Below are 133,586 nucleotides of genomic sequence, written 5' to 3'. Positions count from 1 at the left end.
TATTTTTATTTAATTCCAGTTTATTCTTCACCTTTTGAACTTAAAAGAATTGATTTCATACAAACCAAAATCAGTGACGTGTTACACTGGGATGTATGATGACAAATACTATCTCATCTAGAGAGCACTGAAGCTAAAATGACTAGATGTTATGAAGTCATGTTGGCTCTATCAGAATAATATTAGTGCCTTTGATTTGTATATTGTACAAAAATACACACTACATTTCTACATACTGAAGAAAATTGCACTCTGGGTAGTGATGTCAGAATGGTTGTGTTGTTCCTCCCAAGGAGAGTCATCATTAAAGCCTTTTAATTTATCTGCTTTAATGGCGATAATGATAAAGAAGTTAAGAGGCAAGAACAGTCAAAAATATGTGGAAAGAAAACAACCTAAATAAATTTGGACCACTGAAATAAAAGAAATGCATTTTTTTTTCCAATTCTGTGAAAAGTCAGTATCCTGAGGTTTAAGTCTGAATTCTGAGATTAAGTCCAAATTTTGAGATGAAAAACCAAATTCTAATCCAAATTCTGACATTTAATCCCAGAAGCCCGAGATCTGAGATGAAAGTCTGAATTTTGAGATAAAGCCAGAATTCTGACTTCAAAGACATGATTCTAAGATCTGAAACTAAATTTTGAGAATTAAAAAAAACAAACAAAATCTTAATCTGCATTCTGAGATAAACCCGACTTCTGAAATCTAGAATTCTGACTTTAAACTCGATTAAACCTCAACCTTCAATTCATTCCAAAACTTTTCAGTTTACTCCTCATCATCAAAAAAATTCCTGTTTATTTACCAGCGGTTAATAAGTCAGGAAATTCAATTTAAAGCTGTTTAAAGCAACAGAGTAAGCATCAAGTAATTATTACCAGCTAATTATCCCCTGCAACCCCTTAACCAGCCGTCAGCCATGCAGCAGGGCCAGAGCGAGAAGTGTTAAACATCCACAACTTTGCCCATACTTTTTTTGCTCATCATGTGGTTATATACTCTTTTCAGACATTTTAAATGCAAATTTAGATTTTTAAAAGCAAACAAATCATTTGGGCAAAAATAATACCACCTGAAAAAGTTCTTTTAGAACCAACATCATTTAAAAAATCTAATTGGTCCCACTGTGCCCTCGTCACTGTAAAGCCATTATATAACATGATGAGGATCAATAACTTTAGCTTCTGCCTCCTAAAAAAGGCATAAACTGTATAATGTTTATGTTCTTAATTCAGATGAAAAAAGATGAAAAACTGGAACAATCCCTTAAAAACAAGCAGAATGCAGGGCTCCAAAGATGGATAGACTTATGTAAAAGGAGAAAATGTCCATTTTTAACACATTGTTATGTATTTTATTATTATACTGGTGTGTGTGTAAAGATGAAATGTTCATGTTGCAACTGCAACATAACTAAAATCACCTGCAAGTAAATCACACATTTCAGTTCCCGTCTGTTAAAAAGAATAAGCCCTATAACGCCCACCTATGGATCAAAATGTGTGGTATGGCTCCTTCAAAAAAGTTCTTAGGCTCGCACATCCCATAAGGTTGAGTACTGGTGCTGAACCAAAAAGTATGGCTCCTAGCCATTTAAAAATATATCATGTTATTTTATATAATGTTTAGTTGCAATACTTTTAGAAAACTATGCAGATTGGCTTCTGGCTGAGGATTAACCATGTAGTTTAATGGCAGACTTTGTCAACTGTCCTACTCGTACCTGGGCCCTACTCCTAATGTAAATCAGTTCCCAGCCACTAATACAGTCTCTGTTTAGCTCCCTCCACTGTAGAATATGTAATTTACCCCCACTCATTAACTATACAGCTTATCCACACCATTAAAAAGCTGTTTAGCTGTAACCCCTTATTAAAATGACACAATTTAGCCTCCAGGACATTTATCAGTCTACACAGTTTAAGTTCCATCATTTAATCAAAAAACACATTTCAGATTATAGTTCAGACAATATTTGTACTTCCTGCATTTCCTTACATTCAAATTTCCGATATGTTTCTTTTAAAACATTAAAACTAACATCTCAAATTAGCATCTGCTCTCCAACAAGTCTACAATATAGTAATATGTCATTAGCAAACAAACCAATTAAGAGGGCCAACTCCTGTAAGTGGATGATGGGAGCCAGCTCCCTTTGCTGTAGCCATTCTTTCCCTTTTCATTCTTTTTATTCTTATATAATACATGTGGGACTAAACGGATAATCTTTTCCCCTCACTGCTCGGCCACAGGCAAATCTACTGCTCCGGTATAACAATGTATTATCCCAAACACCATGTAAATGAATGTTATTCTTGGAATTCTCTGGCTTAGTATGATTAAAATAAGTAAAATGAATTCACACCTATTAAAACGATGCTAAATTTGGTTGATTTTTTAAAGCCATAAGGTACCAAATAAGCAGGATCTTAAACTTGGGCCATATCAAGAGCTGGAATTCTGATCATTAATTTACAAAAAAGCCCTACAGCTTTTTTTTTTACCCAGCATTGCAAAATACAGAGCCTATAAAAAGTAATCACCCCCCTAGATGTTTTACCCTTTAATTGATTTTAGAAATCAACCATGGTCTATATAATATGGCTTCTTAGAAAAAACTGTTTTTACAAAAAAACTTTTTAATGTCAAAGTGAAAGCAGATTGATGTCGATTAAATAAAAACATCTACAGTAAAATAAGTGACTGAGTCTGTGTGGATAGGTCTCAATCAGGCTTGCACATCTTCTGAACACTGCAATTATACTCCATTCCTTTTTCGCAAAACCGTCATACTCTGTCAGGTAGCTCAGGGACCAGGCATAACCAGTCCATTTCAAGTCCACCGTTGTCCCTTGCAGAATGATTAAGTGTCCTGAAGGATTTTCCTCTATTGTACTGCATTCATTTTACCCTCTGCCTTTACAAGCCTCATAGGGCCAGCTGCCGAGGAGCATCCCCACAGCATGATGCTGCCACCACCGTTCTTCACAGTAGGGATGGTGTATTTGTGGTGATGTGCAATGTTTGGCTATTAAAAGCACCTATCTGGCTCACTGGACCAAAGAACTTTCTTCCACTGGACCATGGAGTCTCCCACATGCCCTTCAGTTAACTCAAGCCAAAATGTAAGTTCTCTTCAACAGTGTCTTTATCTTTGACAACAGCTGTTTTCTGCAGTCTCTCCAATCTCAGCTGCTGAAGCTTGTAGCTCCTTCAGAGTAGTCATAGGTGTCTTGGTCGCCTCCCCTGCTAGTCTCTTTTTTTCCGTTTGTGAGGGCGGCAAATTTACACATGTGCTAGATTCCTTCCATTTCTTGATGATGGATTTACCTGAACACCAGGGTATGCTCAGTGCCTTGGAATTTTTTTTTCATCCATCCTCTGCCTTATACTTTTCAGTAACCTTTTCTCTCAGTTGCTTGGAGTGTTCTTTTGTCTTCATGGTATAATGGCAGCCAGGAATACTGATTAACCAGTAACTGGACATTCCAGACATGGGTGTCTTTATACTACAATCACTTGAGACAAATTCACTGTGCTAAGGTGATCCCTGTTTCACCAGTTGTAAGATTACTAACACCAATTGGCTGAATCCCTGTTGAAACAGGTCAGTCACTTTCAAGGGAAGAAATATTTATACAGTCACTTATTTTACATTACGTATTTATGTTTGACATGACTTTGTCAAATCTGTTTTCACTTTGACATCAAACAGCTCTTTGGTCCTTTTTTGTATAAAAAGGCCAAATTATATTGACATTACTGATTTATAAAACCAACAAAAAGGTCAAAAATCCAAGGGAGTGAATACTTTTTATATGCCCTTTAACCTTTATTGTATCATTCAAAAATCAAACAGCTCTGCTTCCTTCTCCTTCCAGAAGGCGAAGCTTCGGTCGATATATTTACAGATTTCTTCATTATTGAAACAGGAAATGTCTGTATCACTGCTGCTTTCATCTGGACTAGCGGTTTGAACTATCACTCTGGGCACGAGTTTTGAAGTTGATGATGATAATGGAGATGGGGATGGACAGCGGCATGGTTTGGAATCACCAAAATAGTGAACTTTGATGTCCTCGAAGCCGTCGCTCCACCGTCTCTTCCCGGCCTGGATCTCCTGAAGAACAGCCTTGTGGAAGTCCCTCACCGTCTCCCAAGGGAAAGTGCCAACGCGGTCAAAGACCTCGAAGCAGAGGAGGTGCCTCATCTTCCTCTCCTCCTGTGACAGCTCCTGCTCTAAGATGTGAAAGTATCCCAGCATGAAGAGGTCAAGTGTTAGGCTGTCGTGGGTCATTGCGACACCATCCACATCTGGTAAGAACTGCTCTGGAGAGTAGATAACAGGAAGTGATGGATTTTGTGACGAGTTATAAGAGGACAAATGGGGCTTTTGTGCATCTTTTAGTACTAGTTTATTCTTCCAGGAGTTGAGCATCTTGTCCACAGCTCCTTTTTGTTGGCAGAACTGGAACATGGAGGTGATTTTCTGTGGGTGTGTGGCTCCTGTTACCTTCCCAGCCGCTGTTCCCTGACCTTGCCCCTGCCTTGCTGCTCTTACTGAAATAGCATATGCAGATCTTTTCCAGTGACTCAGGAACAGCACCACGATACGCTCTTTCCTCAAACTAGTCGTCTCCATCACAGGTTTTAGCCTTTTAGCTGAGTTATGTTGTCTAACCTCACAGTTGAGGCCTGTGTTGGTATTTTGGTTCATATTTCCAGACTCTTCTTTCACGACCCCAGCAAAGGGGTAGATATTCCCAATCTGACCTTCAAAGTTAGATCGGAGGTTCCTGACTGACACCCCAGACTGCTGGATCTCCCTTTCCACCTTCTCTCTGCGGGCTTTGCTGTAGCTGTTGGTCTCCAGCCGATGGCTAAAAGCGGATGCCATCCCTATATGAGGAATTTTACATCCACTAGAGGTGTCACTGTGTCCTGGCACCATATCTCCCATCAATCCCTGCCCTAAATGAAACCCCAAACTGTCTCTCACCCCCTTCATTTCCTCCATCAGATTTCCGTTTATCATCTCCTCACCTCCTTCTCCTGTGGTTTGAGTCAGATTAGCCACCAGCAGTGACATATTCTTAACAATCTCAGAGACACGGCTGCACCACACTGGCAAATTTAGCTGCATTTTCCCAGCATCCATTTGCTTTAGAGCCTCTTTATTGAGGGATATGTTAAGAATCTGTTCAGGTAGGATGGATCTGAGCTCCTCGGTCAGCCTGGTCAGCTCCAGCTCGTAGGCCTGGCAACGCTTTTGCAGTGAAACGGTCTCGATTTGCTGCTGTAGATACACCAGGTCGTCCTCTGTTAGGAGCTCACCAAAGGGCCCCAAGACCGCATTGTGGGCTTGTGAGTACTTCCAACCATCCATGGGTGTGCAGCCATTAGTCATGTCCTGTTAGAGAGACACAGAAATCATCCCTGAGAAAAGATTCTTAAATAGATTCAACATTTCTTGCCAGGAGTGATAGAAAACACTTGCACTTGTTCTGTTCAGTGTGTACCCTGATAATGAGCAGCCCCCCCCAGTTAACTTTGATAGACAGTGTGTTCTTACACCAGCATAACATTTAGAGTACTGTTGGGTACCTGTCTCCTTTGCTCCTCTTCGGCCTGCAGTCTGACCTGCAGCTGCCGCACCATCACCTGTCGTTTCCACTCTGCTATGGGTCGGCCGGCTTCATCATGAGTGGGCACCAGGGAGTCGATATCGGCTAAAATCACATCCACAATTGGTTCCTCCTCCAACAGCTCCTCATTGTCCAGCTTCTGTTGTTCAACAGTGTAAATAAGGTAACAGAGGGGGTCTTTTGACTGAAGTATTGAGAGTATTTTTTATCATTGTAATGGGCTTCTTTTAGAAACAAAAAAAATATAATTTTATATTGAGTATCTGTCGGCTCACCGTCTGTCCAGTGAAGACAGCAGTGAGGCCGGCCTGTCTCAGAGACTTTATAGACTTCATGTGAGACATGAGAGTGAGATCCCTCCGTGGAGGCTTCAGATGGCTGAATGACGCCACCACTGTAGAGAAACACAACAAAGCACAAAGGTACAGTTTAAAATTGTTTTTTTCCTTTTGCTGTTGTTGTTGAAGTTGAAACTGAAGAGTAAAATAAAATTTTCCTTACAACAGGGCTGTACAGTTATAGCCGGCCTGCAAGATCGTATCATATTTTGATTATAACTGGCCCACTGATATGAGGTCTTCAGATTTCTTCCAGTATAAAAATGCTGACTCTACCTTGATTATTTCAAATGTCCTTGTTAAAAAACAGAAACAGTAGAGGGTAAAAATAATTAGAAAAAAGTCAAGCATGTGAGAAAACAAATTTGTGTTTAAATTTCACACTTTCAGTTTTGCATCTCACATTTATGACTTAAACTTATGATTTTGACTTTTTATTTCATATTTTGGCCTTTAAGATTCAACATTTTTCATTTTGTCTCATATTTTGACCTTTTGAACTCATGATTTTGAATTTCATCTCATATTTTGACCTTCAAAACTTATGATTTCAACCTTCTATCTTATGTATTTGCCTATCAAAACACTATTTTGACCTTAATTTCATATTTTGAGCCTTCAGACCTATCATCCAACCTTCAGAAGGTCCCATTTTGTATCACAAATGTTTGCAAATGGAGACTACATGGCTAGGAGCTTAATTTTATACAGGTTTGATTCAAACACCTGAATCCAGAAATAAACAGGTGTGGCCAAATACTTTTGTCCATATGGTGGATGTGAACATACAGAGTAGTATGAATTTCCAAGGTTGTAACATTATGTGTATGTCTGCTATATATCACCTTTAATAAAAGCCCATGAAAAAAAACAACACAGGAACACATAATAGACTATATCATTGTTTTCTTAATTTGTCAGGATTTAAAAATTAAACCACAGCTGATCTATGCCGGTAAATCCCCATTTATTCCAGTTGTCCCATTCCTGAATAATGTATAATTTCACATAATGAGATGGGAATATGTGGTGTCTTTGTTAGTCACCTGAGGAGGCCACCTGCACATGCTGGATGGAGCCTGTGGTGTGTCCTTTTAAAGAGGCAGCAGGGCTCATGGAGGAAGAGGTCACAGGGAGCGAGGGAGGCTGACGAGGCAGGGGGAGCACCTCCTTCACTGGCTGCTGGGGAAACATACAAATAAAACACACAGCAGGGGTGAGCCAAACCTAAAGGAACAGTCCAACATTTTATCCTACTAACTAAAATGGTTTATAACTTAGCCTTGACATTTTAAGGTCTGCTTGTATATTATGCGTGTATTTGGTATGTTACATTTATTGTACTGTAAATTAAACTGTTAAATAAAGGAACCATGCTTGTTTGCGGTGTCCTTAGGTTTGCAAAAACTCCCTGACTGAGAAAAATAAATGGGACCATCTACCATAAACTGTATAAAAGATGGATGACACAACAGCTACACAAAAGTAAAGCTAAAGCACTTGGAGCTACCCATAATTCTGGCAGTCGTTATAGTCATAAGCTCTGCTTCCTCCATGTTAACAGATGGAACATGGATTAAACTATCAAATCAAATTCTTTCTTCTCAAATATGGTTTCTGATTCTATAGTTGGTCCTTTTTTGTTGATAGAAGACTCAGTGTTTGTCCTGAGTGAAAAGAAAATTGTAAATGTTTTTGCAAATTTATTGAAAGTAACACAACAACAGCTGAAATATCATATTTACATGTATTCAGACCCTTTGCAGCACCACTTAAAATCTAGCTCAAGTGCCTCCATCTTCTCCTGATTATTACTGGGATGTGTCTACACCTTCATTGGAGTCTACCTGTGGTAAGTTAAATTGATTAGACATGATTTGGAGAGGCACACACCTGTCTCCAAATGGCCTCACAGCTGACAATGCATATCAGAGCAAAATCCAAGCTATGACGTCAAAGAAACTGCCTGCAGGGCTCAGAGGCAGGGTTGTTGTAAGGCCTAGATCTGGGGAAGGCTAAAAAAAAATCTGCTGAACTGAAGGTTCACAGCGGTCTCCATAATTCTCCAATGGAAGAAGTTTGGTACAGTTAGGACTCTTCCAAGAGTTGGTCACCATGGCCACACTAAGCAAATGGAGGAGAAGGGCAATAATGAGAGAGGTGACCAAGAACCTGGTGATCACTCTGACTGAGCTCCAGAAGTCCTGTGTGGAGATGGGACAAGGTTCCAGAAGGACAACCATCAATATTGTCCTCCACTGATCTGGGCTTATGGCAGAGTGTCTAGACAGAAGCCTCTCCTCAGTGCAAAACACATGAAAGCCCACTTGGAGTTTGCAAAAAAGCAGCTGAAGGACTCTCAGACTGTGAGAAACAAGATCCTCTTAAACTGATGAAACCAAGATTGTATCGTTGGCCTCAATTCTAAACATTATGTCTGGAGGCAACCAGACACCAGTCATCTCCTGCCCAATATCACTGCAACAGTGAGGCATGGTGGTGGTGGCAAGGACTGGGAGACTGGTCAAGGTTGAGGGAAAGCTGAGTGAAGCAAAGTACAGAGATATCCTCAGTGAAAACCTATTCACAGTGCTCAGGACCTCAGACTGGATCATAACAATGACCCTAAGCTCACATCCAAGACAACACAGGAGACAACTCTGTGGATGTCCTAGGGTGGCCCAGCCAGAGTCCTGACTTGTAGTCTATCAAACTTTTCTGAAGAGACCTGAAAATAGGATGTTACAAATACATGTTAACATAGGACCCCTTCTTTGATATTACCTTCACAATTCTTGCATCCATTGAACTTGTGAGTTTTTGGAGAGTTTCTGCTTAAATTTCTTTGCAAGATTCCAGAATAGCCTCCCAGAGCTGCTGTTTTGATGTGAACTGCCTCCCATCCTCATAGATCTTTTACTTGAGGATGCCCCAACGGTTCTCTATAGAGTTTCCATCCTTTTATGCCCATAGCAGCCAATGACACAGAGGTATTCTTTGCAGCACGAGATGGAGATGCATGAAGATGATTTTGTTATGGAAGGCACAATTCTTCTATTTGTACCAGTTTCAGTTTCAGTTTATTTATTTGCATATATAATATGTAAAACAAAGAAATACATGTACATACCTCTTCTGATAGAGAGGAAGTTTAGAAATATGTACAGGTGAGGTCAGAAACCTGGAAGGCTTTTGGGAGGACCTCACCGTAGCCTGATTAACTACTTAACTATGATAAATGTTCAATACATTATGAAAATAAAGAAGGATAGTAATACGAAATAATGGTAATAAAGGTAGTAACATAAGTCGTATTGGTGGACGTAGTAACAGCAGGATTTGTCGGAAAAGAAAGCAAGTAAAAAAATAAATAAATAAAATAGGCTAAAAAAAAAGGGGAAGAACAAATAAAAACAAATGAAAATACAACAAAACATTAATCAAGCCAGTTACTGTGAAGAAAAGAAAAAAATATAAATATATATACATACATATATACATTTTTTTTCTCTTTCCTTTTTTGTATTTACATGTGTTGATATATATATATATATATGATCTAGTATACTGAAAAAACAAGCATAACGGAAAACAATGTGGCACTAGGGACGGCAGAATTGGACAGTTAAGTCGTGTTGCGCTTTTCTATTAATTTCAATGATAATTAATAGAAATGGAAGAAAGTGGCCAGTCAGAAACTCTATACACTTTGCAGAGGTCAGGTTTACACCTTCAGGGACCCTAAAGGGGCCTACCAACTCTCTCCCCATAATTCCGGCCCAAAACATGACTCCACCACCTCCTGTTGACGTGGCAGCCTTGTTGAGACATGGTGGCCATCCACAACCATCCACTACTCCTCCATCTGGACCATCCAGGGTTGCACAACTCTCATCAGCAAACATGACTGTTTGAAAATGAGCCTTCATGTATTTCTGGGCCCACTGCAACCATTTCTGCTTGTGAGCATTGGATAGGGGCGGCTGAATAGTAGGTTTATGCACGACTGCAAGCCTCTGGAGGATCCTACACCATGAGGTTGATGGGACTCCAGAGGCACCAGCAGCTTCTAACACCTGTTTGCTGCTTTGTAATGGTATTTTAGCATCTGCTCTCTTAATCTGATGAATTTGTCTGGCAGAAACCTTCCTCATTATGTCTTTATCTGCACAAACCTGTCTGTGCTCTGAATCAGCCACAAATTTATTCACAGTACGATGATCACTCTTAAGTTTTCATGAAATAGCTATCTCAAAAATGCTTTCCTAATAAAAGAAAAACTTTTCGGTTCTTAAACATGTCAAAGAAATGACTAATTGAATTTTGGCCTTCATATCAGAATGAAGACTTGCCCTTCAAAGACCTGCACTCATAAGTGATGCAGCTTGTTTTGATCTAGGAGACTGATGTGTAAGTGCGACATCTACTCGAGCAAAAGTCACAAGTAACATATCTTTAATAGTCTATAGAATATAACATTAAAGTACTGAAGGCACAAGTAAAAAATATATCTTGCAATGACTTTTGAAACTGCAGCTAATGTTATGATTTCTTTTAAACTATTGATGTTATTGAGAGCCATGTTTATTTTTCAAACCTCACACAGTTATTCTAACACCAACACTGATGATCGGTCACCTTGCTGTTCTCCATGTTGCCTCTGCTGTCCACAATCTGAAGTTTGGTGACGGCAGGAGCTCCTCTGTCTGTAATAAGAACAGTAAAAAACTCCTGTAACACCAGGCAGAAGAAGTGATCAAAACTAAAGACACCAACAGGAGAGATGCACTGAGTGACACACAGCAGTTAAGGATGCAAAGTAATCCTATAAGAAACCTAATAGACCACATTAAAGGCCATCCCCCTCGCTCTCCTCAATGTAAAGACGGCTGTGCTTTAAACCAAAACAAGTGGTGGAACAGGACCCCGGTTAGTAGAGGTAGCGTAGCCCACACACAGAGTGCTAGAGAAAGTGTGGAGAGACATGATATCCTGCTTACTGATTCACAAGCTGCATGCCATTCAATAGCCCGATACTACACTGACAATTACAGTGTGTCTCCAATTTAAGAGAACCTCAGACTTATGTAATTGTGAAAGACTTCATGGGAAGTACTCTGAGAAGAGAGATAAGGTTTCATGAGTTATATTTCAGTTAAATCAATGTACAGAAATATTATATAGTAATTTACTCATTACATTTGTACTGCTTTTATATTATTTAACTTCTTTTTTGCAATAAGTCTTGAAAAGGAGATTCTGATTAACCTTCACTTTATTTATCCAAATTTGCACCACCCATCCAAAAATATGTCTGACAAAGTTTCATTAAAATGATCATTAAATGAGTGGTTACACCAAGACCTTGAGAAATGTCACTCTGTAATACTGGAATACTATCTTCACAATGCTAATACAAGATATTTTCCCCTTTCATGTCTTTATCTTTTGGGTTTCTATTCAAACTTTCATTAAATCATGCAATCATGCCTCAGCAATCAAAATTTAAATGCACACAGTAGTCAAGCTGTACTCACAATAGGCTCCAGAAAGTCCTGGATCGACAAGTGGAAGATGTGAAAATATAAATAAAGGTGTAAAAAGGACAAACAGTAAGGGAGGAAATCCAGAGGGTGTTGCCTCTTTGATCTGAAGTAGCCAATAAAGAGTAAGACCAAGGAGCAGCATCACCTGCACACACCTCAGATGGGGGCCCTTCTTACTGTGCATAATTAAAGACGGTGGATTGGATAACCAGCACCTGGAAGTATAGAGCAATGATACTGTGAATGTATGTAGAAGCAGACAGTAGCTTGGTGTTTGTGTGTAAGTATGTGTGCAAAAACAGCTCCTCTATGTGCATAGATCTGTGTTTGTTTTTCCTTTGGAGGAACACAGAGACTTGTGGAACAAACCGCTGAATTAATCTGCCATCAGATTTTGGTTTAGGTTGAAGATATTGTTGCTCATAGCAACTATGCTGGCATATTTCCATAGCATCAATTTATTATTAAGACTTGGAGACATTGTTGCAGCTCTGGCTTGTTTTCAATTAGCCCAGTGGTCACTCTCGGTACAGCAAAAATATTTTGCTGCTGGCAAACCTTTTCTTCATAGGTCATCATTACTGGCGTTGTTGTTTAAAAGAAAGAAAGCAGACTAAGAACTATGGGGAACTGTTGCAACAATAAGAGAAACCAGAAAAATCAACAACTTTGTATTAAATGTATTGAATTAGAACATTGCATATTGAAGCGATATTTTGGTATTTTTAAGTTGGGTTGTAAAAGGCAGGGGTTCTCAACCTTTCCAGCTTGCGACCCCAAAAATAAAAGTGCCAGAGACCTGGGAGCCCCACTGTACCTGAAGATGGCTGAACACAGCCATGCACATTCAAGAATAGTCATGTGCAGAGAAGGCCTCCCATAATGGGCAAAAATGGGAGAGCTTTCTGGGGCCCAGGCAACCTGAAGGTCAGAAAAATCACGGTCCATTGTAAAGTTAAGAAATGGTATTTTATATTTAACCAGAAATTTAACCACTCTTATCAAAAAATAAATAAATTAAAAAAAAAAAAAAAAATATATATATATATATATATTTTTGTTTTTTTTTTGTTTTTTTTTAATTCATTTGTGTAGTAAGCAGCCCTCTTAAAAGTGTAAATCCTTTTGTTAAAAACAGAATTAACATATGTTAAAAATAGCTTAAATGGGTAAATAATGGCAAAAATATGGTGGAAAGGTAGTGAAATTGGATTTTAAAAGTAGCAGAAATGGGTTAGAAGTGCCAAAAATTACATACAAGGGGCAAAAAATAACCAAAAAATGGAAAAAAAAAAGGGTTTAAGTGGTTAAAGGAGAATAAAATGTGGCTGAAATGAAGTGGCAAAAATAGGTGGAAATTTGGTGAAATGGGTTGAAAAATTTATATAAACTGCTAAAAGGCTTAGCTGAGGCAGAAATGAGTTAAACTGGCAAAAATGGGCATATCAAATAGTGAAATGTGGTATAAAAAGTGAGAAAGAGGGGGTTAATATTAGCAATAATGGGTCAACAGAGCTAACAATAGGCAGAGTGGAAAGATTTTTACGGCATCTGGAGACCCCCTCTCAGTGTCCCCAACGTTGGGAACCCCTCGTATAAGGGTGCAAAGGGATAGTAGGTGCCCTAGTGTCCCATCCCCTGGTTAATTTGGAAAAGTCCTTTTTGTTTTTTCCTCGTGTTTCCCAGTTTTGTCATTTCCTGTTTTATTTTGTCATACTCACCTTTGTCTCTTGTTTCAGGGCCAGCTTCCTGCCCCTCCCTGCATGTGTGTGATTCCCCTCACCTGGAGATTAATGTCTGGTCTTTGTCTTTCCAGCTACTTGCTGCCTTACTCCCCACTTCTGTGTGAGATCGTCTCGTGAACCAGTGTTAATTTCATCAAATAAAACTATGACAAAAAATGTTTGTGAACAGCCTTTTTTTCTAGACTAGACTAAGACTAGCCAAAGACAGTAGATCTTGTAGATCTTTGATAAATAAAACTGATATAAAGTAAGTTTAGTTTTCGTCAAGATGACCAAAACTAGACTAAAATGTGATTTAGTTTTTAGTTTTAGTTTTTTAGTTATTAGATTTAGTTTTCAATGGATATTAAAAATCCATGATATTTCTCCACCATGCAATCTGTCAAAAAAAAAAAAAAAAAAGAAATGCATCTGTAGCTATTTTGCCTCTCAGCTGTAGAAAGCAGGGACCCCAGGTTTGGCAGGGTGCATAGATTACACCACCGTGGTTTGGTGCCAGATTTAGGCAAGAGAATAAATGCTTGGACTAAAACTAGACTAAAACTAAAAAGGGTAGAAATGACTAAAATGTGACTAAAACTAGAAGACATGTAATTAAAAGACTAAGACTAAAATTAAAAACAGCTGCCAACATGAACACTGTTGTGAACCCCTAGTGAGCATTTTACTTTGGAGGCCTCTTTTCTCTTGTGTGTTTCCTCGTGTTTTGACCCAGTTCAGCCTCTTTGATTACCGTTTATTTGCCTGTCAATTTTGTACCTCTGCACAGATTTTGATTGACCTCCTGTGAACTGAACTTTGGGCTGATTTAACAGATTTGGACTTTTTGTCAGTGCACTGTCAGTCTTGCCTTTGGGTTCTTTACTCTGGCTATGATTACAGCTAGCTCCCAGTGATTTCAGAGTGTTGTCTCTATGAACAGGATGAGCTTGAAGGAGCTAGGCTATACAGTGCAGCAGATCGGTATAGTTTCTCCACGTGATTTAGCAAGTTTGAGGTAAAAATGTTCCCATCAAAAATGCTGGCTTAATTATACATTGTGTTGAAAAGACTTCAAGCATTTTATTTTTCACTCAGAGAGCCTCTGTGTTTTTGCACAATTTTGTAATTTGAGCTTAGGCTACAGGCTACATGCTCTTCCACCTCCACCTATCTGATCAGGAAAAATCAAGAAATTATCCAAAACTAGCTTTATCAGCTCAGCTTTACCATTTCAACAGCAGATACTTTTTCCATTAATTAAACACATAGCACCAACTGTAGCTTGTCTTGTTATCAGCTAGTAGAAGAATAAAATAATTGCCATAAACTTACTTGGATGACAAATTTCCATACAGCTTTTCTGGTTGGGGTTGGTTTCTCCAAATTATCTCCAGAGGGTTGAGGAAGGTCTGTAAAACACTGGCGTTCATTAAGGTAGGGAACTCTGGATGTTGAGTGATGCAGGCTGCAGCTGCTATCCTTGATCTAAATTGTCCTGAAGAAGTGTTGTCTCAAAGTCCCGCTCACCACAACAGTAGCTCTCATGGACATGTGCATGCAGTTTCCACATCTATACCACAAGGCAAACTGGGATCTCTCTTGCTAGCTAGACTCCACTAGAGTTTCTCTCCCCTCTTTCTTTTTGCTGATTCTCCATCAGTCAAAGCTCTGTTTTAGACGCCCAATTTACTAGAAACAAGACCCTTTAAACCAAATCTTGCAGTGCAGTGGTATTGTGGTTAACCTTAAGGCCTTGAAATGGCACACTTAAGAGTTCAAAGCTAGGCCAGGGGCCTTTTTTTATGGAGCCTGGTGGTTTCCAGATGGAACAAAGTGTAGGATTTTGAAAGACTGAGGGATCTGAAATGACATAAACCCCCAAAGCAATCTGTGAAAGGTAGCAAACTGGTCTAATGGCTAAGTCTGCCATGTTTCACTGTGAAGGTTCAGGGTTCAGACTCTTCCTGCGGCCTTCCTGGGTGGTGCTGGAGGGATGTTGCTTTCTCCTGAAGAAACAAAAAATGGGGTTTTGACTTCAACTATGATAGCAGAAAGAAAACAAGCCCACGAACAGGCAGCAGTGACAGGCAGAGTGGTGTAATGGTTAGGACCTCTGCATTACAGTGTGAGGGTTCAGGGTTCAAACCCAGTATAGGTGGGATCAGAGCAGGATGAGAGCTGGGGCAGTAATGGGAGAGAGAATAAAAACAAGAGAGAACAAATAACATCTGCCTCTGAGAGAGAAGGCAAATTTTCAAGAGTCTTCTTTAGAAACTGTTGAAGGTTTCTTCAGATATGTTTTCTTTTGTTTTCTATGTAAAGGAAGTTCACAGTTGCTGAAATCCTCAGTTGTTTATAGACGTTTGCTTTCAGCCCTGTTTACAGCACATAACATCACAGCTGAGTACACTGTCATATTTTCAAAACAAGGTGCTGACTAATTTGAGGTGGGTGTGAATCATGAGTAGCTGCGTATGAATTTGACACAAACTGCAAAATAGTGCCAAAGATAAATTTAGGTACTGCGCATTCAGAAAGTTTTCAGAATCCCTTCACTTTTTCAGTTTTCTTGCAGCCTGATGCTACAGTTGGAAAATACATATATACTCATTATTCTACACTCAGTACCCCATCATGACAGAGTAAACACAGAATTTTAGAAATTTTTGCATATTTATTAAAAATAACAGACAGAAATATCACACTCACAGAAGGGTTCTGAACAAAAACACCTAGACTTAAGCTCAGGTTCCTCCCATTTCTCTTGCTGAGATGTTTCTACATCTTGATTGGAGTCTACCTGTGGTAAGTTAAATTGATTGGACATGATTTGGAAAGGCACACACCTCTCTATAGATGACCTCACAGGTGGCAATGCATATCAGAGCAAAAACCAAGCCATGAGGTTAAAGGAACTGCATCAGTGACAGGATTGTTGCTACAAAAAACACTGCTGCACTGAAGGACCCCAAGAACAAGGTGGGCTTTATAATTCTCAAATGGAACAAGTCTGGCACAACCAGGACTCTTCAGAGAGCTGGTCACCTGGCCAAAGTGAGCAATCAGAGGAGAATGGCCTTAGTAAGATATGTGACCAACAACCTGGTGATCACTCTGACTGAGCTCCAGAGATCCTGTGTGAAGATGGGACAAGGTTCCAGAGGGACAACCATCACTGTAGCCCTCCACTGATCTAGGCTTATGGCAGAGTGGCTAAACAGAAGCCTCTCCTCAGTGCAAAACACATGAAAGCCTGCTTAGAGTTTGCAAAAAAAGCAGCTGAAGGACTCTCAGACTGTGAAAAACATGATTTTCTGGTCTGATTAAACCAAGATTGAACTGTTTAGCCTCAGTTCTAACCTTTATGTGTAGAGGAAACCAGGAACCCCTCATCACCTGCCCAATATCATTCGAGCACTGTGGAATGGTGGTGGCAGCATCATGCTGTGGGGCTGTTTCTCAGCAATAGGGACTGGGACATTGGTCAGGTGTGCTGTGACAAATTCAAAGCCTTGAGGCTGTAATTACTCCCAAAGCTGCTTCAACTAAGTCCTGAGTAAAGGGTCTGAATACTTGTGTCAGTGAGATATTTTAGTTTAATTTTTTTTAGAAATGTGCTTAAATATCTGAAATTCTGTTTTCTCTTTGTCAGTAAGAGGTATTGAGTGTAGATTAATGAGAATAAAAATGTATTTAAAATGTTGTAGCATCAGGCTTTAGCATAAGAAAATTGAAAAAAGTGAAGCGGGTCTGAACATTTCTGAATGCTCAGAACATGGTTATGATGTTCTTCTGTTTCTTATACTGTGTCTTACTCTGCAGGCACTGCTGAAAAGACAGCAAAGGCAGATAAATGTCTTGACTGTTAGCCTATGGATTGAAACCCAAGTATTCAACATTTGCCACACTGAAAAAGGCCAGCAGGGTGCTGGTCTAACTCAGAGGGTAGAGCAGGTACTCATGTACAATGGCTACAGTTCCCAATGCACTGGTTGCAGGTTTTTCAATCCTGATCCCAGTGCTGATTTTTCTCCGCTCGCTCTCCTTGTATTTCCTGTCTCTCTTCAGCTGTCCAATCAAATAAAGCAGAAAAAGATGGAAAAATAAACAAATACAGAGGGTCTACAGTTATTTTACAAAATATATTGTTTATCAATAGTCCGCTGTAACCTCAGCGCCTCATGGGAGTGGACTGCCCCTCACTCAATGCAGGGCCTTTGTGTCAGGCTCAGTATTTCTGCCTCTGTTATTAGGGGATTAGTCTGCTGCAGCTGAGGACATGCTGAGTGCATAATCAATAATGGAAGCTGCACAAACACACGACAGTCTCAGCATTCACCTTCAGCAAAAGAGCAAACTGTCGTGCATAGGCATAAAAAAGCCTTATATTATAATATTTATTTATGATTTTGCTCTGTAAGCAGAGATACTGCCCTGTCTATCCTCTTCTCTGAACATGAGATGGGCAGAACACAAATCCTTTTATTTATAGTCAACTTTATCACGTGCCAAGCCTGAATTTTAACGTGCTGAGGAGAAAAAGTCACATCAACTCAGGATGTTGTCTCTGCCTGTGACAAAAAGCTCCATGCTTTATTTATATGCTAAAGTCCCCGGCTGTGAAAATGTCAAAAGAGAGAACAAAATAAGATTCCTTTAAGCTGAAATGAATGGGTCTGATATGATTTCACAACAAAGTGAGTGCAGCTTCTCTCATGCTCCTTTATTTTTTCTCGAACACATCCTTAGTGTTTTGGCGCAGTTTTAAGTAAAGAATGACGTCAAAAATTCCTCTTCACATATCAGATTGGTGGCTAGAACTAAGACTTAAAGCAGGGATAGAATAAAAGTGTTTTAAGCAGATGCATTTGCGCCAAACTGTGGAAATACACTCACTATGAGCTGTGGACAGATTGTGAGTTGAAGGAATATTGTTCAAGAGAGATCGAGGCTACATAATACACTATGAAATATTTCTGGGCAAAAGTGGTGCTATGTTAAATCTCTGGTGGTTGAATATAAAGTTTTACTCATTTTCTTCCATAAATAATTATTGCGTAAGAGTTTATGGCAGTTGCTGGTTTTAATTCATTTTATTATGTGGAACAAGCAGTGCCTATAAACGTATTCATCTCCTGTGATATTTTACACTTTAACTGATTTTATAAGTGAATCATTGGCAATATAATCTGTCTTTTTTGACAAAAACTTACAGAAAACCTTTTTAATGTAAAATGAAAACAGATTTCTACAAAGTAATGTCAATTAAATCAAAACATTTAATGTAAAACAGGTGCCTGCATATAGCATCATCTCCTTCAAGTCAGTATTTAGTAGAGACACCTTTGGCTGCAATCACAGCACTGAGTCTGTGTGGACAGGTCTTTGTCAGGCTTGCATATCTGGACTCTGCAATTTTACTCCACTCTTCTCTGTAAAACTGCTCAAGCTCTGTCAGGTTGAATGGGGATCGGGTGTGAACAGCCCTTTTCAAGTCCAGCCACAAATTCTCTATCAAATTGAGGTCTGGGCTTTGACTGGGCCACTCCTGAACATTCCTTGTTGTCTTAAAAAACATTTTTGTCTAACTTTCGCTGTATGCTTCAGGTAATTATCTTGGTTGAAAATCAATCTTCTCCCAAGCCATAGTTCTCTTGCAGACTGAATCAGATTTTCCCTTCAAGATTTTTCTATCTTTTGCTGCATACATTTCACCCTCTACCTTTACAAACCGTCCAGGGCCGCTGCAGAGAAGCATCCCCAAAGCATGATGCTGCCACCACTGTGATTAACAGTGGGGATGGTGTGTTTGTGGTAATGTGCAGTGTTTGGTGTTCTGTGTGATGGTCAGAAAGCCTTATTTTGGTCTCTCAGACCAAAGAACTTTCTTCCACTTGACCATGGAGTCTCTCACATGCTTTTAATATGAGTTCTCTTCAACTTTGACACCCTTCCATTAAGCTTTAACTGGTGAAGAACCCGGCCAACAATTGTTGAATGCAGAGTCTCTCCCATCTCAGCAGCTGAAGCTTGTAACTCAGAGTAGTCATAGGTGTCTTGGTGGCCTCTCTTACTTGTCTCCCTTCTTGCATGAGGACGGTTTGATGTAGGCAGATTTACACATGAGCCATATTCCTTCCATTTCTTAATAATGGATTTGACTGAAATCTGGATGTTTAGTACCATGGAAATATTTTGTATCCATCCCCTGACTTATACTTTTCAATAACCTTTTCTCTGAGTTGCTTGGTGTGTTCTTTTGTCTTTGTAACAAAATGGTAGCCAGGAATACTGATTTACCAGTCACTGGAACTTCCAGACACATGGGATCTCCATTTCACTATTTGTGAGACTACTTGCACCAGAGTGGCTGGACCTCTGTTGAGTTAGGTCAGTATCTTTAAAGGGGGTAAATATTTTTGCAATCACTTACTTTACAATACAGATTTTGTTTAATTGACATAACTGTAAAAATGGTTTTGCCAATTATGTTGACAATGCTTGATTTATAACACCAATCAAAGGGTAACACATCCAAGATGGTACTTTTGTCATTTCGATACAGACACAAATTCCAAGAAATAGTGGGCAGAGTCCAGTCAGGGCACGCAGGCACTGGATGTGGTGATCAACCCAAATTTTGGTCGAAAGCCAGAAAGAAAGAGAGGAAGGAGTTTATTGTTGTGGCGATCAGAGGATGGAGCGGGAGAAGTAGAATTAAGGCACTGGTGCTGAACAACATGGGAGGATGTTACAAGCCAATAAATCAGCTGGATAGACTTCTGGAGGCTGCCTCAAGCCAGGCTCAGCTTTCTCATTAAGACAACATATGACACCCTGCTCTGTTCCGGAAATCTCCAGCAGTGGCTGGGCACAGACCAGACTTGTGAACTCTGTGGGACCACCCAGGCTCTCCTCCAGCATACTCTGACAGGCTGCAAGACTGCACTGACACAGGCCAGTACAAGTGGAAGCACGATCAAGTGCTGAGGAGGCTGACAGAGCTGATGGAGAGGAGGAAGGAAGCATGCCAAGAAAGCCTACCAGAGACCACCAAAGATTTTCTTCCTCCAGCAAGGAGAAACTGCAGAGTTCATCCAAAGCAGACAAGCTCAGGTCTGATTCACACAACCAATAAGGCATAGTTTTCATGCAGGGAGCCAATCACAGTGACCCTATGAGGAGAGTCATCAGAAAAGTTTCAAACTAGCATCACCCATTTTCTGTGTTTTTACCCCATGTAAACGCTCATGTTGTTTACTGCTATTTTACATCAGCAGATTCAGTTAGTGAAACGGGGATCAGCTGGGTGCAGAGAACAAGTTGCAAGTGATTGTAGTAAAAAGACACCTGTGTCTGTAAGGTCCAGTCACTGGTGAATCAGTAGTCCTGGCTATCATTACACCATAAGGACAAAAGAACACTCAAAGCAACTGAGAGAAAAGATGATTAAAAGTCAGGGGATGAGTTTGGGGACCTCTGAGACCAATATAAACTTGTCTTAAAAGGGTAAAATATGTCCCCTTTAAAGACAACAAGGGGAACGTTTGGGAGTAGCCCAGTCAAAGCCCAGACCTAAATTCAATAGAGAGTTTGTGGCTGAACTAGAAAAGGGCTGTTCACACTTGATCCCTACACAACCTGACAGAGCTTGAGCAGTTATGAAAAGAGGGTGTAAAATTGCAGAGTCCAGATGTGGAAGCCTGATTGGGACCTATCCATTCAGACTCTGTGATTGTGGTTAAAGGTTTATTTACTAAATGCTAACTTGAATGGGGTAAATATTTATGCAGTCACTTATTTTACATTACATAATTCTACTTAACTGACATTGTAGAAATCTTTTTCACTTTGACATTAAAGACTTTTTTGTCATTTTTTGCCGAAAAAAGCAAATTTATAAAATCAATAAAAGGGTAAAACATTCAAGGGGCACTAAAAATAGCATAATAAAGAGTATAGTCTAGACATGCCCTGTTTGTGAAGTGTCCTGAGATAAAACTGGCTATGGCTTGGTGCTGAACAAGTAAATATTGATTGACCAAATGAGTTATTTTCCTTGCTAATACCAGGTACATTTGCAGTTTAATGGTTTAAATAAATGACAGGAGTAAACAGCAGTCCCAGATGTGTCTTATTCTGTAGAGCTGCTGACATATTGGCCTATATGCCTGTTTTCTGCAAAGCACACGAACTCTGTAATGAAAATCAGAAACAACAAAACACTTTAAGTTTCAACACCCATTTATTTATTCGCCTTATTTTTTCTTGACAACTTTAGTTACGTGTCCACAGACATGAGAAAGAACTCGAGAACACTTAAAAGAGAAACGTGAGCACTGAGATTAAGACTTCATCACAGGCTGGGACCTGAGTCTGCTTCTGTCAAAGCAGCTCAGAGCAAACGAGCAAAAACCCGGGACCACCTACCCGCCTAGTTAATAACCACCCCCATCCAAACTGAGCTGAAATGTGCAAAACAGACCCCTTGGTTCTCTTTGCTCTGCGGTGACACTTGACGAAGCAGCAGGCCCTGTTATTCTTATTCATCATGGTATACACAGGAAGAGAGAGTTAATATCATCTGTGTGATGAGAGCCAACACAGAAAATCTCCATTTATATACAAGACAGAGCCAAGAGGAAGGTTTCCAGTTAGTCATTACAAGGATCATGAATGACGATACTTTACAAGCAGCACTTTGGGAGGGGTTGGGATTAGGGTGGAGGGGTTAGGGTGAGGGTGGGCTGTTGTCTATAGCAAGCGATAAGGCAGGAAAGAGGGACAGCAGAAGATAAATGGACCTGCATGCTTCGATCCAGAGCTATGACAGTTAAAAAGCAGCCAGAAATATGATAAGCAACTCATTAACCTTTTGGTATTTACTGGCCATTGCACTAAAGCGATCTCATTTGAAGTTTTTTCTCTTTTTTTTAACACCATACCCTTGAAATATTTGGGCTGGAAGCATGGAAAGTCATCCACAAGATGTACACTAAAAAAATCACTTCTGTTTTGTGCTGTGTTGTTGGGGTTTGATAGCTGAGGTTAAAAAAACAGCAATAATCTTATCATTTCCTCTTTAGGACAGGATTTTCCATACATTCTCAGCATATGATCGTATGAAACCATAATAAATAAAGATGCCTTGTCCATAAGTGCAATATACTTTAAGAACATAATCCATCCTTTAAAATCCATAAATAAAACTTTACATTTGTCTTCTGTTCCAGGCAGACAAAGTACAGGATATGTCTGTGTGCATTTACAAATCAAATACAGTGAAACACACCAAGATGGCACAAAACGATTTAGTAAGCATTAGCAAATCGAGTCATTTCTAAGGGCAGATTATCATTTAAACAGAGTTTTTTAAGTATCAGGCAGCATAGCTTAGCAGGTTGGTTGGCCTGCAGCATAATGAGCCCTGAATACTCTCTTTGAGCTGATTCTGAGTCTGATTTGACAAAAACCTGATCATAACCAGTAGGACTGGGAACAAGAGTAAAAGGAGAAAGACAAAGTGGCTGGCTGACCACGTCTTTGAGTAAATGTTAGAAAAGAAAATGTTTAGCACAAAATAATGCCATTGATAATGCTACATTCAGGATGTGATAACACACTCTGCTCACAAAATGATATGAATGATAATACTGGGTTTGTATTCTAATTTCCCCACATTTTATTATGGTTTTACACTTTTACAATGACATATGTCAATGTTTGAATAAATGCAATTCTTTCAGTTTAATTCGCCGGCAATAAAACGGCAAGATATCCCTTTCCTTTAACCAGCTTCATAAACAGAAGTAATACTGTTTTTACATTTTGATGTTCCATAGAAACTTAAATATAAATGCATACTTTCTCGTTTAAAATGACACTGATAAGTGCTGCTGCATCAGAAACTGACATCAAACATTTGAAGCTAAAAGCAGATAGTGCTATGTGATTATTAAAAAGAAGTATGACAGCATCTATATTTGGCTGATCTATTCACATTTTGTGCTGATTTTTAATTGTATCGTGAAGCATTGTTACATCCCGAATAATAATATCAGACTTACAAACATGGTAAAATTTTCTAAAAGCCCATTTCAGATCATTATTTAGAACAAGAGTAAGGAATTTGTTTCATTTCTCTACTATAATCATAACACTGTTTTCAAACCATCATTTGGCGCCATCTTGGTAAGGTGCAAAAACAATAAGCATCTGTTAAAAGCATTTCAATACCATCCCTGCACATAAAATCTGTGAGCTACCATACTGTACTGGTTTGAGACACAAGCTTCAGGCTGTAAAATATCAAGCAGCTACAGTACAAAAGCTGAGAGAGGGGGTTCTCTTAAAAAGCCACATTTACAATGATAATGAGATATATGCTTTACTGTACTGCTATACCAACATACTATAGAGCATCATTGATAATATTCACTCTCCAAAATCCTCAATATAAAAAAGAGCTGTAGCCACTACTTTTACTCTACACAAGAGCTGAATCTGACACGTGTTGCTAACTTGATGTTCGAGTTGATGATAAAAGAGGGAGAGAAGAAAAAGAGATGAAGAGAGGGAGGCACTATCTGGTGCATGGACAACGCTCTTGTCCACTCAAAGCAACTCACACAGATTACAGGTCCATGGTAAATTAAAATTTCAGCTACAAGACGAGACTTATATAGAAAAAGAACCAGATGTAGCAACTCTGCTAACTCATAGCAGACTGAATAAAAGCTTCTTTGCTTACTCAAAACACTGCCAGTGCAGTTCTCCTGGTGTATTTAAGATTAAAGGTTAATTTATGATTGGTTAGTGTGAAGAAACACTTCAACCTTAAGGAAGAGAAAAAACAGACATGTTGATCAATAACCCTTAAAGATGGGCATCACTTCAGTCCTTGTGAGGAACGGCACACTCAAGATCTACTGAGTCAAACTAAAGCTGCATTTACATCAATAGGGCTGATTCAGTTCCTTTCGACACACAATAACATCTGTTTCTACAGTTAAAAGTTGGTAAAGTTACCAAATTAACCAATCTGTACTATCATCACATTTCTGTTAGGGCACATATCTGACTGTAGAGAGTGAAGCTAGACCTACTGCAGCCCATTCCTAAGCATAAAACACACCAAACCATACCACTTAGTGGAAATGCACCATAAAAGTTAGTGCCATAGGTGTAGCACAAATCCTGGAAACAAGGGAAACCCGCTAGCCTAGCTTTATTTAAGGTCCAGTTACCAGCAGCTCTTAGGCTCACATTATATAAAGTTTGTATTTTCCTTTCCCTGGAAGTTTTTGCCAACACAACTTCCAGTAATATCAGGACATTTTACATCTACCTAACCCTCAAGCTTAAGAGGCGCTGGTATACAGGTTTTACGTTCTGCACAGTCGCTATGCTAAGCCCAGCTAACATGTAGCTTAGCTTCACATGTACTGCACGTAGTGGCATCTCTTAACAAGAAAGAGAACATGTCAACATTTGTCCATAACATCTTAAACCCAGCACACATACAAAATGATTTAAAACAGTTAAAAATAGCTTTGGTTAAAACAACAGAGTAAATAAAACAGTACATTAACTCAATAAAGACGATAAAGTGCCATGCAACAAAACTGATCAACGCCCCTGTCACTAGTAAGTAACAGTGCAGTGAAACAACAACAGGGACAATAAATAGGATTATCATTTACACAGGGATTAAAGAAAGCACATACTGGGAGCAAGGCAGCCAGATGAATTATTTCTCTGGATACTGGGTTATTTTTGTGGAACCAGTTACAAAAACATAAGCATAATGTACCACTTCATCCTGACCTCCCTCATGCTACTTCATGTTAAATTGGCAGATCTGTTTGCTATCTGAGACCTCTGCAGTTAGGCAAGTCCACACTGAGGTAATGTACAGTATATAATAGGTGCATGTTTCTTCTTTGCACTGTTATGCGTTTTTAATGATAAACACATAACTTGGATTTGTTAATGAAGTAATAATGAGTAAAGAAGGGACTGACCACATATGAACTCTCTACAGGTAACAGGTAGCCTCACAGATGGCAGACGTCTACATGTATAATGACTAAAAGAAGTCCCGAGTCCCAGCAGAGGAGAGTTAATGAACAGGTTTGGGAGTTTAGTTTGTTGTATGTCTCTTCTAAGAGGGAGCACAGCATGCAGGGACTTTAGGTTGTGACTGCAAAACAAGAGAGAGGAGGGGGGTCTTTTTAGGCTTTAGGATGAGCACTCGTGGGTCTTTTTGGAGTGGGGAGGGGTCATCATATGGTAGGTTATTTAAATGTTTTTTGTATAATTTGTTTATATGTGTTAAGTTTATTAGAGGAGGGCGGTGAGTGGAGCGTTCAGATTGTTTTGTTTCTTTGTTTTCCACCAGGTCCTTTCACCTCTCACATCCTCTGAGCAGCCGGGGCCGACTGGACTGACTTTCTCCGAGAGAGCTTTGACCTAAACAGAGGAGAGCAAAGACACCATATGTAAACATTTGTATCTCCTTCAGAGTTTTATTTCTTGAAACTTTTAAGTTTTACTGATTCTTGTTTGTGCATACATGACAGTGTTGTGCAAATGAGTAAAGAGTAAAGTTAGTGCATTATCAAATAAGTAAGTGTCCAGATCCAGCATCTTCAAGCAGATGTATTGATATAAGTGCAGGTGTCATGAGGAATTCATAGTAGGTCATAAATCTTTAATTTCTTCTATTTGCTATTGAAAACTTCTCTTAGTCTTAAATGGTATGTCATTTTTTTGCATGGTATAAGCCTTTCTTATAATTTCAAAATGTTGTTGGGTTACTTTTGCACCAGCTTCTTGTTTTTACCTGTAACAGCCCAATAAACAGTGCCCACCCACTTTTTTTCTGGTTCTAAGTTCCAGGAAGTGAAATTTGCCATTCAAATCCCCCATAGACATTTAACAAAATCCTTATCACAAAGCTTTTAATACATGAACCAAGCTAACCAGCTACCTGAACATTCAGGGCTATAAAACCCTTGATTTTGTGCTAAAATTGCATTTGAAAACAGAAAGGGGCAAAGGTACAAGACTGTACATATTACTTTACAAAGTGAAAGGAACTGCGTGTCCCAAAATCTATTGCGATTCATCTGTTTTTTGTTTAGGATACTTTTTAAAGATTTGAAAGCGAACGGTATCCTACATGTAAAACAACAAAGTGTTTATATTTGAAATGAAAGTGTAATGTAGTAATTTGTGTATTTATTGCTTAACACTACGCTGGCATGCATTGTCATCATCAACAGTTCGACAGCCTTTGTCCACAGGTTCTGTAGACATTCCCATGGTAACTGGACTTCCAAACCAATCAGAGACTTTGCTGTAACATGCAAGGATCGTGGGTATTCTACTATTTTGGACTGAGATTGCAAATAAACTAGGTTTTTCTTGACTAGAGGCAGATATCTTACAAACTTTTGTCTTCTACAGGAGCATATGTCATCGTTTCACACTCAGGTATCTTGTGGTAAGTCTAATATGGATACTTCCGATAATATGGCTTAAAATCAAATCCACTATGGAGAAAATGAATGGGATTTTTACTTCCGGAAATACACAGTCCTGTATCTTGAGACAACTAGATTTTTTCACCCAGCTATTCATTCATGTGTTGTGTTTCACACGTCTAACCATTTTTCTGTTATGATTACAATCATTAAGGATCCAATCATTAAGGTCCCTATCCCACTTTTGCTTAGAGAACAAGAATCTCAACTAGAGATGCACTGACTGTGAAAAATAGGGCTGATACCAATTTGTAGTTTGTATTGTTTATTTATATCAAATCAAAGCTTAGTGAGTGTATTTGTAATGTGTCTGTTTTAACTTCACGTTCATTATTTCCTTGTAGGGACTGGACTGGTATATCTGCTACAGTCATCTCAATATCCTTCCACTTGATACACAACACTTGACATTTGGTCAAGCTATATTTCTGAACTGTAATAAAGGGATGAATAATTTTAAACTTCTGACATTTTGCTCCTGTATTTCTCACCTGATGGTGCCGGCTAGCAGAGGGTTAAAAGCGTACAGCCAGTCGTGCATCTCTTTGTCATTGGTGGCCTGCAGCAGAATCCCTCGGTGCTCAGTGCACACAGCAAACGTGTTTGGAGTCTGGACGAGTAAAATCCAAAGGTTACTTCAGCTTATTCTGGTTTATTGTGATGATATTAGTTTATAGATGTAAAACTCAGCCATACCCGCAGTAAGGTCTGTTTGTCCTCACTGTATTCCACCTTAGCAGATGACAGGTTGATGACCGCTCTCTCCACGCTGTCCCTCTCGCTGCGGTACAGGTAGACGTAGGGTCTGCGCACCACCACATAACGCTTCACCCAGCCACTGGTATGTGGCTCCAGAAAGTGCAGGTAGCCTTTCTTTGACACTATGGGGCTGTTCAGGATAAAAGAAATACCAACATTAACACAAATATCCCCACTGATTACCACACAATTTCATAGCTGATTTTAATTTTAATTTTCAAATAGTTCAATGAATGAAGTTTTGGCTAAAGTCTGACCTGACACGAATCTCCTGGATATCAGGAACAAATGTGCATCCTTTGAGAGCTTTCTTTCTGTCCACAGGGCTGTATGGATCCAGATCAGGTGTGGATGCTTCTGAACTGGGTTCAGTGTGTCTACATGTCAGAAAACAACACAGTCAAACAGGGAAGAAAGAACGAAGGACTGATGACAGAACATGCAGTTTCAGTTGTTTCCTAATTGTTTTTAATCGAGTATTATTACTTTGCTACTTTTCTAGCACATTTCAGTGTGAATTTTCACACTATTTAGTCCAATAAATTAATCAAACCAAAAAACATTTGTGATATTAAGATATAAACAAAAAAAAGACAATCAACTTGTAAAAGACGATTTTCTGCCACAGATCAATTCACTCTATAGCAAAAAAGACTGATTCTTGTGGTTAAATGTTACTGAGCAGAAATGGTTGTCTATTATATTTACAAAATAATACAATGCAATATAAGGAGCTTTCCTGATGAATGTATACTTATAATTTTTAATACTTTAAGAATATTTTGCTGATAATCAATCACTTCATTATAATGGATGCTAAAGCTGTATTTCCATCAAGCAGCCTGGTTCAGTTTAGTATGGTTTGTTTGATTAATAAAATTATAGTAATTTCCCACAAATGGGAGATAATTTTATGGCCGCAACCTTAATAAATTTGTTTATCATTTTTGTTTCTCTGTCCCTCTCCTCTTCCTGCTTTTCTCCCACAACTTCCCCTCCTTCCAGCCCTTTCCAAAACCAGCACAGCTTCAGCATAGGACCGTCATCACGAGTCTGGTCTGCTCAACATTCAAGCCTATTAAATGAAGGTTTATGTCACTACTGTAAGAGTGCTAAACACTGCTAGTGCTGTGTTTATGGTGATTAAAGCTGGTCTTTATCATAACATGGTTTATTTGTAGTCTTTATTATAATATTAATGATTAACGCTGGTCTTTATTATGATAGGCCACAACAGGGAGTAAGGTCTAGACCTGCCCTATTTGTAAAGTGTCTTGCGATAACTTTGGTTATGAAATGGTGCTATACAAAAAAACACTGATTAATACACAATAGCCGCATTTTTCATTTTCAAAAGTTACAAAAGATACCAAAATAACAGATCCTTACTGACCAGCTTTTTTGGCATCCTTTGGTTGGGCTACGAGTGTACCTACCTGGCCCTCACTTTGGTCTGTTAATCAGTTCAGAATCTTCTCTTCCCATGCAATCATGGTAATAATGGAAAAACCCAAAACAAGCTTTTCTCCCTCATATAGTTATAAATATGCTTTTTAAGGAAACTTTGATTTACCATTTAACAAATAAATCTTGTGAAGTACTGGTTAGATTAAAATAAAAACTTAAGTTTAAGTTTGCAAGTTACAAGCTGTAGTGATTTGTCGCTGTTTCATGAAAGCCAGCTCATAAATGTGATGACAGGTTTCTTTTTTTGGTTAATAGACAAAAGACAAAATGGTGTCAAAGAAAGAGCCATTTGAGAGCCAAAAGACTCACTCTTATTACTGAGCTAAATAATCCAGATCGCTGAAAAGTGCCTAAATGCCCATCACTCTGGGTACGGCTGGATAGAAAACGGCTGTGGAAATGCAAGCAAGGTGGGTTTATTGAATTAATTCATGGAAGACTGTACTGAACAAAACTGTACCACTCGGTGGAAACAAACGCAAATACCTGAAACCAGTGAGGCTCCTGTCCTGCATTAATGTGACTGAAACAACATACAAAGATACTAACCTGATGTCATAATGCCCCTCAACCAGTGAGGGACAGGTAGAGGATGGAGTGAGCGTGCTGAGTCCAGACGAGGAGGAGTCTCTCATCAGTGAAGCAGACATCTCAGAGAGCTAAAAACAAAAACACCCACACACAACCACACAGAGACACATTCACAAAAAATCACACATGGAGAAGCACACACAAGACCAGAGGGACAAATACAGAAACAGACATAACATACCAATACCAAACAGTTAAGAACGTACAACACAGACATGCATTCAGAGAACAACTCAATTAGATAATATGTCTTCTACTAGAAATGTACGTAATGTCTGAACCATTTAATATCACACTTTATCTAGACTAAGAGCCCCTCTCTGGTTAATATGTTGTTACAGAGGACATGCAGGAGGATTATCAGGTTAGTGGGAGCCTCGCAGACACTAAAGAGGAGTGGTGAGGAGCAGCGAGGGATGAGGAGAGGAGAAGGTAAAACTAAAGGGTGCAAGGGAAGACTTAAGCAGTATACCTGTTTTACAAAAATTCAGAGTTATTGTGGGGAATATTTAGCTCAGGACCACTGTGTTGTTATGAAGATGCATGATGGGATAATAACCAGAAATGTATGGATAAAAGGGACAAAATAATGCATGATAATGGCAGAGAGTGGTTGCGGGGCTTTATTATTTTGTTAAGGTACAGTGGTAGAGGCTAAAGGTTCAGAGGATTAACGGGCCGGGTTAGCAGGCCTAGGCTGGGGCTCACCTTGCTCTCACTGGCACTGCTGCTCACCTGGCTGTACTCCCTGTTGAAGGTGTGCATCAGCAGACGCAGACACTGCAGAGAGAGAGCAAAAAAGTTCTTACGATGTTGACCAATGGTGAGTTTCAGATTTGACCTGTGGAGGTCTCAGAGGGCAGCAGTCACCTTGGCAGCCAGCTCCCTCTGCCTCTGGTTGGGGCTTTCAGGGGTTGGGGGGATACTTCCAGGACTGTGGCTAAGGACGGGGCTCTTTGCAAAGTCGCTGATGTCGCTGTTCTTGTAAAGTGCATCCTGTCCTGCCTGCAGGGTCGCCTCCAGCTTCTCCCTTAGCAGCAGGTAGTGCCTGGTCTTCTCCACCTAAAATCACCAGCAAGCACAGGTTTAATGTCAGTATTTCTGAAATCAAGAGAGGCACAGCAGGTATTTGACTGGAAATGATGAGACTTGATGACTCACACAAGAAGGTATTAAAGATAACGTTCCTTTGTTGAGACATAAATGCACCAATAAATGGCTTCTGTGTCTTTCTAAACAAGTTTCACTCCAACATTTTGCTGCATTCATGTAAACTGACTTTTACTATTTATCAGTGGAAGAAGTCAGAAACTGAAGGGGAAAATATATGCACCTTAGAGTGACTCACTTTTTTTTCCTGGTAGGGTTGTCATGATACCATTAGGCACACTTCACTGGTTTCTTTCTTGTTTTTAATAACTAAATGATGCCCACAAACTCCCTCCAGTATACTTTTTCAATTGCACAAATGCTTTCTCTTTCCCTCTGAAGAGTCTTTTTAAATCTTGTTTCTTTCAGAGAGCATCGATTATTCAATAATGAACATTATATCATTGTTCAAACAGATGGTACCTGAAAGTAGTAAATAGACATTTTGACAACTTTAGCTCTTGAGGTAAAGAAACAATACCACTAAACATCACAAAAAACTGAAATCTGTATCATAATTTGGCATATATGGTCTTACGTTTGCTGAGGAAAACTCTCACCACAAAAAGCTTTAAAAATGGTTTGTTCCCTCATGCTGGCAGTTGTTCTGGTTTCCACTTCACAGCTGAATTTGGTAACTGATAACTGGTCAAATTTCTGGTTCCTTGTTACAAACCAAAGCTCAATTCAACAGTCATTGTGACTTTATCAAAATATTATTGCTCCACCTATTCCAACAACCACACATCCCCTTGCCCTTTCATCTTTTAATAAACCTCTTCAAGACTACAAACTGACCTCCTGCAGTAAACTGAGTTTTTCCAGTTCCCACTGGTGATCCAAGATGAGACTGTCACTGCGAGGCCTCCATCCAGCCAGGTTCTCCTCTCCCCTTACATATGCCACAGAGGTGTCCAACACACGCCTGCGACGACGCTGCATACCTAAAGAAGTACAAGAATCACACAGAGAGTGAAGATTTCAACAGAGTTAAAGAGAAGATTCCTTTGTTATTTTCTTAGATTTGGGTCTCACCTGGACTTCCGTTGTCCGCCACATGGCAGAGGGTGACTTCATAGACTCCAGTGACACGATTGCTGGAAAACAAAGAAAGGATATTTTGAATTAGATTTCTGATAGAAGTAACTGGCCAAATGACAGCTTTATTGTCAATTAATCTAATACTTTTCTTAGACAGAGAGGTTGAGGAGGAGACAATATCAGTACCTCTCAGAAGGCCTGAGGCAGCCGGTGCTGAAGAGGTTTCTGATGGAGCGCGAGGCTGGCAGCTTGGCATCCCGGGAATAAAACACCATGCAGAAATCTTTGGTAATCACTGTTGGCTGAGTGCAGTTCTCCATCTGATAAAAATATATCAGACAAAAGTAGTCAGAATGAGTCCACTAGGCTGCAGTCTGTCTAGTTGTAAAAACACTTCACAGAAAAAATGTTAAAGGAAAATGACTAGCATTATATGATAAGTGTAGTACCTCTAGATAAGCAGACAGGGTGATGTAGATCTTCTCCCCATAGGGAGTGACTCTGTTCAGAAGCAGAGAGTTGTGCATGGAGCTGTCCCACGCTGCATCAAACCGGTAGAAAGTTCTGAATCATGATAAATACTTATGTTATTATCTGTAAGAATTATATCAAGCGTGGAAAAAGTCCGCCTCATGAAAAGCCTGTAAGCGTATGAATATTTTGTTGTCAAAAACAAATTTAGTTAAGATAAAAAAAAAAAAGAATGATTGTTATTTATACCTATGGTCAACTCCCAAGGAGACGCTGCCGTTAACAAAGAATGAAGAGAAACAGAACAAGAGTTAGAATCTTTAACATGAGGATGTTAAAGGTTTGAACGCAGCAAATAATACATTTCTGTGCAAAATGAAAATATGCAAAGCCAAAATATATTTGCAAAAAGCAGGATTTGTTAAAAATCATAAAGGGACTAACGCTGTTTGTCAAGTAATAAAAATCATACTTGTCATTGTGTTTTGGCCAGAAGTATCCAGACGACAGGATGTTGAGGGAGAGGATGTTTGGGTCTATGATGGTCTCATCAGCCTCTGGTGTGTTTCTAATACGACCTGAATACACATAAGTCATGATTAAATTATTTGTTCTGTAGATTTTTATGTTTAAGGCAAAATATTTTAAATTGTCCTTCATGACTTACCAATAACCAGCTCCTTCACTTCTTTCCACTCAATGTCGTTCCCTGTTTCATGTGCGATGGTTACAGTGATCCTCCTCTGAATGCCCTGTGGAGACGAGAGAAGATGGCAGATAAAACACCGGTTTACTGAAACACAATAAGTATTTCATAAGCAAAGAACACAGTACTAAAAGTATTTTAATGAAAATGGTGCAGTTGACTCAGAGATAGAACAAAATATGTAATGAAACAAAGGGACTGAGACATATCCTGCAAAATAAAAGCAAATCATAGATTTTCTTGCCTCATATTTTTTCCAGGCACACATCTGTGACCCACTGAAAATGGCTTCACGACCCACTTTTGGGTCCTGACACTCCAGCTGGGAACCAGTGTGCTGAAGGATATGGCTAACATGGTTGACAAGTTGATACCATAGCAACCCAGAAATGTCTCAGTGTTGAGTTAGGAGACACTCTGAGCAGTCAGCTGCTGCAGATTGTCTGTTTTTTCTATCAAAATCAGGCTTCCTAATATATGAGAGCTACAGTAGAATGCAGAAGCAGCTAGCACTCATAAACCAATAGCTTCACTTCTGCTAAATCTTTAATAATGTCCAGTTTTATCCTCACATTAAAATATTATTACTGCTGGTTGAAAAAGTAAGACTGCTGAATCAAACTCGCAAAGCTTTTGGTTTGAAAAGATAATAAGTAAAATAATAATGTCTATGTCCCAGATCTTTAAATCAAAGATCTCAAAAGGCAACGATACCATGCTAAGAAAATATCAGCTGATATCAAGAAAAAGAGTATATTACAAACATGATGATAAATTGGAGTGACAAGGTCTGACCTGGTGTAGGAGGAACGTGCCATGGCAGGGCATCCCGGTTCTGTGGTCAACAACAGCTGGGATGTAGCTGGTAGTAAATAGATAATTGTAAAGTGTTAGCATTCCAGTGTTAAACTGAGATGATCCTTGTGCAACACTTTTACTCATGTGTAGGATCCACTAATAGCAGCTCTAAAGACGTGACTCACTCTCCGTTAGCTTCAAGCTCACAGATCTCAAAGAACACCATGAGGTCATATTTGGCGTGACACGGTCCTGCAGTGGAGCGAGTCAGAGTGCTGAGCTTTGTGGCCGGCACTAAAGGAGACACGAGAGGACAGATTAATGTGTGATGAACAAAAATACAATAAATCAAGCTGAGCAGAGCTGAATATCAAAATGGTGGCAGAAAGCAAGTGCACTCATGGTAGAAACGAAAACAGGTATAATGTGTATGTGCAGTAAAATCTTTTTTTTTTTTTTTTTCCTTTTTTTTTTGAGTAAGGACAGTGACATGCAGGAAAGAAGCAGCAAGTTGGACTTTTAACCAGGTTGTAGACCTTGGGGACTTTAGCCTCTGTACATAGAGCATGCAATACAACCACTACACAATGTGTACCACAAAATACTTTTTTTATTTTCTCTTTTACATTAATTTTAAAGGCGCCAGTTTAGCTCAATTGGTAGAGCAGATGTCCTAATACAGAATTTACAGTCCTCAAAACACTGGTCACAGATTAAATCTTGGTCCTAGCACTATTTGGTGCAAGTCTTCCCCACATTTCCTGCCTCACTTCAGCTGCCCTATCAAAATAAAGGCAAAAATACGTAAAGAACAATCTTTAGAAATTAGCAATTTTGGATCTACTGCTCACCTGGTTTGGATAAGGGCATGACTCTGGGGAACTGCCTCCTGGTAGGTCTCAGTGGACTGAAAGACAAAGACCAACTATTTTAGGAGAATTTCTTTCATGTAAACTTTAATCAGCTTTTTAAAAAGGGAAGATTCATTCCTAACCTGATGAGGTCTTTGCAGAGCGGAGGGAAAGGCTGTTTCTGATAATGACCGAAAACCTCAAAGACGATGGGCTGGGTTTTGATGTACTCCACAAAGGACTTTGTCACCTCAACTGTGATCTAACAGAGAAATGTGGACACAGAAGCAACCAAGGGAGCAGTGATAAGAAAAGTTAAATCCTGCAACAGTAGGTTTGGGTAATGTTTGTTAAAGTAGCTCTAGGTGCTATTTTCAGTCTTTACATTTTGAACGTGGTAGAAGCCGAGTGGAGGTCCTCTGCCTGTGTTCTTCAGTGGCTCAGTAGAGAAAGCTTCATCGTGGCGGTGAATGAAGCTGAACAAAGGAAAGCAATTAAATATACAAAAGGCTGAAGTCATTCAGATAGTAAAATCCCTCTGTAGAGCATTATATTAAAGAACAATGTTTTGGATGCCTAAGTTGAGTTTTGCATTTTGTCCTGTTGAGGCCAGAAGGATCAGTGGGAAACAACAGAGTGGATCTGATTCCTATGACTCTTTAATGATTGAGAGGGCACTCTGGGGGCTACTACACAAGCATAAAGCAACTGCAGCCTCTGAGGGTTAGAAATAAAGAAGTTTTTATGAATAAATATCTCCATACGTTTGTATTATTTATGAATGTCTATTTCTATACTAAAGAATATATGTTTTGTCAGAAAAAGATGATTAGTAAGAAAGAAATACCTTATATGTAGACCCTTTCAGAAAATTAATTCAGATAGAGGTTTGCACATTCAAATAAGGAAGCTGAATGGATAATTACCAATCACGACTGTTAAAGAATTGTTCAGTTTATTAAGTTTACAGTTCTTTTGTAATAGGCTTTTCATTGTTTGCAAACATTACTGCCTTCTGTCTGTTTGCTTGTCCGTAGATTAATTTCCCTTGATCCAAATGAACATTTTAAAGAAAAGTATGTGAATATTGACTCCAGTGTCCATAACCTACATGAAGTCTTCTATGTTGGCTGCTAAAACCACGAACATTCACAGCAATTAGCAGCCCAAAGGCTAGGCCTCCATACATGTAGGCTGCTAAGGATTTAGCATGAGGCTCAATGTGCCACAACCTTTAAACAGCCTTTCTTTTATCCAGGCCATTCCTCCCCTGGTGATATGGCAGGAGACTGCTGGTGGTTTTTTGGGCCTTGAGACATTCAAAGCACGACCAGGGCTTGTGGCAACACAACTACCCAACCGAACAGTGCCCTAGGTTTTGCCTATTTACCACATCCATCTCTTATTCCACCCTAAATGTGTGAACATTGTTGTTTTTTCAACATATTATCTTCCCATGCCTTGGAAATATGCAAGGACATCCAGAGCACTGGCAATCCTCCTTCCCATCTGATGGTTCACTTATGCAGGCTTACTCACCACATCTATGCCTTACTTACTTACTTAAGCCTCAAATTTTTGGCTCAAGCCTATTTAGCACAGATTAGTCCACTGACAGAAGAGAATTACTAATGAGTTAAAACTCACTTAAACTGGCAGAAAATATCTGCATATTCAGCCGAGATGCTGGACGCCTGCAGGACGGTGACTCTGAAGGTGAAGGTGCTGCCGATCTTCAGGTGGGACAGGGCTTTTTCAGGGGAGAGGTCCAGGGGAAGATCTAGGCCGAGACCTGAACTCTTCACTGGGCTGCGGGGAACCTCCAGGACTGCTACATGAGACAGAGGAGACACAGACACATTGGTGTCTGGGATTTGAGGTGGAATTATTTTTACATTACTTCCAGGATGAAAAAAATTATGTTGTACATGTTGTATGACAGAGCCCTGCTCTTTTATGACAGTAAGACGTTGATCAAACAGGCACACAGGGAAATTAAAACAGCTTTGGTGATTTTTTTTTCGATAAATATATATCAGTGCAAACACTGCATGCTCAATATATAATATGAATAATTTATATTTCTTGCTCTCTTAGATAAAACATGTGTCTTCAACTTCAATTCCTAGAAATAAAGAAAAATAAAAGGCCTGCAGACCAACAAAAGAGGGATACATCTTTCAGGATGTACACACATGTAATAAATGTTCGGTATGAACACAGGAAAGAAAGAAACATGTTTAAATGTGACATTTTATGATGTTAAATGATCTCCATACCTGGTGTTACCTCACCTGGACAGGTGTTGTTGTTGACCTCATCTGCAGAGATTCCCATCTCAGTGGTCTGTCCTTCTCCCTCCACGATTCGCAGCTCCTCCTGAGATGTGTTGGAGTGGGAAAGACCGCCAGCAGACGTCTCTGTCTGGAACTGAAAAAAGACCAAAAAACAGTCACCTTCGAGTCAGTCTAAACTAGACTGTGAATTTATCAGCTTTTTCAATGCAGGGCTTGTTCTCTGCCTCCACCGAGCAGGGTCAGAAGTCATGCAACTTAGCTCCTGGAACCTGCAGACACCACAGCTACATCAACAACTACTATCTGTCCCCAGGTGGCCTGTCTCACGCAGAAGTTTCATGCACATTACATATTCCAGGTAGATACATGGACTTCTGTCCTTTTAGACCTAAGTTTACACTATCCTTCATTTAGAAATACCCTTGTATAATTAAATGACCTTATATTCACCAGGGTGGATATAGTGTAACCCAAGGAAGAGGCTGGTAGAGCTGAAAGAGCAAATAGTTCACTACATGTGAACTATTAATGCCACTTTTCCTCACCAATTATACTTTAACTTAAGAGAGTCTGCAGGGTCCTTCTTATGTCCTTCCTCACTACAATCATTATAAGATAAGAAATTATAAAGATGCATTGTTGTTATTCTTTGTAACCTCTTTCCTACATTTATGAACTGTAAAGGACAAATCACCTTCTCAAACTGTTTGTCTTCGAAGGAGATCTTGGCGGTGCCTGACTGCCTCACACCAGAGCCGTAATCAGGGGCCTCTTCATCAGCTAAAGTGAGTAAAAACAGAGCACACGATATTAAAATAACAGCAAACAAAATAAGAATTAAAAGACATGACAGAGCAAATGTTCACAATTATTTGTACCTGAGATGGCCTGAACAGCCACTCTGAGGAAGCCTTTCACCTCTCCTTTCTCACTGACGATGGCCACACGGTGCACCAGGGGCACTGGGTACAGCAGGTTGCTCAGGTACACAAACGCCCTGAGGAGAAAGACAACGTGACTTTAGGAGGAAGCATTTCCTGAGCAATAAAAGGGTAATACTAAGAGATGAAGAGCATCTGTTGCCGTTTAGTTTGTGACGTACCTGCCGACCAGGCGGAACCAAGGGAAGCGGTCGTAGAAGGGGTCTCCTCCGGTCAGAGCATGGTCACAGTCCTCCACAGCGCTGCTGGGAAGCTCTGCAGCACGGTCGTACATTTCTCTCATAAGGTCCAGTCTCTGCCTGCAGGGGCCAGAGTAAAGGGGGGAGAAAATCAGAAAGACCTGCCATCTTTAATGTATGGGCTACTGCATAAATCAAAACCAGGAAAGACAAAATGATTTACTTTATTTAAATAAAGACTGTAATTCATCAATGAAAAATGTACCTGAGTTTCTCCAGAGTCCAGTAATGTGTTGCTCCATTCTTTTGGTCTTGTACTTCGACAGCAACAATTGTTTGTGGAAAAGGTCTCCTCTCTCTTTCTTTGGCCGCACTGGGGGGAAGGAGGTCAGGGGGAAGGGGAGAGTAGAGTGTGTCTGTCAACAGGACGAACTGGAATTGAACCTGTGGACGAAACACAAAAAACAAAACATGAGTGACTGCATCAATCATACCTTCATTATTGTGTCCAGGATTTAACATTTCTTTAAATATCATTTCAACAGAAGTGACTAAATAATATTTGACAGGAGTGCGGCTCTTTCAGCACTTCCTCTTGCTTTCCATAGTTCCAAAACACCAGCATGATTTCTCAGCTTCAGTGTAATTTTGTAAGAATGTTAAATTATTAAAAATCTAATGTGCTTTTTACTTAATAGCTTTTTAGCTACAGCAGCAATGCAACTATTCAATTCTTTCCATAGTCACCAGCAGACACCAAAAGTCCACTCTCTGCCTCTTGTTCAGACACTCAGGCAACAAAATCAAATCAAAATAAGTGACATTTTTGCTCTGAATTTGAACTAAGTGTTTATTCTTGAGTAGCGCAGGAAGGCTTTAATGATTTCATGGAGGACTGGCATGGAGAAAACACCATGTCATGTGTCTTTAAAACATATGTTTGAGCTGAGGTATAAGTCGATTAAGTTAATCAGGGAAAATCTGTTTTAGGTCTATCTACAACTTAAAATAGAAAATACACAAAGCAAATGCCACAGTGGTGGATAAGGACACTGTTTCCCAGTACCTTTTTCTTCAGCTCCACACTAATAGCGTTAGCCTCTTTGAGGAAGATGGCGTTGCCCCAAAGAAGATCCCTGAGAGAGGTGAACTGGTAAAAACGCCACTTTCTGAATGCCCATAGAGCCAGCTCAGTCTCACGAGTCGTCCATGGCACTACAAGCAAACCACATTTGATTTAATATTCAACAGAAAGCTTTATTTAAAGATGTCTGATGATTCAGTTAAAGCAGAGTGACAGTTATCACCTTCCTCTTCAGGCTCTTCTTCTTCCTCGGGAGACTCCAGGTATCGAGAGTCGACTTGTTTCTGTAGAGCCTCCAGTTTACTCTCATAATCCTGATCAAAACAAACGATACACATCAAAAAGATGAGCGTCTCGGAAACATATTCTGCTCTCAAATCTGCTGCTGATCTTGGACTCACCAGCCTCTGCTGCTCCAGTAGGTTACTGGCTTCTTCTCTTTCTTTGCGATACTGATCTTCAAGCTCCTGAAGCCTGAAAGAGATTCAAAATTGTGTGTTGTCAAAAAGAACTACGGTTAAACATTACTGAATAAAAGTGTGATAACATGATCCCATTATTGTCATTATTATTGTGTTCTCCGCACCTCTGCTCCATCTCCTGCTTCATGTCAATGCCTTGTTTCTCCAGCAGCTCTCGCTGAGCGAATGCCCAGTCCACGGGCTCCACCGGCGTCTCTGCACATGGCGTCCTCTCCCGCTCCATACGAGCCTGCTCCGGGTCGTTGAAGCGAAACACGTGGCTCTTTCCCATGATGATGCGGTTCCCTGAATAGTACAGAGGAAAACAAGGCAAAATACTTTGGCACAAGAAAATGACTGGATACAGAATAAGTAGATGGAGACTTTCATTTTTCTTTCAGTGCATTTCTGTGTTCACTCAGACACGTACCAGATCGAAGAACAATGGGAGAGGTCACTTTCTTCCCGTTGACGTATGTCTCTGATCCCTCACATGGCTCCAGAACAACGATTCCTGTAAGAGAGACGATTGAATAACTTTTACAACAAAGTTTTTAACATAAATGTAGTCCGAACAAACAGCTTTTACATGTTTATTGTTTATTGTAGTTTTGAAGAGAGAGCTGAAACCCTGTACCTTCTCCCTGAGGGCCGGTGGTGCTGCTGAATGTGCAGTGTTCATCTTTGATGAAATGGCCGCTGAGAACAATGTCTTGTCGAGTTTTGGCATTTTCTCTGCCAACTCTGAGAAATAAAGGAACCCAAGTGAGGCAAATTCCCAGAAACAGCAAACATTTGAATACAAAATAATAATAAGTAATGAAATTACAACTGACTTAGTGATGCCGTCTTTGATGTAATACAGCAGGCACTCTGACATCAGCGGGTCTTCATTCAGATTCACCAGATGAGGAGTCTAGAAGAGGCAGTCATTACAAATGTTGTTAAGAGCTTATGCTAGTTTGATTACATGTTGCATATTTATCAAAGTATTGTGCAACAGCAAAAACGAACTCACCTTCTTCGGGGAGAAGACGCCAACAGTGCCTCCATCTTCTCTCATTGCAACACCCATCTCAGCCAGCAGGGCCTCCCTATAGGATTTAGAAACACAGTCTCAAAACATTTTTCAATATCAAAATATAAGACTGAAACCATAAATCATGCCAAAATACATTTGACGAACCTTTCCATACGGATGGCCTCAGTACGTCGAAGTTTCTCCTCCCAGGTCTCATTGAGCTCTGCAATGATCTTTTCTGTTTCCTGTTGGCAAATTTGAGACAAAGCTCTAAAAAATAATGCACAATAAAACTGCATTACAAACCATAAACTGTATGCAATTTAAAATGGATGACAAAAGTGATGCAAAACTATCATAGCTCTCTCTACTGGCTGGTAAGTGTTAATCACCTATTCCATCACGATAGGATATAATCTCAATATTTTGGACAATAATACAATATTTTCAAAATCTGCCACTGTATGATTTATCAATATCAGACAATTTTATGCACAAATTTCATACAGTTACCAAAAAAAAAGCGGTTTCTGAATTTAATACAAGAAGCAATCCCTTTAAACAAAAAGGACAAAGACCTGCATTTCATGACACTATTTTTTTAACCATATGTTTATTGAGTTTTTCAAGTTTAGAAAAAGAAGTGTGGAAAAAAGGAAAAAAAAAGATAATACAATTACAAAAAAAGTAAAATTAAATAGATCAAGGGCAGTTATTGTTTAAGTCTTGTCCAGTTCTATTTTTTAAATGTAAATTTTGTTTAATTAACTAAAATTGAGGGCCCCCAATTACCTTTAAATAGGGAACATAATATGAACATTTGTGAAAACATGTTGAGTATATAACAGCGAAACATTTGAAGTCCAAAACATTTTAATTTCTTCAGGCCCTCTGATCACTCTTAAGCACTAATAAATACTTTTTTTTCGCAGCCTTTGATAATCATGACAAAAAATTTTGGTCCATTATTTCATTTTAGATTTTTTCTTGAACCTTTTTACACACATGTGGACTTGAATAGTTATTTTTGCTCAATATCAGCCCTTCATACTTAACATTACGGGGCTATTTATGTGGAATATAGATTATTTGGGGTTTTGTAAGACATTATGAGATTTGAATAAAGATATGATGTTACAGTGATGAAGTTACATTATTTCTGATTTATTGTAATGTTGATTTTGATAAATGGAGGAGTTCTAGGCAAGTTTTATTTCAGTGAACGTTCCCTTGCCATAAGCAGCCTTATCATAAGAGTGAAGGGGGGTATTAAGAGAGCAGCTGCCCTGCTTGAACCATGTTGAGTTTGTACAGCTTGTATTTTCATTATAAATCTATCATGAGACATGCGGCTTCAATCTGTGCATCAAAGGAGGCATAAAGCAGCAGATATCGATGGATCGTTACACCCCTACTGGCTGGACTCAGTATGGCTCTGCCTCTTCCATACTGACAGATGAGACATAAAAATCATAAATTCAAAATACACAGCTAAAAATTTTCCTTCTCAGATGTAGTTTTGATTATTAGTCCTTCTTCATTAAGAACAATGTCTGTGTTCATTTTTTCTCTTAAGCTTAGTTAAAATTAGTTTTTCGATGCAACAAAAAGAGCATAATGCATTAATTGACAGCTCGGTTGACAAATGTGGCTCATGCATTGGTTTCTGCACCTCATTAGCAAAGTTGAGGAGGAACAGCCAGAGAAAAACATATTCAACGAGTTTATGCTCTGCATGTAGGAATTTCAGTTATGCGTATATCAGCAGCCTTTCCACCTTTTCATGTTACCTTTTATTCTAGTTAAATAAACTATTTATGTCCTGAATTTTCATTTTATTTTCCTTCAACTACTAAGTTCCTTTTTCCAGACAATCTGAACTACAACTTCATAATAAATCAAATCATCACTATTACCACAACATGAGATTTCACAGCGAGCACATAACAAAAGTCTGCATTTATTAAGAAAAAGAAAAGATTTTATTTAAAAAGTAATGGTTTATCGCTTAGCATATGAACATTTAACAAAATCTAAGAAAAGTTTTATGCAATCACATAAACTCAAGCTATTTTCAAGTAATATCTGGAAATTTAGTGGATTTTTTTCAGTATTTTGGATTCACAAGAAACATGTGGCAAACAGCTTTAGCTAAAGGTAACGTGGATTGTTTAATATTTGCTTTTTTATCATCATAATATTAAAAAAGTAGTATTGCACCCCTTTTTTTTCTATAGTGCTGGCATAGGATAAAAATACATTCAGACTCCAAACATATTTAATTATGATTTGTGAAACTCAAATGTTTTCCCTTTTCAAGCCTATAGACACTCACTATATTGATTTAGAATAACTTTGTGCATTGTTTTCCAACCAAAATATATATCACAGAAATTAAAGATAATGCTGTGTCACTTTTTCAAACATCAGCAGCTCTAACTTAAACAGTTCCAACATCAACTTTACCTTGAGTCTCTCGATGGCCTCCTCGCTGGCTGGGCTGAAGATGCGGTCGTGCAAGTTGCTGATGGAGCCGGCGCGACTGGACAGGGCTGAGAGCGATGGGGAGGGGCTCATTCCTGTCATGGCGTGGGTCACTGTGGAGAGATCACCCCTTTGATTGACAGCCTGGCGATTATTCACAAAGTTCTTGTAATCGCACAGGTCTGTCAGAAAGAGAGGCGTTGCATGGGAGTGAGCAAAACAAAGGAACAGAGGAAGGATCGAAGGAAGGACAGAAGGTTGGAGCAGACGCCGGATAATCAAGGTAGGACGTTGGGGATTGAGAGGAACACGCAGAGAAAAAGGTAAAAAGGGAAAAAAATGAGGGAACAAAAGGGAGGAGTACAAAAAAAGAAGAGAAAGCTCAAATAATGTTTCAAAGAAGCAGAGGTCATTTGCTTTCCAAGGCCAATGCAGACAGAGAAAAAAGAGCAACTCAAAGTGATAGAGCACAAAATGCCAAACGGACTGACAGTTAAAGACTTTTTTCTGTGATATAATTCACATAGACACAATCGACAGGCTTAAAGCATGAGAATGTTATGAGAAAGGAAATTAAAACATCACTACAATGCGCCAAGATCAACTACAGATTCTTCTTGTTTTCTGATGATTTGCTTGTGTTAATGTCTTCAAACTGTTCAGCACAGCATTCAGTAGCAATGCAGGCCTTTAAGCACTTAACTCATTCAATGAGGTCCACACACAGAGAACCAGGATGCACAGAAAGGGGCTTCTCAGAAATCTAAAATGGCGTCCTCTCTGACTCTTTTATTCTATGTTTAAATGCTTTCATGAGAAAATGCAGCATGCTTAACGCTGAAGCTTTGCTTGACTTGGTTTTCTAAAGATTTTTAATTAACTTCAATCGGATCACAATGTTAAGAAACCTCCAGTCATAAAGCAAACTGTGATATGAGGATAAAAAACTGAGAAGCTGAACTTTCCAGATATAATAAGAGAGAAATTATTAGAATACGAAACTAAAAATAAACTGAACTAAAGGAAATAAAAAGGAGGCCATTTTTGCAGAATTCTTGAGAAAAAGTAACTTAACAGGACAAAAAGATGCAAGTACGCATTAATTTTAAATTTTTCTGGAGTTGTCTGATAAGGTTTGAGTTTAATTTACTAATTTTTTGTTTAGCCTGAATTCACAGTTTGTATTTTAAAGGATTTTTAGTTTGGTCTCTGGTGTGGGAAAGGAGGAAAACCAGCTTGAGGTTTTATTTCTCTTAGTTTGCAAAGCGCAGGCTCTCTAGAGTAATACACACATTTCAAACCAGCGATGACTGGGCCGGTGGCGCGATATGCTGATAAGACAGAGGAGAGAAGATCATGAGTGTGAGCACACCCACACTCCAAGTTTTATCCTCCATCTTTTAGTAGAGTCAGGAAAAAATGACACAAAATATCTAAATTTAGCTGTTGGTTTACATGAAATTCAGCTGCAAGACATGACACTCACTCTCGATGATGTCTCCCAGGCCCTGTGCATACAGCAGGTCTTTAAGGCGAGCAACCTCCTCTTTCAGCTCACGCACCAGCCGGTTGTTGGGGTCCTCGTTTATCACGGCGTTACAACGGATCTGCTTGGCACGATCAGCGTACCTGTAGGATCGAAGGTCAGGGAGTCATTAAGAAACAAAGCATGCCTTGTCACCCTCTACATACTAATAACAACTAGTAACGATACGAGCCCTGAAAAGGGAACACTTCTTTTAAGTTCTTAAAAAATGAAAATGTGACAAAAAATTTGAGGTGAACTGCTTGAACTTTACTCGGACTTTTCCCTGCCTGTGCCCTAAAACTTTCAGAAGAAACTAGAGTGAGCCGATGGGCGACTGCAGCAGAATATATTCAGGAAAGTTCACCATGAGCATGTGAGGAGGGAATGACAACATTTACATCTTGCACAGGAGCATGACCTATGCAATCTTTGAAAAGTAATGGCACTGCTTCATACTATTTCTGCTTACTGGTATGTTTTTAACTACTCTTTGGTTTGTGTCAAATTAGCACTGATAAAAAGGCAGCAAAATCTGTCATTATAGTGCCAGAATGTGACAGAGCAACTAGAGAAGATGTCAAGAGCAGACTGTCCTGGAATCTAGAAATTTCCATGTGTAAAAAAGGACTGTAGTTATTGTTAGGTAATGATGTATGCATTTGTTCAACAGCTATAAATAAATAATGCAACACTACAGAGCTACATATAGCCAATTTTCCTCATACATATGCAAATAAATGCAGCAAATTGCTTCAAACTTTACCAGTGAATGTATTCTTGACACATACAACTTGACCCAGTGGTGTAGGTGTAACATTATTTTCATAATACTACTCCCAGAGGATAACTGGCTGCTTTAATAATCGCTAAAAGGAAAGGTTGAAGTCATTTTTCTCACCTGAGGGTACTGAGGGTCTCATCATAGTTAATATCAGCAGGGCTGAGGGCGGCCACCATGGCGGTACGAGAGTTTCCTCCTAAAAGACAGAGAAGGTGATCAATGCGGGGTGTGAGACAGAGAATTATTTCTATTTGCATAAAGCTCAGGTTTTATAATGGGGTGCATGAAATACCCAAATTCTCCCTCAGCAGCCAGGTCAGGACTGAGTCTCTGTAGGGGATGAAACTCTCCACCTTCTTCTTTTTCTTGTTCTGTGAAAGGAAAAACAGTGCTTTTGTATCAGAAGAGACACATTTAAAACATCTGAATATCTAATTTAGACTGCGTTTTCAAATGTCTGAGGGCTGGTAATACTGACCTTGTTTGGTACAGAGTCCTAGAGTTTGGACAAGAAATGTAGACATTCATTATTTTGAAGATAAGTACAGGAATTAGTGAACAAATAGTTTGTGACAAAGTGTCATAAAAGACTCACCATTTCAGCCAGTGCAGAAATAACTTTCCCCAGTGTTGTTAGAGATTTGTTGATGTTTGCTCCTTCCTGCAAATATGAATAAATAAAAGTCAGTCTTATAAAACAAAGAAAATTATAGGTGATGCCAGTCGATCCTGAGTTAAGATAACCCACCTGTATCTTTACATGCAACAGTTTTGACAGGTTGAATACAGTTTTTTTTTCCCCCGCCCAGATTAACTTTTCAATCATCCCATTAAATGTATAGATAAAGCTGCTGCATTAGATTTGATGTCCTAATATCTCACAGAACAGGTCTATCACAGCACACATTTCTGGAACTGCCAGCCCTGCGTTACTGGATATCATCAAAATATCATCTGCATATAGTAAGAGTTTATGCTATTCTTCATCTGCCATTAAACCTTTCATGTTGCTTTTGAAGGGCTAGCCAGCGTTCAAGGAATAAGGCAAATATCAACAGTGAAGACCCCTGTCTTACCCCACTATTTAACTTGATTTGAGTGTTGCATTAGTTTATATTTCCCCTAATGTCTGCAGAAACACTATATAAAAGCAGCACCCTCTTACCTTCAGTCTGGTCCCTTTAGCTCCGGTAGAGTCAGCTCTCTCACTACCAGCCAAGTCCACCAGGCTGATCTTACTGACCTGTGAAAGAAAATGTTTTCAAAATAGGATGAAAAAGCCTGAACATTCATCACAGCTGAAGCTGCACTGAGAGAGTTAACAATAACAGTTTTTTGAAGCCATAAATTCTTCAGGCAGCCTCCTCTCAGGTCGGTCACACAATAACTTGTAAACAACTCTGCTAAAGCTTCTCTGGTAAAATGAAGGTCCAGAATAAGAAACTATTTCACTTATTGATTTCTTCATCCAAGAGACAAAAATTATATTTTCTCTCAGCCATGCTGTAGGGAGCAGGGGTAAATGAGATGAGTTTGAACCTTTTCTGATGTGTTGTCCGTCTCCATGTCGTGTTTCTTTTGTGTGAAGATGATGTTAAAGACGGCATGGGAGCGACTGCTGGTCTCGTTCATGTTGGTCGCAGCCACAGTCCTAAAGAAAGAAAGAAAGAAAGAAAAATATTGTATAGATGCATGTTACCAGCATATCATTTGTGACAGCCGCTGATTTACTAGTTTAAGCATCAAGGTTTTCTTTTTCACCTGGCCTTGTTTCCAGAGTCCATCAGGTCCTGGATGTCATTGTATGAAGTGACGGCGAGCTTGGATAAATCTTCAACATAGGGCCCCATCAGAGGGTGCTCTCTGACACGTAGGTTCCCTTTGTTTTTAGGATTTAGCAGGTCACGCACACGCTCACAGTAGATCTCCATGTAACTTACCTACACAGAAGCAGAATTAAGAGAGTTTATAGTGTTTTCACAATCTTAGCAATTCTTAAACATGAAGAGTTTTATTTCATTTTAAAAAATAAATCAAGACAAACACAGAACTGTGCTCATCACTTATACTCAAAGTCTATCTTGCTAGCTTGAACATATTTGTTTAAAAAATAGGATAAATTGTAAGACACTGTGAAAGAAAATATTCAAAATATTTGAAACACAAGACACATGAAAAACATGAGAGAAGATGAAAAAAGACTTCAACTTTACTCACCTCCACAGAGTAAGACATGCTGTTGTCATTATTGCTGTCATTAATCTTGGTGAAAAGGTCCTCACACAGCTAACAGAGAGACAAAGAGAAGATTTTCACTACTGTGGTCAAATCTTTATCTTTAAAAAAGCTTGTTTAAAGATTAAAAGATTTCTGCTTTATCATAAGGAATATTTGAACTCTTTTTCAATTATTATTGGGCAGAATGGTTCTTAGTGTTACCAGGGGTATGATTCCCTGCTGGTCTTTCTCCTGTCGTCCCATCATGGTATAGCTTTTCCCTGCTCCGGTCTGTCCATAAGCAAATATGCACACGTTGTAGCCCTCAAAGGCATGAAGCAGCATTTCCTCACCGATGTCCTTGTACACCTGCATCTGGGACGCATAGTTGATATCCTCAGGCTGCAAACAGAGAGGGAGCGCATGAACATAAGACTAATATTTAGATCCACATTTTTACTACTGTCAAGTAAAACATTATTGTCTTCTCAACCTGGTAGTGAATTTATTTTGTTGCTGAAAGCAGTACAAGTTAAGCAACGCTGTGAATCTCACCGTGGTGTGTGACCAGTAAGAGAAGTCAAAGTTGAAGCTCTTGTTTTCTTTTGGCTGTTTGGGGTTCAGGATTGCTGAAACAGAGAGAAACAGATCAATTGGTACAAACTCAGTCACTCAAATAACATTTGTTTTCTTCAATTTAGGCTCCTTGTCTCTGTTGGCAATTCATTTTTTAAAGATTTAAATTTCACCATATATTAATCTTCACTTTTGCATGAAAAACATTCAGTCTGACATTTTTATCTCCTTGAACAGAAATTGCAAAAATTGTATCCACCAGCCTTTCTGCATAATCACATCTCAACTCTGCCATAGTTTCTACATATCTATTTTTAATCATGCTTTTTCCTTCTTCAGAGTAATCTGAGGGCAACTGATTGCCCTTACAGCATCAAGATGATGTGTAAGCATGGCTGTAGTGGCGATTTGCTGTTATCCATTAACAAACAAACCCAGAACTCAAAATCAATCCAACCACTGTGGTCCGAGGATAGTGAATCTTACACAGCATAAAAAAATGTCAATGCTCGTTCAAAAAAATGCTGTTTCTTAGTGTTTATTTGCAAACATTTCTTTAAGAAATCAGAGTTTTCCTGTGTCATGCCTTCCTTGTAAAGAAACGTTCACCTTTCCCGGGCATCCTATCCTACCTGCCCTAAATATAGATTTCTCTAGTGTCAAAACTACTCAATCTATCAAAATAAAAGCATCAATCAACACTCAAATACTCTAAACAATAGCATAAGCAATATCACTGTCAATCATTACAATTCTCCCCCAAACAAAATAGCTATTAAATAATAAAGGTGAAATTATCGAAAAAGAAAGAATAACATGAATGCTCCAACAATGGCCTCTATACATGAACTTACACCAAATAGATTGAAAGCACACATGCCTAGTGATAAACTACTTGTATTAAATAAAATTTCTCATTTGTTGCAATAAAGCCATTTTTGTGATGTTTATTAATGTTCATATCTGTGAGAAATTCTATAACCTGAGAAAATATGCCAGCAACTGATTATAGCTTCAGGTTAAGTATGGCCTGCTAATTAGTAACCCTTACCTGTATCATGCTTCTACTAGAATTAAATCTTTTAACAGCATATAAAGAGTTAAAACAGATGGAGGAACCAACAGTTTACAGAGGACTCATTATGTTTCTCTTTGTAAAAGCAGGAGCTCTGAATGCACCATGCATCTGTTTTAAAGTTGGGAGGGGTGGCATGCACTGTAGGATACCAAACAAACACTGATCAGGAGCAGATGCTTTCTTGGCTGCAAACTGAGTCCAACACACTGCCTCCTGTGGATGAGACAGGAACTACAGCAGCAGAAACCTCCAGCTGGAACATGGGCTCAGGGACACAACGTTAGACCACCCATCCATCACACCATCGATCTATCTTTCAGCTGCACCTGCTCATCTTTTACTGACTCATGACAGCGGTGTGACCATAATGCATGGAAAACTCTGTGGACAAATGCTTTGAACTGTCAGACAACTGACAAAAGTTTGAACCTGTAGCTATAATGAGGTCACTAAAAACAACCAACTAACACACTCTCTTTCTTTTTTGCACACTCGCACACATACACACGCTGATCAGCTGATCCCACGTCTAGGCTCAACCAGAACAACGAGGCCTTTTTGGTCCGTGCAGCTAGTGTGATGAGAGAGGCTACATCCTGCACACTAACAGGCCTGACTGAAGCTTTTGTTTCTCTGCCATGTTGCTGCTGCATGCCTCCCTGCCCACCCTTTTGTCACTGAAGGGACAAATCACTGAGGTTACACTTGCCAAACATGGCTCAATGTAGGTCACAGGAGAAAAATAAATTAGCACTAAAATTTTACTAGCATGAGAAAGACTTAAGACTGCTTTATCAGATTGTTCGACATGTTTTTTTGTATTTTATTTATCTGTAGAAGATAACAAAACAAGATCACAAATATAAAAATTCTTTTGTAATCTGCATGTTCTTCTGTGGACTCCCAGCTCTCTGTGCGTTACCACATTTCTTTCAGCATTAAGTTGCATTTTTTATTTCGTAACTGATGCCTGATTGGTATTAAGGAAATACCATCAAGAAAAGTTGTTGTACTGTCATAAAAGGACTGTAGTAGCATATTGGTGATTCATATTTTAATTGCATGTTTCATAAATAGACTATCAACTGTTTCATATTTCCTGATGGTTTCATTAAAAAATGTGCACCTGCTATTACCCGCTTAATATCAATGGATAAAAACTGGGTTAACGTTTTTAAAGTAAATTATTTTTTACATTTGAAGCAGTTTTGACAAGAAAAGGGTCACGTAAAATCTGAAGTGTATTCTGTAGTTAAATTTACCACATCACTCACTGAAAAATGCAGTCCAAGGCTTTGCAATATAAATGCATATATTTTAGAGATTATATTAATAACAAGTCTTCTTTTAGGAGGTTTTTGGTTAGAGAATCCTGTTTTCATTTGCCCATCGTACATCTGAAAGAAATAATCGATTAATAAAGAAATCAGTTGGTAGAGAATCAAGCAGTGACCATTTTGATAAACAATCTAACGTGCCAACTAATAAGCCAAACTTGTCAATTTCAAATTTCAAATCAAAGTTGTTGATTTGTCAAAAGCTGCTGACACATTTGACCATGGGCTTCTAACACAAACACTGAGTAATAATGGCTTTGACTCAATGACTGTAAATGGGTTCAGAAGTACCTGTGTGATAGATTACAATGCGTGGGTTTTTACCATTGACAAAAGGAATTCCACAGGGCTCAGTTCTGGGCCCTGTCTTGTTTACAATCAATATCAATAATATTATCTCCTTTTTAACAATAATGATGATAATACATTTTATTTATAAGTGTCTTTCTCAGCCCTTAAGGACACTTCCATGCTGTTTGTATGATTTTGTCTTATTTTGCTTATTTTGTACAGCTTGCTATTGAGAAATCCCAAACTTAATTTATTTCCCTCAAAACGCACTTGTAAGCCTCAAGCTTGCTCGAAACTGTAGCAAAACAAAATCCGTGCTTTTTTTACCTGGGCTAGAGATGTTCCTCTTGACTGTCTACATTTATCCATACTGCACGGTACTCATATTGAAAGAGTAACAGTGTATAAATATCCTGGGATTTGGCTTAACCAAACATTGACATTTAAATACCATATTGATAACCTAGTCAGCAAGCTTCATCACAAACTCAATTCCTTGTACAAAAACAGGTCTAACTTCCTTTAAATCATAGAAAAAGTGTTATTAAGACAGTCTTTATGTCTGTGTGAGGCAACAGCGATATTGTCTACAGACATGCTGCTGTCCACTCTAAAATATCTGGGCTCAGTTTATCACTCTGCTCCTAGATTCATAACAGGAGATCCTTATAACAGGTTGGTCTTCTCTGCCACAGAGGCACGATAAACATCTGTATCTCTTTATTGTCAATTCCTTTATTGGATGTTCACCATCTTACATAACATCAATGCTAAACTGGTCAACTGGACCTTACCAAACACGCTCTATTGACTGTTTGATGCTTCATGTCCCACGGGTTTATTCTAAACTGGGAAAATCCACTCTGAGCCATTGTTCTCTAAATATGTGGAATCTTTCACAACAAACACTTAACATTGACAATCTTGTTTCCCTGAGACAATTTGCATTAAATGATTTCACTTTATTCTTTAACTCTTCATCATTGTAAATGAGGGAAACCTCAATGATCCTTCAGACTTAAATAAAGGTTTCTGATAAAATATTTTGTTGGGCCTCTTGTTTGACAGAAAAGCCCCGTTCATGCACAAAAAAGTTGGACTGAGACAATGAGTGAATGCATACAGTAATATTAAGGAAAATTCCCTGTAACTAAGTGAGCAGTGGTGCCCTTCATATAGCCTACTGATTACAGAAGAAATCTTTGTGCATGTGATGAAGCTTCTTCATTCAGTTTTTTTTTAGCAAGTGTGCTCTTTACCACACATTTGTTAATAATTTAAGTGCATACAAATGCACACACGTATATAAAGCCAAAAAAACATTTCCTCTGCTGCTTGGTTTACCATCTTGGTCATGTTGAAAATGCTAAAGACTTAGGACGGCATTCTTTTACATCAGGTCTTGCCTCCTGAGATGGCCTCCCAACCCCAAAAGGGAAAATCTCTAGCTGTGAGAAACGTATGTGAAAGAGCTACTAGGAGTAGATGGATAGAGGTTTTAGATGGATGCCTTCCCGGTCTATACGGCCAAGAGTTAACTAACATTTGAAAATGTAAATGTAAACTGTGGAATGATAAAACTCAATCAACCAATCAAGACAATGCATTGGGGTTAAATTGGTTATGAATGAAATCTTTAGTTTCAGTCCTTTAAAAACTTGTGTAATGTGAACAAAGAGAAACAAAGAAAATATATCATCATCGTCTCAAACTGCGTATGCATCATTCTTCTGAATTAATGTGCATTACATCCCATTTTTGACTGACTGATTGATTAGAGAAGGGCTTTTAGCACCAACATTTACACAGAACTGAAACTTAAACTCACTTGTGGTGTTTCCTGACATCTGAATGATGCACTTGCTCTCCTTCCCAATCTCTCTAGAGTTGAAGGGCCGGACCCTCACAGCCACTTTCACCGAAGCCCCCGCCATGTCACTGGTGGGTGAGTGGATGAGCAGAAGAGCTAAATATTTGTGTGGCTATACACACACACACACCTGGCACCTGTACAGGAAAAAAAATAGGACTGGTTAAGGTGCAAAATGATGGACACTTTGTGAACCATGAAACCATTTAGTATTCTAAATACCATTAAAATCAAATTACAAAGTCTGAATTTTAATTAAGCTAAATCCTGGTAGTGATAGTAAAACACAGATCTTCCTCTGACACAGCCACCATTTCCAGCTCTTCAGTCAGTCGGTTCAGCTACAGTCTGACACACATCTTCCAAAACAAGCTGACTAAACAGCCGGGCCATTATTTGGCAGGAAGATCTAGAGCATCACAGCTTTAATTCACTGAAATGGCCTCTATATTTTCAGGCATCACTCCCATCCATCATGGCTGAAGCCCTTGTTATGAAACTGACTCAAAGCTCTACACAGAAGAAAATGACTAAAAATGATAGATTAATTATTTTATGGATTTCCAGTAAATCTTAATCTATTTATTTTCTATTGAAACCTATGACAGGGGTATGTTTCTCTGTTGCTGACCAGATAGGCCTTATTTAGATTCAGTGCGTCGTAGCCTACGTTACGTTACTCAGTCTCCGTCGACGAAATAATAAAAAAATCACTACAATTCACCGGAGTGTTTAACAAACGCCTCACTAATAAGATAAGAACCGTGAGATAATGGCCTGTGAGAAACGTTGTGAAGGCATTCATAAAGGCTAAATATTGTCTCCTCCATCTTGTTTCGCCTGCCGCACCTCAAAGACAGGCCGCGTAAACACAAAATCATCAAACACTGCGTCAGAAACGAGGTCAGCGCTCATTATCAGATCAAATTTGACACTTTAAGCTCTCTCTGGCTCATTTTTATATCTTATTGGTTCAGGGTGTCGTTTCTGTATGGGTGAATTTGAGTAATTTAAAAAGACAATTGTTGCCAGCAGCTGAATAAAAACATCAGACACCCTGCCGCAGCGCCCCTATTTATCTCCTCGCGCGCACAGAAAGGCCTCGTAATCATTAACACACAACACACACCTGCTGTCGACACCAAGGCGTGACGCCGCTAACAACGATGCTATGCTGTGAAAAACAAGCCTGAATAGCCGTCCCTTACCTCGGCAACTCACACTCGACGACTGCAGAGGGTGAATCCTCCTCTGCCCATTCAAATCCAGATTCCTCCGCTCCCTCCTTCTTGAATCTCTTCAGCAGCCTGTGTTTCTGTGTAATTCGCTGTCTTTGGTCAGCCTACAGCATCTCTCTCCGTAGCTCATCCATACATGGCGAATCCGCCGGAGAGAGAGAGAGAGAGACGCAGCTTCAGCAGCAGCGCTGGGTGGGCGCGAGCTGTGAACGCAGCGGTGCGTCAGTTACAGACGAGAGTGGGAGACAGGAGGGGGGCGATGGGGAGGAGGGAGGAGTCAGATGGATAAACAAGGTAGATGGGTGCGGGATGCTCCAGCGGTTCCTGTCCGTCAGCCGTTCTGAACTGAGGGGAAAATGGCGGCGCTGCTGTGGCAGGGATGCTGGGAGGCGGTGATGACATCAGCACCATCAGCATCATCAGCAGCCATGAAGCAGAGAGATTCAGCACAGAGACACAGCAGGGAGGGCCACCATCTAAGGCCTTACAGAAACAAATATGGGTGAGAAGAGAAAAAATAGAGGTCTGGAGTGAAAGTGGGACTCATATAACCAAATTAAAGCCACAGATGATCAGAGCTTTACTTCTGAAATGTAACCGATATAAAATGATTTTTCCCAAACAGATAAGTCTCAGTGCAATATACAGTAGTCAACATTTGAAGGGGATCACATTTCATCAAAGTTGTCCTAAGGCTTGTCACACATTCATGAAGACAAGAGTGCAACCAAAAATTGTTGGTTGTTCACAACTTCTGTGATTTACCTGAAGTCACAATGGACTGGAAATGCCTCTTAAACATTACTGGTTGCAGTGCAGCAGTATAGTGCCTTTGGAGTGCCTCAGGTAGCCAAGACAATGGTCATAATGGTGATAAAGTGGTTTTGGATAATCTGTTGAGGGATGGCTTGCCATTCCTCCAGAGATGCTGTTTGCAACTCCACTGGTTCTTGGAGGGACCTGGCGTGATCTTAATCTTGACTCCAAAATGTGTTCAGTGGGGTTCAAGCCAGTTAACCGGGCTGGCCACTCCATCCTTGAGATGCCGTCTTCCTCCAAGAATACCGTCACCAGCCTTGCTCAATGTGGACGGGCCTTGTCAGCATGAATTCTGGCCAAATTTACAAGCATATGGTTGCATAACTGGTCTCAGGATTTCATTCCTATACCTTTAGCCTTCAAAGGTTTCAGAGCATAAAATAGTGACCACTTCTCAATTAAGATCACCACTGTTTAACTCTGTGACAAGTCAATAGGTACCTATTGACAAACAATTATGTCTGGAGATCATCAAAAGCCATGAAGGATAAAATTTCATCAATGAAAACACTGACTAATAACAGACTCACATGTTGTGCATGAATTGTGAAAAACACATTTTGGTTTAAGGAAAACTTTGATGAAAAGTTTTGATCCACTTCAAATGTTGACTACTGTACTTACTGAAGTGCCAGATTTTTAAGCATTGATGAGATCCAAATCAAACAAGTGTATAGACAAATGTTTCCATACCATGGCAATACAAATTGAAGTCCTATAAGCACCAAACATTTTATTTTATTTCGTTTTATTTGATTTATTATTTTATTTTATTTCTTGATTTAATCACCAAAAATTGCACTTACACTCCTGCACACTGTTCAAATTGCACAAATGTCACAGCTGCTGCTGTAACCAATGTAAATGTGCAGTTTGGACAGTGCTCTTTTACTCTCAACAGTTTCGGTTGTATTTTGACTGGGATCTGGAGGTTCTTAAAGGTTCAATACTTTGACACCCAGCCAGTACATCCATGTGGGATCATATGGGTTATAGGTGGCCTGCAATGGGTCCCATGTGGGTTGGTTTCAGGGTGGCCCCACCTGTGATTGCCCATGTGGACTTCAAGTGGGATCCACCTGGGATCTCTAGAAATGGGGCAGACATGGGTCTCATATAAACTGCCCCATGCAAAAACCCCAGGTTGAAGTCCACATGGGCAATCAAAGGTTGGACCACCATGCAGACAAACCCACATTGGACCCGTATTTGCAGCCAACTGGTAACCCAAATGGAGCCCACATGGACATGCTGGCTGGGATCTTTGAAATAGCAAAGATTGTATCCTTTTTAAAAAAAATATGTTACAAAATTGTTAGAACGAAATGGAATGGATTAATGAATTGTTTTCATTTTGCTGCTGATAAAGCTTATAAAAAAGCCTATAAATTACCAAAAGTGATCAGATAAGTGGATTAAAGAGTTCAGTGCTTTACCCTGAATTCTACAGAGAAAAAAGGAACATAAAATGACAACAGTTAGGTAGACGTAACTTAAAGAACATCAAAATTACACTACTTGGGTAAATGTGATTGGTTATGTTCTACTACTATCCCTTAATAAACCAAAGAAAGACATTTCAGCGTAACAGCAGAACTACAGCCTATGAGTCCAAACAGCTTAATCTGAACACAACTGACGGGAAAATAAGCTCAACTTTTATGTCCCATGATTAAACTCTGTGTGTATTCATGTGATTTGTCACAAGCTCAGAACAAGCAGCCGGTGGGCTTTAACATTTTTAAATCAAAGGTGTTGAGCCGGATAAACATAAAGTCCTCAAATGATTTCAGACAATCAGGATTTCAGTGTAACATTATTAAAGTGCTAGTGGCCCTTTTGAGCTGCAATTCTGAAGCTTTGATACAAAATAACACTGCAGCAGTAAAAAGTCTACTTCAGCCAAGGATATGGGTATTTCCATACTAGATTCTCTTTTTACTCAGGATTATAATGATACATCTTTTTAACCAGCGTGTGAACTATACCACTTTTGGTGGGTAGGGTGCTGAGTCTTGTTGCAAAGAGAAAAGAAACCTTCACAGCTGCAAGCATGTGGTCCTACTTGCTTATGGGAAAAACTGATAATGATCTGTTGTGAACAGTTATCAAAAGCCCATTATATAACAAGTTGGCCAGGTTATGACAAAGTAATCAGAGACATGAGAAATGCATGGATGTGGTGGATAAATTTATCAATAGAAAAAAATCAGCTCTCAGCAAAAACCGTACAAATAACATATATGAAATACATATAATGAAACCAAGCAAGCAAAGCAGTTTTGTGTTTTTGTCTTGCCTCAAATCATCTTGAGGTACACCCTCAAGGGCAATATTGGTACGTCACAGCAGGAGCTAAAACAGGATCTAGTGTACTCTAGTGACACATTAATGAGCTTCAAAATGAAAAATAAATAAATAAATAAACCACAACACCAGTGAACTGACCTACCATATACAGCTGACCCAAGTAGCCCTATGTGAAAAAGTAATAACCCCTTATAACTAGTTTGCCACCCATGGTGGCAACAACTGCAAACGATAATTGGCAATGAGTCTTTCACATCACTGTGGAAGAATTTTGGCCCACTCTTCTTTGCAGAACGGTCTTAATTCAGCCACATAAGTGGTTTTTCAAGCATGAGCAACCATTCAGAGGTAAACTCTACTGTGTTTTGGATCACTGTCCTGCTGCATAACCAAAGTGCTTGATTTGATGAACTGATGGCCGGACATTCTCCTTCAGGTTTTTTTTCTTGTAGAGGGCAGAATCATGGGTCCATCAGTTGCGGCAAGCCATCCAGGTCCTGAAGCAGTGAAGCAGCCCCAGACCATCACACTAACACCACCATGTTTAGCTGCTGGTATGATGTTCTTTTATGAAATGCTGTGTTTGTTTTACCCCAGATGTAACGGGATGTACACCTCCAAAAAATCTACTTTTGTCTTGTGAGTCCACAAAATATTTTCCAAAAAGTCTGTGTTTTTTTTTTTTTTTTTTTGTTTTTGGTAAATATGAAACAAGCCTTTATATTATTTTAAGTCAGTGGTGGTTTTGGCCTTGGAACTCTCCCATGGATGCCAATTTGCCCAGTCCTTTTCTTGTTGTTGAGTCATGAACACTGACTCTAACTGAGTAAAGTGAGGCCTGCAGGTCTTTAGATGTTGTTCTTTTGTAACCTCCTGGATGAGTCATTGATTTACTCTTGGAGTAGTTTTGGTTGGCCTCTCCTGGGAAGGTTCACCACTGTTCCAAGTTTTCTCCATTTGTAGATAATGGCTCTCACCATGGCTCACTGAAGTCCCAGCCTTCAAAATGGCTTTCCAACCCTTTTCAGATTGATGGACATCATTGACATCGTTTCTCATGTCTTCTTAAATTTCTTTAGATCGCGGCATGATGCTTTTTGTCAGACAGGTCTTGGCGGTCGCTCATGCTCAAAAAACCCTCCACTGTGGCTGAATTAAAGCAATTCTACAAAGAAGAGAGGGCCAAAATTCCTCCAGAGTGATTTGAAACACTCAGTGCTAATTATCACAAACACTTGCTGGCAGTTGTAACCACCAAGTGTGGCACAACCATTTATTAGACTTATGGGGTGATTACTTTTTAATAGGGCCAGGTAGGTTTGGAAGGCTTTATTCCCTTGAAAAATGAAATCACCATTTTAAAAACTGCAGCTTGTATTTACTCTGATTATTTTTTTATTAAAATTAAAACTTGTTTGTGGATCTGACGCATTTAAGTGTGACAAATATGCAATAAAAAAAAAAATTCAGGAAGAGGCCAAATTCTTATTCATAACACTGTAACATCACGCACATTCACATTAACATTTCAAGTAGCAACTAAAATAGGCCAGGCTGCCTACAAGTGATCCAGTCCTCATTAATGCCTGTCAAAAAACAGTCAACTCAGTCAGCGAAGCTGGGCCCCCTGGCTCCTCTATAATTTTTCATCCTGTTTTATACAGAGCAATGGTCCCTGAAGTGTCTAATCATGGTGATAAGTAAGAAGAATTTCAAATAGTTTGACAAACATTTCATAGTATATATATAAAAATGTTCAATTTTGAAAGGATTTAAAACTTCACACAAAATTAAAAGGTGTATTTAATTTCATTGGTCTTGACCTTGTACATATAATCCTGTGTTGAGGATTGACAGCTTTCTGGTGCCCCCCTGTGGATAAACTTGTAAGCCTTTCCTTGTCTGCCCCCTTGCTCCTCCTCCTGCTCTGTTTGGGCAGATTTGGAGTGTTCAGAGCAGTGCAAAGGCCATCAGAGTCCCATTTATTTACCAGGGGTGTAATTATTTACCCAGCTGGGCTCACAGAGGGGAAACTTCTGCTTACCCTGCTAGCTTTGACATACTGACAGCAATATTATACTTTATAAGCCTAAACCTACTAAAGGCTAAATCATTTAACAGTATCTCTTAAGTCTGTAAGGTAAAAATTTGTTTTCTGCTAGGATATCTTTTAAAAACAATAACAAAGTATTCACATTTATTCTGAGCCAAATAAATATTTAACATAAAAGCAGGTGCTTGGTGTAAATGTTTGACCAAAATAGTCTGTTACTCTTAAGAGCCTCATATTGTTTACTTCTCTCGTCATTATACATTTCCTTGTCACAAAAATGACTTCCTGAGAACAACATTATAAGTTAGTTTTGCTCTGAGCATAAAATAATAGAAAAACACTTGACCTACAATAAGGATCACAGTAGTTTAACTCAGTTGTCAGTGATCCTTTTCCACCTTAGCTTTGTTTTATTTTGTATTCAGTTTTATGTTAATACAGTGGTTTTCAGCTGGTCTTGGCTCAGGAACCAGCACCTCAAATTTATTTTATAACAAATGTTGCTCTTTGGACTTTTGATGGAACAAAAGATGACTGACTAAAGAGGTGAAGAAAAACATGTACACACGCCCCTATATAGAGAGGCCTTTTGTGAACAAGTATGCAAACATATTATTTTACTCTGAAAATTATTAATTTCATAAATCAATCATGATCAATATAATATGGCTTTTTTTACCCAAAACAATTACAAAAAAAACTATTGAATGCAAAAGTGAAAACAGATTTCTACAAAGTAATGTTATTAAACAAAGATACTGTATGAAAGATAGAAAAAGTGATTGCATGAATATTCACCCCCTTTTAAAGTGACTGACCTAATTCAACAGAGGTCCAGACAATTGCTGCTAGTAGTCTCACAGTTAGTGAAATGGGGATCATCTGAGTGCAGTGAATGCATCTCAAGTGATCATAGTTTTAAAACACCTGTGTCTAGAAGGTCCAGTTACTGGTCAATCAGTATTCCTGGCTGCCATTACAACATGAAGACAAAAGACACACTCCAAGCAACTTGGAGAAAAGATTATTGAAAAGTTTAAGTCAGGGAATGTATACAACAAAATATCCAAGGCACTGACCATCCCCTGAAATTCAGTTAAATCCATGATCAAGAAATGAATATGGCACATGTGTGAAGCTGCTTAGATCAGTTGTTCAAAAGTTTTCACTTTGTGGAAATCTGTTTTTACTTCTGTATTTTTTTTTGTCAAAAAAGCCAAATTGTATCGACCATGATTGATTTATTAGATCAATAAAAACATTTTATAACTGTCATGTTAGAATCAGAGCTGTTATAATCATGATGATCTGACTATATCTCTCAACTCTTTCAGTTAAGGCATACAGCTGTTCACCACCGACTCTGGTTCTGCTTCTGTTTGTTAAAAAGAAGTCTTCTTTTGCTGTGTGGTTTGAAGGATTTTTTAAATAACTGCTGTGGCCAAGTGATTGACCATGGTGCCTCAGATCTGTTCATTTTAATTGATGTGGCATAAGGAACTTTTAAAACCTGCTTTACATAAAAAGGGTTATGAAATAAGTTTTAATCATTTTTTGCATTACAAATGAAAAATTGTCATCTTCTAAACTTCTATGTTTTGTTTTAGGCTTAAAAGTCAGAGAGCCTTTGCAACACACGCATAAAGGCCTTGACCCACACAAACACTAACACAGATTTAAACCCTATCACAGCCAAAAGACAGAAAGTTATTTCAAATTACTTCCGTATAGATTCTAATAAATCATAGATGCAATACTGTTTCTCTTAATTAAGGGGTTTTTTTTTGTTGTTGTTGTTTTTTTGTAAAACTCAAGTTAAGGCAGAGGCTTCAGCTGGATTGAGACTCAATCAACATGATCAATCTAATTCTAACAGTCATTAATTCTATATCATCATATATCATGTTAATGTTTATTTGTGGTTAGAAACCTTTGAGCAGATTATGTGAAAATTAAGATACAAGAAAAACAATTGTATTGCATAACAGTGAGTATTGATGAGTAGGCTGGTGTGTGTTTTTGCCTGTGCGTAATAGTGGGTGTGTTAGTCTGTTTCCGTCCCACTCTGAGAGAGCAGATTGGCTCTCTGAGAGGAGACTCCTCTTTACAAATGTAATACTGCTGGAATGGAAGGAACAGACAAAATCAACAAAGCCACCTGTAGACTGACCTGAACCGGTTTTATAACTGCAAAGTGCTGGTCTTCACTTTTTCACAAGAGGTCAAAGGTCAAGTACTACAGATCAGGAGCGGAAACAAGTCACTAAAACCTGCTGTGGTGGATCCTAACTTTGACCCTACATTAAAACATTCACTTAAGGGTATTTGCATTTGTTAATTCTTCAGTAGATTTCAAAGATGAGCCTGAAAACGTTTTAATTCTTCTACATTACAGACATTAAATGTGTTGAAACAACTGATTGGATAAAGAGAAATTTGGAATAACGTCTGTTATACATTTCAAAATAAAGCTACATAAAATAAGCAAAAAGGCTTTTGTTTCCTTGCAGAAACTGTTTAACCCTCAACAGAGCTTAACCTTAACATGTTGCAAAAGTTAACTTTAAATCTGCTGAATAACAAACTTGTTTTAAACTTGATTGATTACCTTATATGCCATTGAGTCCCTTGATGCCTTATGTCAAGGGCATGGTCGGTAATAAGGGGAGGCACAGGCACTGTGGCCAACAGGTCAAAGACCTGTTTGTTTAAATCTTCACCCAAAACTCACCGCCAGGCTCAGTCCCTCTGCTGATCTCTCTTGGTGCGGGCCTCTCAGGAACCAGGATTCCAGCCGTGATGCAGCGGGCTTTGTTCAGCCGGAGCGCGCAGCTCGCTCAGCAGACAGCAGCGGCCCTCGACGGTCCTCTGGCCGCGAGGAGCGCGCCGCTGCTGCAGCGCCTGGATCGCTCCATGTCGTCCGTCACCATCCCACCGCCTGCCTGCATGCTGCGGCCGCTGGAGGCTCCACTACGCTACCTCTTCGGACCGGGACCATCCAACGTTCCTCCACGTATCTTAGCAGCAGGGTCCAGGCCGATCATCGGTCACCTGCACGCGGAAATGTATGAGGTAAACGCAATGTCTTAGATTTATTCAGCAACGATAGAATGGAAATAAGACTTTTTTTAGGAGTACTGAACTTCGGCACGAGCTCATGTTAGTTTCAAGTAAAATACTGAGTACAAAGTCATCATTATCGATAGTAAACAGTAGTTAAAGTAACATGCTAGCTTTTGGTTCATTAATTTTGCAGGTGAGCATGTTTGAAAGCTTTTTTGCAACACAGAAATGCTAAAAATTCAAATAACTCTAAGTTTTTTGGAGTAACAGACTTTATATAATCAAACAGGATTTTCACATTTTTAGGATTTTCAATAAACTGAACACACTGACTCTTCCCTTGGAAGAAAAATTAGGTGTAGCCTCATCTTTCCTATGCGTAATTACGCATACTTAGTGCAAACCGACTGAAACCTAACGCTAACCAAATATGACATCATGTGCTTTGCGTATAATATATTCTTCCAATTTGCTCCTCAGATTATGAACGATATAAAGAAAGGGATCCAGTACGCTTTTCAGACAGAAAACAACATGACGATAGCAATGAGTGGCTCCGGGCACGCGGCTATGGAGTGTGCGGTGTTTAACACGGTGGAGCCTGGGGAGAACGTGCTCATCGCCATCAACGGAATCTGGGGAGAGCGCGTTGCAGAAATCGCAGAGAGAATGGGTACGTCTTTACGCACGATTTTCCGCACACGTCCAGTGGGTGTCCAAGACTCTGACCCTCTGTCTCTCTTGTCCATTTATTTGATATTTCTCCCTGTAGGCGCCAATGTACATAGAATGGTAAAAACACCTGGAGGATATTTCAGCAATAAGGAAATTGAAGAGGTACGCCATATGTCCGGAGCAGGACATGATCAATCTTCACGTGATCCTGAAGTGCACTAGCTCCAAGAAACATTAAGGCAACTGCATTATTATTCTTCTTTTAGGCCATGGAAAAACACAAACCTGTCCTGTTCTTCCTCACACATGGAGAGTCCTCTGCTGGGCTCTGTCACCCAGTAGACGGCATTGGAGACATCTGTAGAAAGTGAGTGTCAAGCACCATTAAAAGTTTAATCTGAGTATAAATGTGTCTTTATTAACAACTAGCCAACTGTCATATCTCCTGCAGACATAACTGCCTCTTCCTGGTCGATACAGTTGCATCTCTTGGTGCAGCACCAATATTTATGGACAAGCAAAGTAAGACAAATATGAAGGATTACATTCTGTCAACCCACCATTAACATATAGTGTAACCTGTCCATAATTGCACTTCCAGATATTGACATCCTGTACACTGGTTCTCAGAAGGCTCTGAATGCACCTCCTGGCACAGCACCTATCTCCTTTAATGAAAGAGCATGGTGAGGGATTGTGTGTGCATACAGGTTTCTATAGATGAGTACTATGTTGTTATAAAAATTCGATGCTGGTTCAGTAAAGCAGATATTCTTGTCTCTTATAGTAAGAAGATGTTTAACAGGAAGACAAAACCAGTATCCTATCTTTTTGATATGACACATTTGTCCAACTACTGGGGTTGTGATGGCCAACCAGCCAGAGTGTGAGTCTAATTTTCTCTTTATATTAACTCTACAAAGCTTAAACTGTTTTGTGACAAGTGCTGATAATCTGCTTGAGTGAGACTAAAGAAAAGAAGAGATTTCACAAACGTGGAATATCACTTTTGGCTGTGAGGTCAAACAGCTCACAAGTCTTTAACACCTGCATTTTGAAGGAATAATTCATATTCTGTGCTTTGGGTTTTAGATACCACCACACTGGTCCAGTGTCTGGATTCTTTGCCCTGAGAGAGAGTTTGGCAATTCTTGCAGAGAAGGTAAAGGAACATTTCCCAGTTCTGGATGCAGTAATTGTCATATTTTCTTTACACTGGCACCCTTTCAATTGTACAGCAATGCATTTAGTACAGGTACAAACTGGAGGGGTGTATATCAACCCATTGTATTATTGTAATAGCCGACAAAGCTTCAGGTTTCTTGCTCTTAATTTGCCTTTTAGTGTTGCAGTGAGCTATACACATCACACAATCATGTCTCATTTATGGGAAAGACACTGTTAATACTGCTGTCTTCCAATAGTTCAAAGTTGGCAGTGATGTCTCTTCTTGCCTGATTAAACCTGAACTCCATGGATCTTTGTCTCCCTCTAGGGACTAGAGGAGTCCTGGAAGAAACACAAAGAGGTGGCAGCCTACCTATATAGAGGACTTGAGGACTTGGGTGTCAAGCTCTTCATCCCTGATAAGGTGAGACAAAAGGCATTTAATGGGAACCCAGGGCTCTGTGTGAAAAACAACAAAGACACTATCCTTTTGTGATATATCACTGCAGGACTTGAGGCTTCCCTCTGTTACCACCATCGCCATTCCTGAAGGCTACAATTGGAGAGAGCTGCTGGCCTACATCATGAAACACCACCAGATGGAGATGACAGGAGGTCTGGGCCCTTCTATCGGCATGGTAAGCTGTTACTGAATGTGCTTCAGAACTGTACAAAGGACAGAATAAGTGTTCATACACAAAGATATCAACCTTAATCCCAATTTAACTCTTAACACAAACAGTTAAAAGAGGATCTTTTCCTGTGGTTTGATCTCTGGTTCAATCTGCTGAGTCACTGCTGGCTCTGATGCTCTGTTCTTTGCACCTCTTTATTCATTAGGTGATGAGGATTGGATTGATGGGATACAACTGTGAGAAGGCTAATGCTGACATGGCACTGCATGCCTTGGCAGACGCACTCAAGAACTGCAAAAAGAGCAAGGCTTAAGATGAAAAATTCAAGAACACGAATCCTGTGCTCCCTTATAAAGAGACAATGTAAAATATTAATTGAAACAATGCACAGATTTTAGGAACTTTTCAGCTTTTGTCACTGTAGAGATTTTATAAAACAGTTCACTTGCTTGTATGGTTTAGGCAGGAAATAAATGAGTAGATAATGTCACATTATCCATGCCAAGTGCACTGAAATGTGTCAATAAAGTGTGCTTTATTTTATCAAACTACTGTACTGCATTACTGTGTGGTAACAAATGGAAAACATTATGAAGCAAGCAGGGGTGGAAAAAGTACACAACAATGGTACTCAAGCTTATGCTTACTCTGGTAATAATTTACTTAAGTATAAGTATTGAGGGTGTGTATGATGTAAAAAACTAGTCAAGAAAAGTAAAAAGTATTGAATTTAAACTAAGTTTACTGCAAGTGTTGAGTACTGAGTAGCTACAAGGGCTGAACAGTTTGGGAAAATAATTTAATTGCATTTTTTTTCCAGTACTACATTTGCAACTTGACATGCAACTGTTTTTAAAATATCTTTTGTATGTATTTTTCAACACACACAAGCAATAAATTAAATAAATAAATATTACAACCAGCACAATATAAGATAAACTGTTTTTTTTTTTTTGTAGGTCCAGCTGGTTAGTATGACATAGCACGATGCATGGACCAGTATGAATTACATATCTTTAGCTACTTCACTCACAGTGGGGAATTTACTGATTTGTTTAACTGAAAGTCTTGCAGCAATCATCAGTAAAACTAGGGGTAAACAGTTACAAAAAATATTATTATTTTGACTCATTGTAGATGCAATGTGAATGGTATTGAAGGGAAGGATCTTTTTCATGTCATTCTCATTTTGAATAAGAAAAACATTTACAAAAATAAGAAAGGGATTTTTGCAAACTAGTCTAGAAAAAAATGAGGCTTCAATGTTTGTACGGTATGAAGAAAATGACATCCCCGCTGCAAAAGAATTGTACAAAACTGTTTTTTTTTCCACACATTAAAGAAAAATTGCAGTAGCATAAATAGTACATATTGCCATTTAACCTAAATCTGGATTAATTTCCCAGCTACAGAGGAGCTGTACAGTAAATTGTGAACCTTCCTTGTTGGCAGTGACAACATGAGAATGTGGATCTCCAATCAGGTTTTTCAGGTAAAGCCACACCTTTACAATAAATTAAATCATAACATTTGTTTTGAGAGGTGATGTGGAATCCTCTCAATATGCAACTATGTAGTCAACAGAGATGGAGAAAGTATGAGTGTTGTAATCAGTTAAAAGTACAGTTACTCTAGTTATAATCTACTTGACAAAAAGGACATTTCAAAATTTACACAAAAAAAGTACTAGTATTCCCCCAGAACTACTCAATTATAGTAATCTGTGCAAATGTAATTATTTACTTTCCAACTCTGGTTGTAAGGTTTTACTGTAAGCTTCAACTACATATAACCCTGTAAACTGTTTTGGGGCTTTACTCTACGTACTACAAATCCCATGATGCCTTTCTTTAATTCCAACGTCTAAATACCTCACATAACAACACAGCCACAGGGCAACTATTAATTCAGTCGCAATTAATCCGGCATTTCGGCCCAATTTAATCCGTTTTTGTTAATTCTTTGTCGAGCACAGTTAGGTGGACTAATGGCGTGTCCTGTAAACCACACAGGTAGGATAATAATTACTTTTAAATATTAAAATGTAGTACGACTGTTAAATCCAACTTTAGGAAGCCAGCAGCGACGTAAAGGTGACCACAGATTACTTACCAACAACGTTCATATAATTAATGCCCAAAAGAAAGACATAAGCAGATAAATTTATGGTTATTTGCACTCGTTTTGATAGAGTATCGATAAATTTGTCCTCAATTTTGTCACAGTCATGCTCACTACAGCTGTTTGGCTTTTCGTGGTTGTTTTAGGTAAATACATATCGCATGTTTTCTAATTTAAGCTAAACAGGTTAAGCGTTAAAATGAAAACGCCAGCATCAACAGCTAAGCTAACGACTAGCTTGTTAGCCTCCGAGAGAGTAAACACATTGCCGCTGGGATCTGTTAGGAAGCTTCGCTGTGACATTTCATGACAAACAGTGAGTCCTACTGGGAGTACTCGACGCATCGAAATTAAGAGGATGTGTTGTTGACTGTGTCATATTTGCAAATAGTTTTAACCTTTCTAATAGTTCCATGTTAACTGTCACCTTCCAAAAGCAGCTCAGAATTGTCTTCCTCTAGTTTCTGCCAAATTTCCATCAGACTACTGGATTACTGCCACCCAGTGTTGAGGAGACTGCGGCATATCACAGTGCAATTTGACAACATTTAACCTAATCTGAGACCTGAGCTTTTGTTTGGAATTCATGTTTAATTTCCCCCAGTTATTTGGGATAAGTGGGGCCTAATAAGTATGAAACCTAAGCTTTGTCTTTGAATATGAAGTAGTTTTTTACCCAACAAAATTGCTGCATATGAGGATGATAAGCATATCTCACTGTACAACATGCAAAAATAGTATTTACAGTACTACTTTGCTAGTAGGAAGTTTATTTTATATGTGTGATGATGGACCACAAGAACTTTTAAGGTCAAGTATGAACTAAATTTTCCCTAAAAGTTCTAGAGAAGTTCTAGAAATTCCCTTTAAAATTATTAGAAATTTCCAGAAAAAGGAAATTCCCTGCCCAAATTTACAATCAACTTCCCAGTCAAACTCTCTCTTAAATATACACTATATAATAATAATAATCATATGAATTCCCCAGACATTTCAAATAAATTACTCAAACTTTTATGGAAATTATGGACAATTGAAAAAACAATTCTCACATCAGAATTTAAAAAAGGTTTGGAACAGGTCAGAGACAAAGAACTTAGTCTGGAGTTAGACTGGTGGCTTAATTCACTTAAGCTTCTTTACATTCAAGGTCCCGGTATGAGGCAAGCCTGTTTACTCTCATGTTATCATGGCACACTGGGACATTTGAATTTAGCAGAGCTTTAACTGATGTGATTAGTCATACTTGTGCTTTTCAACAAGGAAGGGTGTTTCAAAGTGATCTGTTTGCAAAATGTAAAACTCCTAAACATATTAATTATCTGTTAAAACATCAGATCCCTTATTGCCAGATCCCATAAATAAAGGTGCATTTGTCTTTTTCTGTATTTACTCAAAATAACATGAAATGTTTTCTCATGTAGAGTTGTCATGGTAAAATAATTTCAAACTTCAATATAATATTAGTGGGGAAAAACAAACAATACTGTTGCTTTTTTTGTATACCACAATAACAAAATAGAGGTCATAGGAAACCAAAATTAGGAGATTTCTTGTTCAAATAACCAACAATTGTAGGCAAACTACACTGTCTAAATTGATTTAATTGCACAATATGTTACAAATGTTTTGGTACTGAAGGTTGCCAGTGTGCTTGTGCAATTTCAACTTTAGAGTGTCCAATTTAGGGCCCTCTCTATTTTTCTTCTTTGCTCACAGCAGCTTGCATTAAACTGTATTTGAAAATCAGTAGTTCTCTTCAAACTTTGGTTCCTTTTAAAACTTTTGAACAAAAAGATAATGGGGATTGCATCATTTTAAAACACACAGTATCAAAAAGTATTCAAATTTAAAGTATTTCAACATTTTTCTTATAAACTACATTCAGTATTTTAATTCATGGAGGAAATATATATATGTTTGGTACATTTCTTTACTTTCACAGTGTAACAAGGTACATCATACCATAGTAAACATTTGTCGTGTTATAAATCTTTCTAGTTTTTTTAAAAACTGTTTGTGTATGTTTCTGCATTGAACCATCAGTGGAGCTGAATCCAGTGCTGCTCCCTCTAGACTGGCTTTTAGGTACCTGGGAGTCGGACGAGCCTGGGGAGGGCTGCTTTCCCACTATCAAACCTTTCCACTACACAGAGACACTGAGTTTCACCCACGTGGGACAACCAATCATCAACTTTATGTAGGTTATTTTAAAAAAGTTTTCCCACCTTGAACCACTCACAGTATTGATTCATCATCACTGCCGTAAGGACAGAAGTTAAACCACTGGAGGGCAGCAAAGGCAAGATTTTAATGGAATGCTGAGGTTTGAATAGCTGGCAGCAAGATGTGCTCAGAGTTGCAGTGAGATAAGAGGAATTCTTTCAGAGGGTGGATTCTTGTGTTGACATTTTCAGTTCAGGAACTTAAGCTCAGATTTAATTGTGTAAATCTCTGTTATTGGGGAAAAAAAGATTATAATCACCATGAGTCATAAAAAGTGTCTGTGGTTACACAGCCTGTCTTACAGAAAAGTCCAGTTAAGCTGTATCATAAATCTACTACCACCAGAGCTGAAACAGTCTGACCATGAAAATATTATTCAGATCTGATAATTACCTGCTTTTCTATAAATCCCTCACTGTTCTACACTCGACAGGTTTTGTGCCTTCAATGCAGAGACCAAGAGGCCTCTGCACAGAGAGAGTGGATTCATTCGGCTGCAGCCCGGAACCAACAGAGTGGCGTTTATTATAGCACAGAACTCAGGTGGTTATGGGTCATTATTGGAGATATTCCTGCCTAATGAGAGTATTCAGAATGCTATAAAGATGTACTGGGTGTCTGTTATTAGAACAACACTAGTGCAAGCATATTTCAGGCAGAAGCATAAATACACATCTTTATGTTAATTTGTGTACATATATCTTTTTGCCATTTTTACTTATATAAACATTATTTAACTGACTCTAAATTTGAAGACTGTAACAGACACTACCACAAACACACTCTATACGTGTGTTTTTGATGACAGTATGTGTTTTCCTGCAGGTCTAGTTGAGATTGAGGAAGGAGAGCTGACAGCACAGCAAATCAACCTGCAGAGTCAGGCTTTGGCCAGAATGTCTTTTGCTAAGGAGCCATATGTGCAGCAGGTAAAACGAATTTTCTGAAGCGCTCTTTTCACTTTGTTTATTATTTTATTAAGAAACTTAAAAAAAAAAAAAAAAACACCAAAGCCTTCCTCTTTGAATAATTGGAATTAATCTAAAAGTGATACGGACTTTTCTTTCTTTCAGGTTTCTCGAGTGTTTCAGCTCAGACCAGATGGGAAGTTGGAGCAGACAGTTTCTATGGCAACCGACAACCAGCCGCTGATGCAGCACTTGCACATCACCTATCGTCGGTCATCTTGACTCATCAGACTGGAAGGTGTCCTTCAATATAGAAATAACTTCACAAAGAATGAAAAATGACAATAATGAAACACAATCACAGTAGCAGTAGCGCTCAGGCTGTATGGTAATCAAATGCAAAGAAATGCACTACTATAATCATATCATGGTGAGAGGTAAGCTTAGTAACTTAAAGTAAATAAACTAAAAAATAACCTCTTATAATGTCATCCAAAATGCTTTAAAGTTCTGAAGCCTTTTGTTCAGCACTGCTGAAGATCATGTGACAAAATTTTACTGATCACTCAAAAAATCTAAAGGTATTCAGCTTTTTAACACTCTTACCTGATGTATAAGATAGAAAAAAGACATACCAATAGCACTGCTTATCTAAAACACAACAGGGGATCTTTAATTTTAAAAATTCCCAAAAAGTTTAAAATTTGCACTTACATTAAGTTTGCCAACTGAATGGATACGGCTTGCTAAGCCTTCTTTTGTTCTCCAAATATATACTGTCCAGATATCTAACCACAGAGCTGTAAAGCTTAGAACGCACTGATAAATTAGTTTGAATTTCTCTTATATTTGGCTTTCATTGCACTATTATATGATGGAAAGCTGAAGTTGCTGCTGTATCCATAAGCCAAATGCACTGTTTTTAAGAGTTTTGAGGGGAAATGTTTAGAGGAATTGTCTGCTTATTGTAAACATGCTTGTAATAAAAGGTAATAAATGCAAACTTTTGAGATTCCCTAATGCCTATGAAAAAGTTTTGTTCATGTCTGTCAGTTGCCTGTTTCTTTGTTGTGGTGATCGGCTACATTAGATTATAATTTTTAAGTCATTTTACTCTCCTTATAAATTCAGGGGGTGTGAAAAGTTGAAGTAAAAGTAAAAATCAGCTATGTAGCAAAAAGATGTTTATATCTCTTTCAGTGTGTTTGTCACTGCAGTTTAAAGTCTGTGTTGTTTTGGACCAATCTTTAAAAAAATTACGTCACTTTGTCTAATCAAAATCAAGCAGCCACTATGCATGGCAATGGTGTTAGGAAGTTTATGTACCAGTAAAAACTCTTATTCCACCTTCTCCTGATATGGAAAAACTTGTAAAAATAAAGTTCACCAAGTAACCAGAGTGATTACGACTTGGCTGTGAGACTTTACAACACAAGAAAGACTGATGACTGAATAACAAGAAAAAAAATACTATTTTACATTTGACAGAGTGTGACTGTTTACAAAAAGACAAAAGTAAATAAATTAACAAGATAACTCGTTGTTGCTGAAAATGAGGAAATATTAACAAGTTGAGTGATAACATTTTTAATATTTGTCTCTGAGTGTGCAAAGGAAGGTTAGCAATCATGTAAGACAGGGTCCCCACCAGATGCTACAGCTGGATAAGGATCCTGGGCATGGCATAGTTTATGAATCCCTATTAGAAGTGACTATAAATAATCAACAAAATACATGGGTACAGATAGTAAGTTTATTGTGATTCAATAAAAAACATTCAGACACACATTTATAAATTACACTCTGAACTTGACAACCATCAGGCATACCAAACAATCATCCTGTCTTCATACTGTAGCGGCTTCAACAGTTAAAATTCTTCGACATAGAAAAATAAAATCATAAACTATTTACAGATTAAAAATGAAATCAACACCTCTAGAATACATGGATGCATTGCACACAACTCCTCTGTCCTTCTGTTCTTTGGCAAAAAAATGGGGAAAAAGTGACTTCGGTAGTTCAGCTGTGTCTCTTGTATAGCTGAGAGTTTAATGGGTCACAACACTGTTATGCTTTGGTGAGGTACAATAAAGTAATAAATCAAACTCATGAAGTGTAACCAGTGGACACATATTACAGAGGATGGACTCTCAGGTTTTAACTCCAGCCATGGGTTACACCAGCTCTGTATCTGTTGGAATGAGTCTAGTTTGAACACAAATTCTAACATGTTTATGCTTGCTTACATTTGAGGTGTTGCACCAGCTGAGATGGTTTTAACGCAGGGTAAAACTTAAATCCTAAACCTACCTCCTAGTAGGTGTAAAGTACTCTTTCTTTGGTGATAGTTTTTTAAGAGGTGGGATAACTTGGAGGATGACAAAGAGCTGGTTTTACCAACTGTTTGATACCAGCAGCGCGTTCTAATGCCACCTTCAGAAATATGTGATGACTTTCTCGGGATTTGAGCTTTCATTTCCTTTCAATGGAGATAATTTCCACTGTCTAACAATAACATACTGTTGAAATACCTCTTATTATTGACCATTTCACCACTTGGTATCACTGTCGTTATTTTACACTGGCTGTAGGTTTATGCAGTTGGCTTTAGTTACAGTTTGTTGATGAACTGCTGTTAACTGTCAGCCTTTAGTTGGTTCAGAGACAATCTGGTTCGAGCTGCAAACACCACTAAAAAATGCTGACTGGTCAAATGTGGGGCAACCTTGGCTCTATAGGTAGAGTCGGTCGTCTCCCAACCAGAAGGTCAGGGGTTCAATCCCCAGCTCCTTTAGGCACATGTCAACGTGTCCTTGGGCAAGACACTTAACCTCATGTTACTCCCACTGCTGCATCAGTGGCCATATAAATGCATTTGTATGCTAATACTCATGGCCACTTTACATAGCAGCCTTCACCATCAGTGTCTGAAGGTGGAGTAAATGGGTATGAATGGGTAGGAGCAACCTCCGGTATAAAAAGGGCTGCGAGTAGTCAGACGATTAGAAAAGCTTTCTAAAAGCTCAAGTCCATTGTAAGTCCATTAACCAAATGTTTTCAGAGCAGATAGACTGGATAGATTCCAGGTCTGTCATCAGGTGGATTCATCTTACAAAGCTTTAGGCTGAAACACTTGTTCCCTGCCAGAGACCAATCAGCTTCATTAGAGGAGTAACTACAAGCCAGTAAGCCAGTAAACAGTGGCGGCCAGTGGAGAAATCAGTGTGGTTAAAGCTATAGAGGTAGTTTTATAAGAAGTTAACAAATGTTTCTTTGTTAAATGAAGAACAAAGAGCCACACTGGAAGCTTTTCTCAGCAGGAAACATTTTTGCTCTGATTGGCTTCGGTGAGAAGAATTCACCAACCGGCTCCACTGATAGTGAAAAAGTAATGGTTGCCTGTCAAGCTCGCTAGTTAACTTCATCAAATGTTTTGTTGCTCTGATTGCCCCGTAATGAATGTGACAGACAGAATGCTCATCCAGTCACCCTCCAAGTTTGATTGTGAAAGGTTCTGCCCTTACCAAATACTGTCCATGAGTTGTCCCGCAGGTGGATGGGAAATACTGTATATCTCATGTCATGTACAGAATATAAATTAAGTGAAAATATCATCTCTGCAACAAGACTTTGGTTAGTTTGGACGTTATGAATCCTAGTTAAGAGAACCTTTGCATCTTCATGGTGCAACCAAACAACGACACAACATAAGTTAGAACATAACTAGTTTCAGCAGAACTTATACATAAGATATAGATACAAGTTAAGCTGGTGCATCAGACCACATGATGGGTTAAATACCTTTGTCTCATCATCAGAAACCTGGTCGACTAAATATGTATGCTTTATACAGAAGTGTGCCCTTCGGGTTTATATTCTGAGACAAACATGATGTGAAGCATCAAACAGTTTACCTCAGGAGTGCAAACAACCTGAACAGCATCATACATTACAGGTACCACAATGCAGAAGCGTGGTTTACTGCACAGCTATGAATATATGCAGAAGTGGTGGACTGACACTTAAATATCAGCGTAACTGCTCTCTGGATGAAAAGCAATCACTGCCAGACTTTAACACGCCAACATGGCATGCACATGATGCTGATGAAACATTCAATGATGGACATTCAGCGACATACTGTTAGCTGCAGGCAGGTCCAGTCCCTCATGAAGTATGAACATCGCTCCCATTGTTTTAATGATAAATCTGAGATTATAAATCTCATATCAAACAATGACTCCGTCACGATAGGTCTTGTCTCTTCACTGCTCCTTCATGATGTAGACGTAGACTGTAGTGAGGAAATACTTCAGGGAGTCGATGCTAGACGACAGCCAGTGCTGTTCAGGCGTTAGATCTTTCTTTACCACACATTTTGTTATCTCCACCTGAGGAAAGAAAGATTTAACATTAAACTCAATGAAATACACATTAACTTTAATGTTTACTTTATCCAGATAAACAGAAAATATCAGAGTAGGAAGGTGTAATCAAATATAAGTGGGAAGTTACAAGGGGTGCAGGGGTTCATTTACCAACTCGCAAAGCTTACACCGCTTTCCACATTATTAAGCAAATGACATTTTTCTCATATTTTCCTAAATATTAATGCAAATGACTGTCAGAGTATTTTTTAAGTCATCAGCCGTTAGAGCATAATTCAAATGTTTTTGAACTTCATAATGACAAAAATTATTTAAAAAAAAATAAAAACCTCAAATTGCACTTTTCCGCATTATTATGCACAACAGAGTTTTAAAACATTTTATCTGTTGTAAAGAACTGAAAATGGTCATTTGTTAAATTTGTAACATTAGGAGGTCATATTCACTGAAATCAAAAGCTATTTCAACCAAAAACATCTTAACAGGCCAAGTTCCATGTTAACATAGGAGCCCTTTTTTGATATCTCCTTCACAATTCTTGCATCCACTGAATTTGTGAGTTTTGATGTGAACTGCGTCCACCCTCATAGATCTTTAGCTTGAGGATGCTCCAAAGGTTCTCAGTAGGGTTGAGGTCAGAGGAGGATGGGGGCCACACCATGAGTTTCTCTCCTTTTATGCCCATAGCAGCCAATGACACAGAGGTATTCTTTGCAGCATGAGATGGAGCATTGTCATGCTTGAAGAAAATTGTGCTACAGATCGAACTGCTGTTCTTTTTTTTAACCAGGGAAGAAAGTGGTCAGTCAGAAACTCTATATACTTTGCGGAGGTCATTTCCACACCTTCAGGGACCTTAAAGGGGCCTACCAGCTCTCTCCTCATGAATCCGGCCCAAAACAGGACTCCACCCCCTCCTTGCTGACGTTACAGCCTTGTTGGGACACGGTGGCCGTCCACCAACCATCCACTACTCCTCCATCTGGACCATCCAGGGTTGCATGGCAATCATCAGTCAACAAGACTGTTTGAAAATGAGTCTTCATGTATTTCTGGGCCCACTGCAACTGTTTCTGCTTGTGAGAATTGGATCGGGCGGCTGAATATTAGGCTTATGCACGACTGCAAGCCTCTGGAGGATCCTACACCTTGAGGTTGGTGGGACTCCAGAGGCACCAGCAGCTTCAAATACCTGTTTGCTGCTTTGTAATGGCATTTTAGCATCTGCTCTCTTAATCTGATGAATTTGTCTAGCAGAAACCTTCCTCATTATGCCTTTATCTGCACGAACCCATCTGTGCTCTGAATCAGCCACAAATTCCTTCACAGTACAATGATCATGATTAATTTTTCATGAAATATCTAATGTTTTCATTCCTTGTCCAAGGCATTACACTATTTGACACTTTTCGGCAGCAGAGAGATCCTTTTTCTTTCCTGTATGCTTGAAGCCTGTGGCCTGCTTAATAATGTAGAACATGTGGAAAAGTGCATTTTGAGGGTTTTATTTTTTTTTTTAAATAACGGTTATCATTATGAAGTTTGTTCAAAAACATTTTGAATTATGCTCTAATGGCTGATGAGTTGAAAAATACTCTGTCATTTGCATTAATATTTAGGAAAATATGAGAAAAAAGTCGTTTGCTTAATAATGTGGAAAGCAGTGTATATTATAACTAGTTTTAATACAAAATATATTCTTGTACAAAAAATATGTGTATTATCTCTCCATATTTCTATGTTATTGGTCCACAGACCTAAAGAATAGCATTTTAATTGTACATTCTCTTGGTACTGAAGATATTCAGATCCAGTGAATCATTATCCCTCATTAGGTTAGAAAATAAATTAAATAAAAAGTAAAAATCAAAAATAAGACAGCCTTAAAGGGGTATATTCATAAAAGACTGCCTGAGCCTTAATGGCTTCTGAGAAAGTAACATTTTACAAAAGGAGAAATGTTTTGACATCTACCCAATCTAGGCAACAAAGCAAAAAACATGCTGGTACCTTTGGGCTTTTGACATGACATTTGAGAAGCTTTCATTCATATCATGGGGCAAATTTTTCGTTTTCTATTGTTGTGGCCCTTTTTGTATTAACCATTTTACTAATAAACACCAGCACTGAGCCAAACACTGCTTAAAGTAATATTATCTGAATCCACAGTGAGCTGGTGATGACTGCAGCATGACAAAAGCAATACTCTGACACTTTGTTTGACCTAGTAAGTAAAAATATCTGTAGATACTGTGTGTAATAATATTTGCATACAAATATTACAGCAGGGGTTTAATCAGTCAGGATGCACCCTTGGCCAGATGGCGTCAAACTATTTTCACGTGTGTGGCCTTTACACAGAATGGGATGAGATGTTTTATATCTGCACCAGCTGCTCCTTCTGACTCAGTCCAGGAAGGAAGCTGCAGTTCAGATAGTGATACTGGGATCACATCTGTCAAGTTTAGGCTTTGCTATAAACTAGACAGAGAGCTCCTTCCTCTCCTTCCAGTTTCACATCTATATATGGACAGAAGTGAGCTCGGTCAACATGACAGCAGAGCAGAGAATAAAAGTGCAGACAGCTCCTCTTAACAATCAGACACAAGACGAAAGCAAACTGCACTTACATGCTCACTTTAGGTGAGTGTTTGGGCTGAAGTATCATTCATGCACAGAAATGTTACAGTGTCATTCAGCAGATGCTTTTGTCCAAAACAATGTACATCTGAGAGCAAGTACAACACAAGCTGAGATCTAGACAGGAGCAAACAACATAAGTAAGTGCCACAAAGTGCCTCAAGTCCAGTTAGACAAAGATGCTGCTATGCAGTGCTAAAGGCAATGCACATGGAGTATAGAAGCTTTTTGTTTGGTTAGGTTTTATTTTGGTTATCAGCAATGAAACAACTAGTCATTAACGTAAGACAACAGAGGAGAAGAGTCTAGCTGAGTGTATGGTGTATGGCTCTCAAAGAGCCGGGTCTTTAGCTTTCTCTTAAAAATAGAAAAGGACTCCACAGGTTGAATGGAGTTGGGTTAATTCCACCATCAGGGGACAACAGAAGAGCAGAGTTGGGCTCATGACTTAGGCCCCTGTTGTTATGGAGGTACCACCCGCTTTTTACCAGGCAAGAGTAGCAGGCGAGAGTGAGTGGAGCAGAACAGCAGTTACAGACTAGACTTTAAAGACCCTGTAAAGTTAAAATTTTTGTCTTAACACACTAGACATGTTGGAATAAGGTTGCTGTAAATGTGAAAACACTGAGATCTACATGTGACTGAATTTTGGATTTAGACCATTAGAAAGTTGTTCACCTCTTTCCTGGCTGGGTTTAATGTGGCAAGGCAAAATATGTGGGCTGGTGATGTCACGACCCTACAGCCGGGAATGACCCCGGCCTTCTAACGCTACAATAGAAAATCACCAAGCAGTTAATCTCAGTGCAGTTTGTTGTTAGCTGATGTCACTGCCTTTATTGAAAGTTAACAGTCATTAATTGCTGGGGTTTTTTTTTTGTTCATTGTGAGGTAAATTTGCCAAATCTATCAGCCACAGTGGCCTATGGATCATTGAAAATAACATAACAGAGATTTGAGCCAGAAAAAAGGACTTTGTCTCTTCTCTGGCACAGAGTCAGGCAGCTGCGCTCTGTTCAAAAGGTCAAGGGGCAGGATAATGGTGTGAATGCTTTCCTCCATTCATGTTCCATTGAAACATTTTTTAAATTTGAGAGGATCGTATTTCTCCTGAGTGGGCGTGGCTTCAGCTCTTTCAACACACATACCCAAACCATCCTTTTACTGCCTCATTTTTCATGATTTTGAAATTTTATAAATTTGGAGAAGTTTTATTTCACTGAAATTTGTAATAAGGGTTCATAACACGTGACCTGTCATACATAAAACCTATATACATATTTATTTTCTCATCTTTTTAAACTGGCTTTTAATGTTTAATTCTGCTGTCGTTATGTCACTTTGTTTGCTTGCTTGCTTCAATAATTGAACACAATCCAATCTTGGTAAATTAACCTAAGAGTCTACTGGCTTCTTAATGTCTCTGTGAGGTTGCTACAGCCCTTGGGGTATGTGCTTAGTTAGTATGCTAATATGTTGTTGAATCACAAATAGGGTTTTCCATTACATTGAGCAGCTTGGCTCTACTTGGTTTGACTCAGCATGGCAGCCCAACAGGGCAGCAGATTTGGTTTTCCACCACAACCAAGTTACCCATTTGAGGGCACGTCTAGAGCTCATGGCGCTGCATTTTGAGTTGGCGTTAAATATTAAATATACCAGAGCAGGAGCATTCTGACTGTGGCTCAGCATAGCCCGGTGTGGTCAAACTGGTGATGGAAAACTAAATCAGCATGGCTTGGTTTGGATCGGCATGGCCAAAAGTCATAGTGGAGAAGCCCTGTATGGGCAAAGCTTCTGTAATAAGTAACAATGAAGGAGCTAGTTTGGGCTATTTCAAAAATTAATTGCAAAGTTACAAAGGTATCTGGACTTTTCTAGTGTAGTCTAAAAGGTACACATTGTGCTGAGCTGGTGAACATATTTATCTCAAAGCTGAAAGAACTACTTGCAAGAAAATCTGGGGAAGCATGTTTCAGTGAGTAACATGCTTCCTGCCTGGAGGCGGTTTAATTCAAAATAGTTGGCCTAAGAAACTCACAAGGGATATCTAAAGCAAGCATTTTTGCTTAAAAATGTTCAGAAAGTTCCCAATCTGACTCATCAAGAAGACACTAGGCTGAAAATCAAAGGACACCAATAGCTTGAAATATTCACAAGCCATATCTGATCCTATAAGTCTGATGAAGACCAGCAGTCCTTGAAATGTCACTTTAGTGAGATAAATAATTTGAGCACTTGAGCCCTGCAGTGTGTGAGCTGTTCACTCAACACCTGACCACTTTGGTATGGATGTACATTTTCACACCTTCCTTTACACTAACAAGTGCCATCATTAGCATGCTAATGCTCACAGTAAAATTGCTGAAATGGGAAATATTTAGAAGGTGTCATATTAACCAAGCAACAGTGTTAAGGAAACTTCTAATATTTCTGTGTCTCCACCAATATATTGAGGGATGGTTAAGTTACTTCAAAGCCCCTGGTCGAACTGTAAGGTCAGGAGTAGGCTCTTTCATAGAGACGATCCAACTCCAGAACATCTTAACACTTGACGTCAATCAGTGAATTCTGTGTAGTCATATTTTGAGTTTATGATCAATGTTAAGGGTGGCCAAAATGCATAAAAGGGTGAACTACTAGGCCTTCGTTAGAAATCTGGCTTCAACTACACATTACATTGGTATCACTATTTCTCCTTTACTAAGACTAAGGAAACCGTTCAACATAAACCATCGGAGTCTCCTGTGTCTTCTTCTCATCTCAGTGTTTGGATAATATCTTTATCAAATTGTCATGTTGAAAGGATTTCCATAACAACCAGCAACATGTGAATGCTGAGAAAAGATGCATTATGTAACCATGATCACTCAGCAATGAAAGCTTACCCATCCTCCCCGTCTCTTCAGCCAGGGAACCAGAAACTTGCGTACAAACTGGCCCAGACTGTCCACTAAGACATGGACGGTGGTTGGATAGCCTTGTCTGACACAATCCACTGCCAGGGCTCCGGCTACTGCATACATGGACACCACTTTACCCCACGTTATACCTGGGAGGGAAACAGACATCACTGTTATTTTTGTCCTCATGCAACTCTGTGGAAAGATGTTCAAACCTTGTTGCTCATCTTTAATACAATAGTGGTGAAAGTCCTCATAAAATCTGCTACACTTGATACCAGTTTTCAGTTAATATGATTTACTGCTGTCAGTGGGAACATGTTACTCTGTTTTTGTCTTTTAGACTGTAAGCTAGTCATTGTTTGTATTTGTCATTTCAAATTAATTCCCACAACCTGTTACTGAGTATTTAACTGGTCATGTATCAGAGTCTTGAGGGGTGCTAAAGCTGGTCCCAACCTGTCATTGGGCAGGAGGCTGACAATAAAGAGACAAACAACTAGTCATGCTCACACTCACTCTCATGGGCAATTTAGAGTCACAAGTTAACCTAAGAAGCAAGTCTTTGATTTGTGGATGAAGCCTAAGTGCCAAGAGAAAAATATGCATCAGAGAACATGAAAAATTTCACTCAGAAAAGCCCTGTCCAATCTCAATTTGAACCAAGAAATTCCTTGCTGACCACTAATATTTTAAGGTATTAAAAAGAGGTTTCTTTTATTCCCAAAAGGTCTTCTAGTTAGCAAAAAATAATGTTAACACTTCTATTATTATATACAGGGTTTCTAAAACTTTCAAAATCCAATTTAATACCCTCTACCACACAAAAAGTGTTTTTGCTTTTCTCAGATCAGGTAAACAATCAAAGGTATGTGTGATTTCCCAGTTAACTGGACCAGGGCTGAATTATCTGATTTAATTTCCTGTTTATTAAAAGTCACATGGTAAAAGACAAAATAAGTTTTTTTGGTCCCAAATTTGATAATTTCTGGCACATTCAATGCCTCTATTTTATCTACAAGCTTATGTTTATATCTAGAATAACATATACTATCAGGTGTGCTGAGCTGATTCTCACTTTTATTACAAAGCAGAATAATGTTTTTACCCATCAAATAAGTGTGAACTGCAAGAATTTTTAAGTGTGTGACCTGGTAGCCCAGATGTCAGAGAAGTGGGCCAGTGTATCACAACAGTACAGAGATTATTAAATCCCAGAGAGTCAGATCAAATCAGAGAGGAAATGTAGAACATCCAACACTGAATTATGGAGGATACTTCTGCAACAGTTTGTGGAGGAAGATGATTAGACTCAAATAAGGTTGGCTAGAAAAAATACATTGGATAAGGAAATGTCTCAGTCAAAGTACCTTCTAAAATGTAAGGCCTCTCGCTGGAAAAATCAGACTTTTTAAGACTTTTTAAGGACTTAAATTTCAAACGTGCAATTTAAAATTAAGACTTTTCAAGGATCTGCAGAAACCCTGTATATACTTTATCACGAGATAAGTAAACAGCCTTCTCAATATTTAAAATAATAGCTGCTAATCTGAGTGAGACACACGACTATGTTCAAAAGGTAGAATTCTGTGATCATAGATCTTTAGAGCCAATCATGTTCCTTTACCTTACAAATATTATGAAACTTCGATTGTGTTTCTGACTTAAATTATTCTCATAGATCTAATTTTACTTGGTGGCATTGATAAATAAAATAGGAAAATAGGTCTTATTAGGGCTTGGCAATTAATCAAAAAATAAAGTCTGAAATAAGTCTGCAATTTTCTCATTATTTCTTTTACCTAATGTGCATCAAAATGTCACTTCAATCAAAAAAGCAGCAGAGATGTTATGCTCAACACATTATGCAAACATTTACGTGTCTTCAGTTAAGAATAGTTTGAAAAACTCCCACTTTTCTTGTTTTGTATGTTTTTCTTAAAATGAGAATTACACAAAAATGATAGTCCCCTTCAATATAGCAATTGATATCAAGTTTGTAATATGAGCCAAAATAATTGCAATCAGATACGTCTTCAAAATAGTTAAATATTAGCTTAATTTATGTAACATTGTGCTGGTTATAATATAGAATTATTTATTGCTTGTGCTTGTTGAATAAAACACAAAATTAGGAACCCAAAAAATCACATTTTTAATCAAAATATTGGGGGGGAAATATCACAATTAGGGTATTTTTGCATATCGTTCAGCCCTACATTCAATTGTTGAGTTTAAACATCAAGTCTCCACGGTAGAAAACATTTTGACTCATTAAACTGCCTTATTAACTCCTGATGATAGTCTTCTGTTCTGTGTGCTTATCCCAGTCTACATCCAGTCTGCTAAGCATCGTATCCTGTCAGCCAGGTGGTGGACCTTGGACTGAAATGAAACCTGATGACGAGGTGCAACTCAACAAACTTGGGAAGTGCGTGAATGTAGCTAGTGAGACGTCATACCATGCCTGCTGTAAATTAAAAAGCTGACCATGTTGTCTTTTCAAAATGTCAAATAATGTTTATAATCTGCATGAGGTCAACAGGTTCAGAAAATGCAGTTCGACTCATAAAAGAAGACTTTAGTCGATGTGACGTTAGTCACATTATGAAGCACGATGACAGCGGTTGCCATGTTGAAAATTCTCAAACAAACTTCCAGCTAATCAAAAAGCAAAGAGGTGCACTTAAGGGGGGGGCTAATCATTTTCTTGGATACTGCAAAGCTCTTCTCTAACTCATAATCTCTATAGCATATAAAGCAAAGCAAGCTGACAGGGTTGAGCTAAGATGAGGCCTGACCTCCTGGCAAACAGTCAAAACACACCCTCATGTCAGTCAAACAGGCCATGCCCTTTTAATGCATCACTCTTACCCATAATATAATCAAATCAGATGTCTTAAAAAATATGTATTGGGCTGTAAACATGTTTATAGGTATTTAAATCCCATAGCTTTGATGGGGATTCCTTTACTTTTAGAACACTCAAGGAACTGCAGCTTTTTTGCATTTTCTCCATTGGCTCTGGTTTTCACTTCCAGAAATTGCTTCTTAGTTTTAATCTCGAGAAGAAAATTCTTTGAAGTCTTTTCCCCTTTAAACAACCCAGTCTGATAACCGAGGGCATGCTGTCCACTTCTAGGGATGGTTTCCAGGGCAGCAGGGACTGTTATAATGACCAACAGTGATGTAATACAGCACCTAATGACATTAGCCTCCTTAGGCAGGCTTGCGTGGCTGTGACTGTTCTCCAGAGCTGACCTGCAGTGTCTGGCTGTGGCTATAAGAGGAGATAGAGCTCTGTGCAAGCTTAAATGAGATAAGTGTACAAGGAAGCTGTCAGAGAACATCATGTCTCACTCCATACTGAGAAGCAGGCCAAGAATAGAGACAAGATTGTCAAGGATAAAGCCGGAGGAGAGGAAGGTGGAAAAAAAAAACTAAGCGGGAGGCAGGAGATGATAGATGAGGGAAAGACCAGTCATGTTGATTTTTCTAAGAAGGCCACATTTTAGATGTCCACTAGACCGCCTGCAAAAAAAAACCTTGTGGTTGTTACACATCCGCTGGACATAACGTTCCTTCTATAGTTTCTGGAGTCATGTAGCAACAAGGAATGATAAAAACTCCAGAGCTGGTTATAAAACAAATTCCTTCCAGTAGGGAGAACAAAGTTAGATGTTTGTTTCTATTTTTATCCTGGTTTCAGCCCGTCCCAGAAGGCAGGGGCAGTATGGGTTCACCAGTTTGTTTTTCTACAGAAGGAATCCCACGCTGTCTCCAAATATTGCATCCTCCTGACGTCAAAGCAAGCACAAGCTTCTGGCAGAAAACGGGCATGAAAATTATATTATGAGAGTCCTTTTCTGATCTTCCAGGAAACTAGTCATATTTCAGTCTTACATCACACGATGATGAGACCGTTTAATCTCTCCCCAAGGCTCATTCAGGGGACAAAAAGGCTTTTTTTTTTATTCTAGTACTTATAAATGTCAGTGCTGCTTTATATAGCATACACAGCACATCTGCTGTCAGGATGACTTAAGACCAAAGGATCTGACACAGCCAAGTCCACTGACTGAACAAAGATTTTACCAGAAAACATTTAAGTTAGTAACAGTCGTACTGTTATTCACATGTGACAATAATAGAAAATCACATGGCTATGCTGAGGTTGTTGGTATAGTGTAAATGTGTTAATCATTAGAGATACACAGAGTGAAAATCAGGCCCCTCTTGTCTAAATCAGCAGCAAGCTTTCTAAGGTCCGGCTTTATGGAGGGGCCCATGAAGATTAGCATCAATGCAAGCCATCATAATGTAAGCAACAATAAACAACTTCTATTTAAAACCTAAACCCTCCCCACTACTTATTAAAGCAAAAGCCAGAAAAGCATATTTGAGTTGTTGTTGTTGCCTGTTTAAAATGTAAAGCCCTCTTATTAAATTGGCCTGCAAATGAGCAATCACTTTGTGTTTATTTTGATGTTAACAGTGCAGACAGGCCCACTGAACCTAACTGTAAGGCCAGTAATGTCAGACTGTGTGTCATCATGCTAGGACCTGAAACAAACTTTGTTACCGCCACTCCAAAAGCTCAGCCTAGCTCATTGGCCAAGAGACTGGCACTAAGTGGCTCAACTAATCCTATATTCACAACTTATCATTATCAAAAGGCAGCTAGGGAGGGGCCATGTCCTGATTCTTTCAGTGGCCCATGCAGGTTTGTGGGTGCACCTGCTTAGATGTACTAGATGACAGCATTTAATCTGCTACCATCTGTTTATGCCGCATCATTTTACTAATGTATCTGTGATATCTCTGTTTATGATCTACGTTTGTAAGACCAGAATGGCATCAGCTATGCAGCTAAAAAAAACAAAGAGGTGGACCACCTGAATTGATTATTTAATTTAAGTGATCAGTTGACCTAGCAAAACAGCAGTCCATCAACAAAAAAATTAAATCTCAAGTCTGCAAAAACGCCAAATGGACTTGAGCTTGTATAGTGTTAGTCATGTAACTACTATGCTTTAATACAACAGGTCACACTTACCCATTCACTCCATCACATTTACTCCCTCACAATCACACACCGATGGCAGAGGTTGGTATGAAGAATTAGCATTAGCTAATTAATTTCAAACACATCCACACCCGTTTACACGCCACCGACAAAGCAGTGGAGGGGGAGTGGGGTCAAGTGTGCGATTAAACCCACATCCATCAGAACGCAAGACAACCGACTCTACCCACTGAGCCACAGTCACCCCAGAAAAGAAAATCAGTCAGGAATGTTTGAATCAGAAATGTTTAAGCAACATTTCAAGGAAATCAATCAGATAGTTTTTGAAATATTGTAGTCCCAAAGTTGTTGGCAGAAATCCACACCTATTGCATGGCTTTTACATTTCTTTGGTCACAGTCTAAGACTATGAAGGCCGTGACAAATGGAAAAGACCCAGACTGACTCTTAGCTCAAAACACTCAGAGAAAAAAATCAAAAACTGATTCTGTCAGAAGACAAACCAGGCACAACAATGTGAGGAGATTTTTTGATATGGCCCTTTTCTACATCCACAGTATAAGCTTAATTATCAGGGAAGAAATCTGAAACACAGAATTGAAAACAGCCTAAAGACCAGGAGGATACAGAAGAAATCTGCTCAGCCAGCCAGAAATGTGCAATTATGTTATTCAGTGTTGTGATAATTTGACTTGCAATATATATAAACAGGAATTTAAGAGTATATGTTAGCAAGAACTTACAGATTTTATGTTTATCTGCTGTTCCCCATTATTTATACATGTTTGCAGAATTCTCTTATAAATCCAGTGTCAATCCACAAAGATCTTTTGGTTAATCTCTAAACTGTAATCATTTTTAACCTCTTGGGATGCTGCATACACATATGAGGACATTACATTATGGCTTTCTTGTAAGGTAACACTGAATTCTGCTATTTTCATGGGAAATTGTGAATTTGTAAATATCTGGGAATTTGATGGGAATTTTTTTTTCCATGGAATTTTGGCAGAATTTATTTTTACATTTTGGGTGGAATCTGCGTAGACATTTTGGGGAGTTTGCTAAATATTGGAGTGCTGGATTCGTAGTTTTGCGGGGGGATTCGCTCCAAAATGTTTTGGTATTTTCATGGGAAATTGAGGAATTTATTTTTCTAATTTATTTCTTTTATTTTTGAGCAATGTCTTGAAAATTTGAGGGAATTTGTGTGTTTGTGTGTGTGTGTGTGTTCAGAAATCTCTAGTAGTTTTGAAGGAAATTATTCAAAACCTCCAGAACTTTAATTATTTTTTATAGAAAATTGTGGAATTTATCTGTAAATATTTGGGAATTTGATTGGAAATTTTGGGGGAGGGAGAATCTTAAGACATTTTCTCAAATTTGTATTGAAATTTTGGGGAATTTGTATTTTTTTCCACAGGATTAGAATTTATTTTTCTTATTCTTCGGAAACTGTTCGGAAATTTTGGATTGAATTTGCTTTGACATTTTGGAGAATTTGCTTTAAAACATTAAGGAATTTTAACAGAACTTCTGGTGATTTTTTTTAATTCAATATTTAGGCTTTTAGGGGTTATGTTTGGAAATTTCTAGTAGTTTTGAAGGAAATTTCTCAAAACCTTCAGAATCTTTAGCAGAAATTTCTTGTGGTCCATCATCAGGAAAATGACACAATTTTATGATTCTAAAAACATACTCTTGGTGAAAATGACTTCCTACGGGTAAATTTTTTTTCCTTTTATACTTATCCCAAATAAGTGGGAAAAACTAAAAATGCAATCCAAACAAAAGCTAGCTAGGTAGCTGATGGAGAGTTTGAGCTCCAACAGCATCATAATGGTCTGACAGTATGGCCATTACACTCAGATCTGCATCAAAAAGTTAATAAGTGCATCTGCCGAGTAGGAAAGCAGTGCCTGTTGAACTAGAATAACACTAAGCAGTGAAAAAACAGACTTCTTCTTCTGTAATGTAAATGCTCATGTGACAAAACTGTGATTAACGGTGTAGCAGCACTGAAGGCAGATAAACATGTGAGCTTGTATTGTATTTGCCCTGGCAGATGTGCCGGATCCTCCCTCCTGTTTAGGCTGATCGCCATCCGGTTTGTTTCAGGTCAGCCCAATCAGAACCAGGACAGGTCTAAGCGCCAGAGGGACATTTACTTAAACAAGCGAGATGTGGAGACATCCTAATTCCCTTATCGCATCAGTAATGTCAGTATGTAACTTGGTTATTTTCCTTAGTCTGTTGATTCACAGTGAAAGCCTCTATTGTTAGCTTTAGACCCTGTGGAGGTTTAATCCCTCCCTGAGCTCGCACATGTTCAGTTTTTACACCAAGTTACATCATCTTCATTATCAGTATCACCTGAAGAAAAACAGCTGTGTACCTGTGGAGAAAATCTCTGTTGCCACGCCAATGAAGGCATCCGAAACCATGTTCTCCATGGCAACAGAAATGCTGAGCTGCCGTGCCACGTTCCTGTACAAACTGGGCTGCATGCACTCCAGCTCGTCGCCTAGGTAACAAGAGAAATCACAGAGAAAAGATTATTAAAAAGATAGAGGCTTTAAAAGTCTGTGAAGATCACAGTGTTTCTGAATGAATGAGACAGAAACAAAAACACAGATTTAACCTAAAGACAGTCATATTTTACAAACTATTCAACAGCAATGTTAAAGTTAAACATTTATGTCTCTGCTGGAATCTCTTAAAAAGAAAAAAGGCACTTTGGCTGTTGCCCTAAGAGAGTCAAATTGTCTCGGTGTCATCACTCACACAAATACAAATGCAATACTTCATTCATCATTCGCTCTTCTCTCTTCAGTCTGTATACATAAAGATACAGTACATGTTATTCTTCTTGTGGATCGATCATTTCTTCCTACACTGCTGAGTCATCTCTCAGCCTACTTTTACTTAAAAGCAGATTAAATACGCAGTGACTTTGCTTCTCTGACCAAAGAGCAGTGTTGAAAATCCCTGTCACAGAAATCATCTCAGACTGGGTTAAAGTTGGAAACACACATCAAATTTTATCAACTGCTCTTAAAGCAAAGCATACATTAATGTTTAACAGGATTACAGGGTTTCACTTCTCATAAACCAATGCCAAATATATAACTTTGAAACATTTACACTAAAAGTCAAGCTCAATTCATTAAATTTAAACAAAAAAACAGAAAAAATCTTTTTAAAAAGGATGCACTTTTTCTGAAAGAACTCTAATATGGAGTCCGCATTCTGCCATGAAGACCTAAACAATATTTTTCTAGATTTTGCGCTTTCATGCCTTTGTTCGGGTAGGACAGTGGATGGAGTTGAAACTGGTGAGAGAGAGTAGGAAATGACATGAGGAAGAGGAGCCAGAAGTCAGATTTGAACCTTTGAGGACAACCTCTATACATGTGTAGACATGCCAAAAGCATAACATGTACATTAAATATAACTGCTAATTGTCCAGCATGAATCAGTTATTGTATTCCAGTATAGTTACTGGTAAGGTCAAGTTTCTATATTCATCTATGTCTTATTAGGACTGGGCAATTAATTTAAACTCAAATTAAATCACAATATGGCCTGCTGCGATTTTTAAATCACAGAAGGTGCAATATTTCTTTAACCTAAAATGTGTCAAAATACCAGTTTAATACATTTTAGAGGCAGAAATGTTATGTACAGGGTGCGGATGGCCCAGTGGTCCAAGGCGCCCCACGTTCACAGGCGACACGGGTTAAAGTCCAGCCTGTGGTTACCTTCCCTAATGTCTCTCCACCACTCTCTCATCCCTGTTTCTGACTCTATAGCATAAAAGCCCCTAAGATGTCTTTTTTTTCTTTTTTAAAGAAAGAAAAACAATGTTATGCACTATAAATCATGCAAGCATTCAAGTCTTTTTTTTTTAATAGATTGCAAAAATCCTATTTTCCTTTTTTTGGTTCATGCTTTAAACAGATGAGACAGACATGAAACCATCATTCCCTTCAATGCAACAGTTCATCTCAACTTTGCAAAATAATTGCAGTTCGATATTTTAGATATTTTTAAAAATTGTTCAGCCTTAGTTTAATCTGCATAATATTGTGTTTGTTATAATATAGAATGATTTAGATGAGGAACTTTAATGCTTATAATAGCAATTTGACTATTTCCCCAAATCGGTCAGCCCTAGGCATATTTCAGGGAAATATGAAGGAAAGCCAAGCCTTTTAATGTTTTATTAACATGTCTGAATCCAGAAAAAAATTCAGAGATGTATGTATTAAGAAACATCACATTATTTCATTTCTGCTCAGTTATTTCATGAATTGCCCTTAGTTTGGACTGATATTAAAGTGAAACACATAAATAGCTGAGTGAAAAATGTTTGTACATTTTTAAAAATCTTAATCTTTAAAGCTTTTGTGAAGAGTTTTATAGCTGGTCATGAAACAGACTAAGATAGATACCATGGCATCTATATAAGCAGAAAAAAGAAACCAGACCATGAGGAGGAAGATGAGTGCTTAGACTGTCATCATTATTAATGTTGTGTAAAACCACTGCAGGGGGACAGGTTTCAGAGAAGTACGGATAAGTATTGAAACCCACTACCTACATGTTACCAGTACCAACACCCCCAATATCTACTGGACCAGATTACAACATAGATATTGGTACTTAATTTCAATACCTTGCCATCCCAATGCAACGCCCTGCCATTCCAAGTGATAGGCAAGAAATCTATTACAGAATTTGTGTGATTTTTGTTTTAAGTTAAACAGGTTTCCTTTTCTTAACCCATGTTCAACTGGATCTTATAAAGATACTTCTGCGAATTACTGACATTACCCAGACAGCTTTTATTCTCCTGCTGACTTTCAGGACGTTTTTTTCTTTCAAAAGTACTGACACTGGTACTGTATAAAAGTATCGATGTAGCACCGGTATCAGACTATGTTTCTTCTGTGAAAAACATTTCAAAACTGTTTTGGAAGCCTGCTTTTGCCCACCTTGTCTGGCAAATACCTAGCAGTAACATTTCCAAATATTGAAACTAATTTTAAATTTTTATACATAAATTTTCTGTCTATCTATTTTCACTCTCCTCTCTGATGGTCTCCTTAGCTTTCTGTTGCTCATAAAGAAGCTGCAGTATTTATTTCAGTCTGTTTCATAACCAGCTAAAATCTCCTTGCAAGAGCTCTAAGAAGTAAAAAACTAAACTGTAATGCTGCAACTTATTCTGATTCAAGTGATCCACCTGAATACATGAGCTCTGAAGAGTGACCAAAGTGAGATGTTAATTTGTTCCTTGGTTTTCACAGCCCTTGAGGTTTTCTCACCTAAACAGAGAAGGACCAACGACACCTCTGCGAGCGCTGCATTTGAAGGAGAGAGGTTGAGTTCAGTTTTGGACCATCCCAGTCCGTTCTGGTTCAACCGGGACAGTATGTAGTCTCTGCATAGTGCCTTGGACTGGGACACCAGCTCCTTGTCTGTCAGTGAGCGGTCAAACACATCCAGGACCTCTGCAGCAAACACAGAGGACTTACGCAGGACCTCCATGTCCTCCTGCCAGGGGGATCTGGGTCAGAGAGTGTCTGACCTCTCCGGATCAGCTGTGTCTCTGGTGTCCTCAGAGGAAGTCTGACTGTTAGGACAACCTGGCAACTGTAAAGAGAGAAAAAAAACTTTGACACGTCTGGAAAGATAACTGGTCACATTTCAGGGAACTAAAAAGATGGCATGACAGAGGAAACTTTGAAACGACACAGGTGCCAAATAAGAAGGTTGTGTAACTAAATTAACAATCACTGTTACTAGGCATTTTTTTTCACATTCACAAGGAAGGACTGTGGGCTTAAACAGATATTCAGAGTCTAAATCAGACCAAAAACTTACATAAGAATATGATGGAGGCGTTATTGTTGTGAGTCACATGGTGGGATAGTCAAGATATTGCTACACTTCTTGGATTATGCAACAGCGAGCTGATACCACAAGATGACAAGGGAAGTATTTTTACTGTTAAGACAAGCAACAGTCTTATCTTAAATTAAGCAAGGAATGCAAAGAGTTTCTCGGGTTAAAGTGGAATAAAGAAGAGTATATGAATGAAAAAATAAAAGGAAAAACCTAGCTTACCTTTAACGTTGTACCCACATTAAGATGCAGCCTCCAATTAATTAATCAGGCAGCCCTACAGTGTGAGTCTGGTGTCTTTTTCGGGCAAGTCACAAGAAAACCGCTCGTCCTTTTCCAGAACAAGCAGTTCCAGACCTTTAAGAAACCGAAGGATGAAGTTTTATTCCTGGTCTCATTTTCGAAACATTGTAAGTCCTGGTAGGTCCACTTCATTGCCCGAAAAAGCACCGACTGACTGGCTAAACCGAGGGACAGAGTCAGAGGACGCCTACCTGTTGTTCCACCTTCCCATTGGCGCTACATGGGTGCGTTTGTTTCTATAGCCAGGAGGAGCCCGGAGGAGGAGTTTAACTCCAGCCTTGCAGCAGCGAAACAGAACAAACTTCTCTACGGCGGCCAGAGGGAGACAAATCTACTGTATCTGTTCCTTCATTCACAAATGTAAGAAGATCAGCCTAATTTAAATTCATAGACGTTTTAACCTTAAAGCATTTGTCGGTACCAGTCATTTAAAAGTTACAAAAACGTCTCGAGGCTGGTTTCGAACGTGTAAAACTGACGCAATCACACACTTGAGTGATTCTTGTGGTTTCCCAGCCCATGTGCGTAGGTAGGTACAGGTGTACCAGTCAGCAGCTGATCTAGGGTCAGTGTTTATGTAAGTGTTCCTTACTGTGGCCAAAAGTGTCGCATTTAATCCCACTTTAATCCTGACCTACTCCGTTTCACCTACTCTGCTTTCTGCTGTCCTTTTTGAAGAAGAGGTTTAATTGTTACTGTAGCATGTTTAATTGTATCAAATACAACAAAACGAGCAATTGGTTGTTCATGAATCGGTTAATCAGTTAACCTAATATCCTGCAAACCTATTACTTTATGTTGAAGCCCATTAAGAACCGGAAGGTCGTTAGGCCTATATGTTGTGAGTAATCACAACAAGTTGTCAAGTTATCAGAAGTCATATTTCCGTGTTTAAATTTTAATAGGATGCTGATATTTTTCACCCTGTTCGGCCTTTAAGCTGCATTTTTGGGGGGAAGCTAAGCGTTTAAAGTCAGTCTTGTAGGCCTTATGCACACTTCTAGGTTAGATTAACATTTGTGTATCTTATATGGAATCCTAAATTTTGAAAACGCCCAAAACAATATTAATTTTTAAGTGGCCATTTTTGTGTGATGCAGTGTGGGTAGGCTCAGGGGAGGAAAGTAATTATTACATTCACTCAAGTTGGAGTTATTGAGTTTTTGTGCACTGAATAGTTTTGAGGAGCATTTGTTTTTCTTTTACTTAAGTATGTTTTGAATAAAGTATTGTGCTTCACATTGTCAAAAGCACCAAACACTGAATAAGAATGAGCACTAGATGTTATAAAGGTGGCTAAGCCTTGTGCCAACAGCATAAAACTGGCCTTTTGTTTAGCTTCAATTACCAGAGGTATCAAATGTATAAGAGCGTTGTACTCTAGTAAAAGCACAGTTACTCTAGTTCAAATTTACTTGAGTTAAAGTGAAAGTGCTGGTCTATAAATCTACTCAAGTAAGATTCTATTTAATTTAAAGTTTACTTGAAGTCCTGAGCACTGAGGAGTTGTATCGTAAAATATGATTAAGAGAACAGATCTCCACCCAGGTTGTGCAGGTAACACACCTCTATGATAAAGTAAAATACAAAGCAAAATTGACAGTTAATTAAACTCAAAGAGTTAAATGTAATTCTTCAAAAGTGTTTATATTTGTCCACACTACAAATATAGTTAAACTACACTTTTGAAAGTGTTAAATATTTTAAAATATGACACAACTGCAGTAACTCTTGATCAACTCTGAGCTATCAACCCTCAAGTTTTTGTTGTGCGCAGCAGTGGGTTTGGGATCTGATGTGGAATCATTCTCTCTATGTGCTACTGTGTATTCTGAGGCGGAGAAAGTACAAGACTAATTGACTCAAGTTACTCTGTTTAAAACCTAGAAGAAAAAAAATACTGATTTCAAAATGTAAATTAAAAGTAGAATGACCAAACAAAAAAAAAAAAACACTACTCAACAATAACAATTTGAGTAAATGTCATTAGCTACCTTCAACCCCTGTCAATTACACAAATAGAGAGAACATTATTCCATGTTTAAAAAAAAAAAAAAACTGCTGTTGGATTTCAAAAGATGTGTCTTCACATGAACAACCTGGTTGGAGTTTGATATTCTCATTGTCATCACAAAATATGGTATTATAATGTACCCCATTGGACATCATAATTAGCTACTCACCTTAACTTTGAATTAATCACTTTTGCTTAAATGAATGGTTCAGAGTACTTTTAAGAAAATGTGAACCAAAGTAACTACTTTTTACTTGAGTCCTTTCCACCTCTCTGTTGGCCTAGAAATGTCAAAAGGTTGCATTGCTCTTCTTATATTGAGTGTGACACTTGGAGCCTTTTTCATTTAAAGTTGGGTGCAATTTAGTGAATAGAACAGTAATAGAGAAACAACGCAACCATTTAACATCACTACCCAGAGTGCATTAGTGCATAATGACAGCCTACATGGGATTTTTTTTTCCATATTAATTTCTCCAAAATGTAGACATCCAGAGTGGTTCTGTGTATAACTTACATATAAAATACTCTAATGCAAATCTAATAAGTCCATGCCTTTATATGCAGGGCCCCAGCAGCAGAGGTCCTTCAAAATTCTGTTTTTTTTTTTTTTTTTTTTTTTTACAAGTTAACTTTTTGGCCACAAGATGTCACTGTAACTCACTTTGATATAGTCAACATGTGTTCCTCCTGTCTTGAAGGTTCACACATATAAAATAACGTTCATTTTAAAAATTAACAGATTGAGTTGCTTTGAAAAAAATCGGCGTGGCATTTTCTATCTTGTAACAGATTCAGCCTCACAGAACACAAATTTAGAAAGTTGTAAAGATTGGTGTATGATAAATAGCCTACATTTGTACAATTTGTCAAAGTCTGGTCCTTGTTGTCAGCGATTGAAGGCTCATGGAACATTAAAAAGAGGAAACAATAATACATTTTCCTCATTAAGAATGAGACAGATTATTTTTCATGATCTTTTAGTCTGATAGCAGCACTGCCTTGATGCCTGGTTTATAATGTATTGGCTGAAATTCCTTAAAACAGCCCTGTAATCTGTTTTTCTTTTGTAAGAGTACAGTTGATTATAGAGGCCTTTGTTGAAAGCTGTGATACACTGATTTAATAGTCAGAGATTACATTAGAAATCTGTATGGTTAAACTATTTGTCATTACCATGTTGAGCTATAACTAATCAAATTTAGTAGTTTTATTATTATTTAGGTCCAGAATAACAAACATGAAACAGAAAACCTGAGCCATGAAAAATACAAAGAATCAAGAGGCCTATAGTGGTGAAGTTTTGCCCCCAGGTTCAAGTCCAGCCTGCAGCTTCTTTCTCACATGCTCACCCACTAATCCCTGTTTTTGAATATATCTGCTGTCCTCTTATCTAATTAAAGGCATAAAAAGCTCCTAAATATATATCTTACAAAAAATCTAAACTAATTTTATTGCAAACACAATAGAAATAGAATTTGAAAAGAAATGAGGAAAATGACTTCAAATTCTTTTGCTTAGTTAGCAATCAGAATGTCAGGCAAGCAGACATTGGAATTTCCTTGTTGTTTCTGTAATATGCCTGATAATCCCCCAAACAATGTCTAATTTGCATAAATGAGAAACCTGCCTCCAGAGTAGTATAATCAATGATCCTGATTGTAGTTGTCAGCTTCGGCTTGTATAAAAAGCATCTATAGAAATTGTTTAACAAGTTGAGGTTACATGTCGACATTTATTGCTGTGTTTCAAACGGTAATTCTACATTATGAAACACAACACCTGGCTCATCAGAGCGCTCTGCTTACCACACATGGAATCTAGTTTTGTGTCATTTCAAACGACAGAGAGAGTGATTGACTGCCAAATTCCTAAACATCAGTGTCACTGAAAAGTTCAGAGATTCCCAAACTCTCGAGACTCATGTGTTGGGCAACCACAGAACAGTGAGACATGTATGTCTACATTCATGTTCCTTGAGTTCGTTCATTCATTCTGTCACATACAAGGGCATCTTTTCCATCAGTTTATCACAAGTGAGTCACTGAGGATGGTCTGGTATGTTTCGAGGATGCTATCTTATTCTCTGGTAGGCAGATGGTCCAACAATACCATGTTGTTTAGTTGTCAGTTTATATTTGATTAATTCTGCCTCTACCTAATTTTCATTTAAAATGTCACAAGATGGAGAAGAACAGGGAGAGTGTTGTATTGGGAAGTAATATGGCAGCTATGAAAAACAGCTGACCACATGTTTCGAAACAATGCAGCAACTCCTCAGTCCCAAAGCATGTCAGTGTGCCAAGCAATGACACATTTTAGCCATGCTTTACTTATTTACACACAAATCTAATGTAAACGGTAGAAATATTTGCTTGGACTGCCATCAGTGCTGCATATGAAGACTTGTGCTGCATGACTATTACTTTATTATTCTTGGCTGCAGGTGTTAGAGTTTCTTTTTCTCTGCAGAAACACTTTAAAAACCTGCTTCTTTGAAGCCCACCAAGTGAAACTGATCTCACATGTATATGAATGAGAACAGTTTCTCTTCCAGTAGATATTTTGTTGACCTAAAGCAATTGAGACTGGGAGCCACACCTTCAAGTGGCCGTTTAATAGCCACCAGTCAAGTTTTGGTCTTCTCTGGAGGGTTAACAACTTAGCAAGCAATAAAAAGTCTACAACAGTCATGGCATGCAAGCACCATTCTGTTTTCACTAGAAGTGACTTTTTTGACAAAAAGTAGGACTTCTTTTGAGAATCCAAATAAGAATTCGGGTTTCCAAAACAGGGAATTAGTGTCAGAGGCCAGAGAACATAAAATTACAATTGTGCTACCAGGTAATCAGCATTAGTATGTGCTGGGCTTTTTCAAGTGTTAAATAGTTTTAAATGTGCCACTGTATGTTAATGCATTGCTTTCTGTTTTAATGGCATATGGTTTCAAAGCAAAACAAATAATAATGAAGTGTACATTCACTTATAAACGAATGTTTTAATGTATTTTTTGTGCAAAAATGTATAAAAAATGGAATGTTAACATCATTGTAGAAATAGAAAGCTAGCTGGTGGTTTCTTTAGCTTAAATAAGATCAAATATGTAGTAAATGATAAAGTATAACAAACAATTAAATACAAAATGTGTTCAATTAGAGTGAGTACATAAACTCACTGATTGTAGATCTACTAGTCTATTCTATTATTTGTTAAAAAATTAGGTATAAAATGATCACATATTGACAATGGTTTATCTCAGTTAGCGGAGCAGACACCCAGTCCTTGATGTACTGCTTGCATGTTCAAGTCCTGATACTGGCCCTCTACTCGCCACATATTTTCTGTCTCTGTTCATGTCTACTAGTAAACAAATACAAGCAGAAAAGCCCACAGATAATAATGATTACTGTATTATATGGAGAATGCACTATAAATGTTTTTGGTGTGTAAAAAAGAGTAGCACAGTTTGTACAGGGCTGTGTATATTGTATGGTGAGTGTTAATGTTAGTCAGAAACAATGCTCCATTAACGGTTGTTGTGTGTTTGTGTAATCAAAACATCAAAGGTTGACACTTAAACTTAAAATATTGTTCTTAAATACATCTTAAATACTTCAAAAAAACAATTTCTTTAAATATACGTATATTAGTGCTGTCAATACAATTTTCAATTGTGATTAATTGCAGAATTAATCAGTAGTTAATCGCATTTAATCACTTCCTTTGTAGCATTTTTAAAACTCCACCTTTTGCTCTAAAAACTGTTTTGGTGCCATTTTGGATCTTTCTAGTGTCTAACACTAAGGACAGTTGTCTTCCTGTTTGGACATAGAGCAAAGATTTTAATATGAAAATAACCACAGGAAGAGGAACTTGTTACGGATTGATAAGGAAATAAGGGGACAGTAAGATAAGTAAAATTGCCCACTGTAAGACCTTACCCTACCCTGGGCCAGTCAGCTTTTTCTATACGAGGCTCTCAAATGTGGAATGCACTAAAAACACAAGACATAAAGACTTTGAACACAAATGTTAAAGGATGGCCAAAACAAAATCAGAGATGTGAGCACTTTTGACTACTCCGTGTTTGCTGTAATTTTTATGTAACTATCATGTAAAATTGTACCATTTTGTCTTTTAATTTTATTTATTTATTTATTTTTAAATAACTGTAACTGCCTCTATGCAATTTCTATGCAAACTTGATATCCTTCATTTTACCGTCTTTCATTTTCTAAAAGCCTAACTAGGGACAGGAGATGCAACAGCTATAATCTCTTTGTGTGAAACATCAGTGACTTTTAGCTTGTTTGTAACAGACTGAATTTGCACTAGGTAATTTGCATCGTCACTCTCAAATAAATTTGATAAAAAAAAAATCTCAAACAAAAAAATGCCCTCATTGTGGCTCTTACTTAATGCAATTAATCTTGACCACCTTAAATTATATATTTATATAAGGGCTCTCAAGATTAATTGAGTTAACTGCAATTAATCAATTTCCACAATTAGTGCACTAATTTTTGTTTTAACTGTGATTAATTGCATGCTTTATTGTCCCTTTGATACACTTTAGTTAAGGCATGTTAGTTTCTCCCTGCAGCCACAATGATATAAAATAAGTCCACCTCTGCTACATAATGTCTTATTTTACTTAATAATTTAATAATTTACAGACAGCTCTGTGGACAAATAAAAGTCATCTGAACCTTTTTAAATGTTCTCATACAATTTTAAATCCAAGTTCCTTCTCCCACAGTTAACTTCATGTTAAAATCATTAATTTACCAATAAAAGTAGGTCTGTAGCTACACAGGAAGTCAATTACCCCTGGTTTAAGACAGTATGAAAATAGGACACAAAAAGAGTTTGAAATACAAAATAATGGAATTTCAAAAATGTGATGAAGATTCGGCAATTTACTGGGATTAACTACAGAGATTCTGGAATTAATTGACATTAAAAATATCAATCTTTTGACAGCCCTAATTTAGATATATTATTTAATAGGATTTAACCAGATATGGAAAAAGTACAGGGCTTTTGTACTCAAGTAAAAGTTACTCTGGTTCCAATTTGCTGAAGTAAAAGTACTGGTCAAAAAAATCTTCTCAAGTAAAAGTAAAAAGTATATTTAAGGTTTACTTTAAGTACTGAGTGGCTGAGGAGTTTTACAGTAAAATATGATTGTTCCTTATCGGCAAGAACAGCAAGAGAATAGATCTCACACCTCTGTAAGAAAGTAAAATACACAGCAAAGCTATCAGTGTTAATTTAACTCATATAAAGTTGACTTTAGCCATTTAAAATGGTCTATGTTGATCCACACTACATATAGTTAAACTACACATTTCAAAGTCTTAGATGTTGTATAATATTACAGAGCTGCAGTAACTACTGAAAAAATGTGGCAAGGTGGGTCTCCTCTTGCAAAGACAAAGTAGAGTCAGCCTCATAGCAAGGCAGTACATACAGAAAAAGAATATGTTTCAAGCATCCTTTAGGAACATCTACAGTCAAAGGCGGTAACTCTAACTCAGTGGATAACTTCACTCATGGTGTAAATGTGTCACATCGAAAACAACAACCCACCAGACACATGAGCAAAAAATTACAAGCAGGGATCACAACAGGCGACATAAAAACACAACTAAATGCATATAAAACATGTCTAAAATCTCTTCTCAAGGGCATGGTGGGAAAATTCACCCACAACCCACCCCTAAGATTTGAAATCACAGTGGGCAGAGCTTTGATCAACTGGCTCTTTACAGAGTTGAACTAACACCGGTGGATCAACACTGTAACGTAACTCCAACAGGGAATTTCATTTATAATGGAGTTTAAATTATACTTTTGGTATAGTTTTTCAATCAGTTTTGAACAGTTTTTGCCGTGCTCAACAGCTGTTTTGGGATGTGATGTGGAATTATTCCCTCTCTACGTAAGACGAAAAGTACAAGAGTATCAAACTCAAGTAAAAGTACACTTACTCTTGTCAAAAACTTTCTTAAATAGAAGTAAAAGTACTGATTTCGAAATATAATATACTCAAAAAAGTCAAGTATGCAAAAAACTACTGGATTACAGTATTTTGGGTAAATGTTATAAGTTACTTTCCACCCCTGGATTTAGCCATGGTGTTCTGCAGTATAGTAGCTCTAATGGGTGTGTTTTTTTTTTAAGATTATACCTCCACCCAAGTGATAGCCTTGGCCATAGACATCATGTTTACAGGTTTGTCGTCCATTCTGGCGTGATACCTTAAGAACACTTTGAGAAATCTTCTTAAAACTTTGCACAAATGCCCACTCAGACTCAGAGATGAACTGAGTAGATGATGGAAGTTCTATAGAAAGGCCAAGGTCATTAGGACTCACGTTCATTTATTTGTACATGAACAAGTCTTAAGAGCATACTGGGAAATTGTCTTCACACTTTGCATAAATGTTAACCCTTATTCATAGATTAACTAATTTTAATTTGGAGGTCAAAGGTTAAGCTCTCTGAGTGTCATAGTTATCCTTTCCTAATAAGATTTCCACCATTCACACTATCACAGAAACCAGCCTAGCCATTCGTCTTCACCCATCGTTCACTGTATGCCTTGAGGTGACATTAGACATAGCTGTATTCTGTTTTCTTGTGAATGCTGTTTAAAAAGTGTTTAGTATTTTTAAATACGCCACCACCTTTGAAAGTGTCACATTGTGTTTTAATTGGCTCATAATTGCTAATAAAAATAATTTCTGCTTTTACACGCAGAAGAAGACAGTGAAGTTCTAAACTAACTTTGTCACTTTAACATTTAGATATATGTGGATGAATCACACCTTCAGTGATTCAGCCTCTGTGTGTTTTTTTAAACTGACAATATATAAACAATCAGCACTGATTCTCTATCTCTCTCTCCCTCTTGCTCTCTCGTGCACAGATTCTTTTCATACCAGCCTAACGTTCGTGTGGAGGAGGACACCTTTCAGGCTTCATCCAAGCCTCACGCCCATCCTTGTCTCCCTCACTCGGGTAAAACAGGTAAAACAGGAGGCACAGCAGGGCTCGTCATCATCGCTGCGAGGGTTGGACATGAGTCTTGCCTTCTGTGCAGGAACACAGAGGAAGGGATGGGCGGCACATTAAGTGACGTTTGGTTTGTGAATGTGTGAAAAGTTAGTTCACCTTTAGCCTAAATCATGTTTAAGGAACATATTGGACAAGATTATGAGGATAAAACATATATTTGAAGTCATTTGTGACATTTTAACTTTATAAATAGTTACATTTTGCCATTTCTTTGCCTGTAACTTTAAACTAAATGCTGCACCTTGCTGGTTTTAGCTTCTAAAAGCATTTTTGAGCTTATTGTCTCCTTTTCCACCTAACCCTAGAGCATTGACCCCCTATGTGTTTGTATCTTTAACCAATGTTTGTAACTCTGTGACCCCTTCCCATAAACCACCATTGATGAGAGAGTCCAATCACAACCAGGCTGAGGGAATATAGGAAGGTGGAGCTTAGCATTGAAACAGGGTGTGGTCCTGAAACCAGCAAGGTCTGTAGTAGTGCCCCAGGGTTTAAATTGAGGTAAATGATCCTAGCCCCATAGTCATCACCTCACTTTTCCCTTACCTCTCTCTTTTTGGCTTCTCTCTGAACTTTTTTCCACATTTGTCAAGGCTTTCAGCTCTCTTGTTTGGATTTTAGTTGAATAACGTCACACCTTTGAGGACAGCTGGGGGCTAACACCACAGAGAAGCTTCTCATGTATGTGGTTTACACCTGAGGCTCACTGGTGTTGCTGATCTGCTGGATCCTCTGGTTTGAGTGCTGCCCGCCTCGGCTGTGCAGCTGCTTTCCTTACCAACAGGAGTGAGACCCGAGGACTGACTGTGCTCTGCTGGTGAGTCATTTTGTTTCTAAGTTTTGGCAGTTTCAGGGATCTTAGCTTGCTTGTATCTTTAGCAGCTACTTTAAAACACCTCTTACATTGACTGCATGGTGGTTTGACCGGCTTCCTTTGCCAGACACACCTTCAACCTCCCGGCACAGTGAGATTTTTCTAGATTAGGACAGCACTCTAACACTCTTGCTTTAGATTCATTGTGTTTTTTTTTTAGTTTATGTACTATTCGCCTCTGAAATTCATGGATTAGTTCATATGTAGTGAGCACATTTGGTTGTCTATGCTGCACACAAGGGCCAAGTGTCTGCCTCACCTGTTTGACTTGCTCTGTTAGTCAGCATGAGAGTATTTCATTGTTTTTAGACTGACAGCTCTGATCAAATGTTTCACAAGCCATCATAAATACATTTTTGGCCGTTTTTTTCTACAACAGTGTTACTTTCTCTCTGACTCATAATGAATTTTTTTTTACTTGCTATACAGTGACTCAGGCAGTGAGGAAAGCTCCTGTTAGAGATTTCTGTGTATATATATTTTTGAACATGGTTCAAAAAAGCACTCATGGATGTTTGATGAGTCGGGGCAGCTGTCTCCTGTTTGTTCAGTGTGTGGGGAGCAGATGGGTCACTGTGTAGCTCACCTGCCTGTCCAGGCTTTCAGCTGTTTCTGATAATGTTTCTCTAATTCTCAGGTGTCTGATAGGAGAGAAACAAAAGCAGCCACAATGCTGCGAGATGCAGTATCAAACATTGAGAAATTCCATGATTATCTAAAATCAAGAACTGGTGAGTATCTGTGTCTTTAAAGGTGTATTCCTCTGTTTTGTATGTGATGCTGACTGGTGGAAAGGGTTTTTTGGGATGTTTTACTTGCATGTACCAATTAATTTCTAAAAATGTGTGACTTCTAAGTGATTATGTCCATTATTGACACGCTGCCAGTTTGATAAGTAGGATTTTTGTCCCTTCCTTCTCCCCATAGATGCCCGTGTCAAAGACTACCCTTTAATGCAGGACCCCTTACACATGACCTCCATCCTGCTGACCTACATCTTCTTCTCATTGTACATGGGGCCCCGCTTGATGGCAAATCGCAAACCATTCGGCCTGAAAACGGCCATGATCATCTACAATCTCAGCATGGTTTTATTAAATGCATACATAGTGTACGAGGTAAAAACTAAGCTTCTAGTTGATTCAACATCATGCTACTTCATACATAACTGCTGTGAGACTTCACTGACTACTTTTGATGTTTCCGTCACCTATAGTTCATGATGTCAGGATGGGCCACCACATTTACATGGAGATGTGACCTCATTGACACTTCAAATAGTCCACAGGCTCTTCGGGTAAGTGACTGAACTGTCTATATTCTAATTCTATCTATCTTCTACAGGATATTGACAGCATTTTTCTTTCCTCAGATGATTCGAGTGGCTTGGCTGTTTTACTTTTCAAAATACATCGAACTCCTCGACACAGTAAGGACATTTCGCCACCCCAAAGATATTTTTTGTCATACTTTTTTGCCTGTTAACTTAAGCTTGATCTACTTTTTTAGGTGTTTTTTGTGCTAAGGAAGAAACAAAGCCAGATCACCTTTCTGCATGTCTTCCATCACTCCTTCATGCCATGGACGTGGTGGTGGGGCATCACACTAACTCCTGGTGAGGTTTACTCGGCATGATATTTACACAAAACACTTCGTACATAACCATATAATACATGCAAATACCAGGCCCAAATAATGTCACTGTACAGCTGTGTTAAATGTGTTTTTGTCTCTCTAAAGCTGGAGGAATGGGCTCCTTCCATGCCATGGTGAATGCAGCCGTCCACGTCACCATGTACTTCTACTATGGGCTCTCTGCTGCAGGACCTCGCTTCCAGAAATACCTGTGGTGGAAGAAGTACATGACCGCCATCCAGCTGGTATGTCCGCTTAGCTTAGTAAAGGCTGGCCTTTCTGTGCTGGCCTTGTTGAGTTTAAAACAGGTATATATACAAATGCACTTCTAGTAGAATAAAGCATCAAAATATAAGGAATGGGAATTTGGAGATAGGTTGAAGACACATGAAGCACTCAATCAATAACATTTTTAAGCAATTAGTCAAGTTAGTCACAGTGATATCAGAAAAATCTTTTTCAAAGGAGATGTACCCAATAGCAGCAACACAAAGCTTCAAAAACAATCAACATTTTACAGTATGAGGAAAAAAATGCAGTGGCAACAGGTCTCACACCCATTTGAGTCTGATCCCCCACATTTGCTGTTTTCCCACACTCTACTGTCTCAAAAAAGGTGAAAATTGCCCAAAAATATCTTAAAGCTCTGGTAAAGCAATAATTCTCATTGCTGATGTTTTATCTCTAGTGCGTCATTACAAAAAATGTTTGTCTTTGAATGGCCAAAGGTATTACTTTCTGAAAATCCACCCTAGAAAATGTTTTATAAAGATTATGCTGTTTTTGAAAGAATGTGGTCATTCATTTTATCTGATACCTACCCCATGGCAGCAGTAGTTTTAAGCTTTAAAAATAGCCATACAGGAACAGTCATTCTTTATTTTTTTTATTTATTTATTTTTTTTGCTTTTTGAGCTCATAAAGAGGCATCCATATCACTTCCAGCCTATTTAATAACCAGTCAAAGAAATCCTCACAGGAGCTTTAAAACTAATGAAAAAAACATACAGAAATCAATGAAATATGAAAAAAAAACACATTTCAGAAGATCATCTGAGGTAAAAAAAAGTCAAAACATAAGTGACTAAATATATATTTTGATCAAATAAACAGTGTGTAATATTTAGAAACATTTACGACTTGGTAAAATTAGAAAATAATATTTATAAGTATGGTAATATTGACTTCTAGAACTCATGTCTAGTATTCCCACTTTTACTCACCAGGCCTTTAACAGGTCAGTGGGGCAAGAATGTAGAGGTAACTTTAAGTTTCTGTTAGGACCTTTCAGTAATTGTTGATTTAGACAATAGGTATCACCTATTTGATTATTCTTGTTCTGTGCTCTGTGTTTTTCTACACAAAAATAATAATATAATATAAACAATAATCTTTATTTATAGACCAGTATTCAAAACAAGGTTACAAAGTGCTTCACAAGCAGGAAAGACAACAAAGCAATCAAGAACACTAATGAAATCAGGCAGGAAAGTGGGTACAGCTAAGTAACATCAAAGCAGTTAAAAATGTGGTTAAAAATAAAAGCAGTTAAAACTCAAATCAGGAAACTGAATCAGAGAGCTAAAATTAGGAAAAGCTCGTTGTTAAAAGTATGTCTTAAGTAGAGATTTAAAAGCGGTTACTGACTCAGCCAATCTGATTTCCTCAGGCAGGGGGTCCCAGACTGAAAATGCTATTGAGGTCTTTAAAAGTTAGCAGTAAAATTTTAATATTAATTCTAAAACATACTGGTAACCAGTGTAGAGAGGACAAAATGGGAGTGATATGCTCAGATCTCCTAGTTTCCAGCTGCTGAGTTTTGAATATCTTTTTGACCCAGGCAGGTTAAAAGGCTATCATAATAATCCAGGCACAGTGATATAAAAGTGTTCATGCTTTTCTCACTAATTTGAGATATTTGCCATTATAATCATTCAAAAGTATATTTTTTGTGTCTATGCAGTAAGTGTTGCATAACAATACTTTTGAAAGCTACTTGTTATGTAACAAAATAATATTACAATTTGAAAGTTACTTGTTACATTACCAAATTACTGTGATTTAAAGTAATTCACTGCATTTTAACTGACAAAAGTGTTGCCTTACAGTACCTTTGCGTTACAAAAAATTCTAATTCATTTGCAACTCATTGGTTATTTGTCTAGATGATGGCACATCGCCAACTGTATGTCTACCTTCAAATTTGTTGACTACATCCTCATTCTACAGCCTCATTAAATAATAATCTGTGACTCTGCAGCCTTATAGGAGGCATGACAGAGGTGGTATAACCTTTACAGCTCCTCAGAATGCTAACAAAATAACAACCGTGTTAGACAAAGCAGATTTATTCAAAACAGCACTACACAAGCTTTTAGACTTGAACTTAATGTCGATGATGTTTTTGTTTCTTCCTCCAAAAATTGAACATAATGGGGGTATTTGCCATAAAGTAAAAGTTGTTCTCTCTGCCATGTCACAAGTTGATTTAGCTGACACAGCTGTGTGTCTGCTATTCACTGGTATGCAACTATAGGCTGACAAGGAGAGAAACTGAAACTAAGATACCAAATAATCATTTAGAAATCTTTATTTTCATCTTTATCTTGCTGGCTTTTGTAGGTCAAGATGAAAAATCAAAATTATTTGCTGTCTATTTTATTTACATAGTTTTTGCAGGACCTTATATATACAAAAATAATAGGTCAACAATGTACAGAGTGTTTATAGCTTTTGTAAAGTGTCCTCAGACTGTGAAGATTGATAAGGACATGTTTAATTTTACAAGGGATCTGGGTTAGACTTCAGTTTTTAACAGTAATGATGTTCTTTCCGTGTTTACAGACACAGTTTGTTCTGGTCTCCATCCACATCAGCCAGTACTACTTCATGGAGAAGTGTGACTACCAGGTCCCTCTTTGGATCCACCTCATTTGGATGTATGGTGTCTTCTTCTTCCTCCTCTTCTCCAACTTTTGGATTCAGGCCTATGTTAAGGGCAAGCGGCTCCCTGTCAAGGAGGAACAACCAAAACTGAATGGCTCTACTAGTGAACCCCTCACTGTGGTGGCCAATGGGAAACATGTGGAGAATGGCAATGGTGTGCACAACTACACCAATGGCAAACTCGTCCTGGGAAAAGTGAAGGAAGTCTGAGACAGGGACTGGAAGTGAAGGAGGCTCTTTGAAGCTTCCTTTAAATGTGTCATTCATCACAGAAGCAGATTGGGATTTGGCCCAGATTTCTTCTAAACGTCATAATTTCTGTGTTAGCCATTTTTCTTGTGCACACTGGTTGGGATATGAATAGCATGTTGTTTTGCTGGTGATCTCTACCTGCTACATTATGTTTGTCAGTTGTTGTAAAAAACTATTAACTGTGATGAACACTATGAAGATTGGTGCTCACTTCCTCACTGATAGTATTCTGCAACTCAGGCCGAACCCACATGAGTCTGACATACACTGTTGAGCTGGCATGCCCCCTGCTGCTGCTCAGGAGAACTACACAGTTTCCACTGAAGGCTAGCACACTTAAATAACTGCAACAATGTCTAGAACATAAAAAATATTGTACGTGTCAAATATATAGATATTTTTTCTGTTTTTATTTATCTTTTGAAATAAAACAAATTTTAGATAAAGGTCTGTGTCATTTGGAAAGCAGTTATGGTGTGCACTGTGGTGGTAAAATACCACACCATCTTTTTTAATTGTAAGAACTGTGGGAAAGACATTTTATACTGTATATTACAGTATTGATGCATTTTGCATTTTTGCATAATTAGGCAGTGACATGCACTGCGAGGCTATTTTTGTTTATCCATATTAATCTAATGAGTTTTGCAACATTGCACTGTCAGCAAACTGGGCATGAAGTTAATACAAAGAACTTTTTTATGATAACTGTTTAACTAAATAATACTGTAGAGGCTGTTTCATAATGTCACTGCAGAATGTAAATACTAATAAACCTAACAGTGTTTTTAATGCTCTTGTTGATCACATAATTACACAGTGAGTGTGAAAGGATTGCCTGATTTGAAAGTCCCATCTGGTGTTTGCCTCAGAAATACAGATTTATCCTTATGTGGTGCAAGTAGCCTAATGTTTACTACATGTACACAGGCTGGTGTCTTCAAATCTCTCTCTCCACAGTTTGTAACTCTTGCCACTGTCTTATCCAAATAAAGCCATTAAAGCCCAAAAATATTTTTAAAAAGCTCCACCTTTATATACCCAGAAAAAATACATACAGTGCTTTATAAAAAGTATTCATTCCCTTGGATGTTTTACACTTTTATTGATTTTATACATCAATCATGGTCGATATATCTATTCACTGGTTAATCATTATTTGTGGCTACCATTACATCATAAAAATACCCAAAAGAACAGTCCAAGCAACGCAGAAAAGATTAAGTATAAGTCAGGGAATGGTTACAAAAATAAATTTCAAGGCACTGAACATCCCGGAGCTCAGTTAAATACATTTTCAAGAAATTAAAGGAATATGGCCATGTATAAATTTGCCTCGATCAGGATGTCCTCACAAACTGAGTGAGAGACCACCAAGACACCTACTCTGACAGTGTTACAAGCTTGAGATGGGAGAGACTCTGCATACAGCAACTGCCGCCTGAGTTCTTAACCAGTCAAAACTATGGTAGAGTGGCCAAGAGAAAGCCACTGTTGAAGACAACTCAGATCAAATTTCAATTAGAGTTTGTTATGCGAGACCCCCCATGGTCAAGTGGAGTTCTTTGGTCTGATGAGACCAAAATGGTGCTTTCTGGCCATCAGACAAGGCTCTATGTTCGGTGGACACCAAACATTGTACATCACCACAAACACACCATCCCCACTGTGAAGCACGGTGGTGGCAGCATCATGCTGAGGGGATGCTTCTCAGCAGCCAGCTCTGGAAGGCTTGTAAAGGTAGAAGGTAAAATGAATGTGGCAAAATATAGGAAAATATCATATATGTTATTCAGTCTGCAAGAGACCTATGGCTCAGGAGAATAATTTCCCAGCAAGACAATGACCTGTAGCGTACAGCAAAAGCTACACAGAAATGGTTAAAGGATAAAATGAATGATTTAGAGTCAAAGATCAGACCTCAATCCAATAGAGAATTTGTCTGGGCTTAAAAAGGGCTGTTCACACCTGATCCCCATGCAACCTGATAGAGCTTGAGCAGTTTTGCAAAGAATAGAGTAAAATTGCATTTTCCAGATGTACAAGCCTGATAGAGACCTATCCACACAGACTCAGTGCTGTGATTGCAGCCAAATGTGCATCTACTAAATTCTAACTTGAAGGGAGTGAATATTTTTGCAGCCACATTTTACTTTATGAAAACCTGTGTTCACTTTGACCAAAAATGTATTGTTTTTCTCAACAACAAAATACGATCAACTATGATTGATTTATAAAATCAATGAAAAGATAAAACATCCAAGCGAGTGAATTCTTTTTATATACACTATACAGACTCTAGGAACCTCCAAGATTCTGTTCATTGTGGCCCAAACTTTATCAAGGGATCACACAGGGTAGAATTATCATGAATAAAATAATATTGGAAAAAAGATTTAAGGAAAAAGATTACAAGTCAACAATGGAAAAATGTGTGAAACCATCTTCACAAGTCCTTGCTCTGTGCATTGACATAATATTGTTTGTAAGAATAATGTTAATTTCATTATTCCAAAAAAAAAAAAAAAAAAAAATACTGGATCCAAGACTTGAGCATGTCCGAGGGTCTGTGCATGTGATGAGGCAGATTTTCCCAAAATATGTCCAAAGATGTAACTGTCCTGGAAAAAATACCTGGATAATCACGCAACAAAGTCTTGGACATTTATCTTTTACATTGCTTTAATTGGGTGATTTCTGCCAGATTGCCGAGAAAAGTGACAAAGCACAAGGGAATAAAAAAAATCGATTGCTTTTGCCAAGATTAATTCATCTCTAGTCAACAGCATATTACCCTGCAGAAACTGCCTAAACATGCCACATAAACAGATGCACATATTTTAAAAAGCTCTTTATTCACAATTTTTTCAAATGTATAACTTGCATCCCTAACAGGAAGTAAAACCAGAAAAAGTGCTAAAATACATTTTAATGAACAGTGCCACACCTTCTTGTACCTTACACTACAGTAGATGTGCACAGTTTTGATGAACTAACAACCAGCAGAAGCAGCCATGTAACCAAACGCAGCCAAACACTGTAGAAATCTTTATTGTTCAGTTGATAAAACACGCCACATAGCTCATTCAGCACTGATCATAAATAAACTCAAATTTTAAGAGCAAATTATCTGATTGATTGATACATGACACTGCAACTAGATTTTGCCATCTTCTCTTTGGCCTTCTTCTCCAAAGGATCCAGCTCAAAGCACTTCCACAGACGGATTGTCTCATCCGCAGCGATAGTCGCAACAGTGGAGTAGTCTGGACTCAGCGACAGACTGAGAACTCTGTCCTCATGGCCTGAAATGGAAATCATTCAAATGTTTGTGGGAAGTTTTTCCACACAATGGTGTCAAGTTCTAACTTGTTTTCTGTTCTGGTAAAACAAAAATCTTTAAAAGTAAGTTACACACCATTTAGCTCTGCAACCTTGGTGAAGGTGGGGTACTTCCAGATAACGACATTGTTGTGTGCATAGCCATGAGCTGAGACAAGCTCTTTGTGGTTTGGTGCAAACAAAAGTGAGGAGATCTGAAGACAATAAGAATCATTATGTGTGTTAGGGCCACAGAAGACAATGTCAATTAAACTGTGATGTGATTCTATAAAATCAAATGAAATCAATACCCGTTTTGATCAATGGCAGAAAAAAATTCAAGCTCTTTGCATTTAATATTCGATCATTTCTTGTTTTTTTTTTTACCAAAATTATAGGAAAAAACCTACAAACTATAAAGTATGTTCTCAAATCCTGTGGTTGCAACTTTTTGGTTTACACTACACATGCATCATAGTAAGATGCATTTTTCAAACATATCTGTGCAATCTAGACTACGCTCTCTCTTGTCTGTGGCAGCATCTGCTTAAAGATCTTGAGTATATTTAGTATTAAAATTTTGACAATCTTTGTGGGTATTTTTTTTTTAAATATCCTCCTGAGATCAGTTGTTTAAAATCAAGCGCATTTCCATCTTTTTAAATTTGATTAGTCAGTGAGACACTGAAATGCATCCAGCAGTGTGTAGTTAGTTACCTGTGACTGAGTGTTGAGTGAATTGATGCAAGAGCCACTGTTGACATTCCAAGTACGGATGTGACGGTCACTGGTGCCTCCTCCAGATGCAAGGATATATGACTGCCATGGACACCAGGCCAAAGCCTGTAAAAAAACGAATTCATCAATCAATTCTAACGTTAGTGCAGCAGGCATTAGCTTACAACACTCCCAGAAGGACCACTTTTAACAACTTTTCTCCATTATGTGGAATCAATGCATGAAAAGAACAGTGTTTTACTGTTCAGTATATACATATCAGGTGCAGTTTCTGTTGAAAAGACTCCTCTGGAGCTGAGCAGCATGTAATAGTTGTTGTCATTTTGATTGAGAACCCCTCAGCAGCTGAAACTACAGTTTGGTCCAGAAGTATGTGGACAGGGACACTTTTATTTTGCCTCTGATGACCAACACAATGGATTTTGATCCATCAATCAAGACATGACTGAAGTGTAGCTTTCAGCTCAAATCTAAGGCGTTTCACTTGAATATGGCATTACCATTTAGGAATTGCATCCATTTTATCTAGAGCACCTCTTTCATCAGGAGCTCAAAAGCATTTGGGCAGTCAGACAAGTAGTTTCATGGCCAGGTGTGGTCCGTCCTTTTGTTCGTCAGGACAAGTGAAGAAGATAAAAGGTTTGAGATTATTTTAAGTGTTGAAGAGGCCTTCAGTAGCTGTTACACGGGGGCTATCTATAGGAAGTTCAGGGAGGTATCAACACAGCAGAAGGGGGCCATAATTTGGATTTTAAAAAATACATCAGAAAGACAGCTACCACTTTCATAATGCCCAATTAACAATTTGGTACATTCTTTAAGAGAAAGAACACACTGGCAGGCTCAGCAACTTAAAGACACCTGGAAGACCACAGAAGACAACTGAAGCAGATAATTGCAGAATCCTTTCCTTGGTGAAGACAAAAACCCTTCGCAACATCAACATTAGTCAGTAATACTCTGGAGCTGGTTGGTGCATTATTGTCAAAGTCTAAAATCAAGAGATGCCTTCATGTGTGTAGACACAGAGGATTTATGACAAGATGCAAACCTCTTGTAACATTTAAGAACTGGAACGTCCTATAAGACTTTACCTAAAGCAACTGAAAAGACCTCAACTCCTGAATGAGATTCTCTGGAGAAGATAAACTTGTGCTAGAATCAGAATGTACTAGAAGAGAAGTATGGAGACGCAAAGCAACAGCTCATGATCCAAAGCATACCACATCATCTGTCAAAGATGGAGGATGCAGTGTTAGACATGCATGTATGGCTGCTTATGAAACAGGCTCACTGGTGTTGCGAGTAGCAAGATTAATTCTCAAGTGTATGGGGCTGGACTCTGTTCACATTCTGCTAAATACTGCAAAGCTGATAGGATGGTACGTGAAAGTTCAGATTATGACTTGAAACATGTAGTGAAAGCAATCTAAGAGTTTCTAAAAGCAAAGAAATGGAATATTCCTCAGTGGCCATGCCAGCCACCTGATTTCAACCCAATAGAGCACACTTTTCAGTTACTGAAGACAAAACTGAAATCAGAAAGACCCACAAACAAGCAGCAACTTTAAGTGGCTTTGATGATGTCAATGGGCTCCAGCTTTGGACAGCCACTGACTGTCAAAGATTTTCATCCAAGTATTAAAAAGTGTGGTTTTAATTTCAAAAGAGTGTGTTCATCCATGTTTCAGCCCCTGATAATGGAGGTACTGTAAAAAAAATTGCTATAATATACATTTTTGTGAAATCCTTTAAATTAAAGCAAGAAGTCACCACTTAAGTTGCATCTTAACAGCTTTATTCAGACTTCATTGTGGCAGTAAATAAAAGCAAAATTATGAAAACTGTACGACTGTCCACATACTTCTGGACCCAGCTACATATACTGTACAGTTAAATATGAAGCGTCTCACCTTGACAGCTCCTTGATGATCACTCAAGCAGTGCACCATTTGGCTGCTGTTACCAAAGCTCCCCTCCTGCACACGAGGCCATATACACACCAGGTTGTCATTGCCTCCACTGGCTAAGTATCGTCCATCAGTTGACCACTTCAGCCCACACACCTCCTCCGAGTGACCTGTAAGTGTGGAGATGTGATGTTCTGAAACCCTCACATCATGATGGTGGATGTGCCCTGATCTTGAGCCACTAGAAGGGAGAGAAACGGTCCATTTTTACTTCAACACAAGCCACTGAAATTGTATTTTTTATATAAGAAATAAGGAAGCAACCATACCTGGAAAGGATGTGATCATTCCAGCTTAGGCTGCCAACTCTAGCTGTATGACTAATCATAGTGCGTAAATGCTTCTGACTGTCAACATCCCACAGCTACAGAAGAGCAAAATAATCAATTAAAGCAGCTCATTAAGAGTAATGCACTAAATGAGATAAGGTTGTGTTTTCATCCTCACACTGACCTGAACTTCACCGTCACTTGTTCCTATAGCAATGTAGCTTCCCTCTTTAGTCCAAGACAGTGAGCAGATGTAATCCTCCTCATGCTTCAACTTAGTGAGTAAAGTAATCTCTCCTTCAGTGGCGTCCCATAAGTAAACACTGTTCTGAAGCGCCACAGCAAGAACATTTTGACTGCTCCAGTCAAAGAGGTTTAAATCTGGAAAATAAGCAAAAACGGCACTGTGCATTTGCATGAAGATCAAGGGTGTATTAAGGGAAATCAATGAATCCATCATCCGTGGTCTGATGTAAGCAGCACACACATCGTTAAAGAAAAATAAACATGTTCAAAGAGAAAAAAAAGTAAAGTCCCTTTGGTGCTCGACTCACAGAAATCATTTCGAAGCTCAGGAGCATCCAAGATACTATATGGAGTTGAAGAAATGTATCTTGTCTTGTTGACTGGGGCAGGAGATGTAGAGTGACTGTAGATAACGTTTAAGCTGCTCTGGCAGCCTTTAAATGACATTTTCAAAAATCACAGTGAGTACAAAAAAAAAATCCACCTTTTTGCTTCCAAGTTGCTGCACCGAGATGACTTTAAAATGGTCTTACCTTCAGGAGCATTTAGGGGCTTCCCTCCAAGGTGCAAAATCTTTGCTTCTTCAATGTTGTATCCATTTAATGACAGAGACCATGCTTTCTGGTTTTCCTTTACAGACATATAGTTGAATAAATCCTTCATTTACAAAAGCATTATTAGAGGCAAGTGCCACAACAGATTAGGCTACTGATCATCTTACTGCATTGTTTGTGTCCATAGGTTCGTTCTCCTTTGTGATCAGGAAACTTGCTACATCCATTTGCTTGTTGTTTCTGATGGGAATGAAGCGGTCTCCCCCCGTCTTTGAAGGTGTCGCTCTCTTGTTTTTACCTAAAATAGGATCAGAAAGGGGTCAGCATTATCAAAAGAGTGACCGGGAAAGCTTTGTCACGTTTCAAACGGTTTGAATACACCGAGCAAACATTACCAGGTGTTTTGTTTGGCGTCTTTGATAAACCCACGGAGGCATTAGCAGGCTTGCCAGGTGTCAGGGCGTTAAAGGCAAATGTGCTGGAGGAGCTGGCCTTTCTCTTGCAAGCGTTTCTGATGGGCACATCCAGCTTCAGGATTCTCTGGATGTCATTCTCAAAGCCGTGTGCCATAATATCCACGTTTCACAATACTTTTACACAAGGCAAACATAAACATTAAGCTGGCACATAAGAGCAGAGGGTTAAGTAAATATTACTGTTTATGTTAACTAAGCAAACCATGCCAACACTGGAACCTCAGAGTTTAAACCTCTTTGGCTGTTTTAGAGGACAATTATGTCGACATATTACACTATTTAGCATCATTGTTAGTTTTATCAAATGCTGTGAACCGTTAATGAAGTAGTTTAAGTTATTCACTTCTGTAGGAAAAACCGCATATAATGATTACCGTATGGTTGACAGCTTAAATTTTACGTTGCTGATTTGCTGAATCACAATGTGCCAATTTCATGACTTCTAAAGAGCAAAGTTTTCAAACCTCTTCAGGAAAACAGTGCACACTGACGAATCCCTGGACGCTCTCCAAACTTTTGAAACTCATGAGGTTGTATGACGCCACGCGCTTTAAATGGCTGAAAGCGCCCTTGCGATTGGTTCGTTTTCTTCAGAGCACAGGAGGATGCTTCCTGACAGTTCACGCCTGACAACAATCCTCAAATCATACCACGTATCGCCATCTGCTGGTTAAAGAATGACATCATGAATGTGAGATTGCAATTGGGAAACAAATAAATTTAATTTTGTTGATTTAATTTATGCTGCCACTCACGTTAAATCTAAGTGTTATCACATTTTATCTTATTTATTTTTTGTAAAATGCCTTACCTCAAATGCAGGCATGTACTTATTCATGTAAACAATCTTAAATGATCTTATCTACCTCATGTAAATCTGCCTACATCCTTGCATATTTTATACCTTTGATCATGTCTAGTCCGCATTCTTGCAACCATACAATCCATGTACACAATCTTGTAACATGCAAAATGCCAAAATCCAAGATGGTGGTGTTGCTTTTTAAGTTGGACCTACTGATAAATATTGTTTTATTTTTAAAAAGTTTGTTCTGCTAAATGCTACTGTGCTAAATATTACACTCTGCACCTTTAAAGTGTTTTGTATCTAACATAGTTTTTCATATCATCATAAAGGCTTTCTTTACAGCTGTTGAAGATGAAGTTCTTTAGGGGGAAATATAGTCTCCATCCTTTCATAATTAAGGGCCACATTAAACATCACGTGTGACTTGTTGTTCCTCATGCTTGAACAGCAGGTAGAACTAGCACCCCCTGGGGGCCCACCACGGTGTAGGGCAGTGGTTCTCAACTGGTGGGTAAGGATCAAAAAGTGTGTTGCAAAAGCATACCAGGAAAAATACATGGCAAAAAGTTGCCATTTACAGAAGCCCTACACAGATAAACAGTACATTTATAAATGTATTTTAATACATTTTTATTTAATACTTTTGCCTTACAGGAAAATAGCTCAAAATTATCTGATGAGTTTTAGAAAAAAAAAGGGAGTGAAAAACACATTAATTTTCTTATCCTGACATTTGCAGCCAATGCAGCATTGGTAAATTAAAACAAAAAAAAGACAAAAGGCTGATTAAAATAGTCTTTAATTAAACTTTCTTCCATAAAAATCTCAGACATGGAAAACACAGTTTGCACAATTAGTTAAGTCATCACAAAGATATATATGTACATAACCTGGCAAAACAAAACGCTCAATTTCAGCAGACTTTTATCTACAGTCAGTTATAAAATCTTCACAGTCCTTTTAACTTATACAAGATAATGTAAAATAAATGAAAGTGAACATACAAGTCAAGACACTTACGGCATAATTTTGAATAGCTTAATCTAAAAATCATAACTGGTGAAAACATCTTCATGTAGTTATCAGTTTTGCAAAAACGTATGCATATGAGTTTTGCATTTGTGCACAAGTTTTTAAAGCAATACAAACACTGGTCCATGTTGAGTAAATGCATTAAAGTGCATAAAATATTGAGAACATGGATCCAGGCTGCATGTTTATCAAAGCAGGCTGTTGGCACTGTGGCAAAGCTCTGGTTACATTCATGGAGCAAAAGAAGCCATATACACAGGGGAAGTGGCTAAATCATGAAGGTGGACATTTATCACTAAAACAGAGTAGGATATGAGCTATTGTCTGCTGTAGCTTTGAATTATAAAGAATAATAACCAGCTTTTTTCTCTGGAGGCATTTCCGCCATGTCTTGAGGATAATGTATGACTGAGCCAATAACACCTGTAATGAAACCAAACATTACTGATAAGGCAGGAGCAGACAGAATTTAAGAGCTGTTTGAGAAACCATCATCCCTGTGTTAACAGCTGACCAGCAAATTGCAGTCACTTCAAGTCTAAGGACATTTAAGGTAAGTCTGTGTAAGAGTTACCAAAGAGTAAACCAGGATGGTCTGAACCTCATGACTTATCTTGATAATTTTCTTGCTCATCCACAGGGTGTGTGGTTTGGAGTTCATTTAATGTTTAACTTTCTACAAATCTTCTACTACATCTGTGAGCTGAGGAGTATACACTCTAGAGCAGAGGTGGAAGAAATATACGACTACTGTACAAAAGTACATTTTTAACCAAATTAGCGGTTCTTTTACTTCAGAAGTAAAAGTTGTGGTCAATAAATCCACTTAAAGTAAAAGTCAGCCGGGTTTTTATTATAAAGTGTGAAATGAAACAGCTGTTTTGGGATGTAAAGTGAACGCATTCTGTCCTGTGCTGCTGACTGTCATGTGTTAACAAATCCAAACAACCGGCCAGTTTTGTGTTGTTGCCAAAAGGCTTGGACTTCCTTGTATTGTCTTTTAGAGTTTAGTTTCTTACTCAGTACTTGATGCTTCTAAAAATATCATTAAGCACAATACCTCCCACAAAATATACTCATTTAAAATACTGATTTTCAAAAGTAAAAGTACATATAAAGCTGGCAGTAACATGAGTAAATGTCGTTAGTTACTTTCCACCCCTGCTCTACAGCCAGGCAAAAGAGAAAACATAAGAAGTGTTGTTGTCTTACCTCCAGGGTGCCTCAGACCTAGGCAGAGAGAAAGACAAAGCACATGACTATGATTTACATTTCTCAGAGAATGGGGCTCCATACCAAAATCACGTGAAAACACACATTTAGTAAAGTTATGCTGCATTTCATCAGAGTGAATAAGGTGTTGATTAAAGTAGATTTAAGGATTCAAAAAAATATTCTCCTGTTTTCTGGCTGTATGCAGCACAGGTTTATATTCTTTAGTTAAAAATTAAAAACTGCCAAATCATGCAGGCTCATTTGATTATGTAAGTGTGATTAAACACAGTTTAATATGTGTAAATGCTACTTGAATGGAAAGCAAACAATCTTTACTTACCATAGTTCTTGGAGAGAAGAAGGCTGATTATGATAAGTCCAGCAAATGCCAGGAGTGCCAAGACGGGGATTAGAAACTGAGGCAAAGGAATCCCTGAATCTAGAGAAAAACATTGAAAAATGTCAACAAGCTGCCAGCAAAACCTGGCACTTGGAAATGTTTGTGTGGAAGTTTTTAGTTAAGTCTAACCCTCACATTTTCATTAGCATTCATTATTTGATATGAGTCATTGTGAAATACCATCGGCTGCCTGCAAAATTCACACCCACTAACTACACAAAGGCCTCTTATTATTAATGTCACATGTGGACAAGACATCAAGTAGGTGCTGTGAGTAAACTGACACTAGAGGACGTTATTGTTATCCCTACAGAAACAACTTACTTTGCACCATAATGTGTGCCCTTCAATATGTTTTTAAAATAATCTTTTAGACTGAATTAAATGTTTTCATTAGAACAGCAAAGTTCCAACTGCTATGTGGTTATTTTGAAGCATTTCAAGTCTTATATGCACAAATTACGTTCCAAACTCCCAAAGCTGAATGCTTTTAACAAATGTTGGCAAAAACATAAATACCAGTCCTGTCCCGAGAAAGCCTCAATTCCTTCATAAGCTCGATGCATCCCTGCTGGAGGCGAATCCTCTCCATTCTTGTGCGCTCTGCTTCTTGATCCAACATCAGTTTCAGTGTGAGTGCTTGAGGTATTTGTGCCCTCCATGCATCACTGTGATCCAGGGTTAGACACAGTGCCCCATCACAAAACACACGGTCAGTCCAGTGCAGCTGAGACCCCTCCAGTATGCATTCACGAGAACGTAACAGAGTGTGGTTTCCTAAGGAGTGACAAAAATTAGACTGACAATAACATAATAAGGCTCAGTTTGTTTTAATCATTACAACATTGATAAATAGAACAAAATGATGATCTTACTCAGAACTGAAGTCTGGTTGTTATTGACAAAGGCTGGAAAGAGCGCACCAGCTGATATAGTTCTAATAATTCTTCCAACTTCCTGACTTGTGCCAGTTAAAGAGACCCCGTTAAGAAGGACCTGCTCCATGACCTGGTGAGAACCCACCACGCCCCTCTGCTGCACCTGCACTATGACAGTATCTGACAGGACACAATAAAACATAGGCACTGAGTAATTCAAATAAGGGAAGAGGATCACAGATTTAACAGGAAGTGGTGTTCAAGATGATGCCTGGAGGGTTAAATATAACTAATAACCTTCAGTAAAATAAATTGTTACACTGTTGCTTTTAAAGTTTACCGTTTTGAAACTTTAGTTTACCAATCATTAAAGTAGAGGAACTGACAGTACATGCATTGTTGCACTGTGATGACAAGCCCCATATGTTCAATTCTGTGTCCATTAGTGTATTTTTTTCCAATTTGATAATTATGTTGGCCCATGTGGCAGTAAATTCTAATAAAACTTGAGCTAGCTTGATTCATTTTTTTAATCAGTGGAGTAAAAAAAAATATTACTACTTTTTGAGAGGAACCAAGTAATCTTTGTAAAGTTGGTCAACTAGTTAGCCGTTTACAAGAGACCATTTAATTTTTTTTCCACTCCAGATGTCAGATAAGGACTAGTTCCTCTGGATAATTTAAGTCTCCATTATGCAGGAGTTAAAGGGCTAAATAAACGCGTATCAATCAATAGGCTCAAGGCAGTCCAATGCAACCTCCACACTAACAATGGCCTCACAAATAAGCACACAGAGACCAACGCCTCTGTGAAATGTAAATAAAAACTAAAAGAAACACAGGACTACTGCACTTTAACTGCACTGTTTGACAACATTTTGTAAGCAAGCTGAAAATTTAACAGTTTTTCTGTGAAAGGTAATGTATAAATATGTAAAATGTACGAAAGTGACCAAATGAAATACTCTAGTTTGTTAGCTTAAACTCTGCAGCAGCCTTAGTTACATGCTCACAGAAGCTAACGTATATTTTAAACAGTTGTTTAACTGTCTGTATAAGAGGATAAAAGCAAAGAGTACGTGTTGTATAGCAGAGACGTGCAAAGAAGCTGACTTCTTACCTACTGGAAGGGAAACCCCCAGTGTTATATCGCCCAACATGAGCAGAAGAATGCCAAGAAAATGCATCTTTAGCTGGGTTGTATTCAGTGACAGATCCAACAGCAGCAGCGTTCAACCGTCAAGGAAGGGCAAAACTCCCCGGAGATAGAAATAGCACGGATTCTTCTAAGCCATTTAGGTGCAGCCCATGCACTAATGATGTATCCCGACACAAGGACCAAACTTCTTTACAAATAATCACGAATAAGGTCACAGACGGGTAAGAAATATCCTCCTTCGTTCCTTGTGCGTTTCACATTGCTTTCACTTCTATTTACCAAGGCCACTGACGATCATTATAATGTGTTTACGTCTGACTCGCTCCTCATTGGCTCATTTATCCGGCCTGGCATGTGTGGCCTGAGAGGTCCTCGCCCACAGATGCTATAAAGTGAGTCGGATTAAGAAAAAAAGCGCATGTGTGACTGTAGGTGCTTTTAAAAGTGATTGAAAGCACCCGTTCCCCCACAACTACAACAGGTGTTAGGAGTTAGCTAATCAACACGGAGTGCGGTATCCATGGAAACAAGTAGTATTAGTGGTGATCAAGAAGCAAATTGATGACAGTGTCGTAAATCCGGCATTTAAGTACAAAACGGCTCCATTTTCATTGAAATATAATATATAAGAGGAGGTTTATTGTTTCACAGTCCCACATGAAAGTAGCTACTTTGATAATCAGATTGATTAACTGATCTATTGCAGGAAAAAAAATGTTAGCCTAAGGCAGGCTTCCCTTCTGGACTACTCTACTGGACTCAGTTTTCATTATTCATACAAAATATTTTGTACTTTTGTAACTGATTGCACTCAGATCGAAATACAGTTACTCTGGTTGGAATTTACCTAAGTAGAAATAAAAGTAGGCTACTCACTTTAAATCTACTCAAGTAGGTCAAAGTATTTAATTTAGCCTAAAGTTTACTTAAAGTACTTAGTAGGCCTAGCTACTGAGGAGTTGTGCCGTGAAATATTATCTTTCCTGATTAGCAAGGACAACAAGTGAATAGATCTCCAACCAGGTTGTTCAGATAAAGTCACATCTTTAAAATAAAGTAAAATACAAAGAAAAAATGACAACTCATCACATTTGACAAATTTTTCATTGACCCGTCCTCCATACTCAGCTCTGCTCTTCATCCCTCAAATGCATGTTCCTTACAAATGTGGCACCATTTAAAAGGGAAATTAACAGGCTTACCAATGGTATAAAATGTATTGCTAAGAAGCATTGTTACAACAAAGAAATAATCTACAAACATAAATTTCCTTACTTTTTGTGCTAAGTTTATATTGCAGTGATTATTGATGTGTTGGGCTTCATACGAAGTGACAGGTCCAGTGTCGAACTAGTTTTAATCACCACAATACATTGTGTTTGTTTTGCTTTCATTTTTTTGGAGAAACTTTGTTGCATTTTAGTGAAATAAAGTGTTTCCCTTAATGAGAGGAAAAATTAGTACTCTGTACCAACAATGTCCCCTTTAAATGTAATTTTATAACTTTTTTCCTGCTTTGTCAGAATACATTTGCATTATTGTAAAGGCAGAATTTTATTATTGTGAAAACTAATTTCTAATCAGTTGGTTAATTAATTGTTTTGTTCACATTCTGAAATCATGGCACATGTATTTCATAGTAAAACATGACTGACAGTGGCATCTTAAACTGTTGGGGAAACAGTTGCCCTAAGTAGGTTGATTCTGAGTCATCTAAGTGATGTAGACCTCAGTGCTGCCTTAGCTTAAACACTGAAATATGTCAGAGATATTGGGAAAAGACAAAGAGGCAAAAGTCAGGGAGTAGTTAAAACATTGCTAGCAGTCTGTGCCTCTGTGTCAGGAACAATCACATATGAAATGCTTTGATGATATAGATGTCTACATGTCAAGATATCTGGTCCATTATCAGCTGTTACTAGCTATTGGTTCCAAAACAGGGATTTCTGCTTCTTCTCTGTAATTTTCACACAAATCATTTTGTCTTGTTGTTTCTTCATCTGAATAAGTTAATGTGTAAACTGAACTGCTCCAAGAAGCATGCTTGTGAGTCATTCTATGACACGGCTTAAAAACGTTTTTTTTTATTTTGTTGTTTGTTTGTTTTTTTTTGTTTTTTTTAAGATAACCTCAGTCAGTTCACATAACATCAGTAGATTACATTCCTGCAACCTCTTATTGTTGATGGCTGCAGTTTTAATGGCTCTGATGCTGGAAAACATCTTGTTCTTATCAGTATCCCTGTCAGCTTATCCAAATATTAGGTCATGTCATATTTTGATAAGCTATTAGGTCAGTGTCCCTTACTGTATCAAATGGGACTAGGAAATATGATTAGCTAGTATTTGCACTATCTTTATATTCTGTTTAATATGTAGGCCTATCTCTGATAAGTGCAAACTAATATGATAAATGTTATGTTGTGTTTTGTTATAGATTTACCAAAAGATCATTATTTGGAAAGTGTTCTCATCACCAGACCTTTAAAGTATGTGCCTCCAAAGTTTGCAGCCATATTCTTAAAATGAAAGGTATGCAGGGCCGAGTGGGAAGTGGTTGTTTAAACAATCTTTAGTGAGTGCAGGGAACTTCACAGTGAGGGGGATGTAGCAGTCTAGCTGGTCATTTAATACTCATAATCCCATCCTTTGCAGTGATATACTGCTGAAAGATAAATCTACTTATGCCGCTTTTTGAAGTCTTAAGTAACAGGTGATCATGTTTTTTTTTTTTTTTTGAGGTTTCTTGAGTGTTTATGTTGCTTCAGCAATTCACTAAAGGGTCCACTTGGTGGAGCGTTTGTGATGGAAACTTTAAAATGGTCTGCACTAATAAGACAGTAAGAATAGAAACGATTTAGCTAACTTTGGGTTCACAGGAAAAGCAAGTTTGTATCAAGTTTTTCTTTTCAATTTTCTGCTAATTTGTGACCAACAATAACATTTTAAATGCCTCCGATACTTTAGTAATTAAATGCCACGCACTTATTTGCCGGTGTCTTCCACCGCTCCTCGTTTTATGGGTTTATTACAGTGCAATAACATGATAATTCAGCCATTTGTCACACAAGATTTACTCAGCTGCTTCAAAGCGCGTCACCAGCGCCACCTATGTCGGACCGAAGCACGAGCCTCCCCCTGATTGGCTGAGCGGTTGTCAGGACTGTTTACAGGAAACATGGCTTCCCGGTCAGTTGGAGAGCTCCAAGAAATGGAAGGTGAGTAAATAGGTAAAGAAGGTGTGTTGTTGCTGTACAAGCCGAAATTCACCTGGATAAACGTGCTTCTTTTTACAAGCGCATTTACCGCTCTTCGCTCTCCCTGTTACTAACCAGGCTATCATCACTGGTTTGCAAGCTAACATGCTATCAACAGTCCTCGTTAGCAGACGTTATCTGGTGAGCTAACGTCACATCAAACTACCTGGCTCACCTAGATCTGTTATAAGTCTTTCTTACTGTGGTCTGTAGTCCAGAAGCTTCAGAGTGGATTTTCATTTACTGTAGCTTGTTTTTCTATTTCCTATAGTTTTTCATTAACACATCTGCTAAGGGCCAATTTAGCAAATATGGTAAGCAGTGCTTAGCCTGCTTAGTAAGTAAGCTAACCTTAACCACCGAGTTCTCTCTATACTATACGATTTTAAATGCAGATACGGGATCACATCCACTACAGAAAAAGATAATGCATTCAGATTCACTGGTATGGGATGTACATATTTAGCCCTCGTGTTTAAAGGTGCACTTTAATCATCTTATGCTATTTGCCATGGCTTAAGGCTTGATGCTGCCTGTGACATCTCAGTAGGCAATGGGCAGGGAGGATTTTTGCCCTCGTCTTTGTATTAGATTACATGTTCATCAGCTAAATGTATGAGTGATACATTATCAGTCAGCATAACTGCATGTGTGGGTTGTGATAAAGCTTCTCTGCTTTCTGCTGACTGCAGTGGACAGAAGGGGTGAGTCTGAGGAGTCTGGTGATGATGAGACCAGAAGAAGGAGTATCAATGGCGATGTTGACCCCAATCAGCCCTCTTCCACAAGTAAAAATGAAACTTTCAGCACTGCTACATACGATATTTAAAACATCAGCCTCTAGTATTGTTAACGAATATACTTTATATTGTGTTGTGAGCATTTTTAGTTAATCTTGTTGATTTCTTTCTCTGCAAAGGTAAAGAAGAGTCTCCTGTTGACATGGACACCATAACCTTGGACCCAGAGGAAGAGGTTAGTCGACTTTATGAACATTATTGCTGTTAAATTATTGCTTATCAATGCATTTTTGAGGCACGATCTTTGCAAGATTTTCTTAATCTTTCTGGTAAGATTTTAATGTGAGCTGTCTAGTGAGAGGGGGAATTCTTAATTAGCAATGCACCAACACATACCAAAAAGCAATGTCCTTTTTTTATATATGTTTTATTAAGTCATTTTAATCATTTATAAGTAATTCTCATAAAGCCAGTCCGTTAATGTCCAAAATTTCACATGTAGGTAGTATCCTTCTCCCCCTCCTTGTTGCTCCTTTAAGTCTCAGATAAAATTTCATGGTACTCATATATATATTTTTATTACTATTTCCATTCATTTCTTGAGGTTTTGGGGCTTTAGTTTTCATCCCATTTGGGGATGCATGATGTTGGATTTTTGCTGATATTTACAAATGAACTTTAGCCAATATAGTAACCGATATTTTTTTTTAAATCCAACATCTTTAAATAACTTTCTCACAGAATTTATCAGATGTTACAGTACAAACAGTATACAAAGGTTGTGGCAGTATTCTGTGAAAGAAACCTTTATTTAAATGTAGTTCAGACCTAAAACTTCAGAAAATACTTCAGCGGAAGTAAGTTTGTTGGTACTGAAACTCCACAAACTCATTCCTAGATTTGGCTGCCAGCCAATGTATGCCTGTATTAAAAGGGACATATTTCACCCTTTTAAGACAAGTGTATATTGGTCTCAGAGGTCCCCAAAACCTGCCTGTGAAGTTTGTTGCTGAAAGAACACTTCAGGGTTGGATTTTTTTTATGTCTAAAAAAAACCCCCCTCTGTTTCAACACTGCTGAGAATGAGCTGGTTCTGTGTTTCTGTGTTTCTGTGGCTTTAAATGTTACTGAGCTGTCTGACTCCACCCCTTGACCACACCCCCCTCAGGAAATGGATGTGGCTTAATGGCTCTACTGGTTCTCCTCTCAGCTGCCAGCTGAGAGGAGAATCTGAAAAAGTGATCTTGCATAATATGTCCCCTTTAACAGCAGATACATCAGATGAAATATCAGCAGAAATGTTCATATCTACTGGTATTAACTTTTGAAGCGAATTTCTTCCGACACAGATATCCTGCATCCCTACTTGCAGCTGCTTTTTGTTATGTTCTTTTTATATCTATTTATCTCCATTTAGTTGAATGGTGGTGTCTGTTTGGTTGCTCTGTTTGGGCTGGAAACATGGAAACAACACAACAAGATAATTAAGACATAATAATGACTAACATTTCCTGATATTGTGTCATATCTTTTCTCTATAGGATGTTGATCTCGTTCATTGTCGTATTGGTAAAATTGAAGGACTGGAGGTGCTACAGAAGGCTAAAGTGAGTTACTTTAGTATTAAGTAATACGGTTATTCATACCTTAAAGGATAAACAAGACAGATTTTTTTGTGTCAACCAAATCTGAATTAAGATTCAGATTGTCGTTGATAAATTCTGTTAATTGCTTTCCCTCTACCATTTCATGTCATTTTACACAGACACTGTCCTTACGGCAGAATCTCATCAAAAAGATAGAAAATCTTGAAAGTTTGAGCTCCCTTCGGGAACTAGATCTCTATGACAATCAGATCCGCAAACTTGAGAACCTTGAAAACCTCACAGAATTGGAGTAAGTATGAAGAAAACAGTTTTGTTTGCATTGTTTCAGCATACTATAGCCATAGATTTCTATCCTAATGGGACATAGGCAAAGCATTTTATGGTGCAACTGATTCACAATGTAGTTGACTTTATGAAACAAATATTCATCTCCTACAACTCATTTAATGATCATATCACAGCACTCTCTAATTTAGCTTTTATTTTACTGTTCCACAGGCAACTCGACGTGTCTTTTAACATTTTGAGGAAAATCGAGGGTTTGGAGCAGTTGACTCAGTTGAAGAAAATTTTTCTGCTTCACAACAAAATAAGCAGCATTGCCAACCTGGAACACTTCACGTGCCTGGAAATGCTGGAGCTGGGCTCCAATCGCATTAGGGTATGACATCAACGGTATTTTGAGCAGTGAGGAATGCTGGTTAAAAACTTGAGTGATTCATATAAAAAACAGCTCTTTTAAGGAGGGTGTAAAGAAAGATATAGGTCAATCAGAAATAGCAGTAAAATCTTAATGTGTTTATTTGTGTTTCTTTCATTTTGTTTTGTTAACAGGTCATAGAGAATCTGGATTCACTCTCTTCTTTGCAAAGTTTGTTTCTTGGAACCAATAAAATAACAAAGCTCCAGAATCTGGAGGGCTTACACAATCTGACAGTTTTAAGCATTCAGGTAATCTCTTAGAATCTTCAACATATCTGATGCCACAGATGACATAGTTGAACTGTGTTTATACATTTGTTAATAATTGTGCTTACACTTGTTTGCAGAGTAACCGGATTACTAAAATTGAGGGTCTACAGAACCTTGTTAACCTAAGAGAGCTCTATCTGAGCCACAATGGCATTGAGGTCATTGAGGGATTGGAAAACAATGTGAGTTTTAAAATTTCCACTGTCTTGTGTATATAACGACTGATTTTAAAAAACTGAATATTGGTTATTTTGCTTGTTATTATTTCATAGATTTGTTCAGTAGAATGAACATTTAACTATATCTGCTCCCCCTTACAGAAAAAGCTTACAACTCTGGACATTGCAGCCAATCGAGTAAAGAAAATTGAAAATATCAGCCACCTGACAGACCTACAGGAGTTCTGGGTAAGGATAATTTCTTAAGTTTAACATGAATGCATTTCTATTTTCATTAATTCAGTTTTATTGTTATGCATGTTTGAGAGTACCTAGTAACACCTCTCCCAGTGAACACTTTGAACTATCTGATCAACCATATTCCATTTAAAAGACTAAGTAATCAGAGTGTAGCCATCACTAGATGAATAACAGCCTTCCTTGTCTATGTTGGAGTAAAATGCAACAAATTCAGCTTTGTTAAATAATCAATATAATGTGAAGCATTTAACACATAATTAGCTAAAGAACTAGTTTACAAGACATCACTGCTGGTTTCGGAAAACTGGAATCCGCTGGACTTGCAAGGAGGGTTTTCAAAGTTTTCATCTCCATCCAGTCTAACACAAAGTCATTCCTCCTCTCACAGAAGCTTGTTCTGCCTTGCCATGTTTCACATCGTTCTTTTTTTGTGTGTTTTTGCTCTCTAGTATTCATTAGCAGACACTGAAATAGCATCACTCGTGTGCTGAAATGTGCCTCTTGATATTCCATTATGTGTTGATGCTATGATGTGAATCAGAGCAATTATCCTATACTACTGAGGAGTTAAACAGTAGAATATGATTTTTTTTCCACTGATCTATCAACACTCTAGTTTTAGCTGCTGAACAGCTGTTTTGGGATGAAATGTGGAGTCATTCTCTGGTTATGTGCTAAAGTAGTCAACAGAGGTGAAAAAGTATAAGTGTATTGTGCAGTTAATGTACAGTTATTCCTGTTAAAACTTACTTAAGAAGAAGAAAAAGTACTGATTTCAAAATATACTCACAAAAGTACAAGTATCCAATAAACAACTCAATTACAGTACTTTGATTAAACTTAATTAGTAACCGTCTAGCCCTGTGTATAATGTTTTTAAGTTGTAATGCATGGTTAAGTTGTCTTCTTACTGACAAAGTTTACATTTATTTTTCACATTCCTTACAAAGTTTAATACAATGTGCTTAAATTTTGTGTTGTTGAGCTGTGCAAAACCAACCCTATGTATTTTTTCAATCCCCCTCCAGATGAACGATAATCAGATAGATAACTGGTCGGACCTTGATGAGTTGAAGAATGCTAAGTCCCTGGAGACGGTCTACCTTGAAAGAAACCCTCTACAGAAGGATCCACAGTACCGGCGAAAGATCATGCTGGCGCTGCCCACTGTTCGCCAGATCGACGCTACCTTCATTCGCTTCTGAGCCGCAGTGAAGCGTACAGCTGGCAAATTCAGTGTCCACCCCTCAGTCACCAACCTGCTTGCCCGCCTTCAAATACAAAGTTCATTCTGGAACACTCCAGCCTCACTGAATCATAGTCAGTCCATTCACACACATAGATCCCAACATCAAATCCACCCATAGCTCACTCAACATACATGTATGCATGTATGCACTAATTCACACCTCAGTCTAAACTATTGTGTGAAAGCTTATTTATTAATTAAGCTGAATATAAACTGTGAAAAGGAATTCAAACAGTCACATATGCCAATTTTCTTAATTTTCGTCTGCATCTTTTTATTTTTTTTTATTTCTTTATTTTTGCATGAAGACACAGATGGATCATCTTTTCTCACTCATCCAGTGCCCATTAGGAAAAACAGGAGTCACTTTTTACACGTTGTTGAAGTTGCACTGTTAACAGATGTGAGGAAGACTGGTTAATCAGAGAGATGTTATGTTTGATTTATCCTCTTGATTGGACTGGGTGATTTTTTTTTCTCACAAAGTACAAAGTGGGCTGCACATCAAGAAGAGTCTATAATAAAAACTAATTCACTTATTTTAACTTAAACAATATTAATCCTGTCTTTTGGTTGAAACAAGCATCTTGAGTGAGTCTCTGAACATAAATAGAGATGCTGAAAATACATCAGTGTTGACAAGCAGGTTTAAATCAGGTCTGGAAAGCAGTACAAGCTTGATTCTTATCAGAGGAAAAAGAAGAAACAGATTACTGATTCAAGTAAACTCGTATTGTTATCAACAAGGGTCCAATTTCCCTCGCTTAGATCATTTATGGCCCATTTTCTGATTAATTTCAGTGATCTCTGTTGTAAAATAAAGCTCATAAAAATATAAAAATCATTTAATGTGTCTATAAAATGCTTTTATTATGAGTGGTACATTCCCAACCTTCCTCTTTCAATTTTAAGTCCTGATTTTTACATCTAGGTTTCAAATTGGACTTTGCAAAATGTGTTCATAAATATTATTTGACCTGATTAAAGTAAAATGTAGATTTTTTTTAAAGTTAAATTAATAACAGCAGGACTGGTCTCCTCAGACAGTTGGCACTGACAATTCCAAATAAGATATTTTATGGCACTAAACTTGACACATTATCTAATATTTTCATTTGGTTATCTGTATTGCTTAAAACAGATATATATTTAAGAAGTTTACCGCTTTAAAATGAATTAATTTTCTTATGCCCCTCTGTATATAATGCTTGTGTGCACTCCCAGTAATAAAAACGCAATGCAGTTTTTATATGGAAATGGAAATGAACTCCCACCTCAGGTTTTAAAAGCTCACATATGAAGCATCAGATTTACAATATGTGCATTGCAAGGTTTACATGGAGAAGACCAAACCAAGTGCTTTCTGTGTAATATAAGATACTGACCATTATCAACCAGTAGGCAGAAAACAAGTTATAATACCGTAGTTTGTACTGTAACACAAAATTAGCTGTTTTTTCAAAAGAATTTAAGTGATAACACTTTTAAATTGAAATGTCCATGGTTAAAATCAAAACTCAACTCTAGAACATCTAAGAGCCCTTATAAGACTATCAGCAAAAGTGAAAGACATTGTGCATTATTAATATGAATGTATTGTTATTTTATATCCAGCTTTAAATATCATTGGTTTACACCTGGCCAGTGGGATTACAAGCATCACTTTGTGAATTTTGTAAATATGGTTTGGACATATGATGTAGAAAGTCAGTGCCATCTTCACCTCCCCTCTGTATGGTAAAATCTCTTTTTTCTTGTTTTTGCCAGGAAGCACTAAAGAATTTTGTGCGATATCATCGTTAGGATACCTCAACCTTTGATGGTTGCTGACTGGGCAATTACTCGATTGCTAGTAGTTCATTGTTGTTAGAACTGATTCTTCAGGTTTTGGATTTGGTTGGAGCTGTTTTCAAACTGAATGTATTATGCAAATAACAATAAAATGACACTACTTAAAGCCTGCTAGTTCTTGATTTAATTGTTCAGTATATACCATTTGTTCTCTACTGGTCTAGCCTCAGGACCCGACCATTTCTTCAATGACAAAACACAACCCAAATTTTTTAATAATTTATTTTATTCAGGAATAATTTTGCAGTTTAGATCTTGGATGGGACAAAATGGCTGGAAAAAGAGGCAGAACAAAACTAATACTTTTTACATTTCCCCGTGATTATGGGTGAACTTTTGCCAATTTCCAGAGACCTTGAGAAATCACTTAATTGGTGAGAAAATCAGCTTTGTTATTGCAAGAAAACAGGATACACGAGTTGTAATATTGTGAATATATTTAGATTTTCCCATAGAAAAGAATAATGTATGGAATGATATCCACCAAAGACTTCAGTACTTCATAAGACTTTTTGCCACCATTTTTTTTCAAGACACACAATTAGTGACCCACTTTTGGGTCCCAACCCACCAGCTTAGAACCACTGGTATATACTGTGGCTGACTACCTTACCTTTAATCTTTACTTCAGCTATGATATACAACTCAGTAACCCCATAATGGTTGAAAATGTAAGAACATTTCACAAGCCATTTGATTAATAGAGTCCATATTAATATGTGGTAATGTTATAGGTGAGAACCATGACAAATATCCTCCTGAGCTTCTCATACAGTAAGCTTTAAACATGGGGCTTTTACACATAGTTTGGACTGTCACAAATTAAAAGAATAATCAGCAATTTATTTTATAATTACGAATAACAGGAAATATCATGACAACATTACATTAGCAATGTTTTTACATACATGGTTGTATAAAAATGAGAATGTGCGGAAAGGTTGCTGAGCATATTTGTCTGAATGACATCTAACGGTGAACCACCACGAAATTTTTAAAGAAAAATAGAATGATAAAAGTTTAAAGTTAATATTCTTAGTGTGCCAGTACTCTGTTGTTCCCGGACTACGTTATCCACAATGCAGCGCACCCTTTGCTTACGTATGGAGTTTGCGCCGCGCCAGGCAGAAGGGAAAAAGACGGCGGGGCGCATGCGCTAAATTTATGTTGTTGTTTGTGGCGGTAAGATGGCGGCGCTCGGAGACACCTCAGCTCCGGGGTTGAACGGGTTAATACAACAGTTCACAGCAATAACAGGTAATCATAACATATTATGTTGTGTTTAATCTATGAAATGTGTTTGGAATATCAAACAGAAATGGCTCGCTTGCCCAGCAAACCATGAAATGAGAGCGAAGAAAAGAAAACGGCCGTTAAGTCTTTCTGTGGCCCCTACGCTGTCAATGCTTTGCAGAGGGGAAAAACCACAGCCAGTTATCAGATAAACTCCAGTCCAAGATTCTCAAAAAGGTCCACCAAAGCGTTTACTTTAAACGCGTTACGTTAGAACTGCAAAAGATGTTACAGTTTCTTCTCTTTGGTCGTTATTATAGAAACTATATCAGTAGCTTTAAGCTGATTTTGTTCTCGTTTTTACTGTGCATATTCGATTATGTGGAATGGACGTCGCTGAGCAACATTTCCCTTCTTCATCATCAACCGGAGCTTCATATTGTGTGACTGTCATCTTCACTGTGTCTTTTGTGTAAACCACACTCCAAGTAGGATGGTATCTGCCTCCAACCACTTGTACATAGGTCCTTGATAGTTTTTGAGTGCTTTTAATGGATAGACTGCTTCAGTTTTTTGTTATTTCATGGGGAAAAGGGGAGACTCAGTTCGTGGGCTGCTACGCTGCTGTACTTAAAAAGTGAAACAGACATGCGCACTGCGTACGGAGAGCTCATTGTAGCCGAACGGGGCTGTAACGTTGTATTTCTGAAGTACTGATGTTCTTTCTCAGGTGATTTGGTCTCTTACGTGTAAATTATTCATATAGCTTGACGAATCTAACCATTAAAATATGTACATCAAGTCATCATAATGCGTTTATCGCCATGTGTAAATGTATCGACTTGATGTCAAGTCGCTTGAACATGAGCTAACTTACCCCAACACTTCAGTGAGCCATAGTTGTCCGCTGTTTAGCAAGATACGTGTATTTCAGTGCCCAGACTTATTGTACTTATGCTTATACATCACAGTGGTACGCAACAATAGTGTTGCTATTCATGTTATCTTCTTACCGGAAGATTTCTTCTAGTTCACGGAAACTGAGGAAGCTGTTTGGGCTAAACCAGATGTAGTATTTGACACACCGTTTTTTTTTTTTTAATTTCATTTTATGCTCTTATTTTAGCAGTGTTCTTTTCGATAGGAAGTAATACATCTTTAAACTTGTAAGCATTATTTATTTGTTTAATATGTGAAAAAGAATGCATGAATCAGATAGTTTAGAGTTGTTCAAATTTCAAATTCTTTGATGCATTTTAATACCATAAGTTTAGAAACTATAGAAGCTCTTATAATAATGAGGCGATGATGTAAACAAATCTATCAAATAAAAGGCAAACTTTTGCAAAATTTCTATATTATACAAAAACACCAAATATTACCAATGTTGCGATATAAAGTATCAGTCAGTGATGCTCTGGAGTTTGTTTGCAAACAAGAAACAGCCCTTTCTTGGGTGATCAGGATTTCTGTATTTGCTGCCATCAATATTGCTTAAGTTTTGTTTTAATTAGTGGGAACTGTGATAACCCTAATGTTGTAAATTGTTTTAATTTTTATCATAGTTTTTCATCCAAAAGAATACAAAAAAACTCTGCCATGAATCAAAGGTTACAAAGCCAAAGCCCCTTTAAAATATTTCTTTTTGATTCATGATGTGTTTTCAGCTCAAGTCAAATATTGGCAAATATGTTATTCTTTTTTTTCTGTAGTTTCTCTGTAGTTTTGACTTTAAACTGGTGTCACAGAGGTCTTAAAAAGTATTAAAAGTTGGTAAATCTATTTAGCCAAATGTAAGTCTTTTAAAAAAGTATAAAACAGCTTAAATGTAAGACCATGGTGTCTGGAAATTTGTTGTTTATTATTTTGTAGTAATCTAAAGAGGCTGTAGGCTTTAAAATCAGAATTAAACAGTATGTAAAGTATCCTGAAATGAGCAATTGTACATTTTTTTCCCCCCATAAAGCTTAAATGTATGCTGTTCTACTTTTCGGCTTTAACTGCAGAACAAAAAGTAAATGGTACTTCTAGATTGTGGTGTGACTTCTATGCAGCTTATGTAAAAATAAGACCTTCTGTTAAGCTACCTTATATTATCAGTTTTTTTTTCTCAGTCTTAACTCAAAATTCTCCCAATTAGGGCTGAACGATTTGCAAAAATAATCTAATTGCAATTTTATTTCCCAATATTGCGATTGTGATTTATTATGCAATTATTATATGGTTCTTCTTCTAATGTATCTTTTCAACTAATACAGGCAATTAATCATTCTATATTTAACCTACATTCAGTCAGGAACACTCCCATTATACATTTAACCATTTTATTGCAAAATGGATATACAGTTTTATTTGGCAGAGAAGGCTCTGCTCTTAAGATGCTTCCTGGGTTTAACCAGAAGCTTGCTTTGACGTTCCAGGGTACACATGGCTAGAAATCCCCATATGGATAGACACATTTATGACGATGTGTATTGAAAATAATAAAACTATTTCAGATACGAGGGTGCAACAAGCTTTAAGCTATAAAGGAGGAGGCTGGGGTGGAGGAGGTTAAGCTTTCCCAGCAGCAGCATGGTGCATCAGCATTAATGCAAGCAGGGATTAGTGAGTACATCATATCTAAAAACACTGCTGTTCAGAGAGATTGTCTCTTTAGATGCTACATTGTTTGCATAATGTAAACAAAAGTTCTGCTCCTGCAAAAATGAATGCATTAATGTCTTTTGAAACATTTCAACTTGAAGAAATATTGCACCTCCTGGGATTTGTAAATTGCAGCAAGCCATATTGTGATTTAATCTAATTTGCGATTAATTACCTAGCCCTATCTTGAATTCTACAATATATACGACCAGCATTTTATGTTCTTTGTTGTCACATTTTGTCTCACTCTGACATAAATAACTGTTGTTAATATAATGGGTTAGAAATTGAAGATATAATCGAGTCTTAAAATACTGTATATGAGGAGGGTCTTGTCGAAGGTCGTTAAAAGTATTACATTCAATAACAGATTTTCTGTATGCAGTGCTTAACAAATTTATTAGACCACCTGTCATATTTGTCTCAGAGACCATCCAGCATCATGAAGTGCTTTAATGGGGACTCTTTCATTTTCAGTGAGCTCTCCACATTTTACCATTTTGAACAGGAATGAGGAATTTCAAACTGAATTCACCCAAAAATTGAGCTGGCTCACTGGGCTTCTCTGAGA

At 38.2% G+C, this 133,586-nt stretch overlaps 10 protein-coding genes across 26 annotated transcripts in view; 5 read left to right on the top strand and 5 right to left on the bottom strand.

Annotated features, from left to right (window-relative positions):
* Positions 1 to 3,847: 3,847 nt before the first annotated feature.
* espnlb (espin like b) lies at positions 3,848 to 10,639 on the bottom strand. Its single transcript, XM_041803021.1, has 5 exons — positions 10,625 to 10,639; positions 7,033 to 7,165; positions 5,924 to 6,042; positions 5,608 to 5,772; positions 3,848 to 5,413 (listed from the first exon to the last, which is right to left on the bottom strand). The coding sequence occupies exons 1-5, from the start codon at positions 10,637 to 10,639 to the stop codon at positions 3,848 to 3,850; spliced, it is 1,998 nt and encodes a 665-aa protein (XP_041658955.1).
* Positions 10,640 to 21,505: 10,866 nt separating this feature from the next.
* On the bottom strand, positions 21,506 to 54,388 carry kif1ab (kinesin family member 1Ab). 12 transcript variants are annotated; one of them, XM_041802756.1, is made up of 49 exons: positions 53,993 to 54,388; positions 52,743 to 52,921; positions 48,188 to 48,261; positions 47,855 to 48,034; positions 47,633 to 47,701; positions 47,177 to 47,355; positions 46,955 to 47,066; positions 46,581 to 46,658; positions 46,011 to 46,076; positions 45,894 to 45,911; positions 45,708 to 45,786; positions 45,533 to 45,611; positions 44,593 to 44,735; positions 44,399 to 44,437; positions 43,089 to 43,219; positions 40,788 to 40,867; positions 40,620 to 40,695; positions 40,438 to 40,517; positions 40,239 to 40,345; positions 40,032 to 40,115; positions 39,727 to 39,907; positions 39,542 to 39,614; positions 39,364 to 39,454; positions 39,123 to 39,271; positions 38,322 to 38,500; positions 38,039 to 38,176; positions 37,815 to 37,933; positions 37,631 to 37,716; positions 36,919 to 37,069; positions 36,287 to 36,506; positions 35,025 to 35,115; positions 34,783 to 34,901; positions 34,640 to 34,695; positions 33,974 to 34,082; positions 33,786 to 33,852; positions 32,952 to 33,036; positions 32,757 to 32,862; positions 32,534 to 32,557; positions 32,263 to 32,377; positions 32,000 to 32,133; positions 31,808 to 31,869; positions 31,571 to 31,716; positions 30,494 to 30,685; positions 30,332 to 30,403; positions 29,582 to 29,691; positions 27,823 to 27,942; positions 27,503 to 27,695; positions 27,298 to 27,416; positions 21,506 to 25,730 (listed from the first exon to the last, which is right to left on the bottom strand). In XM_041802756.1, the coding sequence occupies exons 2-49, from the start codon at positions 52,846 to 52,848 to the stop codon at positions 25,673 to 25,675; spliced, it is 5,145 nt and encodes a 1,714-aa protein (XP_041658690.1). In that variant the 5' UTR covers positions 52,849 to 52,921; positions 53,993 to 54,388; the 3' UTR covers positions 21,506 to 25,672. The 12 variants fall into 12 exon arrangements, with proteins under 12 accessions (XP_041658690.1, XP_041658696.1, XP_041658686.1 ...); XM_041802762.1 differs by having other exon boundaries at positions 36,287 to 36,470; positions 36,934 to 37,069; positions 53,993 to 54,387; XM_041802752.1 differs by lacking the exon at positions 44,399 to 44,437 and having other exon boundaries at positions 43,089 to 43,288.
* A 7,554-nt stretch (positions 54,389 to 61,942) lies between these two features.
* On the top strand, positions 61,943 to 65,292 carry agxtb (alanine--glyoxylate and serine--pyruvate aminotransferase b). Its single transcript, XM_041804220.1, has 11 exons — positions 61,943 to 62,276; positions 62,748 to 62,940; positions 63,040 to 63,104; positions 63,209 to 63,309; positions 63,394 to 63,464; positions 63,544 to 63,628; positions 63,730 to 63,828; positions 64,035 to 64,104; positions 64,438 to 64,533; positions 64,619 to 64,747; positions 64,950 to 65,292. Exons 1-11 carry the CDS (start codon positions 62,004 to 62,006, stop codon positions 65,055 to 65,057), a joined length of 1,290 nt encoding a protein of 429 aa, XP_041660154.1. The 5' UTR covers positions 61,943 to 62,003; the 3' UTR covers positions 65,058 to 65,292.
* Positions 65,293 to 66,256: 964 nt separating this feature from the next.
* thap4 (THAP domain containing 4) lies at positions 66,257 to 71,002 on the top strand. Its single transcript, XM_041804221.1, has 5 exons — positions 66,257 to 66,756; positions 68,912 to 69,065; positions 69,525 to 69,634; positions 69,917 to 70,020; positions 70,165 to 71,002. The coding sequence occupies exons 1-5, from the start codon at positions 66,732 to 66,734 to the stop codon at positions 70,279 to 70,281; spliced, it is 510 nt and encodes a 169-aa protein (XP_041660155.1). The 5' UTR covers positions 66,257 to 66,731; the 3' UTR covers positions 70,282 to 71,002.
* Positions 71,003 to 71,738: 736 nt separating this feature from the next.
* Positions 71,739 to 91,342, bottom strand: LOC121519741 (bcl-2-related ovarian killer protein homolog B-like). 3 transcript variants are annotated; one of them, XM_041802597.1, is made up of 6 exons: positions 91,092 to 91,342; positions 90,849 to 90,971; positions 90,290 to 90,617; positions 87,355 to 87,483; positions 79,919 to 80,082; positions 71,739 to 74,393 (listed from the first exon to the last, which is right to left on the bottom strand). In XM_041802597.1, the coding sequence occupies exons 3-6, from the start codon at positions 90,510 to 90,512 to the stop codon at positions 74,268 to 74,270; spliced, it is 642 nt and encodes a 213-aa protein (XP_041658531.1). In that variant the 5' UTR covers positions 90,513 to 90,617; positions 90,849 to 90,971; positions 91,092 to 91,342; the 3' UTR covers positions 71,739 to 74,267. The 3 variants fall into 3 exon arrangements, with proteins under 3 accessions (XP_041658531.1, XP_041658529.1, XP_041658528.1); XM_041802595.1 differs by having other exon boundaries at positions 90,849 to 90,937; XM_041802594.1 differs by lacking the exon at positions 90,849 to 90,971 and having other exon boundaries at positions 91,092 to 91,341.
* A 61-nt stretch (positions 91,343 to 91,403) lies between these two features.
* elovl1a (ELOVL fatty acid elongase 1a) lies at positions 91,404 to 106,785 on the top strand. 4 transcript variants are annotated; one of them, XM_041802590.1, is made up of 10 exons: positions 91,404 to 91,532; positions 100,121 to 100,221; positions 100,891 to 101,086; positions 101,781 to 101,874; positions 102,071 to 102,261; positions 102,360 to 102,440; positions 102,516 to 102,572; positions 102,653 to 102,758; positions 102,884 to 103,023; positions 105,623 to 106,785. In XM_041802590.1, the coding sequence occupies exons 4-10, from the start codon at positions 101,814 to 101,816 to the stop codon at positions 105,932 to 105,934; spliced, it is 948 nt and encodes a 315-aa protein (XP_041658524.1). In that variant the 5' UTR covers positions 91,404 to 91,532; positions 100,121 to 100,221; positions 100,891 to 101,086; positions 101,781 to 101,813; the 3' UTR covers positions 105,935 to 106,785. The 4 variants fall into 4 exon arrangements, with proteins under 4 accessions (XP_041658524.1, XP_041658526.1, XP_041658527.1 ...); XM_041802592.1 differs by lacking the exon at positions 91,404 to 91,532 and adding an exon at positions 91,653 to 91,749; XM_041802593.1 differs by lacking the exon at positions 91,404 to 91,532 and adding an exon at positions 91,676 to 91,701.
* Positions 106,786 to 109,011: 2,226 nt separating this feature from the next.
* LOC121519692 (cell division cycle protein 20 homolog) lies at positions 109,012 to 114,148 on the bottom strand. Its single transcript, XM_041802515.1, has 11 exons — positions 114,015 to 114,148; positions 113,470 to 113,664; positions 113,242 to 113,372; positions 113,054 to 113,150; positions 112,829 to 112,954; positions 112,459 to 112,655; positions 112,275 to 112,369; positions 111,949 to 112,186; positions 110,015 to 110,140; positions 109,395 to 109,512; positions 109,012 to 109,281 (listed from the first exon to the last, which is right to left on the bottom strand). Exons 2-11 carry the CDS (start codon positions 113,642 to 113,644, stop codon positions 109,103 to 109,105), a joined length of 1,482 nt encoding a protein of 493 aa, XP_041658449.1. The 5' UTR covers positions 113,645 to 113,664; positions 114,015 to 114,148; the 3' UTR covers positions 109,012 to 109,102.
* A 993-nt stretch (positions 114,149 to 115,141) lies between these two features.
* Positions 115,142 to 119,469, bottom strand: LOC121519654. The gene is made up of 6 exons (XM_041802458.1): positions 119,004 to 119,469; positions 117,881 to 118,063; positions 117,525 to 117,782; positions 116,946 to 117,044; positions 116,603 to 116,620; positions 115,142 to 115,813 (listed from the first exon to the last, which is right to left on the bottom strand). Exons 1-6 carry the CDS (start codon positions 119,068 to 119,070, stop codon positions 115,731 to 115,733), a joined length of 708 nt encoding a protein of 235 aa, XP_041658392.1. The 5' UTR covers positions 119,071 to 119,469; the 3' UTR covers positions 115,142 to 115,730.
* A 2,726-nt stretch (positions 119,470 to 122,195) lies between these two features.
* Positions 122,196 to 129,226, top strand: ppp1r7 (protein phosphatase 1, regulatory (inhibitor) subunit 7). Its single transcript, XM_041804299.1, has 10 exons — positions 122,196 to 122,259; positions 122,991 to 123,086; positions 123,218 to 123,273; positions 124,580 to 124,645; positions 124,804 to 124,934; positions 125,144 to 125,306; positions 125,480 to 125,596; positions 125,695 to 125,799; positions 125,938 to 126,024; positions 127,065 to 129,226. The coding sequence occupies exons 1-10, from the start codon at positions 122,220 to 122,222 to the stop codon at positions 127,239 to 127,241; spliced, it is 1,038 nt and encodes a 345-aa protein (XP_041660233.1). The 5' UTR covers positions 122,196 to 122,219; the 3' UTR covers positions 127,242 to 129,226.
* Positions 129,227 to 130,287: 1,061 nt separating this feature from the next.
* ubxn7 (UBX domain protein 7) overlaps positions 130,288 to 133,586 on the top strand; it is a 13,925-nt gene continuing 10,626 nt past the window's right edge. The window contains 1 exon segment of the mRNA XM_041804399.1: positions 130,288 to 130,393. Within this exon segment, the coding sequence (XP_041660333.1) occupies positions 130,288 to 130,393 (106 nt within the window).

Source organism: Cheilinus undulatus, linkage group 13 (assembly GCF_018320785.1).
Source record: "Cheilinus undulatus linkage group 13, ASM1832078v1, whole genome shotgun sequence".
Lineage (NCBI taxonomy): Eukaryota > Metazoa > Chordata > Actinopteri > Labriformes > Labridae > Cheilinus > Cheilinus undulatus.
Note: the sequence above shows the minus strand (reverse complement) of the source record. Positions and strands in the feature narration are given on the sequence as shown.

Bases quoted from the DNA above. Each gene is read 5' to 3' on its own strand.
- espnlb (XM_041803021.1), bottom strand. The intron at 6,043-7,032 runs GTGACTAACAAA...GTTTCTCTACAG, and splicing joins TGTGCAGGTGGCCTCCTCAG to TGGTGGCGTCATTCAGCCAT. The intron at 5,773-5,923 runs GTGAGCCGACAG...CTGGACAATGAG, and splicing joins CTGTCTTCACTGGACAGACG to GAGCTGTTGGAGGAGGAACC.
- kif1ab (XM_041802752.1), bottom strand. From the start codon at position 52,848: ATGGCGGGGGCTTCGGTGAAAGTGGCTGTGAGGGTCCGGCCCTTCAAC. The intron at 37,934-38,038 runs GTACGTCACAAA...CTTTCTCCTCAG, and splicing joins TGGTTCCGCCTGGTCGGCAG to GGCGTTTGTGTACCTGAGCA. The intron at 33,853-33,973 runs GTGAGTCACGTC...ATTTACTACCAG, and splicing joins GAGCTTGAAGCTAACGGAGA to CTACATCCCAGCTGTTGTTG.
- agxtb (XM_041804220.1), top strand. From the start codon at position 62,004: ATGCAGCGGGCTTTGTTCAGCCGGAGCGCGCAGCTCGCTCAGCAGACA. The intron at 62,941-63,039 runs GTACGTCTTTAC...TTCTCCCTGTAG, and splicing joins AGAAATCGCAGAGAGAATGG to GCGCCAATGTACATAGAATG. The intron at 63,465-63,543 runs GTAAGACAAATA...TTGCACTTCCAG, and splicing joins AATATTTATGGACAAGCAAA to ATATTGACATCCTGTACACT.
- thap4 (XM_041804221.1), top strand. From the start codon at position 66,732: ATGGCGTGTCCTGTAAACCACACAG. The intron at 69,066-69,524 runs GTAGGTTATTTT...TACACTCGACAG, and splicing joins CAACCAATCATCAACTTTAT to GTTTTGTGCCTTCAATGCAG. The intron at 70,021-70,164 runs GTAAAACGAATT...TCTTTCTTTCAG, and splicing joins AGGAGCCATATGTGCAGCAG to GTTTCTCGAGTGTTTCAGCT.
- LOC121519741 (XM_041802597.1), bottom strand. From the start codon at position 90,512: ATGGAGGTCCTGCGTAAGTCCTCTGTGTTTGCTGCAGAGGTCCTGGAT. The intron at 80,083-87,354 runs GTACACAGCTGT...TTTCCCTCCCAG, and splicing joins AACAGAGATTTTCTCCACAG to GTATAACGTGGGGTAAAGTG. The intron at 74,394-79,918 runs GTAAGCTTTCAT...TTCTTTCCTCAG, and splicing joins TGAAGAGACGGGGAGGATGG to GTGGAGATAACAAAATGTGT.
- elovl1a (XM_041802590.1), top strand. From the start codon at position 101,814: ATGCTGCGAGATGCAGTATCAAACATTGAGAAATTCCATGATTATCTA. The intron at 102,441-102,515 runs GTAAGTGACTGA...TTCTTTCCTCAG, and splicing joins ATAGTCCACAGGCTCTTCGG to ATGATTCGAGTGGCTTGGCT. The intron at 103,024-105,622 runs GTATGTCCGCTT...CCGTGTTTACAG, and splicing joins ACATGACCGCCATCCAGCTG to ACACAGTTTGTTCTGGTCTC.
- LOC121519692 (XM_041802515.1), bottom strand. From the start codon at position 113,644: ATGGCACACGGCTTTGAGAATGACATCCAGAGAATCCTGAAGCTGGAT. The intron at 112,955-113,053 runs GTAAGACCATTT...TGTCATTTAAAG, and splicing joins GCCCCTAAATGCTCCTGAAG to GCTGCCAGAGCAGCTTAAAC. The intron at 110,141-111,948 runs GTGAGACGCTTC...GTTTTTTTACAG, and splicing joins ATCATCAAGGAGCTGTCAAG to GCTTTGGCCTGGTGTCCATG.
- LOC121519654 (XM_041802458.1), bottom strand. From the start codon at position 119,070: ATGCATTTTCTTGGCATTCTTCTGCTCATGTTGGGCGATATAACACTG. The intron at 117,783-117,880 runs GTAAGATCATCA...GTCACTCCTTAG, and splicing joins CAACCAGACTTCAGTTCTGA to GAAACCACACTCTGTTACGT. The intron at 117,045-117,524 runs GTATTTATGTTT...GTTTTTCTCTAG, and splicing joins GCTTTCTCGGGACAGGACTG to ATTCAGGGATTCCTTTGCCT.
- ppp1r7 (XM_041804299.1), top strand. From the start codon at position 122,220: ATGGCTTCCCGGTCAGTTGGAGAGCTCCAAGAAATGGAAG. The intron at 125,597-125,694 runs GTAATCTCTTAG...ACTTGTTTGCAG, and splicing joins TGACAGTTTTAAGCATTCAG to AGTAACCGGATTACTAAAAT. The intron at 126,025-127,064 runs GTAAGGATAATT...ATCCCCCTCCAG, and splicing joins CAGACCTACAGGAGTTCTGG to ATGAACGATAATCAGATAGA.